The sequence below is a fragment of the Rhododendron vialii genome, chromosome 5a (assembly GCF_030253575.1).
Source record: "Rhododendron vialii isolate Sample 1 chromosome 5a, ASM3025357v1".
Lineage (NCBI taxonomy): Eukaryota > Viridiplantae > Streptophyta > Magnoliopsida > Ericales > Ericaceae > Rhododendron > Rhododendron vialii.
In genome coordinates, this window is record NC_080561.1 from 40,772,476 (window position 1) to 40,892,616 (window position 120,141).

The following is a 120,141-nucleotide window of genomic DNA, read 5'->3' on the forward strand; positions in this document are numbered from 1 at the left end:
GACCGTCCGGTGACCGGAGACGGCCCGGCATGGCCGGTCAGTACGATTTCCCTCCCAGCCGGTCGGTACTCACAGCAGTACTCTCAATATATTGTGGCTGTCGGTTTTCTTTGTGATCAATAAAATTGTTATACCAGACAAAGGAAAAATATTTGGCTATGCATCTTTTGTGTTGATGCTATTGTCCGCCTCCAAGCAAAAACATAAAAACAAAAAAATTGAGAAGAAAAAGTCAGGACTTGGGGTTAGTGTTGTGCAATGGTTGTGCTGTGCACCTCCGAGCCGTCGGATCGTGCATCCGACGGCTCGGATCTCAACTCGACAATCAACGATCGAGAGCCGTTCATTGCCGAGATGAGATCCGAGCCGTCGGATGCATGATCTGACGGCTCGGAGGTGCACAACACAATGCTGCGCACACCACTGCATAACACCATCACCCAATTCAAAAAGTCAAGGCGGCGAAAAGATAGCTCGATGGCTGAGGCACGCCTCGAACTCGAACGCGATGGTTTGCGCGATTCACTTAGAAGGGTACACTTTCACATGGCAATATATCTTTTTTTTTTGGATAAACAGCAATATATCTTTTTACAGACTAGATTACTGAAATGATCTGGCATTTATGGCCACTAGCATTGATAATGAAATTAAACTGATGTATATTGGTTACGCTCCAACTAAAATCTCCTCTTCTGTTTCTTGTATATTGGTTACACTCCAACTAAAATCTCCTCTTCTGTTTCTTGTGTAAGTGCAACATGATATGACTATACCACTGTCCCATTACTTCATCGGGGCGGTTTCGGAGACACTTAAAAAAATACCTCATAGTTTCCGATCAAATTTTGATGATCCGAGCCACTCAATGTGATCAGAACGTGATTTTAAGGGTATCAGTGAGAAATCAACAAAAAAAATGACCGGAAAGAGCATGATCCAAATAGTTTCGAACAGTTTTTTATTGAACAGTTCAAATAAAAACTGCTCAAATCAAGTCTTTCCCGATCATTTGTTTTGTTAATTTCTCACGGGCACCTTTAAAGTCACATTCTGCACACATTGAATGGTTCGGATCATAAAAATTTGATCGAGAATTATGAAATTGAGATTTGGGGTGTTTTTTTGGGTGTTCCTGGAACCACCCCGTTACTTCATTTACTTCATTTACACAATACATAATTCCTGCTTAATCGGCAATCGACTCATCAGCGATTGTAGCAACGTCCGTATCATCGAAGCTCTCTTGCAACTTGTATCCCATATCACTTGCAATCCTCCGAAAAAGACCCAACTTTAATTTGATTAGTCCAACAACTCTCGTTTTCATTCAAAACCCACACATCGATGCCCTTTTATTAGGAGAAACAACCAAAGCAATTTTTTATCATCTAATTCTGTAAATTGCCAGTTAGTTAGATTCCGAGTCTTATGCAAACACTTTGGTGTTCTTATCCTTTTGAACACCTCATTACCCATGTCGAAGGACATGACAACCACTTGATCAGTTGGGACTACATGTGCAAACCAATAGAAAACTTCATTCAAGGCTGTAGCAGAAGATCCAACGATTACGATTTTCACGATGCTATCGTACCCTCATTCATTCATCTCCCCCAAGAACAACGATAGCTTATTAAAATCAATTTTCGTCCAAGTATCGGTGCTCATAACATACAGATCAGCTCGGATGACATTGTATTCCAGACTAGAATAAAGCACAATCCTAATCAACTTGTAATCATTAGCACTTTTGAAATCTCTTGAAACTGTCTGGTGGAGGGATTGAATAGATACAAGGGACCAAACCACTACATATACCCACAATGGAAAAATAATCGTCCCCATCATACTCCCAAGTGCCACAATTCCTCATATCCAAAAATGGGAAATCGAGATTGATAGGGCCCTTGTTAAACCCAACGTTGTGGATTAATAAGATTTCATCGTTTTCGTTTACAATAATAAAACAAGTTTCCAGGAGAGGGGTGTGGTTGCGAGTGGAATGGGTTTGAAGGTGTTTGGAAATGAAATGAGGGGTTTTGATCAAATCATACCAATTTTTGCAAACGGACTTGCATCGCAAGAGGGATTTCACTGGCAACCTCGATAGAATTTCAATCGTAATCTCAAATGGCAGACGGAATGCAGTCATTGCCACAGTTGATCGGCTACCCTCCATAGCTGGCTTCTTCGAATCATCTTCTTCTAATCCAGTTTTCTGCATTATCCTTTGGATCTTCAATTTTGTTTTTAACGGGAAAATTTTTTTTACTTAACTTTTCAATTCAAATCCATCCTTAGACTCTAACGGAACTGGTTAAAATCCCCACATACACCAAGTTTATTTGTCAAGAAATTAAAGGAAAATAATTATTTCTGAAAAAAACTTTAGTGAGGTGAAGTAATTAAAAGGAAATTGTATCTTCTTTGGTGCGATCCTTTTATTAATATAATTTTTGAGGAAGTTAAAGTAGTCTACTTTTGAAGAAAACTAATACAAAAATCAAATTCTTGCAAAATATTGTGCTTTTTACAAGACAAATTTTGGAAAAAAATATCCCTAGCTAAAAAAAGTTAGAGAGATGGATAATGTGTTGTGGAGGCTCCCAAATAGTTGTGATAAACAAGCCGAGTAGCTAGTTGTCGAAGTTTTTATTTTTGTAAACTTAAATGAGCCTCAAAACCTATTCAAACTTAATTTATTTTTGTGACGATCCAATCTCAGAAGAACTTTAATTGAGTTGATCTTGAATAGCTTTAATATTTTATGCATCTTAAGCTGAATGAGTCGAGTATTAGTTTGTTCGAGTCTATTTTGAAAGTTTAATGTATTTCAAAAATATTCCAGCTTGATTTAGTTACATAACAAACCAATAACAAACCAATTATGAACGAACTTTTAACGAACGAAAAACAACTCAAACTCGTATAGCTTGATTTCGTTTATACCCGTACTCCCAAACACCCCTAAAAAAAAACCCACGGGATATGGCCGAGAACAAGCCATTGTTGGCCCCATTTTAAGTGGTTTACATCTTTCACGACACATTGGATAATTTCACGCAATTAATTTACAACACATATTTACACGCTGTGCGGACCCCATTTCTCATGTGAAAAGAGTTTGTGTGTTTGCGTGTATAATTGTAGAAGGGTTGAATTTCACGTTGATGGGATTTTATCTTTATTATTATTGATCGGATATCGATGAGTATCAAAAATTTGAATTTTATTTTGTAAAATGGGCAATTTATCTTTATTATTATTGATAGAATCAGATTGTTTATTTTATATACAAAAATTTAAATTTTGATATATTTATCAACTTCTGATCCAGCTAATTTTTTGCACGGCCATACATATTACGGGTTTTAAAATATGAACGGTTCAAATTACAACAATAGACGTTTGGTGAGACCCACAATAGGTGATAGTAAAAAAGTAGGACTTTACACCGACGGTGAATATAATTTATTCTCTTATTGTGGGGTCCATACATTTAGTTTTGGGTCCCAAAAAAGGAGAGGCTTAGACATTAAATAATTTTTCGAAATCCACACAATTTATCTAAGGTCCCACCATAAGTGGAGGAGGAGTATGGGGCACCAGTGTGCCCCGTGGGCATTGATGTGCCGTTTTGCTTTCTTTTTAAATATTCTTTTAAAAAAAGAAGGTAATTTTAAATTCAAATATGATGATTTTTATTTTATTTTTTTGCACCGTTTAAAAGATATATTAGTACGAAAATTATTTACATAAATATGTAATTTTTGAGTTTAAAATTACCTTACTTTTCTAAAAGTTCCGTTTTTTAGAAACCATAACGGCCCTGAATAGTTTTTCCGGTTGAAGCCCAACTCCATGGGCAGATCCGGTCCACATTACATTACATGCCCGATGAACAAAGTTGAAGCTAGGAGTGGGCAATAGGTAATTTCGTGTCATTTTCGTGTTATATATCAAAATCTTATTTATAAAATCCCACAACATTTTTCAACTTATCAAATTTTTCGTATCATGTTCGGGTCGTGTCATTTTCGAATTATGATGTCATGTCAAAAAATCTTATTTTTTGCTAATTATTATTATTTTTTAATTGACAGTTCATCAATCTAATGTTCAATATATAAAATTATCTATAAAAATATTTACTGTATTTTTAATTTAATTATATAAATTTATTTTATTTTTCGTGTCAGGTATGTACACCCCTAGTAGAAGCTTCAACGAGGGTTCTACCCAGCCCGAAGGTAAACTACAGAAAAACTGTTGAGAGCGAGTAAAACTCTGTACGAGAAGAAGACGAAGAGCTATGGCGGGTAGCCGATCCTCTGGAGCAAGGGCGACGTCCCATCTGCCGTTTGAGATAGCCATTGAAATCCTATCGAGGTTGCCAGTAAAATCCCTCTTGCGATTCAAGTCCGTATGCAAAACGTGGTATGATCTCATCAAAACCCCTGATTTCATCTCCAAACATCTTCAAACCCAATCCGCTCTCAACTTCACCTCCCTTCTCGTAACCACTTACAATTGCAAAACCGAAAACCATGCAGTGTCCTTAATTTTCAACGACGGCCCTATCATTCTCGATTTCCCATTTTTTAGTAGGGGGAAATTTACTCTTCCGGGTTGGGAGTATACTGGGAGAAGTTATTTTTCTATTGGGGGTATCTGTAATGGTTTGGTTTGCATAAATTTAACTCACTTTGGATATCCCTTGGTCCTATGCAATCCCTCCACCAGACAGTTTCGGGAACTTCCGACTTCCAAATGGCCGTGGTTGGATGATCATGTACATGTTAAGCGGGTTAGTTTTGGGTTTGGCTTCCATCATAGTGCTAATGATTACAAGTTGATTAGGATTGTTCTTTATTCTAGTCCAATGGAGGAAGCCTGTATCCAAGCTGATCTTTATGTGATGAGTACCTGTACTTGGAGAGAAATCGATGCGGATAAGGTTTCGGTGTTCCTTGGGGAGAGGAATAATTTAGGGAGGTTTGGTAGCTACGTGAAAATGGGTGGATCTTGTGCTTCAGCAGTCTTGAATGGAGTTTTCTATTGGCCAGCGTGTGTAATGTCAACTAATGAAGTGATTGTTATGTCCTTCGACATGGGTGATGAGGTGTTTAGAAGAATAAGAATGCCAGTGTGTTTGGATGGGATACGGGATGAAACTAACTGGTGGATTACAGAATTGAAGGATAAACTTGCTCTGGTTATTCATCCTGATGACACACGCTTTGATGTGTGGATGTTGAATGAAGACCAGAGTTCTTGGACTAACCAGTTTAAAGTTGGATGTTTTCCGAGGATTGGACGTTATGTGGGATTTGATGAAATCACAGTGGTGGGAGGTTCAAAAAATGGTGAATTGGTGGTGACAGACCATAAATTATCTGGTGATTTAAAGTTGTTTTCATATGATCCGAAGACCCGGAAAACTATGGATCTTTATTTTGGTCAGGTTCCGTATCCTTCTGATATTTACTTGTATACGGGGACCCTGATTCCACTTCCAGACATGGAAACCAATGAAGTCGTGCTCAACAAGAAGAACAACATAAAGGAAGCAGTGATGGAACTGACTCAGGTGTGATCTCATCTTTTGGATGTGTTCTCTGTTCGTGCTTGTTTTGGTTTGGTAGCTTAACTATGCCTCATGGTAGTGTCTTTTACAGATTTGATTTATGGGTTTAGAATGAAATAGGAGATCCTGGACTAGAAAATTGAATGTCAAACCTTTCCCAAGTATTGCAGCTGCTGTGGGATGTGGGGAAATATTTGCGATCAGACCGGTGGGATGTGCTGAATATGGTGAAATCATAGTACACTAAAAAATCTTGTGATTCAAGTGTCTTGTTGGATTATCCTGACAGCCAAGATGCTAACAAATTTTTTTTGTCCCCTTCCACTATTTATACACGGAGATTCTACCAGTCATGAAAGTGAAGTCAAGCACAACAATGAACTCGTGCTTAACAAGAAGAGACAAGGGAAGCCATCCTGCATCAGTTGCGGCTGTGAATCTTGCTCATGCTTATTTGAGGAGCATAGTTTTTGTCTCCCTCTTTCTTTATTTTCTAATGAGGCTGCATTAGTTTGACCATACCTCTAAGTATTCCTTTATGAAATTCATCTTCCGTACAGTTTAATTACAACAACGATGTGTCCCATTACAAGCCTAAAAGTAGTTCTTCGTGTTGTTCAATAAGAACGTTATTTGTCGCAGTTGTTTCTGTTTCAACGACTCTTGATTGCTTCACATCGTTTCTTAGTGTTAGCATAAATATGTTTAGTTGTTTCATCTCTCTTCTGCAAGAAGGTAATCATCGTTTCTTAATTGCTTGGTTATCTGGCCAGTTTGTTTCTACTAAATTTTACTACACCAACATCATCATGATTCGTTAGCTTTTCTCAAACCTTCTTTTGCCATTTGGGGAAAAACTGGACCTAACAGTCATGCGTGCGTTTGGGGAGAACTGGACTGAACAGTCCACAACCATGGATCCTTCTCCGTTCTGCTTTGATGGTTGGAGCTGTTCGTTTTGTAAGACATATGGGCGAGTTTTTTTTTATCCAAACACCGAATAAGCATCCAGACTCCAGGGGTTTTGATTCATTGTGGGTTTATGGTGGCTGGTTTCTAGTTGTGTATTATATTCAACCAATTTCTCAACACCATTCTCAGTAGTGTAGTAATGCACCGACTTGTCCTGGTCGCTTTCGTAGATGAACGTTCTGAACGGTGCAACAAAAGAAGATGAGAGTAGCAACAAGAATGTAGATGGCAAGCCGCATATCCTTCATAGGCAAGGTAAGGTTTCACCAGCCGCTTTAAATCGTGTTACACGCCATTGGATTGGTGACGTCAGTGGGTAACATGAAGATGGAGATTGCGGCGACGTAGAGGCCCATATCGATGATGGATTTGCCGGCGTGGGAAAGTAAGCTTGGTTGACCGTGTCGGGGTGCTGGAAGTAGGAGGTAGACATTGAAGATAAGCACCACACCAATACGCAGACGACTATGGAAAAGATTACTACAAGCACAAGGTTGAATCAACCATTGGTAGAGAGAAAAGTTCTCTCTCCCATCAACTTTTAATTGACGGGACTATATTGCCCTTGGTTAGTGATTTCAAAGGAACCAAAATGTTTGGGCTAATTTGGTCTTTCTATCCCTAGGCAAAATGATAATGCAAATACTTGTCTCAAGGTGATTCTCAAATTTATCCCAAAGCCTCTATAGTTTTCTCCCAAATCCCCAAAAAAAATATAATGCAAAATGGATTCCAAATAGAGGTGATAAACGAGCCAAATAGCTCGTTGTTCAAGCTTAATTTTTGAAAACTTAAATGTGCTTCAAAACATGTTCAAACTTAACTTGTTTATAAGACAATTCGATCTCAAACAAGTTTTAACTGAGCTGATCTTGAGTAGCTATAATACCCTATAAATTTTAAGCCAAATGAGCTAAGTCATAGATTGTTCGAGTTTGATTTGAAAGTTTAACGAGTTTCAAAAGAATGTTAAAAACTTTGTTTGACTAGATAACAAATAGATTTTGAACAAGTTTTTAACGAATGAACATAAACTCAAACTCGAATAGTGTGGGTCACTTATTTTCCATACTCCCAAATACATACCCCAACCAGTGGGCGTACCCGTTTTAAGTGGGCTACATCATTGGTCGAAGCCCAAGTCCATGGGCAGGCCCGGTCCACAATTCACGCCCGATAAAATTTGAAGCTTCGACATGGGTTCTACAGTTTCTACTCAACTCGAAGGTAGATACAGAAACGCTGTGGAGAGAAATGAGGAAAGCTCTGTCGAAGCCGACGAGAAGAAGAAGAAGAAGAGGAGCTATGGCCGGTAGCCAATCCGCTGTAGCAAGGGCGACGTTCCATCTTCCCTTAGAGATAACGACCGAAATCCTATCGAGGCTTCCAGTGAAATCCCTCTTGCGATTCAAGTCCGTTTGCAAAACCTGGTATGATCTGATCAAAACCCCTGATTTCATTTCCAAACATCTTCAGACCCACTCCACTATCAACTCCACCTCTCTTCTTGTAACCAAGTACAATCGCAAAACCCAAGAGCACGCCATGTCTTTAGTTTTCAACGATGGGTTTCATAGCAACGGCCCAATCAGTCTCGATTTCCCATTTTTGAATAGGATGCCTAGTCTTCGCAGTTGCGAGTACAGTAGGGGAGATTATTTCTATATTGGGGGTATCTGTAATGGTTTGGTTTGCATCAGTCTATCTCCCTTTGGATATCCTTTGATTCTATGCAACCCCGCCACCAGACAGTTTCAGGAAATTCCGAATTCCGAATGGAAATGGTTGGATGATCATGTAGAAATTATTCAGGTTAGTTTTGGGTTTGGCTACCATCCTGGTGGTAATGATTACAAGTTGATTAGGATTGTGCTTTATTCAAGTCTAATGGAGGAAGACTCTTTCAAAGCTGATGTTTATGTGATGAGGACTGGTACTTGGAGAGAAATCGATGCGGATAAGGTTTCGGGGTTCCTTGGGGAGAAGGATAATTTAGGGAGGCTTGGTAGCTACGTGCTAATTGATGGATTTTGTGCTTCAGCAGTCTTGAATGGAGTTTTCTATTGGACGGCGTGTGTAATGTCCACGAATGAAACATGTGTAATGTCCTTCGACATGGGTGATGAGGTGTTTAGAAGAATAAGAATGCCAGTGTGTTTGGATGGGAGATGGGATGAAACTAACTGGTGGATTGCAGAATTGAAGGATGAACTTGCTCTGGTTATTAATTTTGATGACAGGCACATTGATTTGTGGGTGTTGAATGAAGACCATAGTTCTTGGACTAACCAATTTAAAGTTGGATGTTTTCCGAGGATTGAACGTTATGTGGGATATGGTGAAACCACAGTGGTGGGAGGTTCAAAAAATGGTGAATTGGTGGTGACAAAGCATGAAGTATGTGGGGATTTAAAGTTGTTTTTGTATGATCTGAATACCCGGGAAACTATGGATTTTCATTTTGGTCGTGTTCCGTATCCTTCTGATATTTACTTGTATACGGGGACCCTGCTTCCACTTCCAGTCGTGGAAACCAATGAAGTCGTGAAGCGTTGGTGGAACTGACTCAGGTGTGACCTCATCTTTTGAATGTGTTCTCTGTTCATGCTTATTTTGGTTGTGGTAGCTTAACTATGCCTCATGGTAGAGTCTTTTGCAGATTTGATGTATGGGTTTAGAATGAAATAAGAGATCCTGGACTAGAAAATTGAATGTCAAACCTTTCCCAAGTATTGCAGCTCCTGTGGGAAGTGGGGAAACAAATGTGATCAGACCGGTGGGATGTGCTGAATATGGTGAAATCATAGCGAACAACACTAAAAAATCTGGTGATTCAAGTCTCTTGTTGGATTATCCTGAGAGCCAAGATGTTAGCAATTTTTTTTATCCATTTCTATTATTGATACACGGAGATTCTATCAGACATGAACGTGAAGTCAAGCACAACAATGAACTCGTGCTTAACAAGAAGAGACAAGGGAAAACGCAGCAGTTAATTCATGTAAAAGACTCCTGCCATCCTGCGTCACATGCGGCTGTGAATCTTGCTCATGCTTATTTTTTATCTCCCTCTTTCTTTATTTTCTAATGAAGCTGCATTAGTTCGACTTCCTTAATGAAATTCATCTTCCATACAGTTTACTTACAACAATGGTGTGTCCCATTGCAAACCTAAAAGTAGTTCTTTGTGTTGTTCAATAAGAATGTAATTCGTCTCAGTTGTTTCTGTTTCAATGACTCTTGATTGCTTCACATCGTTTCTTAGTATTAGCATAAATGTGTTTAGTTGTTTCATCTCTTGATTGCTTCACATCGTTTCTTAGTATTAGCATAAATGTGTTTTTGTAGTAGTAAGATTAACTCGAGGGAGTAATAGGACAACCCCCGCATTGTGGTGTACTATAACTTTTCAGGCCCTTCGACGCCAGAGAAATCATCATCTTTAGCGCAAATGAATCCTCTGGCCAGCCATCCCAAGTTACCGTATCCTCCTTCGTGCGGTTTTGAAGCCACCATCATAGACCAGTTTTGAAAGAGTAAAAAGTGGCCATGTTTGAAGTGGGTATTACTTCGTTTGAGCCATGTAATAGTCGGATGGTGCTTGCATAAATTCATTGCAACAACTGCGAAGTTGAAAGTGAATAGGAAAAGCAGGAACCATATATTTCTCAAGATACATTTTATGGCATTTTGCCCATAACTATATTATCGTATGATATTCAGTAGTGAGATATTTCTGGATTTGTAATCCCCTCCACAACTAATGGCGGCAGCAAACATCAGATTTTTGGGGGCTCACAACATCATATATATCTCCAATCTCTCTCTCTCTCTAACACACACACAAAAAGCGTTGAGAGTATTTGAGCTCGGCCTTTATAACTCCTGTTTATTAACTTGTCTAAAACTCAGAAAATCTCAGACTCTACAGAATCTCCAGTTAGCAACTACTGAAGTTCTCTATGTTTGTTTTTGTTCTTTTTCTGGTCAATAGGAGGGGACGGGAGAAGAAGAAGTTGTGAAACAGTGCTTAAGCCTCGATCTTGACATCGGACTTTCTGAGGAAGTGTTTCAACCACTCGACCCATCCCTCCTTCTTAGTTAGCAGTTAGGTTAAATGCAACTAATTGCACGTTTCACAAAGAGAACAAGAAATTTTGGCAAATTATTGGAATTTAAATAGCAGTTTGGATTGTTGTATAGATAACCTCCTTTCTGCAAAGACTTCTACACTAATAGCAAATGAGCCGGTTGTAGAGGTTGTCTTCGAGTGTTTTTGGCGACTATGGTTGCAATCATAGAACGAAAGCATGAAACTTCTAAACAAGCTTGGCTCGACTCGAACAAGTCTACAAGTTTGGCTCCAATTTGTTCTTTATGCCAAACGAGCCAAGGTCTGATAAATTTTTAACGATTCGAGGAACTTGAAAAATGGGAAAACAACATGTTCCATTTCTCTTTTAAAGAACAGAGTGGATCAACTATAGGAAAGTGGAAATGAATCAACGAGGTACTTATTCTGATCTTGTATCATCTTCTCATAGAAGGTCAAGTTGCAGCAGATGAAGTGTTTTTTGTTTTGGGGAATGTTTGCATAGGTAACTATGGTGAAAATGGAAATCAGTAATGTAACTAATGTCACAGCGGTAGTGAACCATAGAGCTACAAAAAAATAGAATAAAAAGGTCGGACTAAGCTTCTTTGCCGGTTTGGATTACTGGCTTACAGCAAATTACCAGTTCAATTGGATATCGGCATGTGTTTGATCCAGAAACACGTCTTGGTTCAAAAGTTTGGACAAATTCTAAACCAATAATTGGATGTTTGGATAAAAACTTGTCGTTATCAGATTGAACTGAAATTTTACATGGATGGTCTACACATTATGTCCTTCAAACTGAAGAGCTCCAAGCCTCCAACCATCAAAGGGGAACATTTTTTTGTACCTGCCATCGAAGGGGAACTGGAAAAGGGTCCATGACTCGTGTACAGTCCCGTCCAGTTTTTTTCTCCAAATGGCAAAGAAATTTTTAGTCCAGAAAAGTGAAGCAAAATAAACAGATGAAACAACCTCCAAACACATTTATGCTCAAAGAACCAACGTGCATGCACCAAATCCGGCTTACACAACACTCCCTCGCATGAAACATAGGCTCCTTACTACAGCAATTGACAGTCATTGGAATAGAAACTATATCACATGAAAAAAATTAAAATTCTCCATCCATTGGTAAATCAACTTAAATGCTCAACTGAATGAAACAAGAAAAAGGCAAAAACTATTTTCAGGCTCGTAAATGGGACACCATAAATTATATTAGTGAAAAAGTACGTAAAGATCAATATATAGTCAAGTTAATGCAGCTTCAATCCAGCACAAAAACAAAAACTAAGCTCCTTAGACAACCATAAGTAGAGAAAGCCTTCACAGATGCAGCTGACAAGGAGTCTTTTACATGAATTCATCACTACATTTTCTCTTGTTTCTTCTTGTTAAGCACGAGTTCATCATAGTGCTTGACATATTTTTGTGACTGGAAGTAGAGTCTCCGTGTAAGAATAATGCCGTAAGGGTACCCAAACTGAGCCAAAACAAGATTCTTGTCTTTGCTCGTAGGATGATCCAAAATGAGGTTTTACTTGCCTGATTCTTTTAGCGTCTTTCACTGTGATTTCACCATAATTAGCGCATCCCACCGGTCTGATCGAATCATTTTCTCTACGTCCCACAGGGCCTGCAATATGCAGAAAATGTCCAACTTTCAAGTTTCAATAGCTTCCAGGATCTCCCACTTCATTCTAACCCCATACATCAACGCTTCAAAAGAGAATACTATGACCTACCACAACAAAAATAAGCATCAAAGGGGAACATTATTTTGAACTGCCATCAAAGGGGAACAGGAAAAGGGTCCATACGTGTGTACAGTTCAGGTGGGGTTTTTTTTTTTTCTTTCCCCAAATGGCAACGAAATTTAGTCCAGAAAAGTAAAGCATTTAAACAGATGAAACAACCCCCAACACATTTATGCTTAAAGAACCACTGTGAAGCAATGTGCATGCACCAAATCAGGCTTCAAAACAGAATACTATGACCTACCACACCAAAAATAAGAAAGAAAGTGAAAGCTTTCAAAACATGAGCTCACACCTGAGTTAGTTACACAAGTTCAATGCTTCCGTTGGTTTGCATGACTGAGAGCAGGGTCTCCGTATACAAGTAGCAAGCAGATCGATAAGGAACCCAACCAAAATAAAGATCTGTTCTTTTCAAGGTCTCTGTATCATACGAAAAGAGCTTTAAGTCACCACTTCCACTATGGTCTGTCAGAACCAATTCACCATTTTTTGCACATCCCACCACTCTAATTTCACCATTATCACCAAATCTCCCATAACATGAAATCCTCGGAAAAGATCCAACTTTAAATTGGTTAGTCCATGAATTCTGATCTGCTGCATTCAACACCCACACATCAAGATATGTTTCATCCGAAAGAATAACCAGAGCAAGTTTATCCTTAAGTTCTGTAAATTGCCAGATCTTTTCATCCATGGAACATACAAAGCGCCAAATATCTTCATCAAAACACCTATTTAAGGGCACTGGTGTTCTTATTTTCCTGAACACCTCATCACCCATGTCGAACGACATGACAATAACTTCATCGGTGGAGATTACTAATGCCGACCAATAGAAAACTCCATTCAAGACCGCTGAAGCCGTAGATCCAACGATGATATCATACTCCCCCCAATCATTGATCTCCCCAAAGAGCACCGATAGCTTATTAGCATCAATTTTCGTCCAAGTATTGGTGCTCATCACATACAGATCAACTAGGGTAACGGCTTCCTCAAAGCAACTAAAATAACGCACAATCCTAATCAACTTGTAATCATTAGCACTGGGATGGAAGCCAAACCCAAAAGTGACCCGCTTAACCCTTTCATAACCATAGCAATCCATCTCATCCAGCAATTTGGAATTCGCAATTTCCCGAAGTTGTCTGGTGGAGGGATTGCAGAGAATCAAGGGATATACATAGGGAGAGAAACTTATGCAAACTAAACCATTACAGATACCCACAATATAGAAATAACCCATCCCAGTAGTATACTTGTTAATCCTCCCATTCAGAAAAGGGAAATCGAGATTGATGGGGCGGTTATGAAGCCCATCATTGGACAACAAAGACATTTGATGGGTTTCCGTCTCACGATTGTAATTGGTTACTAGGAGAGAGGTCGAGTTGAGAGTGGAGTGGGTTTGAAGATGTTTGGAAATGAAATCAGGGGTTTCGATCAGATCGTACCAGGTCTTGCATACGGACTTGAATCGCAAGAGGGATTTCACTGGCAATCTTGATAGGATTTCAATCGTTATCTCCAACGGCAGATGGAACGTCGCCCTTGCCACAGTGGACTGGTTACTCGCCATGGCTTTACTTCTTCTTCTTCTTCTTACTTCTTCTTCTTCTTCTTAGGGCATCCACATCAGGATCGCTTCTTCACCTTCAAAACTACAATAACGAGCAAAACTCAAAAAACAGGGCTGCACCAGACTCGCGCATGAGCTCGTTATTGTGAAGATTTTATAAATTTGCTACAGTAACCCGCTACAAGAACCGAGTCACTGTTCACTCGTTTTCTAATGTGCCGTAATATTTTATTGCTCCTATCAACTGTACCAGACCCAAACCTGATACCGCTGCTCGAGGTCGGCGTCGGAAGGGAAGGGGAGATCAAGGACAATCGGCCGCCGTCGCCGTCGCCGTCGGCTAGGGTTTCTCCGTCATAGCCGAAGGATCCATTTTATTTGGGCGCAGATCCATTAAGCGACGGCAATGCCGCAATGACTGCATCTCCCCTACTCTGATTGAAGAAGATGAAGATGGACGAGAGAGAAAGGGAGCGAACCGGCAGTGGTGGATTTGGTGGTGGATTTGGGCGCGGTGGTTTTGGGTTGGTGTGGGTACATGGAGAGAGAAAGGGGGAAGAGGGACTGGGGAGGAGTGAGAGGAGAAGGAGACTTTACTTTCTTTTTTCCTTTTTTCTTTTTTATCGGTAACTTTAGGCTCTGTTTGGAACTCATGGAAATGAAAAAAAAGAAAAATAAAATAGAGGAAAAATGACAAGAAAGTGAATTATTTTCTCTTATCTGATTGTAAAAAGAAAATGAAAAGAAACTAAGAAGAAAATGGTTTTCTCTTGTTTGGCTTCAAGAGAAAAATAGAAAGAAAATGGTTTTCACTTGTTCAAATTAGACACTTTTTCCATTTTCCTCACCCGTGTACTCCAGACTCCGGAGCTTTTCTTTCTTTTTCCATTCTATTTTCTTTTCCTTTCCTTTTCCTTGTATAAGAACCAAACAACTCCTAAGGAAATTTTTTTATTTTCCTTTCTTTTCTCCCATTTTTCATAGGTTTCAAACAGACTTCTGTGGAATTTGTGGGAGGTGGTTTTGGGTGTAATTTTAAATACTTTAAATGAGAAGACCGTGAGAGCAAAGAGTCTGATGTAGTAGATATTTTAAAAATGGGTAGCTAAAATAATAAAGTGACTTTTTAAAGTATAAATTGGTCCAAAATGTAAAGTCTTGTACAGATGCTCTAAGAGTTGAGTAGAACCAAAGCCCGGCTTTTTAAATAGACGGCCCAGTTTTGTTTCCCTTTAGTTGTCTAGGCTCGTCCCGTGTTAAACCCTAGCTATATAAGCTCCGTTTTGCTCATCAGTGATTAGGCATGTAATGTGGGCCGGATCTACCCATGCACTTGGGCTCCGACCATTTTATCATTTTAATTTTTTGTCGGACATTAGGATATCAATGAAATCAACGCGATTTCATTACCTTGAACTATAATCTCCTATCTTGATCTTTTACCAAAAAGAAAAAAAAAGAAAAACTAATAATCTCCTAACACGCAAGTAGTACACGACCAATTTAGCTAAGAGCTCTGGTATCTGACCACCCGTTTAAATTAGAGAACAAAAATCATTACCAAAAATGGAGATTTAGTGAAAGAAAATCAATTATATTTTCTTTCAATGAGAGAAGTTTGTGAGAAAGTTACGATTAGTAGTTTAATTGTATAAAAAACTAGTGTAAAAATAAAATTTCCGCAGAGAATGAAAGAAGTAACCTAACAACAAAGGACTTCTATAACATAGAAATATTCACGGGCTCTGTAGAAATTCATTTGTCCATCTTGACAATTAATTGTTAAGATATGCTTTTAAATTTTGACCCATAAAAATTAGTTTTCAATGGCGTGTCCAAAAGGTATTCGTAAAAAAGTTGAAGCTGACATGGGCAGATCCGGTCCACATTACATTACAGCCCGATGAACAAAGCTGAAGCTTCAACGAGGGTTCTTCCACTTCAAGTCTCCCATATAGGAGTGTATATATATATATATATTAAAAAACGAGGGTTCTACTCAACTCGAAGGTAAATACAGAAAAATTGTTGGGAGTGAGGAAAACTCTGTAGAAGAAGAAGAAGTAGAAGAAGAAAAGCTATGGCGAGTAACCAATCCACCGTGGCAAGGGCGACGTTCCATCTGCCGTTCGAGATAACGATCGAAATACTATCGAGATTGCCAGTGAAATCCCTCTTGCGATTCAAATCCGTTTGCAAGACCTGGTATGATCTGATCAAAACCCATTATTTTATTTCCAAACATCTTCAAACACAGTCCACTCTCAACTCCACCTCTCTTCTCGTAACCACTTACAATGGTAAAACAAAAAACCATGCAGTGTCTTTAGTTTCCAACGACGGCCCTATCATTCTCGATTTCCCATTTCTGAAAAGGAGGAAATTTACTCTTCGCAGTCGGGAGTATAGTGGGAAAAGTTATTTTTCTATTGTGGGTATCTGTAATGGTTTGGTTTGCATGAATTTAACTCCCTTTGGATATCCCTTGGTCCTTTGCAATCCCTCCACCAGACAGTTTCGGGAACTTCCGTCTTCCGAATGGCAACATTACAATGGTCATGTACGTGTTAAGAGGGTTAGTTTTGGGTTTGGCTTCCATGCCAGTGCTAATGATTACAAGTTGATTAGGATTGTGCTTTATTCTAGTCGAATGGAGGAAGCCTCTATCCAAGCTGATCTTTATGTGATGAGGACCGGTACTTGGAGAAAAATCGATGCGGATAAGGCCTCGGTGTTCCTCGGGGAGAAGAATAAATTGGGGTGGTTTGGTAGCTACGTGCAAATTAGTGGATCTTGTGCTTCAGCAGTCTTGAATGGAGTTTTCTATTGGCCTGCGTGTGTAGTGTCAACTAATGAAGGGACTGTTATGTCCTTCGACATGGCCGATGAGGTGTTTAGAAGAATAAGAATGCCAGTGTGTTTGGATAAGACATGGGTTGAAACTAACTGGTGGATTACAGAATTGAAAGATAAACTTGCTCTGTTTATTCATCCTGATGATAGGTGCTTTGATGTGTGGGTATTGAATGAAGACCAGAGTTCTTGGACTAACCAGTTTAAAATTGAATGTTTTCCGATGATTGAACGTTATATGGGATTTAATGAAATCACAGTAGTGGGAGGTGCGAAAGATGGTGAATTGGTGGTGACAGACCATGAAGTATCTGGTGGTTTGAAGCTCTTTTCGTATGATCTGAAGACCCGAGAAACTATGGATCTTTATTTTGGTCATGTTCCATATCCTTCTGATATTTACTTGTATACGGGGACCCTGCTTCCACTTCCAGTCATGGAAACCAACGAAATCGTGCTCAACAAGAAGAACAAGAAAAGGAAGCATTGGTGGAACTGACTCAGGTCTGAGCTCATCTTTTAAATGTGTTCTCTGTTCATGCTTATTTTGGTTGTGGTAGGTTAACTATGCCTCATGGTAGTGTCTTAGAAAATTTGAATGTCAAACCTTTCCCAAGTATTTCAGCTCCTGTGGGACGTGGGGAAATATTTGCGATGATACCGGTGGGATGTGCTAAATATGGTGAAATCATTGAGAAAGACCCTAAAAAATCTGGTGATTCAAGTGTCTTGTTGGATTATCCCCAGAGGCAAGATGCTAACAATTTTTTTTAATCCATTTCCATTTATTGTACACAGAGATTCTACCAGTCATGAAAGTGAAGTCAAGCACAACAATGAACTCCTGCTTAACAAGAAGAGACAAGCAGTGAATTCATGTAAAAGACTCCTGCCGTCCTGCGTCACTTGCGGCTGTGAATCTTGCTCATGCTTATTTAAGGAGCATAGTTTTCTATTGAAGCTGCATTAGTTTGACTATGCCTCTAAGTATTCCTTTATGAAATTCATCTTCCGTACAGTTTACTTACAACAATGGTGTGTCCCATTACAAACCTAAAAGTAGTTTCTTTGTGGTGTTCAATAAGAATGTAATTCGTCTCAGTTGTTTCTGTTTCAATGACTCTTGATTGCTTCACATCGTTTCTTAGTATTACCATGAGTGTGTTTAGTTGTTTCACCTCTTGATTGCTTCACATCGTTTCTTAGTATTAGCATAAATGTGTTTTTGTAATAGTAATATTAACTCAAGGAAGTAATAGGACAACCCCCGCATTGTGGTGTACTATAACTTTTCAGGCCCTTCGACGCCACAGAAATCATCATCTTTAGCGCAAGTGAATCCTCTGGCCAGCCATCCCTAGTGAATCATCATTTTTTTGTATATTTCTTAAGGTACATTTTATGGCATTTTGCCCATAAGTGTATATCCTATGATATACAGTAGTGGGATATTTCTGGATTTGTAATCCCGTCCACAATTAATGGTGGCAGCAAACACGGGATTTTTGGGGCTCACAACATCATATATATCTCCAATCTATCTCTCTCACACACAAAAAAAAAAAAAAAGCGTTTAGGGTATTTGAGCTCGGCCTTTATAACTCTTGTCTACTTATTAACTTAGACAATATCAAACTCTACAGAATCTCCAGTTAGCAACTAGTTCTCTGTATTTGTTTTTGTTGTTTTTCTGGTCAATATGAGGGGACGGGAGAAGGAGAAGTTGTGAAACATTGTGTAAGCCTCGATCTTGACGTCAGACTTTCTAAGGAAGTGTTTTAATCGCATGTTTCACAAAGAGAATGAAATTTTTTGGCAAATTATTGGAATTTAAATAGCAGTTTGGATTGTTGTATCAATAACTTCCTTTCTGCAAAGACTTCTATACTAATAGCAAATGATCCAGTTGTAGAGGTTGTCTTCGAGTGTTTTTGGCGACTATGGTTGCAATCATAGAACGAAAGCATGAAACTTCAAAACAAGCTTGGCTCGAACAAGTCTACAAGTTTGGCTCCAATTTGTTCCTCAAGCAAAACGAGCCAAGGTCAAATAAACTTTTAACGATTCAAGGTCGTTCAGTAAACAAGGTTGGACTTTTTACAGAAGATTCAAAGATGGAATCCGCTACCAGTTCATTCAAATTATCGTTCTCAACTTGAAAAATGGAAAAACGACATGCATGTTCGAATTCTGTTTTAAAGAACAGAGAAAGTGGAAATGAATCAACCAGGTAGATCTTGTATCATCTTCTCATAGAAGATCAAGTTGTAGCAGATGAAAGAGTTTTTTTGTTTTTGGGAATGTTTGCACAGGGAACTACGGTGAAAATGGAAATCAGTAATGTAACTAACGTCACAACAGGGGTGAACCATAGAGAGCTACAAAAAAAAAAAAACAAAACGTTGGGCTAAGCTTCTCTGCCGGTCTGGATTACTGGCTTACAACAAATTATCAAGTTCAATTGGATATCGGCACGTGTTTGATCCAGAAACAAGTCTTGGTTGAAAAGTTTGGACCAAAATTCTAAACCAACAAATTGGATGTTTGGATAAAAACTTGCCGATATCAGATTGATCTGATATTTTACATGTATGGCTTACACATTATGTCCTTTGAAACGAAGAGCTCCAAGCCTCCAACCATCGAAGGGGAACATTTTCTTGAACTGCCATCAAAGGGGAACTGGAAAAGGGTCCATAAGCGTGTACAGTTCCGTCCAGTTTTTTTTTTTCCCATACGGCAAAGAAGTTTTCGTCCAGAAAACTGAAGCAAAATAAACAGATGAAACAACCCCCGACACATTTATGCTCAAAGAACCACCGTGAAGCAACGTGCATGCACCAAATCAGGCTTACACAACACTCCCTCGCATGAAACATAGGCTCCTTACTATAGCAATCTGACAGTCATTGGAACATAAACTACATCACATGTAAAACATGAAAATTATCCATCCATAAGTAGAGAAAGTCAGCACAGATGTAACTGACAAGGAGTCTTTACATGAATTCATCGCTACATTATCTCTTGTTTCTTCTTGTTAAGCACGAGTTCATTGTAGTGCTTGACATCATTTTCGAGACTGGAAGTAGAGTCTCCGTGTATTAAATAATGCCGTAAGGGCACCCAAACTGAGCAAAAACAAGATTCTTAGTGTCTTGGCTCTCGGCATGTTCCAAAAAGAGGTTGCACTTGCCTGAATCTTCTAGCGTCTTTCTCTGTGATTTCACCATAATTAGCGCATCCCACCATGTCTGATCGAATCTTTTTCTCCACGTTCCACAGGGCCGGCAACACGTGGAAAATGTCAAACTTTCATTTGCTTTTGGGATGTCCCACTTCATTCTAATCCCATACATCAAAGCTTCAAAAGAGAATACTATGACCTATCACAACAAAAATAAGCATGAAAGTGAAAGCACTCAAAAACCTGAGTCAGTTACACAAGTTCAATGCTTCATTGGTTTGCGTGACTGGAAGCAGGGTCTCCGTATACAAGTAAGCAGATTGATATGGAACCCAACCAAAATAAAGATCCGTTCTTTTCAACGTCTCTGTATCATACAAAAAGAGCTTTAAGTCACCACTTCTACTATGGTCTGTCACAACCAATTCACCATTTTTTGCGCATCCCACCACTCTGATTTGACCATTATCACCAAATCTCACATAACCTGAAATCCTCGGAAAAGATCCAACTTTAAATTGGTTAGTCCACGAATTCTGATCTGCATTCAACACCCACACATCAAGGCTTCTTTCATCCGGACGAATAACCAGAGAAAGTTTATCCTTAAGTTCTGTAAATCGCCAGAACTTTTCATCCGTCTGTTCTATAAATCCCCAAATATCTTCATCAAAACACCTATCTAAAGGCACCGGTGTTGTTATTTTCCTGAACACCTCATCACCCATGTCGAACGACATGACAATAACTTCATTAGTGGGAATTACACATGCCGACCAATAGAAAACTCCATTTAAGACCGCTGAAGCCGTAGATCCAACGATGATATCATACTCCCCCCAATCATTGATCTCCCCAAAGAACACCGATAGCTTATTAGCATCAATTTTCGTCCAAGTATGGGTGCTCATCACATACAGATCAACTTGGGTAACGGCTTCCTCAAAGGAACTAAAATAATGTACAATCCTAATCAACTTGTAATCATTAGCACTGGGATGGAAGCCAAACCCAAAACTGACCCGCTCAACCATCTCATCCAGCCATTCGGAATTCGGAATTTCCTGAAACTGTCTGGTGGAGGGATTGCATAGAATCAAGGGAAATTCTTGGCGAGAGAAATGTATGCAAACTAAACCATCACAGATACCCACAATATAGAACCAATTCATCCCAGTATACTTGTTAATCATCCCATTCAGAAAAGGGAAATCGAGATTGATGGGGCCGTTATTAAGCCCATCAATTGAAAGTAAAGACATTTGACGGGTTGCTGGTACAAGATTGTAATTGATCACTAGGAGAGAGGTGGAGTTGAAAGTGGAGTGGGTTTGAAGAAGATGTTTTGAAATAAAATCAGGGGTTTTGATCAGATCATACCAGTTTTTGCATACGGACTTGAATCGCAAGAGGGATTTTACTGGCAATCTCGATAAGATTTCAAACGTTATCTCGAACGGCAGATGGAACGTCGCCCTTGCCGCAGTGGATTGGTTGCTCGCCATAGCTTTACTACTTCTACTTCTTCGAGTTAATCGAACCCAAAGTCGAAGCTCGGCTCTGTTTGTAACCCTAGGAAGAAAAGAAAAGAAAAGGAAAGAAAGGAAAGGAAAGAAACAATTACTAATTTATAACCTCACACACTCACGTACACAAGTACACAAATAATGAATGTGAGTGAGTTTATATATTTGTGCGTGTGGTTGCTGAAGAGTTGGGAAAAGAAAATGGGAGGAAAAATTGACTATTTATCGAATTTGAAAATTTTGTTTTCTTCTATCTTTTTCTTCTGATCAAACAATAGAGAAACTTTTTTAATTTTCTTTTTTTTTCCTTAAGTTCCAAATAGAGCCTAATTTTGTTTATCGGGCATGTGAGGTGGGCCGGATCTACCCATGCACTTGGGCTCCGACAATTTTTGTTTGTCAACCAGTAGGATATTAGCAAATTGACGCGATTCCGTGATCTCGAACACATAACCGTTGATTTCATTATCTCGAACCCATAACCTCGCAGTACGCAAGTACTAGTACACGATCAACTGAGCTAAAAGCCCTGATGTCTGACCACCCGTTTAAATTAGAGAACCAAAATCATTACCAAAATTGGAGATGAAGTAAAAGAAAATGAATTATATTTTCTTCTGATGAGAAGTTTGTGAGATAGTTGCGAATAGTAGTTTAATTGTATTAAAAAACTAGTGCAAAAACTAAAAGTGAAGACATTTCCCTCCATTTCTCTCACTAAAAGTGGTGTAGGGTTGGCATGGGTTGTGATTGTGTGCATTGATTACACTTTCTAAAATGTCTAGGGGGGCCCTTTAACTTCAGAAATGAGCCATATCAGTCGATTGGTGAAGAAAAATGGATGGAGGCTCATGACAGGTGCCTCAATTTGGGGATTTTGAAAGTCCAGATGTTTAATTGAAATAAAGTGAAGTTCAGGTGTTTCGGTGACATTGAAGTGAAAGTTTAGGTGTCATTTTGAAATTTTCCCATATAATTTTTAACCAAATCTATTCTTTTTTTATGTTTTCTCTCCAAAATTTTGGGTCAATAAATATAGGTTTTGTAATTTTGTTTGCTGCGTGTGCCAATTTAATTTGTTCAGTTTTTGAGTTTTTCTTTTCTTGTAGGGTAGGTCGTGGATCTTGCGGGCTCCCCGACCGGCGCGCCCGCGAGAGCCGCCATCTGAATTTTTGAGATGGATAATCCGAGAAACCGAGAGTTTGTTTGAGAAACAAGCTTTTGGTCTAGCGAAAACATTGAGATTTTGGGTTCGGGAACCACGTTACGAATAAAGAAGGTTTCGTTAAAAAGCACCCCATTCACCCGGTTAAAACCGGTCTTTACTTGACATTTTCAAAAGGAAAAAACTTTTAATATCATTTGGAAAATCAAACTCTTAATAAACACGGAGAGGAAAGGGGCATGGAATTGAATATATCACATTGGTGTTCTTGTGGTGCTTAGTGTACGAGGGATGATAAATGGATGATGTGCAAAGAGAAATGAGCTTTGCATTTTTTTGACCCTTTTAAAAAGAGTGTTGGATTCTCGTTTTCCTGGACTATATCACCCAGTTGAGTTGATGTTGGTCCACTCCCACGATGTGAGCAGTTTTATTTTAATTCTAGTTCAAATTGCTTTTAGTTTTAAACTTTAAATAACAGGGAAATGTGCATACCAAACAAATGTGAACACTAGGGCATGAGTAGCTTCCCAAAACGACGTCATTTGCTTCTCTCTCTCTCTCTCTCTCTCTCTCTCTCTCTCTCTCTCTCTCTCTCTCATGTTGCCACATTAGATGAAAACAGCTCAACTCAACAGACTCTCAGAAAACTCATGTTAGATGAAAACAGCTGAAGTCAACAGACTCGTTCAGAAAACTTCAAGGTGATTTCCAGCAATCCTTCGGCACAGTCCAGCGTGTGACAAAAATACCAAATCTCCTTCTAATTCAAGGATGGAGGAGTTCGATCTGAGGTTTTCCGGATTCCCCACAGATACAGCAGCCGAATGAGGCACATAACTAGGAGGACTTGGGAAGCAAGGCAATGGGCATGGGTAAACAAGAGTCGGGTGGGAGCTGGGTGGGGGCAAGGAGAGGTTGGCATGGACGTTGATGGCAATGGTTTCCACACACACACACAAACACACAAATGGGCTTGGGTAAACCTGAGAGAGAGAGAGAGAGAGAGAGAGAGAGAGAGAGAGAGAGAGAGAGAGAGAGAGAGAGATGCGGCCAAACAAGGTCCAAGTCCCAAAAGGACAATACAACATTGTTTTGGAGGGAAGCACACCCGGCCATGCTTTGAGTGCAGCAGGGCCCCAAGTCCCACAGGTGTCTAACAAATTCCTAACAAAACCAGGCGCACCACACAAACATAATGTTGATGCATGTAATATTACACAGGTAGAAGGATACTTCCAAATCAAATAAACTGTTTCATGATTTACTAGGTCTATATACAACATATATAGACAGCAGAAAACAAACCAGCAAAAGTTACCCACCACTTTTAACTCTATGGGCAACATATCAATGCCCAAACTTCCCATCCATCATTATTTCCCTAAGCAACGTCCATGCATTCACAATAACCAAAAAATAATGTACTCCAAGAACAAATAATCTATATATCTTGGACAACAATAATCATCCAACTGGAATCATCGTTATCAACTCTGGCCAAATGCAGACAAATAGCTTACAAATTCTACTGGTTGCTGCTCAGTTTTTGACTTTACCTTCAATGTTGACGAAACTACCTCCTCTCCTTCCCTTCCAAGATCCAAATGCTGCTCCCTACCTTAAAAGTTAATATTAACCACCATAAGGTTAGGATGAGGTCCAAAAACAAAATCAGAAAGTCTATTGACACAGACTTTTCATACACATATCATGCACAGATCATTATGTGGGGTCCATTATGGGTCCCACACAAATGATCCGAACCGCTCATTAAATGTAAAATATTTTTTCATCTCCGGGTCTCCCCAAAAAATTAACTCAATCCGATATCTATAGGCTCTCGATCCAATCATTTAACTTTTCATTATTCTGAAATCTGAATGAAAAGTTAGATGATTGGATCGAGCTTCTATATGTATCGGATTGAGTTGATTTTTTGTGTGGACACTCGAAAAAATATTTTACATTTAATGAACGGCTCGGATTGTTTATGTGGGACCCGTAGTGCGTCCCACATTGAAATCTGTGCACAGAAATCTGTGTGGATAGCACAGCTCAAACAAAATCCAGTGACAACCCAAGGTATGTACGGTTAAAATTTACCTCTCTAGTCTAACGTTGGTGCTTGCCAATTGCCATGCTAGCCAATACAGATGGTGGCACAAAATTGCTTAAGATCCCTGATTCTAACTTCTACCATTCAAAATATCATAAACAATACAACTGAATTCTTCTGTCAGAAATCCAAATCTCTAGGCGGACCAATACGAAGTTTTTCCTGGAGTTCCAACTGTTTTGGCAGAACAAGTTCTATTCCCTGGCCGGACAATTCAAAATATCTCTCCAGCACCATCTGCAACCCGAAAACGTGGGAAACAAAGATAGAAACACTATCATACTTCAGAATAGTTTGCATAACTTTACTTTTCCCGCTTGCACAGGGCCTATGGATAGTATCTTATAGAACAAGCTCAAATAGTCAAGTGTTCGCATTTAGCTCCTTCATGAGGACGATACATTACAAGCTACAATAGTAACACAAACTAACATATAAGATGCATACCACGGCAGCGTAGGCATCAATTCTCCCTTGACGAGCAGACTTGCTAAGGCCCCTGAAAATTGTTGACACGATCTATCTTTCAGAGGGTGACATTCCTTCCCATGGACAGTTTCATAAACTTCATTTGTCTTTCTATTATAATAAGCACCACACTCTAACAAACTAGCATACTTCATATATTGTACAAGAAAGACATTAACTTAAAAGATTAATGGTTTCTGCAGGCATAACAACACTGTGTATAGATACAACAGTGCACAAGAAACTTGACTGCAGATATTGTTCGTTTGATGTGTTAAATGAAAGCTATTCCCAATGATGCCATCATGCTCAATTTTATTGCCTAGAAGTAGAAGGAAAGGAAAACTTCTATCCTAGACTAACAAAGCAACCTGTATTCCCATTTCTTGTGCTCAACCATGTATAAAGCGAATCACATACTTTTAAGTGAGCATGGGTTAAAAGTATTCACGTGCCTTTGAATTGGATAATGATAAGGACTGGCGTTTAAGTACAAAATTTAAAGCAACTTTACCTAAACCAGAGTCATTTATTAGTACTAACACATAACACAATTGTATACGCAATCTAGTTGTGTCTTCTTCTTTTTTTGACTTTGACTCAGCCGAAAGTTGGCCTAATTCTGACAATAAATGGTGTACTACAGTACTCTACTGCATTCAATTTGCCAACATTAACCTCCTTATTAAAATACTTGGGTTGTAGCCCAATTGGCATCTCCTGGTCCTCATCTTGTGGGAGGTCAGGGTTCGAGCTCCATCGTGGGCGGGCTATGGATAGCCTCTGAAACTCCTCGTGAACTAACCTACTAACTCCCCACTAACCCCGCAGATATATGTACAATATTGAAAAAAAAAACCTCCTTATTAAAATGAGAAACTAATTGCAATTTGTTCCACGCGACTTGTATGCGCGTAGGAGTCCCATGCTTTTCCCCATTATCAGATCAGAAAGAAATGGGATGTGTGTTGGGCTTAGCTCATTTGAATTACTATTAATTTTGTTATTTATGCTGTCCCAAAGGACCAAAGCCAAAGAAACAAAATGGTATAGTTCAACCACCACAGTCACACACACACAAAAAACGTGAGGTAGACCCGCAAGACCGCAAAGAAATGAAATATATGTATCACTTTTGGTACTAATTTGACAATCCACAAAAGAAATAGCACACAATAATCAAGATGCACTAGGCAAAATTACTGATCAATCATAAGACTCATGGCTTCAGTGGACGTTCCGTGTTCATCCAGCAGGTACACTCGCCAACCCCTGTATGAAAACTGACATAAGGAATTGATATGCACGATAAATTCAAGGTTGAGAAAGCAAAACATCCATCCAACACCCTTGACTAGCATATGTTGAGGGAAATATTTATGACCACTCAACAAGCAAAAATTAAGTAACAAGTTTAACCTTAGCAGCATGGAGCGCCTAAAGTGGTGCCGCTCCCACTTTAGTGCTCCTGCGCTTCCAACTAAGGAGCTTGACAGGAGCCCCTCCCATTAAGATGGGAGCATGCTCCTTAAGAAGATGAGAGCTTTTGTATGATCTTTCTATAGAAAACATGGATTTATCACTTGGCTTTATAAACTGGTCTTTGATTCAACTCATATGTATAGCCCAAGTAATCATATCTTGAAAAGAAAAGCATATATTGTAACATTAGCCCATGTTTTTACGTATATTCTATACTACATAATTTTCATAATGTATGTTCATGTTCCTTTTACGCTCCTAACCTTGAGAGCTTCTATATTCGCCCGCTCCAACGCTTCCGCTCCTGCTTCGTGCAACTTAGAGTTTAACCCTACAATCTATGTATCCGAGCTATTCGACATGTAGGAAGTAACAATGTCAGGCAATCAACACTCTTACAGATGTGTTGGATAATTGGACATTCACCCAACAAGCATATTACTCACTCCGTCCCATAATGTTTGTCCGGTCTGCAAAACGGAGACGTAAAAATAATACAATTTTTGAAAGAAAGTTCAAAAAAAAATTCAACAATTTACTGGATATTGATATGAGTTCTTTTGACATATGAAAAAACTTTGAATTTTTTCTTGAAAGAAATTCATTATTTTTGAGTCCTTGTTTTGCAGACCGGACAAACATTATGGGACAGAGGGAGTAGTAATTTGAGTATAGCATAACCACACATAAAAGCCTCGTATTATCCAATGAAATCGTCTATGACACATTGTAAGTTGTAAGTATACCATTTTACCGTAGAAAAATGAAAGTAGTACACAAAAGAAACTCAATTATTCCGCCTTGGCCTAGAGTGCTTAGATATATGGTAACTAGAATACTAGATGAAAACTTCTCAAAAAAAAAAACAGAATACTAGATGAAAAAGAAACTTAAGTACACAGTACATAGTCCCTTATGCTCATAACATTTCACCAATGGGTGGTGTTTTCATATACTCCTTACATTGACACATTACAATGACTATCGGCTCATTTACCACAGCTGTGCGTTTGAAAAGGGCATCCACAACCCCTTTGTATGAACCTCTATATACTTCTAGGTATATACAAAATGAAGTATTAAGTCAGAAACTTGACAGAGTTCTAATAGTCAAACTAATCTTAGGCTGCTTTAAACTAGATGTAGATTGGGTGCTATGCCATGAAGCACAGATCGATAAGGGATATGACATGACATTGATACGGCAAAACCTAAAAAAAAAAAAAAACAAATAGTATGCGGATACGTCAAGGATATGTATATGTAAAATTGTAAATTATATGTTTTTATTATTTTTAGTCTTCTACTAGGCATAAAAATGAACCTAAAAGAAATAAAAAGTAGTTGAATTGCTAATACCAAGCTTTAAGCACATGTCAATGCCAAAAGTCATTCCATACAATAATATATGCATATATAAGGGGTACATAGATGCTTTATATACATCAGTTGTACCTATACAAAATTTTGATGTATATATACTAAAAAAGAGTTAAAGGCATAGTGTATGTTTTCTATATAACATACCATGTACATAAACTATGTACTTAAAGACCATATATGAATATATACGGTGTATATGCAAATAGACAATGTAAAAACGCCATATAGACGAATATATAGTGTATAACTGCATATTATACGAATATGTATGAGAGAGAGAGAGAGCGCGCCTGTGAATCTTTACTCGATTCTTTGATATTTACTACTGTTTGTACAATTATTACAGTTTTCCCATTGTAATTTTTACTCGATTCTTTTTAAAATTTCGTATGAACCACCGTCATATCCCCCAACATAAACCACCGTATCCCTTGCGCATCCAAAACGTATCCGAAATTAAAAAAAAATTAAATACAAGATACTTGTTTGCCATATCCGATAAGTATTAGCGCATCGGTGTATGATACCCATAATCGACTAGTTTCAGAGTATCCATCCTTTATTGGTGCTACGTATGCATAAAGGAGATACACGATGAACTAGACACGGAAATAACAGTAAATAAAATACAAATCTTGACATCTTAATAGGAACAACATTACACCTTAAATCACAAAAGTGTAATATTTAAGTTGATTTATTTTGAAAATTCCAGTCTTAGGGAGACAGAAAACTCACTTTTTCCCTGCACATTGTTCTAGTAACGTCTACAACACGCCAAACATGCACATAACCAAACCGAGCCTTGTGTCCCAATCAATGTAGCACGGGCACAACACCGACACCCCGACATGCAAATTTTCAAAAAATAGGGGACACGACATACAGTCGGGTTCCGGTGAGGGATCCCGCATTTTAAAAAAATGCGGGACTCCCCTTCCCGATTGAATTTCGATGATCCGAGCCGCTCAAAGTGATCAGAACGTGATTTTAAGGGTCCCCGCGAGAAATCAGCAAAAAAAATGACCGGGAAGGGCTTCATCCGAGCAGTTTTCATTGAACAATTCAAAAAAAACTGCTCGGATGAAGCCCTTCCCGGTCATTTTTTTCGTTGATTTCTCGCGGGGATCCTTAAAATCACGTTCTGCACACATTGAACGGTTCGGATTTTCAAAATTTGATCGGGAAATGACAGTCCCGCATTTTAACAAAGTGAGGGATCCCTCACTTGATAATTTTTGTGTGTGTGTGTGTATATATATATATATATATACAAAATAAAATATTCAAATAAGATAAAAGTTTCTGATCACAGAGAAAGAGAGAACACATTCAAACAAAGAGTGACCCTAAAGTGGCCCCCCGAAGTGTCCTTAAAGTGTACACTTTGATCCATTTTAAAAGTCCTTAAAATTGCATTTTTACCCCCAAAGTGTCTGTAAAGTGTCCGAAGAGTGTCGGACCTCAAATATTGGAAAAAAAAAAAGGACACTCCGGGAGAAATGTCAGACACTTGTCCGGAGAGTGTTCAGGAGTGTCTGACACCGGTACGTGAGCTCCGACGAAGTGTCCGTGCTACATAGGTCCCAATCAATTAAGGTCAGCTACATGAATCCTATTTTTCCATTGAGCTCTGTCACGGGCTACCCTATTCACTTAGATTTAGTATGCCTAAGTCCTTTCATATCACGGCATTCAAAGTCAGTTTAGGTCTTCCTCCTCCCCTGGCCCGACTATTCACTACAATCATGTCACTCTTCATGACTACTGCGTCTATAGGTCTACAATAAATATGACTGAACCACCTTAATCTATTTTCTCAACTTATCATGTATAAGTACAACTCCTTCCGTCTCACGAATAGTTTCGTTTTGAATTCTATCACTCCTAGTCTTACCACACATCCACCTCAAGCGATGCTCAATAACTCTTTCCCATAGCTTCATTGTATGGCTGGCTCATCAACTTAATCACTCCGCTTGGTTCCCAACTTTGGGAGTAACTTTTAACTCTCGGCACAGTTTTTAATAAATCTTTCTCCACTCATTACCACTCAACTCTCAAAAATAACTTTCTAAGACTTAAACCAAACAAAGTCAATGTCTTTATAGTTGTTGCAACTTTGAATATCCCCTTTATTCTCAAATATAGGTACTAAGGTGCTCCTCCTCCACTCGTCAGGCATCTTCCTAATCATAATAATCTTGCTGAATAACTTTGTCTGATCTTGCTAAATAACTTTGTCTAATCTTGCTAAATAACTTTGTCAACCAAGACACCCCCCATCTGGCCCTAAGGCAGTAAGGCCTTACCTATTCTCATCCTCTTCAAAGCCTGGGCCAATTCAGACTTTTGTATCCGATGATAAAACTCGTATCTCACCACAGTCACCAAATCCCTCCTCGCCATAGACATCCAAGTGTTTCTCATTCAACAGCTTCTCGAAATACGTTTCCATCTATCCTTGATCTCCTCATCTTTCACCAACACCCTCAAATCATCACCTTTTATACACTTAACTTGAGAGAAGTCTCTATTTTTCTTTTCTCTCAGCTTGGCAAGTTTATAGATGTTCTTCTCTCCATTTTTACTATCTAATCTAGCATAAAATTCATCATAAGCTCCCATCTTAGTATCCCTAACGGCTCTCTTAACTTCCTTGCAGGCTTGTTTATTTATAACTTCTATAATTATTCTCATTCTGATCCTTTTGCCACTTTTAAAGCATTCCTCTTTTGCTTTAAAATGGTTTGAACCTTGTCATTCCACCACCAAGTTTCTTTAGATATAGAACCTTTCCCCTTTGACTCTCCAAGAATCTCTTTCGATACCCTCCTAATAGTGTCTGCCATTGTATTCCACATATTGTTACTGTCACCATCCAATGCCCACCTAGCTTGTTGAAGCATCTTGCCCTTGAATATCTCTAGTTTCTCTCCTCTTAGAGACCACCATCTAGGTCGTGGGCATCTAATCTCCTTCGTTGTTCTATGTTGTCTTTTCAGGCAAATATCTAATACCATAAGTCTATGTTGTGACGCTAGGCACTCTCCGGGAATAATCTTGCAATCTTTGCATACCAAACTTTCAATCTTCGCAAATGATTGCTTAAATTCAAAATCTTTAATCAATAACTTACACATCCTTAGCATACCATAATTATATCCGATAATAATCTAATGGATTTCGATGAAAAGATTCAAATCAACGAGTTACAAAAGTGCTTTGAGTCTCCAAGGCAAAATCCGATTCTTGAAACACAATACACAAACTAAAACAATTACAAAATTCGGAAGCAGGATAAATAGAAGACTGGAATAGATACACCTGAAAAAAAATACAAAACTCCAAAAGTAACAACACCCACACCCACACATAGAGTATGAACCACGTTATACCAATCTCACCTCTCTGCAGCCCGAACCGCGAACCTACCAGCAATGCTGCGAACTTTATTGGACTGCTCTGTCTCCTTTCCATCCCAAGATTTGGGAAGCCCAATTATGAACTCATCCACATCCTGTACTTTAATCAATCATTGTTGTCAAATCAAAACTTACTTCTTAATGACAATAAAAGCACACAAAATCCAAGTTTAATAACGAAACAAACCAACCACCACCAAATTCACAGCTTCCATACATAAATCAGTGGAGGTGCCCGGAATCAGCATTAGTGGGGGAAACTATTAAGCATAACTTACACAAACAAAAACATCAATAAACAACAATACCTCTGGCTAACAATCCACCGCACAATGGGGTGGTTAAGATGGACATAGTGCCAAAGAATTTTGCTTCTGAATCCACATATCACATTTTCTGAACAACAATGTTCAGGTGACCACATTCTAGGCACCACAGGACGTATCCTTAATGTATTGGCGGAATAGACCTCATTTGTCCTGTAATCTACCAATGAATCGGCGACACATCACATGAAACTCAAATAGGGTAATCGAATGTGCTCATTACAGCATTTATTGTTTTATGATTCTATTAATGAAAGGCTAATGTTTGGAAGTTCAAACAGGTGTGAGGACTGGGGTGATGTGAGATAAATGTGTACAATTTAAATTACAGTTTAGTCCAATGGTGGGTAAAAAACATTAAGACGCAGAATTCTGGTGGGGGGGACCAGGGGGCACCTATGCTCCCTCCGCCTGTAAAGATTATTGGGTGGTCTTGGGCACCGCCAAGTGATGCCCCACCACTCTCATACACCATACACTTGTATGGGACCAAGTACTATGAGTATAGACCTTACAAGAATATGTGGTTGACAAAGGTGTTGGAGCACCACGTGGCGGTGCCCAAGACCACTAAGTAATTACTCCTTTGCCTGACATAAATTACTCTTCATATAAACTAGGAGTAGCACGCACTCCGTGTGAGCAAGTGTAAATATGTGGGGGAGTCGGAGTGGGTAGGGCATTTTTTTAATGTGGGAGAGTGTGGTTGAGCTCGAGCGATCTTATTATTTGAACCCACAGTTAATTCATGTTATAGCAGAAACAGCTGTAAAATTTGGTAAAGTTCGTTCACACTAATTGGCGTTCTCACTTTCTAAATTAGAACAGATATAGATATATCATATATGTGGAATATGAAATATCGGGTTGGAATTGAACCTGTTGTTCAGCAATTTCAAGAAGTCGAAGCTCAAGCTTTTGCCCACGCAACTCAAGAACCTAGGGCACCAGCTCCCGGAAAACCCTCACAAGTTAGAGAGAGAAACAGGATGCACACAGGGAGAGAGAGAATAGTTTCGGCAGTTGAGAATACCGTTAGGGGGTGGAAAGAGAAGCCCTTGCTAACGGCAAGACCGGTGCGAGACATTCCCAGGTCTACCCCTAGGCTGAACCCACCCCACCAGTTAGGGTCACGCTCCCGGCGGAGGGCATTCGGGGGAATTTCCTCCAAGGACAGCGCCCTTATTCTGGGGCGATTTCGAGTGCGAATTGATGAAGGGGAGCGTTGAGTGTTGGAGGCAATAGTGCCCTTCCATAGGGCGGGCTGTTTGGGTGAGAGAGGATAGGGGCGACTCCCAATTACTGCGCCATTCATGATCCCCTTGCAGCAACTGCTATAAATGAGGGAAAAAGAGAGAGGGGGGATGAAAATGAAAGAAGTTTTCTAAATACAATCACACATTTATTGCATACAATTCTTACTACAAAAAATTTGATTTGCCCACCGATTTAGGCATCAACTAGCATTGTGCCCGTTCGATGCACAGGGCCGAAAAACCAACGTGATTTTTTTAATCCCGTGCATCGAACGGGCACAAAGCTAGTAGAATAGAGGGAAAAAATTGGTTTTTAGACACCCAAACTGATTTTAATTACTCAAATCCAAGATACACAGATATATCATGTTAAAACATGCATCTACACTAAGAGGTAGAAGGCGAGAGAAGAAATAAAATCATTAGAAATAAGCCAACTACATTGATTGTTAAAATCATCGGAGCAAGATACCTGGAAAAGATTCTTGAAAAGACTCTTCTTCTATGTATCCAGCAGCCAACTACAAACTGCAAGAATTGAAATGCCGAAGTACTTAATTAGTAGCGGCTGTATACAAACAACAATTTTTCAATAAACCAAGTATCAAAGACTGAAAGACGTCCTATGCTGAAAAGAGTAACTCAGATGCTGAAAGGGAATGGAGATTTTATTCATATGAAAATTTGAGAATGGTGTTCCCCACAACACCATTTTGATGCGGAGTAGGGAAGGCTGAATGTGGGATACCATTTTCCGGAAAATCCAACGAACTTTGAGCAACTGAAACAATATCCAGAATTTGAGTTTGAAGATGTCTTCTCTGTTTGCTTCATATCAGAGGCATTCTGAATACGTGCAGATCAAGAATTCAAGATGGCTTCCATCAGATTATCAATTTCTGGTTTAGGTTGCATTGATTGGATCTTGATGAACTAATTTTGCATTCCTATTCTCCTAGCTTTAGCTAGTGTATGATTGAGAGGCTTTTCAAGGTCTTACTAAAATTTCCCTCTTGCCATCATGTTTGCCCAAAAGAAAAAAAAATACCCAACACGGAACTTACATATATTGGTCCATCTCAATTTTGGCTCCAGCAGTTTGATACTTGGATCAATATATTAGTCCTTCCTTTAAGACTTGGCATTAGACTCAATAGTATTGTGAATCATATATATCCAAATACAGCACATTACCATCTTCAAGGATCAGACATGTGAAAACCAAACTAACATAAAGGAAAGCTAATTAATTAGATGCCTTTCCTAACTGGATTTCAGAGATTAGTGAAGAGAAACGATGCCCTGTATACGCACATAGAATCTGTTCAAGAATGGTTTGGAATTAAGACGGTCGAACGGGGGGAGGGGGAGTCGTGCCCATTCTCATATATACCAGCGACATGAAAATCTTATTTACATTTCATTGAACACATAGAAATGGGAGCTTAGAGTTTGGACGGTCTTAAATTATTGCTACTACAATAGATGAAGCAGAGAGAAAATCATACCTAGTGGGTAGCAGAACTAAGCAATGCAAGATCCGAATTGCCTTCATTTGTCAAAACCTTAAACCTGCCAAATGAATTCGCACATAAAGGATGAGTGAAGCATTCTGTCGAACACGGAAAAGGCTGTCAATTGTAACTATCCAACTAACCAAAATCCAATTACTGCATACGGGAAACAAAACACAGATTTTGAATGGCGAACTCAGTGAAGAGAAAATCAACTTACACCCCTCGCCTCTGAACCTCGCCAGGCCCGTGATCAACAATTGGTCCCTAGCCGTTGAATCTCGTCTCTGCAAGACGCATATGAGAGAGAGAATTCTAGATGGGGAAAGACGAAAAAGAGGGCGAAAAGGAGTGGAGGAGGAGGAGTCCTACCAGGTGGAGAGAGCGGGGCGTGAGGCGGTGGTCGGCGGCGGGGTGGGGTGTGGGAGAGAGGAGTGGGGTGGTGGCGGTTGATGAATGCAGAGAGAGAGAGATGATCGTGGTAGGATTAAGCTCCTACTCCCAGCCGCTTTTCTTTTATTTGTGTGTGTTTTTTGACAAACTCTCAGCCGAATTAAATTAAAGGAGTAAAAATTGGGGGAGAACACATGTTATGTGTTTTTTTCCCTGTTTTTAAAAAGTAAAAAAATCTGAAAATTAAGGCTCGGAGGTTTCAAAATCTTGGAGACTCACATGCATTTCTATAGTATATTGACTAGCGGTTGTGTCTGTTCGATGCACGGGCAAAATTATCCCGTTCTAGTGTTGTGCCTGTTCGAACCTATTTTTTTATTAATTGTTCTGTGCATCGAACGGACACAACGCTAAAAGGGTTAATTTTGCCTGCGTATCGAATGGGTACAAACGCTAGTTAAAGAAAGAGACAAGAAAAGTGCATGAATTCAATTTTATATGGGTAAAAATGGTGGAAGGAAAAAATTGCAAAAATTTAGTTCAAATGGATGTTTTATAAAAACTGATCATTTTATAATTTTACTGCCCATTCAACGCATTACCGCCCAGAAGATACTCACGTCCTACTTTTATATGGGTAGAAATGGAGGAAGAAAAATTGCAAAATTTTTGACTTATGCGACATAATGTACTGATATGCGGATGCAACTTATATTAGAACTGACCTTTGAGCAATAAACCTTTGAGCAGTGGATGAGCACTGAAACCAAACGTTGATGAATCAAACTTTTTACTTTGATCAAATCTGAAGACAAAAAAATAAAAACATCATGATCATTAAGAGATCCAGAGGGAATGTAAAAATATTAAAAAACCAAGGAGACAGGAAAAGTACATAAGTACATGAATTTTTGTAACTTTTGTGTTGAATGGAGATCGTGAAACCAAACATTCTAACAAATTAAACAATGATGCAATTCGGTGTTGTTCTTGTAGTTGCTAAACATAGCCTCTTACTTTCAAAATCTGGAGAACAAAAAGTCGAAGCACCGTTAATTAGGAGAGAAAATGTGGGAAAACAGTGAAAATACATGACGAAAATGTGGTGGTGGACTTTCCTTGTCAGCAATTGTATGTTAATCTTCTCCTTTTGACAGTGAAGATGCATGACGAAGATGTGGTGGTGAACTTACCTTGTCAGCAATTGTATGTTAATCTTCCCCTTTTGGCTTCGGGGCTTCATAGAAATCGATGGCAGCTTTTTGGTTTTTATGTGTACGGAAATGGTGAGAGTTAAAAGAGGGAAAATGATATTGCCATACCGTTTTTTGATAATGCCATACGTGTATTTTTGCGCCAAAAAATACACTTGCAGGGTGTGACATTATCAAAAAAGGGTGCGACAAAATCACTAGCCTAAAAGAGCAGAAGAAGAAGAAAAGTGAGGAGGAGTTGCAGCGAAAAAGTGGGAGAAGTTAGTTATTGGTGTGGGTTCAGTTTCTGGCGTGGGTTTATTTGGTTTTCTTTTTATCATTTGGCCTTTGGGTGGGGGAGGACGTGAGTTTGTGGGGTTTTTATTTTCTTTTTTCTTTTTTTCCCTTTGGCTTTTCGTGGGACAGGTGATTCAACGTGGCACGTGGTTTTTTGTTTCAAAGAAAATGGAAATCAAGGAATCAAGTGACAAAGGTGAACGTGGGGCTTTTAGATTTTTTAAGAATATGTAAAATCTTAGAAATTAGGATTTGGGGTTTTAAAGATTATGGAGCTTAAACACATTCATATAGAATATTGATAGATAGATTAGGGGTAGCATGCACTCCGTGTAAGCAAGTGTAAATATGTGGGGGAGTCAGAGGGGTAGGGTTTTTTTTTTTTACCGTGGGAGAGTGTGGTTGAGCTCGAGTGATCTTATTATTTGAATCCACAGTTAATTTATAACAAACACATCTGTAAAATTTGGTAAAGTTCGTTCACACTAATTGACGTTCTCGCTTTCTAAATTAGAAATATATCATATATGTGGAATATGAAATATAGCGTTGGAATTGAACATGTTGTTTGGCAATTTCAAGAAGTCGAAGCTCAAACTTTTGCCCACGCAACTCAAGAACCTAGGGCACCAACTCCCGAAAAACCCTCACAAGTTAGAGGGAGAAACAGGATGCAGAGAGAGAGAGAATAGTTTTGACAGTCGAGAATACCGTTAGAGGCGGAAAGAGAAGCCCTTGCTAACGGCAAGGCCGGTGCGAGACATTTCCAGGTCTACCCCTAGGCTGAACCCACCCCAACAGTTAGGTTCACGCTCCCGACGGAAGGCATTCGGGGGAATTTCCTCCAGGAACGGAGTGTGAAAATCATTTTCCTATGACATTGATTTTTACATTTTCTTAATTGATGGGAACACTTATTTTTTGTCATTTAATGAGTGAATTTACGAAACAGTAAATTCAACCGCTAAAAAGAAAAAAAAAGTGCTTGCATCATCGATTAGGGAAGTTTAAAAATCAATTTCACCCATTTGCAAAATGAACAGTAACATAGGTTCAAACTCCAAGGGGAAAAGAGAAGAGAACGGTTGATTGAGATAACTCTGAGCACCCATTACTACTTTTTGCAAATCTTGAGAAATCTTGGACGAGGGTTCCAATCCACTTGCAGCAATGACGACGCACCGTCTGCCCACCGAACTAACGACCGACATCTTGCTGAGGTTGCCGGTGAAATCCCTCTTGCGATCCAAATCCGTCTGCAAGAACTGGTATGATCTGATCAAAAGCCCTGTTTTTATCGCCACACATCTGACCCAGTTCGCTCTCAACCCTGATCACAATTCCACCTCTCTCCTAGTAACCAGTTGCAATTCTGTAACCGGAAACCATGGAATGTCTCTGATTATCAACGATGGGTTTACTCATGGACCCATCAATCTTGATTTCCCTTTCTTGAATAGGAGTAAGAATCTTTGCATTTGGGAGTTCACTGAGAAGAAATATTTCTCTGTTGTGGGTATCTGTCATGGCTTGGTTTGCATAAATTTGTCTCCCTTCGGGTATCCCGTGATCCTGTGCAATCCCTTGACCAGAGAGTTTCGGGAAATTCCGAAATGCGAATGGCTTCTTGATTGTGATTGTTATGTGAAAGTTAAGTGGGTCGGTTTTGGGTTTGGTTTCCACCCCAGTGCTCGTGATTACAAGTTGATTCAGATTACGCTATGTTCTAGTCCCGTTCAGGAAGTCGTTATCCGGGCCCATCTTTATGCGATGGGGACTGATACTTGGAGAGAAATCGATGTCGATAAGGTTTCCGCGTTCTTTGGGGAGACGGATGATTTCGGGAGGATTGGCAGCTTTGTGCGAATTTATGGATCATGTGCTTCGGCAGCCTTGAATGGAGTTTTCTATTGGCCGGCGCGTGTGATGCCAACTGATGAAGTGATTGTTATGTCCTTCGACATGGGCGAGGAGGTGTTCAGAAGAATAAGAACGCCCGTGTGGTTGGATTGGAACAATGAAACTATGGACGAATCAATCGTTCAAGTCAGACGCACCCATAAATGGCAATTTACGGAATTGAAGGATAAACTCACTCTAATTATTCATCCTGATGACACAAGCCTTGATGTGTGGGTGTTGAATGAAGACAAGAATTCTTGGACTAACCAATTCAAAGTTGGATCTTTTCCAAGGATTGCACGCAATGTGAGATCTCGGGGGATTGCTAAAATTACAGTGGTGGGAGGTGCGAAAAATGGGGAATTGGTTGTGGCGAACCATAAAACTACCGGTGATTTAGTGCTCTTTTCATTTGATCCAATGACCGTGGAAACTAAGGATCTTTACTTTGGTAGTGTCCCATATCCATCTGATATTCATTTGTATTCGGGGGCGCTACTTCCAGTCAAGTTACCCGATGAAGTTGTTCTTTAACGAGAAAAAAGAAGAAGGAAGCACTGAATTCACGGAACTGACTAGGTGAGGGCTCATGTTTCTTATGCTTTCTCTGGTTATTTTAGCTGCGGTAGCTTAACTATGCCTCATAGTAGTATCTTTTGAAGCTTTGATGTATGTTTTTGGAATGAAGTGGGTGATCCTGGACTACAGCAATTGAATGTTGGGATGCATATTTTGAAGTATTGAAAGACATAAAAAGAATCTGGCGATTGAAACCTCTTTTTGGATCGTCCTGTGAGCCAAGACACACACTATCTTGTTTTGCTCTGTTCGGGTACGTACCCAGTATCGAAATGTATTTTTACGCGGAAACCTTACTTCTTGTCAGGAAAATGAAGTCAAGCACAACGATTAGTCGTGCTTTGCAAGAGGAAACAAGGGAAAATGTAGCACCCTGAATTCATGCAACAGACTCCCGTGTCACTCGCGGCTGTGAATCTTGCTCGTTCTTATTCGGGTAGTATAGTAGTATTCATTGAAAATTCATCTTTTGTACAGTTTATTACTACAATGTTTCCCATTACAAACCTGAAAGGAGATTTTGGTTTTGTTTCAATAAGAATGCCATTTGACTCAGTTGAGTATCTAAGTTGATTTATATATAGAGGAGCCTATGTTTCATGTGAAGGAGTGTTGTGTATACCTGATTTGGTGCATGCACATTGCTGCACATTTTTTTCTTAATTAGTAGGATACATGTGTTCAGTTGTTTCATCTCTTTATCTTCTGAGTGAGCTGGCTAGACTACTACGAAATTGAGCATAGCGTATAGAACGAGAGTCTCGTCTCCCAAGCTTTGAGTTAGTAGCTATCACCAAGTAAGTGTATATCAACATGAGGATGGCTCTCTCTGCTTACGCCTTACGGCTCCAAAGCTAAAGAAAGACCACGCTGGTGTGGCCAGGAAAGGATAAGGAAGGGCATTTCGACTTGTTACAAAGAGTTGCTATGAGGAGGAAATTAGTCCATCGTACTAAGTTAAGATGCCAACCGTGGGAATGCCTATCTACCTGATACTCCTAGTTTATCGGGCTTTGATCATTGGGGAATTTTGGTTGCATAGCCATTGACGTTAGGTTGCTTTGGATTTATGGGTTTGAAATGAAGGCATTTGGCAACAGTTATTGAGTAAAATAGCTCATATTTGGATCTGATAGTTTAAAACTTTAGATTCAAAAGGTTTTCTTTCCGACAACTTGTAATAGTAAGATTAACCCAAGGAAGTAATAGGACACCCCCCGCATTGTGGTATACTGTAACTTTTCAGGCCCTTCAACGCCAGAGAAATCATCATCTTTAGCGCAAGTGAATCCTCTGGCCAGCCATCCCAAGTTACTGTATCCTCCTTCGTGCAGTTTTGAAGCCACCATCATAGACCAGTTTTGAAAGAGTAAAAAAGCGGCCATGTTTGAAGTTGGTATTATTTTTGTTTGAGCCATGTAATATTCGGATGGTGCTTGCATAAATTCAATGCAACAATTGCGAAGTTGAAAGTGAATACGAAAAACAGGAACTACATATTTCTCAAGGTACATTTTTATGGCATTTTGCCCATAACTACATATCGTATAATATACAGTTGTGGGATATTTCTGGATTTGTAATCCCGTCCACAATTAATCACACATTTCACAAAGAAATCGTGAATTTTTGGCAAATTATTGGAATTTAAGTAGCAAATGAGCCGGTTGTAGAGGTTGTCTTTGAGTGTTTTTGGCGACTATGGTTGCAATCATAGAACGAAAGCATGAAACTTCTAAACAGGCTTGGGTGGAACAAGTCTACAAGTTTGGCTCCAATTTGTTCCTTAAGGAAAACAAGCCAAGATCAAATAAATTTTAACGATTTGAGGTCGTTAAGTAAACAAGGTCGGACTTTTTACAGAAGATTCAAAGATGGAATCCGCTATCAGGTTCATCCAAATTATCGTTCTCATCATTCTCAACTTGGAAAATTGAAAAACATGTTCCAGTTCTGTTTTAAAGAACCGAGGGGATCAACTGTTGGAAAGTGGACATGAATCAACGAGGTACTTGTTCTGATCTTGCAACATCTTCTCATAGAAGATCAAGTTGCAGCATGTGAAGTGTTTTTTGTTTTTGGGAATGTTTGCACAGGGAACTATGGTGAAAATGGAAATCGGTAATGTAACTAATGTCACAACCGGGGTGGACCATAGAGAGCTACAAAAAAGAAAAAAAAGAGGTCAGACTACCGGTTTGGATTACTGGCTTACAGCAAATTATCAATTCAATTGGATATCGGCACGTGCTTAATCTAGAGAAACACATGTCTTGGTTTGAAAGTTTGAACCAAAATTCTAAACCAATTATTGGATGTTTGGATAAAAACTTGCCGATATAAGATTGAGCTGATATTTTACATGTATGGCTTACACATTATGTCCTTGGAAACGAAGAGCTCCAAGCCTCCAACCATCAAAGGGGAACATTTTTTTGAACTGCCATCGAAGGGGAACTGGAAAAGGGTCAATACGCGTGTACAGTTCCGTCCAGTTTTTTCTCGAAACGGCAAAGAAATTTAGTCCAGAAAACTGAAGCAAAATAAACAGATGAAACAACCCCAATAGTAAGTATCTTTTGAAGCTTTGATGTATGTTTTTGGAATGAAATGGGTGATCCTGGACTAATGCAATTGAAGGTTGGGAGGTATTGAAAGACCAAAAAAAACAACTGGCGATTGAAACCTCTTTTTGGATCGTCTTGAGAGCCAAGACACTATCTCTCTTGTTTTGCACTGTTTTGGGTACCCAGTATCGATTGTATTGCCCCGCAGAGACCTTCTTGTCATGGAAATGAAGTCAAAGCACAACGATTAGCCATGCTTAACAAGAGGAAACAAGGGAAAATGTAGCCATGAATTCATGTCACAGACTCCCGTGTCACTCGCGGTTGTGAATCTTGCTGGTTCTTATTCAGGTAGCATAATAGTCCCTCCGTCCTAAAATCTTTGGACTCTTTTGATATTGGTGCCATTCTTTAAACTCTTATAGTATCTTTGTCAATATAAATCTCTAAAAATATGCAATATGGATATTGTTTGATAATTATTGATTGGATCTATAATATAAAGTTTTCAAAATTATTAAAAATATCATAAATCAAGAGATGCAAGAATTTAAAGAATGATGCGAATATCGAAAAAGTCCAAATATTTTGGGATGGATGGAGTAGTATTCTTGTAAAAATTATCTTTCGTATAGGTTATTACTACAATATTGTATATGTCCCGTTACAAACCTGAAAGGAGTTTTTCGGTTTTGTTTAAACAAGAATGCAATTTGACTCAATTGAGTATCTAAAGTTCATTTATGAATGGGTGGAGAAGTTTAAAAGCTGATGTGTAAACTTTTGGTTATCCATTTTTGATTATAGTATTGTAGATTACCTTATAAGAATATATTACGTAAATTGTTTTTATTTCTTTATGTGTTCATTTAACTGGAAAATTATAAAAACTGGGATATGCTTTTTCAAAATTTGTAATGGAAAAAGCATAAGATTTTGCCAGAACATTATTTTTATGAGATTAAGGGCGGGTTTGGATTAAAAAGCAAGAGAGTGAATTTTTTTCCGCCTTCATTCAAAAAAATTTGCATTTGTTAGTTTACCGTCAAACTTTCGTGACTTATTAGTTTGTCTCGATGAGAGGAACCAAAAACATATAAATTTTTTATCGAAACTCATAATGAATTTCGATCAAACTTTAACAGTATCGGTCGGAGTGGCAGAGCCTAACTGCATGGGCAGATCCTGCCCACATTACATGCCCGATAAAACAAAAATTGAAGCTTTGACAAGGGTTATGAGTTTTCATAAAAAATTATGAGTGTCCATCAAACTTTAACATTAACAGTATTGGTCGGAGTGGCGGAGCCTAACTCCATGGGCAGATCCGGCCCACATTACATGCCCTATAAAGCAAAAATTGAAGCTTCGACAAGGGTTATACACTTCTACCGTTGAGCAAAATTCTGTGGGTGTAATCTCAATCTGGGTCAGGCCAAGAAGCAGCAGCAGCAGCTATGGCGAAAAGTAGCCAATCAACTGTGGCAATGACCGCGTTCGATCTGCCGTTTGAGATAACGACGGAAATCCTATCGAGATTGCCGGTGAAATCCCTCTTGCGATTCAAGTCCGTTTGCAAAACCTGGTATGATCTTATCAAGAACCCTGATTTCATTTCCAAACATATAACCCAGGTCACTCTCAATTCCACCTCTCTCCTAGTGACCACTTTTGGTGAAATCTCACTAATTTACAACGACGGGTTTAGTAACGGCCCTGTCAATCTCGACTTCCCTTTTTTGCATGATAATAGTTGCACTTCGGAGTGTGATTGTAATGGGAAAAATTACTTTTCCATTGCGGGTATCTGTAATGGTTTGGTTTGCATAAATTTACCTTTCGATGGAAATCGCTTTATTCTGTGCAATCCCTCCACCCGACAGTTTGGGGAGATTGCGAATTCCGAATGGAATTGTTTCAATGAGAAGATAAATATTGAGCGAATTAGTTTCGGGTTTGGCTTCCATCCCGGTGCCAATGATTACAAGTTGATTCGGATTGTGCTTTATGCTAGATTGCTAGTGCTTCCATTCAAGTCAATATCCGAGCTGATCTGTATGTGATGAGCACCGGTACCTGGACGGAGATCGATGTTAATAAGCTTTCGTTGTTGTTTGGGGAGTTGAATGAATTGGGGGAGTATGATAACCCGTTGCGAATTGGTGCAAATTCTGCTTCAGCAGTCTTGAAGGGAGTATTCTATTGGCCGGCACGCCCGGTATTTCGGGCACGTTTAGCCCCAGTTGATCAACTTCTTGTTGTGTCCTTCAACATGGGTACTGAGGTGTTTAAAAGAATAAGAACACCAGAGTGTTTTGATGGGACTTGGGATGAAACTAACTGGCATTGTGTGGAACTATATGATAAACTTGCTCTTGTTGTTTCTCCTAATGAAATGAGCTTTGATGTGTGAGTGTTGAATGAAAACGAGAGTTCTTGGACCAACCAAGTTAAAGTTGGGTATTTTCCGAGGATTGCAAGTGGAAGTGGTAGGGGAGATTGGAAAAATGGTGAATTGTTGGTGACTGAGGAGGTCCTCTATCCTTATGATGAGCTACAGATCTTTGGGCTCTTCTCATATGATACAAAGACCCAGAAAAGTATGGATCTTTATTTTGGTGAGATTCCGTATGGATCTTGTGTTTATATGTATGCGGGAACTCTACTTCCAGTCATGTAAGCCAATGAAATAGTGCTCAACAAATACATCAAGAAAAGGAAAGCACTTGTGAGTTGTTGTTTGGAATGCTTTCTCTGTTCATGGTTATTTTGGTTGCGGTTGCTCAACTATGCTCGAAGTAGTGTCTTTTGGAAATTAATTTTATGAACCTTTTTATTTGCTACAATCTAGTGTTCCATGTTTGAGTCTAGAAGTACTTTCTTTTGAGGATGATGCTATGGTGTCCCCGGTCATTTTGGGGACACGGTTTTTTGGCATAACTTCATCATTATGACATAACTAAAATCTATTACAAACATAACAAAACCCAAACAAGGTTATACCAAAGAATATTCAAAAAACCAACCAAGGCATAACCAAACCCAACCAAGGCATAAGTTATGTCTTGTTATGGTTCTGTTATGCTTGTAATGAGTTTTGGTTATACTCATAATAGTTTTATTATGCCAAAAGTTACTGTATCTCCAAAATGACCGGAAACACCGAAGTCATTCCCTTCTTTTGGATGTAATACATGTTGAAACTTGGTATATAATGTGGATTGTTATATTTCAACTCCCATTTTGGATGTAATACATGTTGAAACTTGGTATATAATGTGGATTGTTATATTTCAACTCCCAATTGACCAAAAAAATAAATCTAACGGATGATGCTATGGTGTCCCTGGTCATTTTGAGGACACCGTAATTTTTGGCATAACTTTACCATTATGAGTATAACTAAAACCCATTACAAGCATAACAGAACCCAAACAAGACATAACGAAGGAATATCCAAAAAAACCAACCAAGGCATAACCAAACCCAACTAAGGCATAACAAATAAGTTATGCCTTGCTGTGGTTTTGGTTATGCTTTGTTGTGGTTCTGTTATGCTTGTAATGGATTTTAGTTATACTTATAATGATTTTGTTATGCCAAAAGTTACGGTATTTTCAAAATGACCGGGGACACCGAAGTCATTCCCAAATCTAACTGATGTTCCGTCAGAGTGAGGCTAATGTTTTGGTGTTGGTGCACCCATTCCTATGTTTTGGATTTTCCCGTTAATTTCATTTTTCTTCTACTTTGTGGTTTGGGTACATGTATTTGGGAAAAAATCGATCCCCATCAGGAGGTAGTTTGGTGTTTTATTCAATATCCTCATTGGGGATAGGGGCAGGAACCCTAAGAGATTTCCCAATTGGGGAACGGGGTGGAATAGAATCCTTCATCGATACCCTAATCTTTGTCATCTCTAATATTGCTCTTTAAAAAATACTATTTCCCCTCTTTCACCATAGTTTTGTGACAATGTTGGACTCTCTCTCTCTTCTTGAATTGCCACCGGTAATGCATATGCTAAAATCAGGGTTGTGTTTTTTTCTAATGAAGTTAGTATAGTGCTCAAATGGAGTGAAAAAAGGAAAATAATTTTTGTTATCCGGCTTGACAAGCTAATAGCTATAAACCGATCCTAAAATGGGCTTTAAAAAATTGAATAGCGATTCTTTATACACACAAAAAAAATTACATTTAAGTCCAATTGAGAACAATCCAAGAAACAATCATAAAGAAAGAAATAAACTAACAACGAAAGACCCCTATAAAATTAGATTATATGTTTAAATTCCTTAAAAATTAATTAAATGATCGTACAAAAGGAAAAAATTTCCATTTATTTACTCCACCTAACTGAAGTGTTTTGGAAAATAATATTTTCCCTTAATTACAAGACCAATAAACGTGGGCACGTGGTCGTTTGTGGGAATCTTAACAGTACGGGTCGGAGCCCAACTCCGTGGGCAGATACGGCCCACAATACATGCCCGATGAAACAAAGTTGAAGCTAGGTCGAGGGTTCTGCACAACCCAAAGGAAAATGCAGGAAACTGTTGAGAAAATTAGCAAAATTCGGTGGGTGTAATCTGGGTTCCAGCCCAAGAAGGAGAAGGAGAAGCAGCAGCACCTATGGCGAGTAGCAAATCAACTGTAGCAAGGACCACGTTCGATCTGCCTTTTGAGATAACGGTGGAAATCCTGTCGAGATTGCCAGTGAAATCCCTCTTGCGATTCAAGTCCGTATGCAAAACCTGGTATGATCTTATCAGAAACCCTGATTTTATTGCCAAACATCTTCTATCCCCGGTCACTCAAAACCCCACCCCTCTCCTAGAAACTGGTTTTAATATTGTAACCCAAAACCATGAAATCTCTTTAATCTACGACGATGGGTTTAACTACGGCCCTATCAATCTCCTTTTCCCATTTTTGGACATGAGGAATTATGATGGCACTTGGGATTTTGAGGGGGACGATGATTATTTTTCCATTGGGGGTATATGTAATGGTTTGGTTTGCGTAAGTTTATCTTGGTTTGGATATCCATTGTTTCTATGCAATCCCTCCACCAGACAGTTTCGGGAGATTCCGAATTCCAAATGGGGCAATGAGCATTTGAATGGTATCCAGGTTAGTTTTGGGTTTGGCTTCCATCCCAGTGCTAATGATTACAAGTTGATTAGGATTGTGCTTTATTCTAGTCCTATCAGGGAATGCGATGTCCGAGCTGATCTGTATGTAATGAGCACCGATACTTGGACGGAAATTGATTTTAATAAGCTTTCGCTGTTCGTTGGGGAGATGAATGAATGGGGAGAGCATGAATCCATCGTGTAAATTGTTGGATCTTTTGCTTCAGCAGTCTTGAATGGAGTTTTCTATTGGCCTGCACGTGTAGTCCCAACTGATCAAATGGTTGTTATGTCCTTCGACATGGGTAATGAGGTGTTCAGAAGAATAAGAACACCGGAGTGTTTGGATAGTACTTGGGATCTAACTAACTGGAAGTTTACTGAATCAGATGATAAACTTGCTGTGGTGGTTGTTTCTCCTCATGAAAGGTGCTTTGATGTGTGGGTGTTGAATGAAAGCGAGAGTTCATGGACTAACCAAGTTAAAGTTGGATCTTTTCCGAGGATTGCAGGTGATATGGAAGGTGGGGTTGATGGTCTATGTACAGTTAGAGTGATGGGAGGTGGGAAAAATGGTAAATTGTTAATGACTGATTATAAATACATGACTGATGAGCTAATGCTCTTTTCATATGATACAAAGACCCGGCAAACTATGGATCTTTATGTTGGTCAGGTTTATTATGGATCTTGTGTTTATTTGTATGCGGGGACTCTACTTCCAGTCATGCAAGCCAATGAAATAGTGCTTAACAAGTAGAACAAGAGAAGGAAGCATTTAATTTTGCAGAAGCAACTCAGATGTGACTTGTGAGTTGCTATTTGGAATGCTTTCTTTGTTCATGGTTATTTTGGTTGTGGTTGCATAACTATGCTCAAAGTAGTCTCTTGCGGAAACTATTTTTAAGAACCCTTTTGTTACTAGAATCCAGTGTTCCATGTTGGAGCCTGGTTGTACTTTCTTTTGATTATGTAATACATGTTGACACTTGATGTATGTAATGTTGACTGTTATATTTCAGAGCCTATGTTTCAACTTCCTATTGATGTATCATCGGGTGAGGCTAATGTTTGGTATTTGTGCACTCTTTGCTATTTTTTGGGGTACGAATATCCAGGTCTTCTTTTCTCTTTGTCATGGATATGTAGTTATATTGGTACCTAAGGCTTCAGTCTTCACCATCATCAGTTCTTGATGAGGGTTTTTTGGGGTCGAAATTCTAAATTTTGTAGCTTTGGCTGTGTCTAAAAGACAAAGGATCACTGCATTTCTTGAAGAAACTAGAAGTCACGGAATTTTTGTGAAGGGGGCTTAGATGATTCAAATGTTGCTACAATCGCTGCTGAGTTGATTGCATGTTAAGTAGGAACTAGGATAATGGGGACAAGGGTGCAGTCATATGACGACATGTCTTTAATTTACATTGCTTTCTCTGGTTATTTTAGCTGTTGTAGCTTAACTAAGCCTGATAGTAGTATCTTTTGAAGCTTTGATGTATGTTTTTCGAATGACATGGTCGATCCTGGACTAAACCAATTGAATGTTGGAATGCATATTTTGAAGTCGTATTGAAAGACAATCTATCTTGTTTTGCTCTGTTTGGGTACCCAGTATCGAATGTATTGCCCCATGGAGACCTTACTTCTAGTCATGAAAATGAAGTCAAGCACAATGATTAGTCGTGCTTAACAAGAGGAAACAATGGAAAATGTAGCCATGAATTCATGTAACAGTCTTGCGCTGTGAATCTTGCTGGTTCTTATTCAGGTAGCATAGAAGTATTCATTTAAAAATTCATCTTTCGTACAGTGTATTACTACAATATTGTACGTGTCCCATTACAAACCTGAATGGAGTTTTTCGGTTTTGTTTCAGTAAGAATGCAATTTGACTCAGTTGAGTATCTAGGTTGATTTATGATTGGGTGGAGAATTTTAAGTTTTCATCTGTTGTAGTTCCTGTTTCAATGGCTGTTGGTTGGTATATATTGGAGCCTATATGTTTCATGTGAGGAGTGTTGTGTAAACACACTCTTAAGGAAAATAAGTACTTATTTTATAAATTGAAGGTGATGTACTGTGAAAGAATGACATGTTTCGTAAAGCGGAAAATAAGTACTTAAAAAATAAAAATTTTAACGGAACAGAACAAAGTAGCTTTTCTTTCAAGGAATCTATTGAGAGTCCACGCACGCTTAGGGTTATATCATTGGATTGAGAACTTCCAAACTGATGAAAGGAAATTGGACCCCCGATATGCACTACGTCAATTTTTCTTCAAACCACTAGGAATATTTGTACGAAACAGCTTAATGTGTACAAATATCCATTATATAGTCGGATTTACGGCACAAATCATCGTTGCTCACAATGCCTTCTTCTAAACGCACTCCTTCTAATCAGTTTATTTTGATGATATGTTTCCTCTATGTAAGTGTAAATTCCAAATCATTTCTATTCTTTGGGGTGTTTGGTTGCTGCTTTTTAAAATGTGTTTTGGAGAATACATTTGCTGGCTACTTTTCTCATTTTCCAGTTTTTACATTCCAAGTGTTTGGCAGCTTTTTTTGAAATGAGTTAAACCAAAATGGCTTTGCCAATTTTTGGTTTAGAGAGCAAAAGTGAAAAAGAGGTCCAGAGGTGCTTTTCCCATTTTCCCATTTTACATGCAATTACGAAAATACCCTAACCTGAGTTACCTTAATTTCATTCTATACCTTCACCTTACTCTCGTCTCTATCCAAACCCTCCGTGTGTTTTTTTTTTTTCACTGGGTTGGTACTTGTAAATGGAGAAAAAGTTCTTTCCGGATCAACCGGACAACGGGCTGTCTGGACAGCCCCGTGTGGGCCCTCTTCGCGTATTTTTTAAAAAAATTCGAACCGTGCATCTTGTAGGACTCGCAAAATAATGTATCAACGCAAAAAATCAACTTGTCCGAACATCGATAGGTATGTCAAAAGTTGAGTTTATACACGGAAAAATGTCAGGACAACCCCTTGTCCGGTTGAACCGGACAGAACTTATTCTAATAATAAAGTTTGTGTGGTTATTTATTTTATTTATTATTTTAGTGATTCCTTAATTTAATCGTTCTCTTATTTCTATGAAACTTACACGATAATATTTAATTTTTTTGTATTAGCAAATAAAAATTAAAGACTGCATAAATTTATTTTCCAAAAACTATATAAATATAAATTTGTAATTAACATTACTTATGATAATTTTATATAATAATAAAGAACCAAGGGCAACATGGTAAAAAACCAACCCATAATTCATATTCATCATATATCTCCCAAACACTACTCATATTATAAAATACATTCTGTACATATTCATCCAAACACTACAGATTTAAAATACATTCTGACCATAATCTAAAAAGTTAAAAAGGTAAAAAGCTGAAAATGAAAAGACAAAAAGTAGGCTTCCAAACACTCTACTAAATTCAAACTACATTCTGACCAAAAAGCCAAAAAATCAAAAAGCCAAAAAGTTAAAAATGAAAAGTCAAAAAATAAGCTCCTAAACACCCCCTTTATTTGTTTTGTTCAACCAATATAAAAGTTTTGCAAGAGTTTTATTTTATTTTTATATTAGTTTTCTGCCAAATTAGATTACGGTACGGGTCGCAGCCTAAGAGCATCTCCAGCCGTCACCCATATTTTTCCTCAAATTTGAGTCAAATTTTGGATAAAAACCCATTTTGAGTAGACACATCTCCAACCATCAAACTCAAATTTTACCCAAATATATATAAATTTTATTCTTAATGGCATAATGGTAAATAAGGTAAAACAATCAAATCCAAAATAGGAGACCTGGTATTTTTCTCTCTCCATCTCCGTCTCTCTCTTCCCAAGAATCAAACACAAAATTTTTTTCACACAAAACCCAGAACTGGACACAACGACAAAAGACAACTCTGAAATTGGCCAGAAGATAACGACAACTCTAAAGGACCCAAGACGGCTTAGAGGTCACAATGCCATTGCCACTTTCTGCTTCACCTCTCAGACCGCCGGCCCTCGGCCTGCCGCCACTGCCGACGAGGCTCTCTATCTCCCTCCTCCTCCTCCCTCTTTCTCTCTCTAACTAGCCGTTGGAAAAATGGGTCAAAGCAAAAGTTGTTTCAGATTTGGGCAAAACCCAAAATGGAGAAGGATTTGGGTCAAAGATTGGAAAGAGATTTTTGTAATTTTTATCCTATTTTTAAATTTGAGTCTTAAAATGAGTCAAGGCCGGAGATGCTTTAACTCCATGGGCAGATCCGGGCCACAATACATGCCCGATAAAACAAAGTTGAATCTTGGTCGAGGGTTCTACTCAACCCAAAGGAAAATGCAGAAAACTGGGTCAGAAGAAGAAGATTCGAAGAAGCCAGCTATGGAGGGTAGCCGAGGAAAATGCAAGAAAACTGTTGAGAAAATGAGCAAAATTCTCTGGGTGTAATCTGGGTTCCCGGCCAAGAAGAAGGAGAAGCAGCAGCACCTATGGCGAGTAGCAAATCAGCTGTAGCAAGGATTACGTTCGATCTGCCGTTCGAGATAACGCTGGAAATCCTATCGAGGTTGCCAGTGAAATCCCTCTTGCGATTCAAGTCCGTATGCAAAACCTGGTATGATCTGATCAAAACCCCTGATTTTATTGCCAAACATCTTCTAACCCCGGTCACTCTCAATCCCACCCCTCTCCTGGAAACTGGTTTTAGTTATAAAACCGAAAGCCATATAATCTCATTAATTTACAACGATGGGTTTAACAACGAGGGTATCGATCTCAATTTCCCATTTCTGGAGAGGAGGAATATTCGTCGAATTCCATGGGATTATGGTGGGGATAATTATTTCTTTATTGGGGGTATCTGTAATGGTTTGGTTTGTGTAAGTCTGTCTTGGTTTGGATATCCCCTGTTTCTATGCAATCCCTCCACCAGACAGTTTCGGGAAATTCCGGGTGCCGAATGGAATTGTGAAGGTTATTATGTACAACATGTTAAGCAGGTTAGTTTTGGGTTTGGCTTCCATCCCAGTGCTAATGATTACAAGTTGATTAGGATTGTGCTTCATTTGGATACTAACTTTCAAGAAAGTATCCGAGCTGATCTGTATGTGATGAGCACAGATACTTGGACGAGAATTGGTTATAATAATAACCTTTTGTCGTTCTTTGGGGAGATGAATGAATGGGGGGAGTATGATAGCATCGTGGAAATTGATGAATCTTTTGCTTCAGCTGTCTTGAATGGAGTTTTCTATTGGCCTGCACGTGTAGTCCCAACTCATCAAATGGTTGTTATGTCGTTCGACATGGGTAATGAGGAGTTCAGAAGAATAAGAACACCAGAGTGTTTGGATGGGACTTGGGATCTACCTAACTGGACATTTACTGAATTAGATGGCAAACTTGCTGTGGTGGTTGTTTCTCCTCATGAAAGGTGCTTTGATGTGTGGGTGTTGAATGAAAACGAGAGTTCTTGGACTAACCAAGTTAAAGTTGGGTCTTTTCCGAGGATTGCAGGTGATATGGATGATGGGGAAGATCGTCTATTTACTGTGATGGGAGGTGGGAAAGATGGTAAATTGTTAATGACTGATTATAAATACACTGCTGGTGAGTTAAAGCTCTTTTCATATGATACAAAGACCCGGCAAACTATGGACCTTTATTTTGGTCAGGTTTATTTTGAATGTAGTGTTTATTTGTACGCGGGGACTCTACTTCCAGTCATGCAAGCCAACGAAATTGTGCTCAACAAGTAGAACAAGAAAAGGAAAGCATTTAATTTTGCGGAAGCAACTCAGATGTGACTTGTGAGTTGCTGTTTGGAATGCTTTCTCTGTTCATGGTTATTTTGGTTGCGGTTGCTTAACAATGCTCAAAGTAGTCTCTTTCGGAAACTAATTTTAAGAACCCTTTTGTTACTAGATTCCAGTGTTCCATGTTTGAGCCTGGATGTACTTTATTTTGGATATGTAATACATGTTGACACTTGATGTATGTAATGTTGACTGTTATATTTCAGAGCCTATATTTCAACTTCCAATTGATGTATCGTCCAGTGAGGCTAATGTTTTGGTATTTGTGCACCCATTGCTATTTTTTGGAGTACGAATATGCAGGTCTTCTTTTCTCTTTGTCATGGATTATATTGGTACCTAAGGCTTCAGTCTTCACCATCATCAGTTCTTGATGAGGTCTTTTTGGGGGCTAAATTCTAAATTTTGTAGCTTAGGTGGGTACTAAAAGACAAAGGATCATTGCAACTCCTTACAGTAATGAAACCAAAACACAAGACGTGTCTTTAATTTACAGTGATGAGTTTAGTAGTATTGGCCATATCAATCTTGATTTCCCATATTTGAATTGGGGTTGGGAGTGTACCGGGAGAAGTTATTTTTTGATTGTGGGTATCTGTAATGGTTAGGTTAGCATATCTCCCTTTGGATTTCCCTTGATTCTATGCATCCCTCCCCCAGGCAGTTTCGAGAAATTCCAAATTTCGATTGGCAATGGTTGGATGAGATGGATTACAATTATTGTTTTGTAAAAATTGAGCGGGTCGTTTTGGGTGTAGCTTCCATTCCAGTTCTCATGACTACAAGTTGATTAGGATTGTGCTTTATTCTAGACTCATTCAGGACGCGTGACAATAAAATAAGCAGTCCAAGAGAAGAGAAGACGTACCTTTCTCGGCCTTCTGGCTAAGATCAAGTGTAGTATCTGTTCTTGTTTAGTTTAATATCTGATATGTGGGCCATCGGCTCGCTCTTTACTAAATTAATTTTTTGAGGGGGAGGGCCCACTACAGTAGCAAGCTACTGGGGTTTCTCATGCATTGCCTTGGGTGTTGCACTATTGCCTTGGCCTAGCGCACCCCACCCAAACCAAGTTCAAAGGTTTCTGCTACTTTGTGTCTAGAACCAAATCGGTTTAATTGCGGGGCTAAGGTCTCTATCCCTATCAATTTGTTTTGGTGGGTCTGTTCTGAACTCTGTAATTTTCAAGTTGTGAGTAGTTTGCACTATTGCCTTGGCCTGGTTTTCACGAATTTAACTTACCCAAAATAAAATACAAACCGACACCAAAAATATGAAAAACTCTTGGTCATTTTGTACGTAAGCCCACAAGTCCACTAACCTAAACCCTAGGGTACCCTATGAAATTGCCTAAAATCCTAAACTTTATGAAAGTGCCTAAACCACTAAAACCTTATGAAAGGAAAGTGCACTCCAAAACCCTATGAAATTGTCTAAATCCTAAGGTACCCTATCCTATAATAAGAAAGTGCACCTTACAATCCTATGAAAGTGCTTAAACCCTAAGGTACCCTACCCTACCTTGTAGAGTGGACTGTGCGAACCTTGTAAATTGGACTTGACACCTTACAAAATTAATAAGTGGATTTGTGAGCTTATGAAATTTACATAATGGACTTAAGACCAATTTTTTACAGTTTGTTTTGGTGGGTCTGTTTTGAACTTTGTTGTTTTCAAGTTGTGAACTCTGTGGTTTTCATGAATTTAACTTACCCAAAAAAAATACAAACCGACCCCAAAAATACGAAAAACTCTCAATCAGTTCATTTTTTGAGTAGTTTTCTTGTAGTTATGATCTTCAGAACCCAAAGTATATAAAATTTTGATCACTTTTTTGGCCCAAGATAGAAAGCTCCATGCAAATCACGAGCACAGTGCCCCAAGGTCCAAGAACCACATATTACTTGCATATTTCATCCATTTCTAAACTTTTGAATCAAAATATATGTCAATAAAATCTTCATGGATGGAACTCATGGAATCACTTAGTACAGGCTTCTTGTGCCTCTTATGCTTAATGATCCTTTTAATGTTTAAATGATTGCCTTTTTTTAGTCTCCTCCCAATTCAGACTAGAAAAACTCAATAAAAAAACAAATTAAAAATATTTGCTGCATCACATTTGCCTCAGGCGCCATTCGAGTGCGCCCCAGGCGCATTTAAGTTGCGCTCGGGCGCATCAACATGTCATGTCCAATTTGGTACAATTGGAAAATTTTACATTCTATGCGAGATTATGGTGTCACGATGCAATTCTTCTAGCATAAAGTCCTCTGTAATCTCGCATATAATATAAAATTTATCAAATAGTCAACAAAAATATATTAGAAAAACCTATGGGGTGGTTGAGGCACACAAAACCGTGCTCTCCTTATGAACGATACACCACCTTTTTCTGAACCGGGTTGGATGATGTTATTTCCTCAAAATACAACGATCTCTCAGTCCACTTTTTTATAGTGAAGTGAAACTTTACGAACCGATTATTGCCAAACACCCAAATACTCTTGAGAAATATAGAACCAAACCTTGAAGAAGTTCGAGTAAGTGTTTTGCTTTTCTTTTTGTTTTGAACTCAAAAGGATATGGAGGAGCTATTTGCATACCCATACGTAATTTATAGAGATTCAATGAGGAATGGGTTTAAATAAATAGTACTCATTGTTAGAGAATCATTCCCAATGCAGAACCGCGGAGGTGGTAGCCCAGTTGGCAGGGTTCACTATCCTTCTTGATGGAGACGTGGGTTCGAGTCCCGGCAGGTGGCTTGGTCTCACGTCTGCAGATGAGTCTTCGGACCATTGAGGGGGGGATCTTATGCCAACTGTGCACCAAGTGGTGCTATGGTGACGGCCCGTCCTTCTGGACGGTAGCTATGGCTCGAACCAAACATTTCATCAGTGGGCAGGGAGCCCCTATGGTCACGCCCAAGAGGAGTTACTACGCTGGTTGCCCCCTCCCACCCTTTTAGTTATAAAAAAAAATAAAAATTCCCAATGCAGAGAGTGCCTAGAAGTAGAACACGCAGAATATTTTCCTGAATAGAGAATGTTAGGATTCTGTTGTGGCGGAACTAAAGATTGTAGTTGTAACGTGGTCACAGTAGACTGAAATATAGAAAATATAGCCAACCCTTTTCGGTGTTCTCATTTGGAAATATTCTCAATTTTTGTTGTGTTGGTAGTTTTAGCAAGACACCCAAATTTGAATTTTAAAATATTTAAGCTCCTCTTTGGATGAATGTCAATGATGAAACGGTTTTTCCTACGCTTTGATGAAGTTTGGATACTCTATGAACACTTTGAAACACTTAAGCAAGTAAGAAATTACTTTGAATAGTAATTTGATTACCAAATCGAACGTAGAACATGTTTCAGCCTTAATGGCTTAGGCGATTTTTGTAGTTGTCTTGTTTCTATCAAGTTTTCAAGAATGAAACGCAAATATTTTTATGTCAGAATTCCGCCATCTTTTACTACTTTAAAATATCTATTTATTGATATACAATGGGTTTTGATCCAACTTAAAATGAGAAACATACAAGTGTTGTATGGGAATGAATCATATTTTGACCAATTGAGGGTAAAATGGTCACTTCATTTGATGTACAAATGATTTTTTTTCGAAACTAGTTGGAATAGAAAGTAAATTGGACAAGCTTTCTAACGGTTCAAACCACGCACAAATTGGAGTTCGGGGGTGTCCGGGGCAGGTCCGCAAAGTTTGAGCAGCATTAATGCGTCTCAGGCGCAATCCTTTGCGTCCAGGCGCATTGCAATGCGCCCCGGGCGCATCTTGAAATGGCACAACAAGTCCAAACTTTGCAGACTTGCCCCTGACACTCCCGAACTCCAATTCGCTCATGGTTTGAACCATTAGAAAGCTTGTCCAATCTACTTTCCTACTGAATTGGTTTCGATGAAAATTAATTTGTACATCAAAATACATGACCATTTTACCCCCAATTGATCGGGAAAAAAATTATTTCAATAAAACGCTCGTATTGTTTTCATTTTGAATTGGATTAAGATCAATTATATAATAATAAATAAGGCTTTCACTATATTAAAACATGATGGAAATGAACAATTAAAATAATGAAGTTTTTATTTATGTAAAGTTGGTCGAAGGGAGGGTGATTCAAAGATCGTCAGAGCAACAAAAGGCTATTTCCGCGCCCATTTACACATTCTAACTTCCATTTGATGCCCACATCCCCAGTTCTGGGGTATTCGTTCATTCTGTAAGAGTGCCCGGCCACAAGATTCATTGGGCTCACCACACTTCAATAAATAATCAAAAATGTTTCATCATCAGTATTCATCCAAGGCAAGACCTGTGGTGAGGGTGAGAGATAACCAAGGTAGTCGAGCTCAGAGGGATGCTCCTCAACAGGGGTGGAGCCAGGATTTTCGATAAGTGGGGTCGAAAATTTGAACTATGTATGATTCACTTTTTCTAGTTGCTATTCGAAAGGAACAATCAAATTAACAAGTTAATCAAAAAGTAGATATATATTAATAACAAGAACAATGAAACGCTATTCACATTTTGGGGATTTTTGTGGGTGGAAATTCTATTTTGACTCCTCTTTTTCCTAAGTACAAAACCCTTATATATGGGCTGGGGCAAACATGAATTTTAAAGCGGGTTCAAATGAGTAAAAATTGGGTGAAAATTATACCAATCTCTAAAAAAATTTGGGAGGCAACGGGGTCAGCTGCCCCCCCTTGACTCTTAATCCCTCCGCCCCTGCTCCTTAAGAGAGTTTTTCGTAATGTTATTGCGTATGATCCTATAATAGTTAAGTTTCTTTCAATTTGTGTGTGAGTGTTTGGTTTTGATCCTCCACACACTACACGACCATGAGACATAGACGATTTGATGTCAACAAGATTTCTGCAGGTTAGGCTCTCTATGTATAGACACTTTCCCTAGAAAATTATTTTGTTCCTCTCACACCGCGTGTGGTGGACGGTTACTGAAAGAGAGAACTTGAGAAAGTATTTAGCCAGGGTCGAACACCTAGCCAGGCTTCTCATCTGAGGAATGATATAGTGCTCATTATAAAAGGAAGAAAGACGTTCACCATTGACCCCTAATAAAGGACGGGAAACCAGCTATCTGTAGGGCTAATTTAGAGAGGGGGGGGTGGGGGGGTGGTGTGGTTTATCCTTAGCAATCTGAAGCTCAATAAATTCAGCAGTTACTACAATGTAATTGGGATACATGGATTCACGAGGTGCTCATAAGCTTCAAACAACCGAGTTGAATTGATGGCACAAACCAAGATGAGCAAAACCCAGTTTGTAACTTCGGGGTTTGTTTTCCACATCGACTAAGCAGAAAAACGAGGAGAGAAAACGTGACTATAAAATAAGCAGCCCAAGAGAGGAGAAGACATACCTTTCTCAGCCTTCTAGCTAAGATCAAGTGTAGTATCTGTTCTTATTAGTTTAATATCTGATATGAGGGCCGTCGGCTAACTATTTATTAAATTAATTTTTTGAAGGCGATGGCCCACTACAATATGTCTACTTGTGTCTCTCATGCATCGCCTTGGTGTTGCACTATTGCCTTGCCTTGGCGCACCCCTCCCAAACCAAGTTCAAAGGTTTTTGCTACTTCCTGTCTAGAACCAAATAAGTTGGCTTGACATCCGTAGATGTGTCAACTATTTTCTGTCTAAAACTCGGTAAAAAAACAAATTAAAAATATTTGCTACCTAACATGCGCCTCAGGTGCCATTCGAGTGCGCCCAAGCGCATTTAAGTTGCGCCCGGGCGCATCAACATGTCATGTCCAATTTGGTATTTTTTTTGATTGCCTGGCCAATTTGGTACCGTTGAAAATTTTTATATTCTATGCAAGATTATGTAGGATTTTATGCTAGAAGAATTGCATAATGACACAAGTAAAAGTAATCAAAAAGTCAACTAAAATATCTTCGAAAAGCCTGTGTGGTGTTTGAGGCACACGGAATCACGCTCTCCCTTAATTATGAACGATACACCTCCTTCTAAACCAGTTTGGATGATGTTATTCCTCAAAATAAAACGATCTTTAAGTCGACTTTTTTAGAGTGAAGCGAAACTTTACGAACCGATTATTGCCCAACACCCAAATACTCGGAGAAATATATGATCACGATGTGCCGATAATTACAGAACCAAACCTTGAAGAAGTTCGAGCAAGTGTTTTGTTTTTCTTTTTGTGTTGTTCTCAAAAGGAGATGAAGGAGCAATTTAATCTCAAAGTCGTTTTCTATTCCTTTTTCTCCTACTACACCACCATCACTTTACCAATGAGTATTTGGATTAAGAATATTTTCCTGAATAGAGAATGATAGGAATCCGTTGTGGCGGCACTAAAGATCATAGTTGTAATGTGGCGGTAGTAGAATGAAATATAAAAAATACTGTTAATCCTTTTCGGTGTTCTTGTTTGGAAATATTCTAAATTTTTGTTATGTTGGTAGTTTTAGCAAGACACCCAAATTTGAATTTTAAAATATTTAAGCCCCGCTTTGGGAGAATGTCAATGATGAAACGGTTTTTCCTACGCTTTGATGAAGTATGGATACTCTATGAACACTGTGAAACACTTAAGCAAAATTACTTTGCATAGTAATTTGATTACCAAATCGAACGTAGAACATGTTTAGCCTTAGTGGCTTCGGCGATTTTTGTAGTTTTCTTGTTTCTATCCAATTTTTATGAACGAAATGCATATATTTTTATGGCTGGATTCCGTCATCTTTTAGTACTTTAAAATCCCTATTTATTGATATACAATGGGTCTTGATCCAACTTAAAATGAGAAACATACACGCGTTTTACCGGAATGAATCTTATTTTGACCCATCGAGGGTAAAATGGCCACTTCATTTGATGTACAAATGATTTTTTTTATCCAAACTAGTTGGCATAGAAAGTAAATTGGACAAGCTTTCTAACGGTTCAAACCATGCTCAAATTGAAGTTCGGGGGTGTTCGGGGCAAGTCCGCAAAGTTTGAGCAGCATTAATGCATCTCAGGCGCAATCCTTTGCGCCCAGGCGCATCTTGAAATGGCACAAAAAGTCCCAACTTTGCGGACTTGCCCCAAACACTCCCAAACTCCAATTCGCTTGTGGTTTGAACCGTTAGAAAGCTTATCCAATCTATTTTCCTACCGAATTGGTTTTGATGAAAATTAATTTGTACCTCAAAATACATGACCATTTTACCCTCAATTGATCGGGAAAAAAATTATTTCAATAAAACGCTCGTATTGTTTTCATTTTGAATCTCATTAAGACCAATTATATAATAATAAATAAGGCTTTCACTGTATTAAAACATGATGGAAATGAACAATTAAAATAATCAAGTTTTATTTATGTAAAGTTGGTCGAAGGGAGAGTGATTCAAAGATCGTCAGAGCGACAAAGGCTACAGTTCATTTTCGCGCCCATTTACACATTCTAACTTCCATTTGATGCCCACATCCCTAGTTCTAGGGTATTCTTTCATTCTGTAAGAGTGCCCGGCCACAAGATTCATTGGGCTCACCACACTTAATTAAATAATCAACTATCGTTTCATCATCAGGATTCACCCAAGGTAAGACTTGTGGTGAGGGTGAGAGATAACCTGAGGTAGTCGAGCTCAGAGGGGTGCTCCTCAAGAGAGTTTTTCGTAATGTTATTGTGTATGATCCTATAATAGTTAAGTTTCTCTCAATTTGTGTGTGAGTGTTTGGTTTTGATCCTCAACGCCCATGAGACATAGAGGATTTGATGTCAACAAGGTTTCTGTAGGTTAGGCTCTCTATGTCTAGAGACTTTCCCTAGAAAATTATTTTGTTCCTCTCACACCACATGTGGTAGACGGTTACTGAAAGAGAGAACTTGAGAAAGTATTTAGCCAGGGTCGAACACCTAGCCAAGCTTCTCATCCGAGGAATGATATAGCTCTCATTATCAAAGGAAGAAAGACGTTCAACCTTGACCCCTAATATAGGACGATCAATCTATAGGGCTAATTTAGGAGGGGGTGGGTGGGTGGTTTTATCCTAAACAATCTGATACTCAATAAATTCAGTTGTTACGGCCTGTTTGGATGCTGCACTATGAATGGGGATTGTGATATCCCCCATCCTAATCCGTGGGCCCATGTCTATGGCGTCGTTTGGGAAGTCCATAACAGGGGGATATCTTAAGACGCCCCCCCCCATACCCCCCCCCCCCCCCCCCCCCCCCCCCCCCGAATACCCCCTGAGGGGGCTTACATATGGCTAGGGTTTGAGCCAGCATTGTGGAATTGCCCTTAATACCTCTAGATAATACCCCCTCTCTCTTCCATTTCAACTACAAAACAACATTATCCCCCCATTTTATCCCTCTTCCAAACCAAGTATTATTTAATCCCATCGTCACATCAATGTGGGTCCCACCTTTCTTACATAATACCCTCTACTATCCAATCCCCCCTTCTTACATAATATCTCCAAATCTAATCCCGCATCCAAACGAGCCCTTACTACAATGTAATTGGGATACATGGATTCACGAGGTGCTCATAAGCTTCAAACAACCGAGTCAAACTGACGGCACAAACAAAGCAAAGCAAAACCCAGTTCGTAACTTCGGGGTATGTTTCCCACATTGACTAAGCCGAAAAACGAGGAGAGAAAACGCGACCATAAAATAAGCAGCTGAAGAGAAGAGAAGACATACCTTTCTCGGTCTTCTGGCTAAGATCAAGTGTAGTATCTGTTCTTATTAGTTTAATATCTCATATGTGGGTCATCGGCTCACTCTTTATTAAATTAATTTTTTTAAGGGGAGGGCCCACTACAGTACATCTCTCATGCGTCGCCTTGGTGTTGCACTATTGCCTTGGCCTAGTGCACCCCACCCAAAGCAAGTTCAAAGGTTTCTGCTACTTCCTGTCTAGAACCAAATAAGTTGGCTCAACTGTTTAATTGTGGGGCTAAGGTCTCTTTCTCTATTAGTTTGTTTTGGTGGGTCTGTTCTATACTCTAGTTTTCGTAACTTGGTTTTGGTTTTCATGAATTTAACTTACCTAAAAAAAAAAAATACAAACCGACCCCAAAAATATGAATAATAGTTCATTTTTTGAGTAGTTTTCTCGTAGTTATGATCTTCAGAACCCCAATCACAGAGCATTCCCAAGCCCGCTATCCAATTACAGGTAACCTAACAAAGAGGCTTAAGAAGCACGGTGTGAAAGATTGCCTGGTGTCTGGCAGTTCTGTTGACAGAATACAGACCATAATATAGCATTCCTACACTATCATCAGGAAATATAAGAGGTCAAGGAACAAGAATTTCAAGGACTGTAACTAACATTCCTTTTTCTTTTCTTTTTTTCCGGTAGGTACACATGAGAAAAATATTCACTTTGTAACTGGGGCATTCCCGGACTGACCCAACAAATCCAACCACATGGAAAAGTCACTAGTTTTTGAATCATACCAAATGCCCATTCCAAGACCGACCCAACAAATCCTCATTGAGCTTCCCATTCCGAATCTCCATTTCGTGGCGTAAAAGACTCTAAAGCCTTCACTAAGAAGGCCAAAGTGGCTACAAGCAGATAATAAGCTCAAAAAGGTCATACTATTCGGCTCCATTCCTTCTTCCACCATTTGACGAAAAAATTGCAAGGCTATAACCACATCCCTCAATCATCGATTTCCATCTCACGAGTTCTCGAATAAATTTATCGCCCTATCACAACATAGTCTAGCATAAGAAATGCTTCCGCATCATGCATAAATGTTTAGGTCACTTCCTTAAATGTACAAATAATTTTTTATCCAAACTACTTGGGCTAGAAAGTAAATTGGACAAGCTTTCTAACGGTCCAAACACACGCAGAAATTGGAGTTCGGGGGTGTCCGGGGCAAGTCTGCAAAGTTTGACATGTTATGCAGCATTAATGCGCCTCAGGCCCATTCCTTTGTGCCCAGGCGCATCCTGAACATTGCACAACATGTCCAACTTTGAGGACTTGCCTCAAAGACACTCAAACTCCAATTTTCTCATGGTTTGAACCGTTAGATTTAAAGCTTGTCCAATGTACTTTCCTACCGAATTAGTTTCGATGAAAAATAATTTGTACGTCAAAATCCATGACCATTTTACCCTCAATTGGTCATAAAACACATTATGTCAATAAAACGCTCGTATCGTATTCATTTTAAATCAAATTAAAACCAATTATATAATGATGAATAAGGTTTTCATAGTATTAAAAGTTGATGGAAACAAACAATTAAAATATTGAACTTTATTTATGAAAAGTTGGTCGAAGGGAGACTAATTCAACGATCATCGGAGCGACAAAGGCTAAAGTATATTTTTGTGCCCATTTACACATTCTAAGCTCCATTCGATGCACACATCCCTAGTTCTATGGTACTCGCTCATTCTGTAAGAGTGTCCACAGATTCATTGGGCTCTTCACACTTTATTAAATAATCATAAACCGTTTCATCATTAGGATACCCAAGGTGAGACTTGTAGTGAGGGTGAGAGATAACCAGAGGGCCGGAGTCGAGCTCAGAGGGGTGTTTCCCTGGAGAGTTTTTTCTGGTAAAGTTATTGAGTATGATCCAATAATAGTTAAGTTTCTCTCAATTCGTGTGTTAGTGTTTAGTTTTGATCCTCGACACACTACACGAGTCCACTCAATGAGCTTTAGTACAAGTTTGTTTCGGCAAGTTGCTTTTCATTGAGAAAAAAACAAACCAAAAAACATGGACCAAGGGGATACCCTTAAAGAGTCCAACACAAAAACTTGCAATGTACAAGACAAGGCCCAAACCAAAACAGAAAGAAGAAAGGAATTACAGGGCTAAAAAGCAAACAAAGGGAACTTCAGCGGTAGCAAAGACTTCCTGAAGCCAGAACCAACTCAATCATATCCCAAGCTATACAAAGCTGCTTATTGAACCTAGTTTGTTACTTTGGGGTTTGTTTCCAACATCGACTAAGCAGAAAAACGAGGAGAGAAAACTCCCACAAGAGAAGACAAGACATACCTTTCTCGGCCTTCTGGCTAAGATCAATTGTAGTATCTGTTCTTATTAGTTTAATATCTGATATGTGGGCCATCGGCTCACTCTTTATTAAATTAATTAATTTTTTGAGGAGAGGGCCTACTGGGGTCTCTCATGCGTCGCCTTGGTGTTGCACTATTGCCTTGACCTGGCGCACCCCACCCAAACCAAGTTCAAAATTTTCTTCTACTTCGGGTCTTGAACCAAATTAGTTGGCTTGACATTTGCAGATGTGTGTAATTGAGAAGTAGTATTTTGTTGACTGTTTAATTGCGGGGCTAAGGTCTCTTTCCTTATTTCAATTTGCGGGGTCCTTTTCCCTATTAGTTTGTAAACAAGATAATACCTTAGTCACATAATTTTTCAAAATGTCAAGATCTTACTGAAACTATTATTGTATCCTCTTTTTAGATAGTTAAAAAACATAACCAACAAAGATTGCCGCCATTGATGATGAGTAATTTTATACAATCTATAAGATCCTTGGTGAAGTAATTCGGTTGGAGATCGATGCATGGATCCAAGTAGTTCAATAAGTCCACATCTTCATGGATGGAAACTCTTGGAATCTCTTCAAGAACGACTACAATAAACATCCCTAAAAAATAGCATAAGGTATGCAATTTGTATTTTGAGCCACAAAAAATTCGTATTTTGAGCCACAAAATCTCATTATTGATTACCAAAAAATCCGTATGTTGAACTACAAAATTCATAAACACCACCACAAAAATTCGTAAATAACACCACAAAATCTCATAAACAATACCACAAGATCTCATATATTTGAGCCTCCATTTTTTACTTTTGTGCTGTCTCATGATGAGCTCTGATACTTGGAGAGAAATCGATGTCAAGGTTGAATTTAGGAGAACTAAATATTGAGTGAATATTAAAGTATTACTTGAATGAATCATTTACAAAGATACAAAGCTCTTTATATACATACAGAGAAGCTAAAATAGGAAAGAAGTTAAACTAGGAAATAAATATACAATATTCCTATGCTACAATCAAGGATCTCCAGTCAATCAATTAGGCAACCAATCAACCGGATTTTCCTCTAACACTCCCCCTCAAGTTGGAGAGTGAATATCATGAAGTCCCAACTTGCCACTTAAATATTGAAATTGTTCTTTTCCCAAATGTTTGGTGACGATGTCTGCAAGTTGAGATTTTGACCGAGCATAGGATGGGGCAATTACTCCAGCTTGCAATTTTTCCCGAACAATGTGGCAATCAATCTCTATATGTTTCGTGCGTTTGTGAAAAACGGGATTTTTTGCAATATGGAGAGCTGCCTGATTGTCACAAAATAAGGATGCTAGCTAGCTTTTTTGGAACTTTAAGATCTTCCAAAATGTGCCATATCCATGTAGTTTCTAAACATGTTACAGCCATGGCTCGATATTCGGCTTCAGCAGAAGAACGAGCCACATTGGTTTGCTTCTTTGATTTCCAAGAAATCAAAGAATTTCCTAGAAATACACAAAATCCTGTAATTCAACGTCGAGTTGTCTCACAACCTGCCTAATCTGAATCACAATAAGCCTTTAATGTAGGATCATTGAATGAAGGAAAGAATAATCCTTGACCAGGATTCCCTTTAATGAAACGTAAAACTCTTAGAGCAGCTTCCCAATGTGGTTTCCGAGGATCTTGCATAAATTGACTTAGGATTTGTACAGAGTGTACTAAGTCTGGCCTTGTTACTGTTAGGTAAATCAATCTCCCAACTAATCTTCTGTATTTGGTTGGATCATGTAATGGATCGCCATCGTCGGGATTCAATTGTAAATATGCCTCCATTGGGAAAGAATTAGGACGAGATCCTAATAATCCCACATCATTCAGAATATCCAATGCATATTTCTGTTGGGAAATGAAAATTCCCTTTTTGGATCGGGAGACTTCAATACCAAGAAAATTTTTGAGATTGCCAAGATCTTTGATATGAAATTGTTGCAAGATGAAGTCTTCGAGAGACTTGATTGCCTGTTCATTATTGCCGGTGACAATAATGTCATCCACATAAATAAGTATTGCAGTAAATGTGTTACTTTTGGACTTGGTAAATAGAGAATAGTCAGCCTTTCATTGAGTGAAACTTGCCTTTTGAATAACACAAGAAAATTTGGCAAACCAATTACGGGAAGCTTGCTTCAAACCATATAATGACGTATTGAGCCGACATACCATATTCTCCCCCTGCCGGCGAAGACCAGAGGGAAGGTCCACATAGACAACCTCATCAAGATTGCCTTGCAGAAAGACATTATGAACATCCATTTGGTGGAGGATCCAATTGCGAGAAGCAGCCACAACTAAAAGACATCGCACAGTGGTCAGCTTTGCAGTGGGAGAGAAAGTCTTTAAGTAATCAATTGTGTAACCTTTAGCACCGAGGCAGGCCTTGTAACGTTCAATAGACCCGTCGGAATTGTAATTGATCTTGTAGACCCATTTGCAGCCAATGGGCTTATGACCAACAGGTAGAGGAACAAGAGACCCAGTATTATTGCGAGCAAGGGCATCAAGTTCAGCTTGCATAGCATCCCTCCATTTTGGGTCAAGAATTGACTGATCATAGTTAGTGGGCTCACGAAGACCAGAAATAAAAGCAAGAAAAGAATAATGGGTAGGAGAAATACGTGAATAAGAGAGAGAGTTAGAAAGAGGGTGCATTGTACCTCGGGTTGGACTTGGCGACGAAATGGACGATTGTGGGGAAGCAGTATTGGCAAAGGGCATGTGATAGTCGGCATGCCACGCAGGTCGGGCGCGAGCTCGGGTTGAGTGACGAGGAGCATGAGGTGATGTGGAAGTAGTAACGGAAGGTAGTGGGTCTGGTAGAATCGGTTGAGTGATTGGTGGTGGAATGTGGGTAGACTGATCGGTTGAGGAATCGGTGGGGGGATCAGTTAGTGGATCGGTGGGGTTGGGTGGAGTAACTGAGGGTTGAATTGGTTGGGTAATTAGTTGGTATATCGTGGGTAAGTTGGGTAGTAGAATTGGGTAAAGGTGTGGTGTAGTTGAGGTTGGGTGCAAGTGCAGGAACGTGGTGAAAAGCAGGAGAAGATGTCCCTTTATAGGAAAAGATATGCTTATGAAAACGGACATCCCTACTTACCAAAAATTTGTGGAAATCTAAATCGAACAATTTGGAACCTTTTTGGTCTATAGGATAGCCCAAAAAAATGCAACGCCTAGCACGAGGAGCAAATTTAGAAACAGGTTTGACAATAGTAGCATAACATAAACTTCCAAAAACACGTAAGCATGGTCATATATTGCAAGTTGCTCGAGCTCTCCTCTTTCAATCTAATATGTCTATTCGTTTTTGGGGTGAGTGTGTTACCATCACTGTTTATTTAATCAATCGATTGCCTACTCGGCTTCTTTCTAACATTACACCTTTTGAGCGCTTATACTCTTTATATACATACAGAGAAGCTAAACTAGAAAAAAAGTTAAACTAGGAAATAAATATACAATATTCCTATGCTACAATCAAGGATCTCCAATCAATCAATTAGGCAACCAATCAACCGGACTTTCCTCTAACAGTCAATAAGGTTTCGGTGTTCTTTGGGGAGATGAATAATTTCGGAGGGTTTGGTAGCTTCGTGCAAATTGATGGATCTTCAGCTTGAGTTCTTTTCTTTTCTTTTTTTACGATCTGCTTGAGTTGTCTTGAATGGAGTTTTCTATTGGCTGGCATGTGTATTCCCAACTTATAAAGTGATTTTTATGTCCTTCGACATGGGTGATGAGGTGTTCAGAAAAATAGGATTACCGCCATGCTTGGTTGAGACATGGGATGAAACTAACTGCTTGTGGTTATTTGTCCTGATGACAAATGCTGTGACGTTTGGTTGTTGAATGAAGACCATAGTTCGTTGTTGAATGAAGACCATAGTTCTTGGATTAACCAATTTAAAGTTGGATCTTTTCCAAGGATTTCACTTCACGTAGGACATCGCAGGTATGGTAGAATTACAGCTGTGGGAGGTGCAAAAAATGGTGAATTGGAACTGACAGACCATAGAGTAAGTGGTGATTTAAAGCACTTATCATACGATCCACAGACTGGAAAACTACAAACTCTATTCTGATCAGATTCCATTTCAATCTGCTATTTACAATGTGGAGACCCTGCTTCCGCTCACACAAACCAACAAAGCATTGAATTTGTGGAACTCTGGTATGGGCTCATGTTTTGATTGCTTTTTCTGTTCATGCTAGTTTTAGTTGTGGTGGCTTAACTATGCCTTATAGTAAGTCTCTTTTGAAGCTTTGATGTATGTGTTTAGGAAAGAAATTGGAGATCCTGGACTGAGCAATTTAAAGTTCCTTCCTTTGATATGGCTAACATGCTTATGGTACAAAGAAGACCTCTACGACGGCCTTTGAAAAATACTAATCATGTTCGTTGAGGAAGGGGTAGAATAACAATCAAGTTACTGTATCCTCCTTCATGCAGTTTTGAAGCCGCCATCATAGACCTGTTTTAAAAGAAAAGTGGCCATGATTGAAGCGTATCATGTTCGAGCTATGTAATTATCGGCTGGTTGTTGAATAACTCCATTGCAACGGTTGAGAAGTTGAAAATCAATAGGAAAAGCAAGAACTATATAATCCTCGAGATACATTGTATGCAATTCACCCTTAACCGAATATGGCAGCAAGATTTTTTTTTGGGAACGGCAAAATGTATGCTATGTTGTGTTATGTAATCCCGTCCACAATGTTGGTAGCAAACACCAGACTTTTGCGGCTCACAACGTTATATCTCCAATCCCACCCTCAAATCCCTCGAAGAAAAAAAAGGTATATGAGCTTGATAGCAAAGGGCAATGATCTGATGCCATAGTTGCATTAAGTACTTGGGGCGCTTGCAATTTTTTTGGCTTATTTATCTGTTTGGTCCCGAATGTATTTGTGGAGTGCCATTGTTGTCCCTGAATTATAAATTGTACAATTTTAGTACCTAGTATTCCTAATATGTGTGAAAATAAGTCCCTAGGCGAAACGACACCAATTCCAACCATTAAAATGAGGGGTATTTTGATTCAAACTTATCCCTTTCTTCAACCTTTGAAACCCTAGCCCTGCTTTCATCACAATTACCCCTTCCTTCAACTCCGGCAGACACTTAATGATTTTGAACTCGATCTGATCCTCTTCTCCTTCTTTGCCGCCTCCATCAAAACCCTACTTTTCCTCCCACTTTCAGGCTTCACCTAAAGGTACAGAAACATTAGCCAGAGATGAGGGTTTCTTTAAAAGTTAAATTATAAGATCTTGCTTTGAACTTTTTAGTGAACCAGTTAAACTATAGCTCTTAAAAGAAATGGAAGGGGTGTCCGAAATCTAATTCACCAGCTTTTCTTTTTTGAGATCCATGCCAGCCTAACAAATTGGGTTAAAAACCAGTTAAAATAAGATGAGAAGGCAAAGAAATAATCGTACGCATTGATTGAAGCTTTACCCATTTGGAGTCCTTTTGGTATTTAGCCATGGATTGGAGCCTTGCAAAATTTGGTTACCAACAATGGCAGACCAAGACGCCAACGAAGGAGTAAAACTTGAAAGGCATAGTGGCATCTGAATTCGCTTCCGCTCTTGTTTCTAGGACCCTTATCTTCTTTATTTCAAGCCCGGTTCCTAACCACCATATAAAGACCAGACCACCATGTACCACCATACCGCCTCCCCTAGAGCCGCTCTACCCGGCTTAGTATTCACTAGGTACTAACAAGTTTCATCGTCCTTTCATTCTTTAAATTTTCGGATGTATTCGCATAAGAGTGAACTTTTCCTCGTTATACTGGAGAGCGCGGATTACACTGCATTTTATGCTGATAGAACTTCTTCAGCACTTACTCTTTTTTCCTCAAGAACGTTGTTTTGTTAATCAGAGGGTCAAAGAACACTTGTGTCGGACCGTTTATCCACCATCTCTCCTAAAACCAATTGATGGTAGGAAGGGTTTCAATTAATTCTTTTATGGCATTCGACATCGCACCCGCAAGTCTGTTTTTAGAGCGGTCGCAGGGAGTGGCATTATGTAACCAAATCCATGGGGGCACTCCGGGCCCAACAATCCCTCCCTCACGATGACGCTCCCGCGACTCGAACCCATGACTTCCTGGCTCTGATACCACTTGTCGGACCGTTTATTCACCATCTCTCCAAAAACCAATTGGTGGTAGAAAGGGTTTCAATTAATTCTTTTATGGCATTTGACATCGCACCCGCAAGTCTGTTTTTAGAGCGGTCGCAGGGAGTGGCATTGTGTAACCAAATTCATGGGGACACTCCGGGCCCAACAACTTGCACTCATTTCCAGCAGTTACAGAACAGACTTTAAGCAAATAATGACAGTAACAAGCATCCAGAGGGAGGTAGTAGACATGTATCCCATACCCTTATTTAGGTGTTAAATATGCGATACGGTGGGTAAGTGATTTACTTAGAAGGGCACACATTCGCATCGTAATATATTTTTACAGGCTACGTTGCTGAAATGGCACGGCATTATAGCCACTAGCATTGACAACGGCAGATGGAACGTCGCCCTTGATTACGGCTGATTGGCTACTCGCCATTGCTATTCTTCTTCTTCTGATTCTTGTCCGGACCAGTTTTCTGTATTTCCCAATTCGAATTGAGTAGAAGTGTAGAAACCTTGGGAAGCTTCGGTTTTCATTATCCTGCATATATTGTGGGCCGGATCAGCCCATGGAGTTGGGCCCCAGGTATCGAGAAAGATGTAGTCCACTAAAAACGGTCCATCTTGTTTTCGGCCTGATTTTTCTAACCCAACTTTGTTACGCATACCGACTGGAGAAATTGACGGCACGTGGGGCCTACTCCTGGCTTTGATAATCTGAGTCGTTCAATAATTTTAAAAAAATCGAATGGGCTCATGAAAAATTAGCTCAATCCGATATGTTTATGTGTTCAATCCAATATTCTATTTTTTTCATTCAGATTTCAAATCCATGATAAAATAGAAGATTGGATCGAGCACCTTCACATATCGGATTGAGCTGATTTTTCTAAAGCCCGCTCAGATTTTTTTTAAAATCAGTGAATTGGAAAACGGTTAAGAAGAAAAGAAAGTCGAATCAAAAGTTTGATGTCTTTGGACGACCATTTGGGTTCACACATACTGACTTTTTATGAGCCAAAAAATACAAAAATATGCTTCCGTTTACATTTTTATCGACACTTTAGATTCAATTGCTTAAAAAGAAAAGGAACCTACAAGAATATTTAATTTTTCATAATATGTGTGAACCTACAAGAATATTTAATTTTATCGACACTTTAGCCGGAAAATTATGATACTCGTCTCTCTAATTTCTTAGTCCCTAGTGTTCATAATATGTGTGAAATAAGTCCCTAGGTGAGACGACGCCAATTTCAACCGTTAAAATGAGAGGTATTTTCATAAGTTTTGATACAAACTCATCCCTTTTTTCAATCTTTGAAACCCTACCCTTCTTTCATCGGAGTTACCCCTTCCTTCAACTTCGGCGGACACTTTGAGGATGTCGATTTCTAATCCTCCATCAAAACCCTAGTTTTTTCCCCCTAAAACCCTACAAATTATTTTCTACACATTTTATTTTCCTATAAATAGCCTCTTTGAGCTTCATTGTAAACTCTCTCCAACAAATCAAAGTCTATCTTTATTTGTTCTTAAATTTTTGTCTTACTAAACCAATTTTTGGGTTGTAATTAGGATTACGATGTATCGCTTGTTTCGATATATCGTTGAAGATTGATGGAAGAATCTCTTTCGTTTGTCTTCAATTGTAAATTAGAATCTCTCTTGCTCTTGTGTCGATTTCATTCATGAAGATCGGTATGACTTGCATCGCCGATTTTCTTTTATGTGTCAGTACACTTCTTTCTTACTACCAATTTCACATTTAACTTAGACTGTCATTTCACATCCGATGAAGTCTTGAAATTCAGCGAGAAACCACGAGTTCGCCTTTGGAGACGAGCCACATCGCCCTTATTATTTTGTTGTTGCCTTTATTTCCTTTCTCTATCAGGTGCTCTGAAGAAATAAAATATTGGTAAATAGACGCTTATATATTTCAGAAAAAGTTGACACGAACACATCATTTCCAATATACGAGTAAGTAAATCTGTATCGTTTAGGAATTTACGTACACGTCGGTGTGAACAACCCCACTTATGGCACAACTCAAACTTGGTAAAATTATGCAATACTCAGGGAGTACCGCCATGGTACTCCCTACATGGCGGTACTCCCTACCACTTCACAACCACACATTTATGTGAGGTTTACCACTAAGTGTACAAACTCCACAGGAATGTGTTGTTATAAAGTGGTCCAGAGTATCACGTGGCGGTACTCTCGGACTACCTAATAATTACTCATCAAACTTGCACGCTTCGTAGCGTAATAATTATATTCATCACGCGTTAAATTGATTAATGCTTTGATTAATGCTGCAAAAGATGTATGAACTTACCAGCCAAGCAATACTATAGTATTAACAATCAATCATTTTGAATTCTTTTTGTTATATAAATACCACGACACAATGACACATGTACAACTGCAATCACCTCTCTCTCTCTCTCTCTCTCTCTCTCTCTTTTGCAAAGACAATGGCAATTAAGCACATAGTCTCTCTCCTCCTTGTTTCACTTGCTATTTTCTTCCAAGGTAAAATCCACCATTCTTTTCTCCCGAGAGAGATCAAATTTGCGAGTGTAATGGCGTGTGTTCTATCATGGGTTATTTTCTTCATTTTTTGTTTTTATATTTCACTAATTAAAATAAATACTTATTTTCTGAATTAAAAATAATGTATTTTGAGAGAATGACCTCTCGTAAAGCAGAAAATAAGTTGCCAAGCCAAAAAAAAAAAAACAGAAAATAAGTATTTAAAAAATAAGAACCTTTATAGAACGGGGTTCGTTTGGATCCAGACAAACATTGTGTCTATGTGTCTGGATGCAGGCATAAAAAGTAAACACGATAATAAGACATTAGCAATGATAACTGAACGATTTATCGAGTTTATCCTTAATAATATTTTTGTCGTTTCAAAAAAATGATAAATGAACTGACCTAAATTCTCTAAAGCTGCGTTCCTGTAAATATTTTTGTCTAAAATTTATTTTGATATCTTTTACTTTTCGCAATTTTTTGTTTAGTTTTTCGTCGAAATTTTTAAGATTAATCATCCATCTCGACGAAAGGAATCACAAAAGTATAAACATGTAGACTTATATTGAAAAAAGTTCATATAAAACAACAATTTAGAAAGAAAAAAAAAAGGCAGCTGTTTGGTATTTTTCGTCTTTAGTAACTTTTTTTTTGCTTTTGATCATAGTTTTTACTTTTAAAATTTATCTCGTCAAGACAAATAATTAATCCAAAAAATATAACGCGAAGCTAACAAAAATTTTGAAAAAGACTAGCAAAAACCTAATTAAAGTTACAAGAACAGAGCTTAAGTCTATTTCTGATTGCCTAATCAAGGTTACTAATCTGACCCATGCACATTACTGACACATATGTAGGATCCGAAGTATCGGCGCGCGACACAATATTCACCCTCAAAAACCTTTGTAGCGACACAATTTGGCCCGGCACATTAGCAGGAAACAATGGTGCCGTCCTTGGCGGTGGTGGCTTCTCATTGGCCCCCGGTGCATCAAACCAGTTCCCAGCCCCAGCTGGTTGGTCGGGCCGGTTTTGGGGTCGAACAGGTTGCAAATTCGACGGATCGGGCAACGGAAAATGCAGTACAGGTGACTGCGGCAACAAGCTCAATTGCACCGGCAGCGGTGGCGTGCCGCCCGTCACCCTTGCGGAATTCACGATCGGCAGTGGGAGTAATCACTTCATGGATTTCTATGACGTAAGCCTGGTGGACGGGTATGGTACTCATGGACTTCAATGACGTGAACCTGGTTTAACAAAAATTGTTAATTTCTCATGAACGTGTTTTCACTTAACTTAAAAACTAGAGTAAAAAAAATGAAGTTGCTGCTTTTTTTTTTTTTTGATCCGCGAAGTTGCTGCTTTGAAAAGTATATTTTTCTACAAATTGCCTTCTCAAAATAATCAATGAAAATCACCTGCTTCGCTCTAATAATTTGATCATTAGGCCAACCCTAGGGTTTTTGTCTAATTAACTATCCATTGTTCTTCTTTTTTTTATCACCAAAGAAAGAATTCATATCATTAAAAATAATATAGAAAAGAAAACATCAACTGATACATCAGGGAGCATTATGCACAAACAGTAGTACCTCACATATCATTACACCTCACCTCATATTTTAATTTTAAAAAAAAAGAGAGTCCAAAAGCTTGTAAGATAGTACCAACAACACCCAAAATACTTGGGAAAATGACGGCTAAGGACGTTTTTTATAATTAGTACCTGCCAATAACATTTTCAGCATTAACAAATATTTTCAGCATGTTCTTGGTGGGTATTAATTATCAAAACAAGTCATGGGCCGTCATTTTTCCCAAAATACTTAGAGGGCCAGGCCCAAACCCAAAAGGGCCAAGCCCAGCCCAAAGCACACCACAGAGTTGTAGTTTGCCTAAACTTTGATGCTTTTATATTCAATTCCTTGCTCCATTCTATTAAAGTTCAAGGTTATTTTTTGTTAGGGAGCTCCTTGAAATGTGAACCAATAAAATTTCATTCTTATGTATTATATCACGTACCGTTGTGCAGGGATGCACTGCACCATCGCCAATTCCCTACTCGAATTAGCATGCGTTCGAGCTATAATGTTAATTATGTGGAATAACTAGTATCTAATTTCTCAACAGGTACAATGTGGGCATAGGAATACGTCCCTCGAATGGCAACGGAGATTGCAAGTATGCTGGGTGCGTTGCTGACTTAAATGCAAACTGCCCACCAGAACTAGAAGTGACCAGCGCAGGTTCTGGAGTCGCGTGCAAAAGCGCGTGCACGGCTTTTAATACGCCAGAATATTGTTGCACCAGTGATCACGCGACACCAGCTACGTGTCCACCGACACAATACTCAAAGTTGTTCAAGCGGGCTTGCCCCGATGCCTATAGCTATGCTTATGATGATGAGACGAGTACTTTTACTTGTTCCGTTGCGAATTATTTGATCACGTTTTGTCCATCAGGGACGCAATTGCTTCAAATGGAAAATACTGAGAATCATATTCTCAGCAGTATAATTTCTAACTACAGGTTGCTCCTTCAAAAACTCAGAAGTGGAGTCAAGCTCCTTTTTCGGGGGGCGATTAATGCGCCGATGCTCTAGCTAATTTTTACCTACAGCAAGACTCTTTGTTATGTTTTAATTTTCCTCCAAGCGACCTTGTGCAGCATTTGTTTGACGATTCGGCGGGGAAGAAATTCCCTAGGACTATGTATCCAATTTAAGTTGGTTTTATGAAGTACCCTTTTAACCAAAAACACACACACTCACTCTCTCTCTCTCTCTCTCTCTCTCTCTCTCTCTCTCTCTCTCTCTCTCTCTCTCTCTCTCTCTCCAATTTAAGTTGGTTTTATGAAGTGCCCTTTTAACCACACTCTATCTCTCTCTCTCTGCACCAATATATATATATATATATATTGGTTTTATGAAGTGCCCTTTTAACCACACTCTATCTCTCTCTCTCTGCACCAATATATATATATATATATATATATATATATATATATATATATATATATATATATATATATATATAGTTAGTCTCAAATGAGAAAGTCCTTATTTTAGTTAAAATGCGAACCTCTTCATTTCGCCCATTTTCCGATCGAATTTCGATGATCCAAGCCGCTCAATGTGTTCAGAACATGATTTTAAAAGTACCCGCGAGAAATCAGCAAAAAAATGACCGGGAAGGGCTTCATCCGAGCAGTTTTTGTTTGAACCGTTCGATAAAAAACAAACAAAAACTGCTCGGATGAATCCCTTCCCGGTCATTTTTTTGCTGATTTCTCGCGAGTACCCTTAAAATCACGTTCTGAACACATTGAACGGCTCGGATCATCGAAATTCAATCGGGAAAGGGAGGTCTGCATTTTATTAAAATGAGGTGGTTCTTACGGGAGACGGACTATATATATATATATATAATTTGGAGGCCCAAATAGTTGGACCAGTAAAGTTCGTGGTAGGGCCTCATAGTCTCTCAATTTGTCTAGCAGGCCCAAATAGTTCAATGCTATTCGATATGGACTCATAAATTGGGTCTAAATTTTGTAAGTATCCTGCAGGGGCCAATCGCATAATCAATGACTGAGATTCATTTTCAATTTAGACTGGTCACAGTTAAGTATTACTGGTCATAATTAATTTTCAATCCGGACTGTCCAAAAACACTTTGGATGCGCACAATTCGCCTTCGTAAAACCTTATTTACGGAATGGTCCGCAAATAAAATTTTCTCTTCATTTATATCATTTCCCCTCTCTTCTTTCACCATATTTTTGTGCCAATTCTCTCTCTCTCTCTCTCTCTCTCTCTCTCTCTCTCTCTCTCTCTCTCTCTCTCTCTCTCTCTCTCTCTCTTTTATGTATTGCCACTGGTAACACATTTGCTAAAATCAAAATTGTGTATTTATCTAATGAAGTTATTATAGTGCTCAAATGGAGTTGTAAAAAAGAAAAATAATTTTGTTATCCTGCTTGATTAGCTATAAACTAATCCTAAAATGGGCTTTAAAAAATAAATGGATATTCTTTACACACATGAAAATTACACTAAAGTCCGATAGAGAACAACTCAAGAAACAGTCATAAAAGAAAAAAAAAAAACTAACAACGAAAGGCTCCTATAAAAATAAATTAATAATCCATTGGTGCTTTCAACTCCTATAAAAATAAATTAATAATCCATTTGTGCTTTCGAAAAAATTTGAGTCACTGACCCCTTAATAGAAAGTGGACAATGGTGGTCAACTAGACTAGCCGTAGTTAGAAATGAATGAAAAAGAAAAATAGTGAACATTAGACACAGCCGAAAACAAGAAAAATCCGTTTTGAGTGAACCGCATCTTTCTCGACACCTTAGATTTAGTTGCTTTAAAAGACAAGGAACCTACCGGAATATTTAACTTTTATGAATTCTTATGTGATCATAGCCGGAAGTGAAATAATAATGCCAAAACTGTTTTTTGCGGGCGTCAAAACTTTAATACACAAAAGACTTGTATCATGTGCAATATACAAGATTTTTATGCATTGGAGTTTTAATACCAACAAAAACTGTTTCGGGATTATCACTACCTTAGTGGGAAAATGATACTCATCTCTCTAACTTTTTTTCTAGGGATATTCTTTCTCAAATTGTGTCATGCAAAAAGCACAAAATTTTTGCAAGAATTCTATTTCTATATTAGTTTTCTGCAAAATTAGATTATATTAATCAAATAATCGTACAAAAGAAAAATTTTAAGACAAATAAACGTGGTCGTATCGTATGTGGGGGTTTTAACCGGTTCGGTCGGAGCCTAACTCCATGGGCAGATCCGGGCCACAATACATGCCCGATAAAACAAAGTTGAAGCTTGGTCGAGGATTCTACACAACCCAAAGGAAAATGCAGAAAAACTGTTGAGAAAATGAGCAAAATTCTCTGGGTGTAATCTGGGTTCCAGCCCAAGAAGAAGAAGAAGAAGAAGAAGAAGAAGCAGCAGCACCTATGGCGAGTACCAAATTAACTGTAGCAAGGACCACGTTCGATCTGCCGTTCGAGATAACGGTGGAAATCCTATCGAGATTGCCAGTGAAATCCCTCTTGCGATTCAAGTCCGTATGCAAAACCTGGTATGATCTGATCGAAACCCCTCATTTCATTTCCAAACATCTTCTAACCCAATCCACTCGCAATCACACCCCTTTCCTAGAAACCTGTTTTAATCTTGTAACCCAAAACTATGAGATGTCGTTAATCTACAACGATGGGTTTAACAAGGGCTCTATCAATCTCGATTTCCCATTTTTGAATATAAAGTATTATCGTCGCATTTGGGAGTATGGTGGGGATAATCACTTTCTTATTGTGGGTATATGTAATGGTTTGGTTTGCATAAGTCTACCTTTGTTTCGATATCGCTTGATTCTATGCAATCCCTCCACCAGACAGTTTCAGGAGATTCCGAATTCCGAATGGAATGATGATAATTTGTTTGGTGCCCAGGTTAGTTTTGGGTTTGGCTTCCATCCCAGTGCTAATGATTACAAGTTGATTAGGATTGTGCTTTATTCTACTTCTATCAGGAAATTCAATATCCGAGCTGATCTGTATGTTATGAGCACTGATACTTGGATGGAAATTGATTTCAATAAGCTGTTGTTATTCTTGGGGGAGATGAATGAATTGGGGGAGTTCGTGAATATCAGTGGATCTTTTGCTACAGCCTTGAATGGAGTTTTCTATTGGCCTGCACGTGTAGTCCCAACTAATCAAGTGGTTGTTGTGTCCTTCGACATGGGTAATGAGGTGTTCAGAAGAATAAGAACACCTGAGTGTTTGCATTGGACTCAGAATCTAACTCACTGGCAATTTGCAGAATTAGATGATAAAATTGCTCTGGTTGTTTCTCCCGATGAAAGGGGCTTCGATGTGTGGGTGTTGAATGAAAACGAGAGTTGTTGGACTAACCATATTAAAGTTGGGGCTTTTCCGAGGATTGCAAGTGATATGGGATACGAGGTAGATGGTGATATTACAGTGGTGGGAGGTGGGAAAAATGGTGAATTGTAAGTGACTGAGCATAAATATTCTGGTGAGCTAAAGCTCTTTTCACATGATACAAAGACCCAGGAAACAATTGATCTTTATTGTGGTAAGCTTCCGTATGAATCTAGTGTTTATTTGTATGCGGGGACTCTACTTCCAGTCATGCATGCCAATAAAATCGTGCTCAACAAGTAGAACAAGAATAGGAAAGCACTTAATTTTGCGGCAGCAACTCAGATGTGACTTGTGAGTTCCTGTTTGGAATGCTTTCTTTGTTCATGGCTATTTTGGTTGCGGTTGCTTAACTATGCTCAAAGTAGCCTTTTTGGGAACCCTTTTGTTCCTAGAATCCAGTGTTTCATGTTTGAGCCTGGATGTACTTTCTTTTGAGTACGTAATACATGTTGACACTTGATGTATGTAATGTTGACAGTTACATTTCAGAGCCTATATTTCAACTTCCAATTGATATATCGTCGGGTGAGGCTAATGTTTTGGTATTTGTGCACCCATTGCTATTTTTTGGAGTACGAATGTGCAGGTCTTCTTTTCTCTTTGTCATGGATATGCGTTATATTGGTGGTACGTAAGGCTTCAGCCTTCACCATCATCAGTTCTTGATGAGGTTTTTTTGGGGGCTAAATTCTAAATTTTCTAGCTTTGGTGGGTACTAAAAGACAAAGGATCACTGCAACTCCTTCCAGTAATGAAACCAAAATACAAGACTAGTCTTTAATTTACAGTGATGGGTTTAATAGTATTGGCCATATCAATCTCCACCAGGCAGTTTCGAGAAATTCCAAATTTCGAATGGCAATGGTTGGATGAGATGGATTGCGCTTGTTTTGTAAAAATTGAGCTCTTATCATACGATCCGGAGACCTGGAAAACTACGGACTATATTCTGGTCGGATTCCATTTCAATCTGCTAGTTACAATGTGGAGACCCTGCTTCCAGTCACACAAACCAACCAAGGTACAAACCATTGAATTCGTGGAACTGACTCTGGTATGAGCTCATGTTTTGATTGCTTTTTCTGTTCATGCTAGTTTTAGTTGTGGTGGCTTAACCATGCCTTATAGTAGTCTCTTTTGAAGCTTGGATGTATGCGTTTTGGAAAAAATCGGAGATCCTGGACTGAGCAATTTAAAGTTCCTTTGATATGGCTAATATGGTTATGGTACAAAGAAGACCTCTTTGATGGCCTTTGAAAAATACTAACCATGTTCGTTGATTAAGGGGTAGAATAACAATCAAGTTACTGTATACTCACTCCTTCATGCAGTTTTGAAGCCGCCATCGTAGACCTGTTTTGAAAGAAAAGGGGCCATGATTGAAGTGGGTATCATGTTCGAGCTATGTAATTATTGGCTGGTGGTTGAATAACTCCATTGCAACAGTTGAGAAGTTGAAAATCAATAGGAAAAGCAAGAACATATTCCTCAAGATACATTGTTTGCAATTCAGCCTTAACCGAATATGACAGCAAGATATATGTATGCTATGTTGCGTTATGTAATCCCGTCCACAATGTTGGTAGCGAACACCAGACTTTTGGGGCTCACAATGTTATATCTCCAATCCTGCCCTCAAATCCCTCAAAGAAAAAAAAGGTATATGAGCTTGATAGCAAAGGGCAATGATCTGATGATAACCAAACAAGAGCTTGTTGCCTTTGGTGACACCTAATGTTGATGAATTCAACTGCCAAATGCTCGTCGTTATCCCATAGCTGCATAAGTACTTGGGGTGCTTGCAATTTTTTTGGCTTATTTATCTTTTTGGTCCCAAATATATTTGTGGAGTACCATTGTCATCTCCGAATCATAAATTGTACAATTTTAGTCCCTGGTGTTCATAATATGTGTGAAATAAGTCCCTAGGCGAGACTACATCAATTCCAAATGTTAAAATGAGGGGTATTTTCAGAAGTTTTGTTTTGATACAAACTTATCCCTTTCTTCAGCCTTTGGAACCCCTTCTTTCATCGCAGTTACCCCTTCAACTCAGGCAAACACTTGAGAATTTCGAACTCTAATCCTCTCTTCCTCCTTCACCTCCTCCATCAAAACCCTACTTTTCCTCCCCTAAAACCCACTTTCAGGCTTCGATCACCTGAAGGGACATAAACATTAGGCAGAGATGAGGGTTTTTTCAAGGGTTTGATTATAAGATCCTGCTTTTAACTTTTTATTGTAGAACCAGTTAAACTATTACTAGTTTTTCTGATAAGGCAGTTAAACCAGTAATCGAATCTCTTAAAAACATGGAAGGGGCATCCGGAATTTAATTCACTAGCTTTTCTTTTTTGAGATCCATGCCAACAAATTGGGTTAAAAATCAGTTAAAATGAGATGAGAAGGCAAAGAAACAAAATGATACGCATTGATTGATCTTTACCCATTAGGATGGCATTTACCCATGGATTGGAGCCTTGCAAAATTTGGTCGTTGCTTTGAATCGGAAATAGGTTTGAAGTTTGGTTACCTGCCAAGAAAAAAATTGAGGCCCAGCAATGGCAGACCAAGACGCCAATGAAGGAGTAAAACTTGAAAGGCAGGGTGGCATCCCAATTCGCTTCCGCCCTTGTTTCTAGGACCCTTCTTTATTTCAAGCCCGGTTCCTAACCACCCTGATTGAAGTCATCCAAATTTGGGTGTATCAACAAATTCTAACTCAAGGGTGTGCAAACTCGATAAATAAGATGTTTGATTCCCCTTGCTGGAGCGTGGATTACACTGCATTTTATGCTGATAGAAATTCTTCAGCACTACTCTTTTTTCCTCGAGAACGTTGTTTTGTTATTCAGAGGGTCAAAGAACACTTGCAGTCATTTCCAGCAGTTACAGAACAGACTAAGCAAATAATGACAGTAACAAGCATCCAGAGGGAAGTAGTGGACATGTATCCCATACCCTTATTTAGGTGTTAAATATGCGATACGGGTAAGTGATTTACTTAGAAGGGCACACTTTCACATCGTAATATATTTTTACAAGCTAGATTGCTGAAATAACACGGCATCATAGCCACTAGCATTGACAATGAAGTTAAACTGATGCATATTGATTATGCTTGAACTAAATCTTCTCTTTTGTTTCACGAATTTCAGTGCACCGTGATCTGACTGCACCCTTGTCCCATTATTTCATTTACGCCAGCCTAAATTCCTAGTTCCTACTTAACCGGCAATCAACACAGCAGTGATTGTAGCAACGTCTGCATCATCGAAGCCCCATTCACATAAATTCTGTGATTTCTAGTTCCTACAAGAAATGCAGTGACCGTTTTGTCTTTTGGTAGCCACCAAAGCTACAGAATTTAGAATTTACTAATAAAAAAACCCTCATCAAGAACTGATGATGGTGCAGCCTCATGTACCAATATACCTTCATATCCATGACAAACAAAGAGAAAAAAGAAAGACTTGCACATTCGTACTCCAAAAAATAGCAATGGGTGCACCAACACCAAAACATTAGCCTCACCTGATGATACATCGGTTGAAAGTTGAAACATAGGCTCGGAAATATGCTGGAGCATATATATCAAGCATCCTCAGCTTGGAACATGGGGTCAGCATCTGAGGTTTTCAAAGTCTTGGTAAAGATATCTGCTGAACCTCATGTGATTGATGCAACATTTTCTTTATTTTAACTCTTTGAATAATTTTTTGGTTGATTGACTTGAAAATAAGTATAATTAATTTTCTCATTTTATGTCTTTGGACTGGCATTTGGGTTTAAATACTATAGAGAGAAGTGTGACACTCATTGTGGTTGGCTGGAATGAGAAAATGGTTTTGAACCTCGTCATCCCATATATACAAAGTAATTATCTGGCCAAATCCATGTAAGTAGCAATCTCATTACTTCATCCTTTAACTAGTACACTCTACTCAATCTTGCTCTTTACTTTTTCATTCAACTTTTAATCACCCATGCTTTGGACAAAGAAGAACTGTGTGATTGATTGGGAATTTCGGGGTGTTATGGCCTTTGTAAAATTCATAGCGCCGGCCGGGAAGAGGTAGAAGAGCAACCAAGAAATTTACAAACTCACAATGCCTTTTTCTGTTCCAAGCGACAAAGCATGAGACAAGACTAAGCAGTAGTAGTACCACAACTTCAGAAGGTTTTAGCTCCTCTTCCCCACAGCTTGTAGTAGTATGATTAACTTAAGGAAGTAGTAGGACACGCCCCCAATCATGGCATACTGCAGCTTTTCAGGACCTTCGACGCCAGAGAAATCATCGTCGTTAAGAGCGTGTGGATCCTCCAGCCAACCATCCCAAGTTACTGTATCCTCCTTTGTGCAATTTCGAAACCGCCATCATAGACCTGTTTGAGCAACAACAGAGACATCAGAAATTTTCTACATGTTTCAGTTTGAATGAACACCAATGCAACAGTCTCAACATTATAAACACAAAAGGAATAACTATAACTCCATAGCTAGGAAAACACAGAAGAGAATTCTGCCTTCTGTAATGGCATACATGAGCTCGATTGCATACATGAGCTTGAGTGAAAATAGCAATATGATCTGATGACAACCAAACAAGAGCTTGGTGCCTTTAGGAACACCAGTTTTTTTTTTTTTTTTGGGGGAAGTTAATTCTTATTGAAGAAAAAATACCAAAAAACAAAAAGGCCAATGGTATAAACTTGAGAGCCTAACCACACAAACTACCGGAATTGAACATACAAACAACTGAAACCAAACATAAAAAAGTCCACAACAAACACCAGAACTAAGATCCAAAGTCTAACTTCCAACATCTAGGAATCTGCTATACATACCCCTATGGTCTCCAAGCAGCCATACTATTCCTCAGGTCCTAGCAATTCTGGATAAACCCATTTAGCATCAATCCCAAAATTCTGCTATTTGTCTCTCCTGATATGTGATCGATGAACTGAACCAGGGACTGGGGGAGCCTTTGCCACCCCACATGTACTCAAAAGGCAGTCGTAAGTAATGAATGTAGGTAAATTGCACACCGTCTTCATAACGAAGCATGTTACTATGGCCTCCCCTATTGACCCACCGTTAAGTGTCAACTAACTCGTTTTAATCTCTATTTTATTCTAGAATTTAAGTTCATTTTACAGAGTATAAGGATGCATTTGCAAATCCAAACAACTCTTCAAAAGGAAAATCCCAACTCTTGGAAGGAAGAACTTAATTGTTTGCTTTGCTTTTGGAGTTTGGAAAAATGCTCAGTTAAATTATTGTATAATAAAAAATGAAATGAAGAGGCACAACGAAATGATCAAAAGGGTGAGGCATAAATGAACACACAAATACAGGAGAGCATCCGGAGTGAGCAAGAACGAGATTGGCAGCTCCTTCCCCTCTATAAAATCCAATCGTCCGCATCTTTTCGCTCTAACGCCACCTCCATCCACTGCAAGGATTTAGAAATGCACATCTAAATGCATTATACTCCTAGACGTATACATTCACATATACCAGTTCCTGTTTGCTTGCAGATTTCTAAGAATTTACCGTTGGAATTGCAACAAAAGCCAATAACAGTGAAAGCACATCAAGGAATTATGTTTCATCAAAGTGAACTCTCGTGTTTCTAACCCAGTTAACAAGAATAAGAACACCAACCAACTGGCGGCCCAAACCAAGAACCACAGATTACTTTTGAATCATGTATACCTTTTTGAATCATGTATACCTGAAAATCAAAACATATATATGTCAATGAAATCTTTATGGATGGAACTCATGGAATCACTTCGTACCGCCTTCTTGTGCCTCTCTTATTCTTTAACAATCCTTATAATGTTTAAAGGGATTACCTTTTTTAGTCTCCTGCCAATTCGGACTAGAAAAACTCAGTAAAAAACAAATCAAACATATTTGTTGCATCACATGCGCCTCAGGCGCAATTCGAGTGCGCCCTAGGCGCATTTAAGTTGCGCCCGGGTGCATCCTCATTTTCTCTCTTCTTGTAAAACAAAAAATGTGCCTCAAGCGCAATTGAACGTGCCCCAAGCACATCCTTATTTCTCGATCTCATCTCATAATGTGCCTTAGGCGCATTTGAATTGCTCCTCGGGAGCATTCACTTTTTTCTCTTTTGATGTAATGAACCCTTGAATTTCATGCCAACATGCTCGAAAGTGCAAAAAAGTTTTAATTGTGAACTCCATTATTCTGGATCAAAAAGATAATTAAATAAACAAAAACTCTAGAGGTCATGGTTTCTTGTATCAACCCATATTTATTTGTCTATGAGACAAATCTTGAACAAAAAATTTGGGCCTCAAGGCACTTTCAAAATGAAACAAAACAATTTAATTTCTACGTATGACATCCATGGGCTTATAGATTTCTAGCATTTGAGGGTGTGATTGATCTCCAGAAGCAAAACCATGGATCAATCCTTTGGCTTCAACGCAGCTCCACCTCGGCTTCTTCATCAAATCGTTGTCGTTCATACATCTCTCTGTAGTTCTTCAACAGAGTTCTACTCCATCCCACCTCTCAACAACAGCTTGAACAGTACTAAAAGTGTAATAGCTAGCATTACCGGGTTCCAAATCCAAGAGCCTTTTTGCTGCATCTTCCCCCAATTTTTCGGTTCCCATGAATTTCTTTCTCCATGTCCCCGCACTTTGCATAAATATCCAACAATGAAGTTTGGAGAACACTGTGATAAAGTACATTTTGAATAGCAAAACCATGCAATTTTTCGCCTTGAAAACTATTACCATTCTCCCCAGAAACTAAAAATACTCAAGTTTAATGTGTCATTGCAAGGCCTTACTTCATCTTGCATTTTGTTGATGCACTTGTCAACTTCCATGATATCCTGTCTTGAAATGCGCTGAAAAGGCTTAACTGAAATTTATCAACTGCCTTGAAGCTTCATTGTAGCTGTTAAGAATATCCAGAATTTGGTGTTGATTAAGCGTCTGCGTCTCCTATAAATCTCACTCTGCAATGGTGTTGTTTTGAAGGCGACTTACATGGGAGTAGTAGCTTAATCGAGCTTGGTTTGAACCTCTAACGAACTTCAAAAAGTGAAGGTTTTACTCTCCCTCTTTTCTTCTCTATTTTTTTGTTCATAACAATTATGTATGTAAAAGGAAAACCAGAAGTTCCCACAAAAACGTATCTTCAAGAGCTCTGAAAGCGATCATTTCCTTTCTAAGAACCTAAATCTCTAGCAAAAACCAGTAACATGCAAAATAGTTGACAATTGCCTGAATTTAAACATATGAGTAGCAAGAAATTTCTCAAAGGAGTTTTAATCAAGCCGAACACACAAAGTAGTCCAAACTGAAAACAATCATTTTCCTTTCTAAGAACCTAAATGTCAAGCAAAAACCAGTAATACACAAAGTAGTTGACAATTGCCTCAATATAAACATGCAATGGTCAGAGATCATCAACAAATTACGGTAAAATTCAAGTGACCATGAAATCTCTCATATAAACAAAACACAATTGTGGTGAAATCTATACAAAATCGAAATTAGCTTACTGGTTATCAGTTAGGGTTGAAGGATGGAAGATTAAGAATCCAGAAGGTCCTCCGTCTTCCTTTCCTGCTGAACAACTTCACCGAAGGGGATGGTCATCCCTTTGTCGGAGTGATTTGTTCTTTGGTATGATGGGTTTGATACAGTGTGGGCAAATCCATTTTCATAAGAACAAATCCACTTTGATCATCTCCGATCATGTATCAATCAGCATTCGGTTCAATTGATCCTTGACATTTTGTATCTTCTTGAAAAGCTCAACAGCTTGGACAATTTCGATCATGGAGATGAATTGAAACGAGATCACAATTTGACGAATTCCCGCTGCAGTTCCTATAATGCACGCTTGCGACGTCGGAATAAAAGCAGGCGACGTCGTTTCTGTCGAAATGGGTTTGATACAGTGTTGCGAAGTTTATTTTCACAGAAAAAATTTCACAATTATCGTCTTCGATCGTATGTAAATCAGTATTCAATTCAATGATATTTATCGAGGTTTATAGCCTTCAAAATATCTGAAACATGAACAATTGTGATCACACAAAAAAACCAGAATGAGCTCACAATTTGTCAAATTCTCGTTTTCAACTGACTTTTCAGGCTGAAGATGCGAAGTAGTAATGAGTTTGGGCGACGCCGTTTTAGGCAGAGGCTCGCGTCTGTCACCCACGAGTTTCTAACGAGCTCGAGGACGTGCTAACCCAACACCAGACGTCGTCCCCATTTGATTTCCCCCAAGATATATATATATATATATGTATATATATCTCTCTCTCTCTCTCTAATGAGCTCGACGACGTGCTAACCCAACACCAGAAGTCGTCTCCCTTTGATTTCCCCCAAGATATCTCTCTCTCTCTTTCTCTCTCTCTCTCTCTACATCATTGTATTTCACTGAATCTTCGTTCGCATACGGGCGTCAATCCTCTACAACCTGATTGCCTCATATTATCAGGTATGCAAAAGCGATTTCATGATTTCGTGTTACCTAATGTAATTTAGGACGATCTGCTTGGTTTTTTTTTTTGGGTTGTGATTTTTGTTGAAAAGTACAAGCAGCCCATGTATCAAGGGAATATAGACTGCGATAGGAAGGTGTTATGAGCAGCTAAGTACGAAATTGCAGAGAAACAATAGTGAAAGAGAAGAGTGAAAACAGAAGAGAAATTAATAGAAGCGGAGAAGAAAGAGACGGTCTGTTGTTATTAATCAAGAAACATTACAGGGGAACTCTCGTCCCAATTCTCAACATTACAATTCAATGTTATGGAGGTATGGAGGAGGATTTGGGTCGGAACGAACAAGGCGTTCCCTCAACTATAGCGAGTTTTGCTATGTCGAACGAATTGGTCTTTCGGGCATTTAGTTTGATGGAAGGAGTCTATTGACTTGACCATTCAAGATAGGTGCAATAATAGTAGTCATGCAGTGTGCTCGTCAAATGAAGAGTTTTGGGGTTGTGTGGTGGTGGTCTCGGACTAGGCATAAGATAGTTCTTAGCTTTGTTAGGAATTTGATGCCGTTGTCCTTGTCCTATTAATCTTTGTAACAATTTCAGAGATTAATGAAATTTCTTTTGCCTTTCAAAAAAAAAATGAATAGTGTCGGGCATGGGAGATTTCTTTTGTTTATGGGAGTCCAGAGGTGAGTAACAAAGAGGAAGTTTGGGATCACATTCATGGTATAAGTGCTGGGATTCATAGGCCTTGGTCTTGTATTTGAGTCAATGTGGACATCTGAGGAGGAATGTAGGGATATTATCCAGCAACAGTGGTCCATTCAAAGCTCTGGATAAAACACAACAAAATTAGCCCAGAAGTTGAGGAAGTGCTAGGTCAAGTTGAGGGCTTGGCATAAGGAGAAGTTTCAAGGTATGGAGAGCAAGAAGAGATGCTTAAATTGCGCATTGCCGAGATTCAAACAGTCCACGCTCAGGAGAATTGAGAAGAGGAAGAAAACCTCATCAACTCCTCAAACCTCCTTTGGGAGAAAGAGGAGTTATATTGGCACCAAAGGTCACGTCACGGCGTAATTACCTCAGATTTGGTGATAATAATCCGAGATTCTTCCATACAAATTTGCTTATCCGTGTCAATTACTCAGCTATGATTTGAGCTTGACTTGGCATACGCCTCTTGAAATAAAGCATGTCTATGATTGCCTATCATGTGTAGCATGGCTCAACTTTGGCTTTGTTTGGAACTCATAGAAAAAAAGGAAAGAAAAGAAAGGAAAATGAGAGAAAAATGGGAGGAAAAATTTACTATTCACTACAATTGAAATTTTAATTTTCTTCACTCTTTCTCTTCCAACCAAACAATGGACGGGAAATTTTTTTAATTTTCTTTTCTTTTCCTTTCCTTTCCATGGGCTCCAAACTGATCCTAAGTTTGAAGTAGCCCGAAGTTCCAATAACTTGTTGATTTAAAGTTTACCCGAGTCTCAAACTTCTCTTGGTTTACACAATCTGTCATCTAAGTCTATGGTCTTTATCTTGTCGTTTAGTCTTTGTTGTAAGAAGAAGTAGTAAATCTTTCCTTAGTTATGTTTTTGAAATCATTGAACATTGTCCCTACCGCTACTGAATGATTGATGATTTACTGTTGCCTTTTAATTGAACTTGTTCTTTTGGTTTGGATTTGTGACATTTGATGTCTTTGGCATATTTGCAGTTCATGGAGACGGTTTGCGTATTGGGGAACAGATACTCAGAAGTGATTGCACTCCAAGACATTGCAATGTATGGTGCGCTTTGTGTGCTTGCAAGTTTTGACAGAACAAAGCTCAAGGCAACTATACCATGTCTATTACTATTGCATAGTTCCTATGTAATATTGTAGTGTGAGCCGCACTTTTCAAAAAACTATCAAAATTATGATAGTATATATTTATGCTCCTAGTATTTGCTTCGGTGGATAAGTTCCTATTTCGTGGACAATGCTAACAAAATGATATCTGTCCATAGCTATTTAATTTCCTCCAGTACTTTAGGATTTGCATCGTTGTGAACTTTCTTGTAATTTGTTTGTAAAAAACCAAAATTGTCGTAAAGAAATAGGAAAGATCAAGAGAGGAAAAAAAACTAGGAATTAGACTGCCAATGGACTGAGAGAGAAACACCTCGCAATCGAATTGGTTAAAATTTTCCACCTCACTTCAGTCTCGAACACGCCAAAAAGAGAGAGATTATTCCTAGGAATAAAAGAACAAACCTCCCTAGCTTCGTTTTAAGGGATCATCTAGACCCTTTTTTATTTTTTGTAAAAGAGGAACAACTCTGCAGCCAAGCCACTATTGGACCCGACTGCACAATCCAAACCTCGGGAGAGACTAGCACAGTAACCCACCGCCATGGCCCCCCACTTAAATCATGGTTTGCCTTCAGGGAGAATCGAACCCTGCTATGTTGCAAGCGCATGTTCGCCCTTATCATGTTGACAACCCATGGGTGGGTATCATCTAGACCCCTTATACTTCCACAAGCATCATTTAACCTTGGAGGCCTTCCTACTCCGAAGAAACAAAGTGCCCAACAGAAGTGAGAACATCTTCACAGAAACCAGAATCATCCCCAATGGGAAAAAGTCGTTAACCGATTTATCCAAATTCATGGGGCAGACTTTTGGCTTTCTGATTAGAAATAGTTGCTTTATCAGTTTTAATCTTTAGGTGGCAGTTATATTTATCCTTGGTGATACCTACCACCAAATTTGGCTTCTAATGTTGTTAGTGGAGTTGCTTGGTTTTTTTTTTTTTACTAATGGTTCCAAATGCTATAGTTATTAGTTACAAAAGCTGTTTTTTCCCATCAGCTTAATTTCTTGTGATGACGGATTAGGCTCTATGGGAAAGTGGAAGCCTACTGCAGTTGTGTGGAGGTGAGTGGAGGAGTATGATAAACCAAGTAGGATTTGAACCTGGTGATTCAGGTGATTCTGGGATACAAGATTGGTAGAGAGAGGTTGACATCAAGACAAAGGAAGGTTCTGGTGGTGATGAGAGCCTCTAGCCTAGGGGTAGGAGGAGTTCGGTATGTTGGAGGAAACAGAGGTAGGACATTCATGAATGCTTTTATTTGGCATGTGTTTGGGTTGTTTAGAGGGCAGCTTGAAGCCTCTGCCAGGCCCGACTTTTGTAATCAAAGAACGGCAGTAATACAGCGAACTTCGTTTTGGAATTCACCTATGTTCCAGAATTTGTAAATTTAGTGGGAAGTTGGCATACTTTCATACTTCCTGTCCAGTCGCATACCTTCTTGGCGGCAGAATGTTGGGATGATGGGGTTAATGCATAGAAAAAGATGGTGGATGTTTCGTAAGATATCTATTATTGTCTACCCTTTTTCAACATTGAAATACTTTTCAAATTTTGGTTTATTGGTAAATTGGTTTATCTCAATCATTTTGTTTAATAGTTTTGGCTTTGTAAGAGTGCTAACTGCAGAGATTAGTCCTTCACCTTATCTTATACAGTTTTGGAACTGATAATTGTTGTTTGCGAGTTTAAAGTTTACCTGGAAATACGTTTCTTCCTGCATAACTGTGTAGTTTTATTGATACACCATATTACGTTATCTCAGTTTATTTGAGGTTGCTTATTTCTCATTGTTTTTCATTTTCCTGTTTATTTGATTGTGTTTACACATATCGATAAAGGAAGATAAACATAAGAAAGAGGTAACACTATTTTCTATCAACCGTATCCATCCGGACTATTCATCCTTCAAGATGCGGAAAGAGGAGAAAAATGAGCAAACCACGGATTCCAGTCCAAATGAAGGACACTTCCATAAATAGAGATCTATAGCAAGAAAACCTAGTTAAATCAACAAACAAGTCCATTTTGGTTTTGGATGCTGCACTATGTGATGCTTTTTTCAAGGAAACCATCAAAAAAGGTTCAACTTACCCAACTGAAATTTGTAAGAAGGATTCAGGGCCTACGTCTATTAGCCAAATGCAAGCGCATCACAGAGTTACTGGAGGAAATGAGTTAGTTGTCCGCAAAGGTGCTCTGAAGACCATTCAGTTAATGACAAAGGGAATCGAACCCTACTATGTTACAAGCGCATATTCACCTTTACCATGTTGATAACCCATGGGTGGATATCATCTAGACCCCTTATACTTCCACAAGCGTCATTTAACCTTGGAGGCGCAATTGAACAAGTGCGCATCCTCATTTTCACTCTTTTTGTTATGTGACTCAGGCGCAATTGAACGGGTGCAATTTTGTTCACTCTCCTTAAAAGAGGGTGAACATTACCCTCCTTCCTATTAGTTGAAATAGTGTGGATCCCACCAAAAAGTGATATCATGCTTACTATGCAATACACTTTTTGGTAAGCATAACATCACTTTGTGGTGGGATCCACACCATTCCAACTAACAAGAAGGAGGGTAATGTTCACGCTCTTAAGTGGAGGGTGAACAAAACTCAACTCCAATTGAACGATCCCCGGACGCATCCTTATTTTCTCTCATTTCATAAGGCGCATTTGAATTGCTCCTCGGGAGCATTCACTTTTTTCTCTTTTGATGTAATAAACCATTGAATTTCATGCCAACTTCCAGTGGCTCATAGATTTCAAGAATTTGAAGGTGCGATTGATTTCCAAAAACAAACCCATGGATCGATCATTAGGCTTCAACGCAGCTCCACCTCGGCTTCTTCATCAAATTGTTATCGTTCATACTAATTAGTGTAGTAGCCAGCATTTTAATGTTCCAAATCTAAGAGCCATTTTGCTACATATATTCCCCCCATTTTTGCTTCCCATGAACTCTACATGCTGCCAATAATGCTCCCAAAATCCTACCACATGGAAAAGTCACTAGTTTCATAATCATACCTAATGTCCATTCCCAAACCAGCCCAACAAATCCTCATGGCATAAAAGACTCTATAGCCTTCAGTTAGAAGGCCAGAGTGGCTACAAGCAGATAATACGCTCAAGATTGAAGGTCATACTATTCGGCTCCATACCTTCTTCCACCATTTGACGAAAAAATTGCAGGACTTCAAAACCTAGCCCATGTGCTCCACTCCTTGATCATCGATTTCCGTGTCACGAGTTCTCTATTTATCACCATCACAACATAGTCTAGCATAAGAAATGCTTCCACATCATGCGTACATGTTTAGGATAAGCATGGATAAACTGAGATGATTTGGGATTATTAGTAAAACTGAAACTGATTTAACAATCCTTATAAGGTTCGGAAACTACGGGGTCCATGATCTTCTACACAACTTGCAAAGCATTGAAGAACAAATTATGAATCATGTATACCTGAGAATCAAACCGTATGTCAATGAAATCTTCATGGATGGAACTCATGGAATCACTTCGTATGGGCTTCTTGTCCCCCTCTTATGCTTTTACAATCCTTATAATGTTCAAAGGATTGCCTTTTTTCAGTCGCCTGGCAATTCAGACTAGAAAAACTCAGTAAGAAACAAATTTAAAACATTTGCTGCATCACATGCGCCCCAGGCGCAATGTGCCCCCGGCGCATTTAAGTTGCGCCCGAGCGCATCCACATTTTCTCTCTTTTTGTAATGTGTCTAGGGCGCGTCCTATTTTCTCTCATTTCCTAATGCGCCTGAGGCGCATTTGTGCCCCCGGCGCATTTAAGTTGCGCCCGGGCGCATCCACATTTTCTCTCTTTTTGTAATGTGTCTAGGGCGCGTCCTATTTTCTCTCATTTCCTAATGCGCCTGAGGCGCATTTGGATCGCTCCTCGGGAGCATTCACTTTTTTAATTCTCTTTCGATGTAATGAACCACTGAAACATGCTCGAAAGTGGCAAAATGTTTTGAAATCGGAGAGAGGTCATGCAGGCAATGGTTGTGGCAAAATAGTTGCAGAGTCAGACAATGGTTGATGCAATATTTATTGAAAGATTTATGTATTACCAAGTTTCAGATTTTCAGTGAAAAGAAACAAAAGGCTTAAAAAGCATCAAATGTAAATAACAAATTGAACATTACCAAGTGTAATACCAAGCATTATTGGGTTCCAAATCCAAGAGCCTTCAGCTGCAAATTCCCTGGCCTATTTTTTCATTCCTATTGAAGTCTACAGGCTGTCAATAGCGCTCCCCAAATACTACCTCAAAGAAAAGCCACTATTTTTTTGTTCCTATTGAACTCTATAGGCTACCAATAGCGCTCCCCAAATACTACCTCAAAGAAAAGCCACTAGTTTCAGAACAGCTTGAACAATACTAAGTATGAAGCTCAAATCGTTGTCGTTCATGCATTTTCTTCTTGCTTACTACTGGTAAAAGTGTGATTAGTGTACATATGATCTGTTTTCGAACATCTTGGCCGCATCTTGTTACTCCTAGCAGAATGTTTTGACATCTGGCCGCTATTTTTTAAAGCGTGGTTACGGAACAAGCGTTTTAGTGTATGATCTGTTTTCGGATATGTTGGTGTGGGCACGCGGCCCCGGAAATTTCGCTCTTGGGGAAATCGGGTGCGGCCCTTTTTGTTTGGAAAAGCGCGGCAAAACGCTTCGATTCAGAGTCGCCACTCGGGTTTTAACGGTGAGAGCACCCAAGGAACCGAACTCGAAAACGTTTGCCGCGTTTGTTTGATTTTGAAAAGGCGTAGACCAGTCCGTCGTCACCTTCGATATCTGAGGTTCGGGAGCCAGGTTACGAGAGGGGAAGGGTTTTATGGCACCCCTCTCGCCCAATCCGGAGATCGGTCTCTACTCGGGCATTTTGTAAAAATGCTTGCATTTCTCTCTCATTTGATCATTTTTTAGCCAGTTAGGGCGGGGGAACAGTTAATGGGGATTAAAGCACTGTAACAAGTTGTGATTTATGACAAAATGCTTATGAATGGCTTGATTGCAATGCTACAATATAGATTGAGAACAAGCACTGAGCAAACTGGACAAATTGCAGTACGCTGCCCCGCAGGGGCGTGAGCAAGTTCTACCAGCATGCACTGGCCGAGCCACTGCACGTTGATATGACCTGCGCACGCCACACGGAGACTGGCGTACTCCACTCATCTGGTTTCACAGTCCTTGTTTGCAACCCTCTGGGCTCTGGAAAAGGACCAGCGCACACCCAGGACAAACCATGCAGTTAAATAAGCCGGATATATATATTTACAGACAGCTGGGATGGCTTGAAGCCATGAAAATAGGCAAGAAACCCCCTAAACAATGTGGGGACAGAAAGGAGGCCAGGACTGAACTAAGATGCAAGGGCCAGCCACTGGATCCTAGCTTTAACTGCCGTACGCCAGTCATGGACTGTCGTACGCACGTTGGACCCTAATCCAGTGCTTGGCTTTTGCATCATCTAGGCTCTGGAGCACGACCAGAAGGATCCCAGGGGCCTTTTAAGCAGATAAGAAGCGAAAATTAACTACTACATCTAAACAGCTCTAAATATACAGAAAGCGGTAAACTGGTTATTAAGCATGCAAGGGTGACCGACGGAAAAACAGAACAAAAGAATGACGATCCATGATCCCCACGCCAGTTGTGCTCGTACTGCCAAAACTGGCGTACGGCATAGGTTTACTGGCGTGCGCCATGTTCGATCTGATACGATCGTCATATTTTACCAGTTTGAGGCCAGGACTAGTATTACTTACTAGCCTGGGCCTCAATGGTTCCCCTCAGGGGTCGAAAACAGAAAAGAACGTAAATGTGGTATACCTCTTGGTATTGAGGTTTGGTGGTTGTGTTAAGCTTTAGAGATTGAAGATGGAGGCTGTATGGTGACTGAACATCAGTGGGTGTATGGAAGTGGACTTCCTTCCTTTCTCTTTCAATAGAAGAAGAAGAGCAAGAAGAGAGGAGAAGGGAGCTCTATGCTTCTTAAAGAGGCTAACCCCTTGCAAATGAATGCAAGAGGGGTATTTATAGAGGGGGAGTGACTGAGATCAGTCTGGTGCTAAGGCCTGTTTGGCTGGTTAAGACAAGGTTGGAGCCTCCCATGCATTAAATGCATGGGACTTGCCTTGATGGGGGGTGTAGGAGAGAGAGGGAGCGTCTCTGCCGAAAGTAATCATCAGGGACACTGTAGCCGACGTCAGGGTGGCACAAAATTCCCGCCCAAGTTGCTGAATAAAGTTGATTTGACTGGGTTTGACTGGCGTGCGCCATTATTAACTGGCGTGCGCCAGTAAAAGCTGGGCCACTGGTCGATGACTGACACGTGGCAGATGACTGGCGTACGCCTTCAGGACGCTGGCGTATGCCAATTGGGTTTTGCTGGGGCTGTTTGGCTCTGGTTTGAAGGGTTTGAAAGGGGTTTTGAGAGAGGTTCGGGACGCTCAAAGCTCAACCACACCTTTGTCCTTAAACTGTTTTCGACTAAGATCATCATTGGGGAAATAAACGAATGACAAATAACGTTATCTGGACAGTCCAGAATGGGGTGTCTACAGTTGGCCGCGTCATATTATACTTGGCCGCATCGTATTCCTCTTGGTGGCTTTTTTTGACATTTGGCCGCTTATTATTATTCTTGGTCGCGTCTTATTACACTTGGCCGCTTCTTATTACTTCTGGCCGCTTGTTTTGACACTTGGCCGCTAGTTATTACTATTGGCCGCGTCTTATTACACTTGGCCGCTTCAAATTACTCTTGGCCGCTTTTTATTACTCCTGGCCGCTTTTTTGACACTCGGCCTGTCACGTCCTCGAAATTCAACATAAATATAAAAGGGTTTTCCACAATAAAACCTCATGATTAACCGTACCATGCCCCAATTCGGGTTTGACGTTTTCATTCCCACAAATTACACTTCTTTGTCCAAATGTTTACAGAAAGTACATCATCGGCTCAACGGCCCCCAAAATATACAAAAGTGTCAAATGGAGTTACAAATACATCTTCCAAAAATAGGTTTACAAAGATGGCTAAGTAACTCTCCAATGTTAGCTTTCAAAACCGTGTCCATATCCAAGCACTCCAAACATGTTGCTACTGCCCTGTGTTAGTACCTGAAAATGATGGAGGGTCTGAGCTACACTAGCTCAGTAGAAAGCTCTAATCTAACAATGTATGCATGTGAAATGTAGGAATAGTCACGAGATGAACAATGGCAGTAAGATCAAACGGATGGACAATAATAGCAGTTTGAATCAACACTCCAATTTCAAAACCAATCATGAGTCTTACCGAACAAACTTTGAAAAACACCATATGTCAAGACGTGTCTCGTACATGTGTCATGAGCGGAAGCTCTAACTGGGCCAATTAAAGGACCCCAATGTCCTCTGCCAGGCTCTTTACCCTTTCGGGATGTCCTGAAATATCAATTATGAGCTTATAACTCATACCAGGCCAATTAAAGGACCCCGATGTCCTCTGCCAGGCTCTTTACCCTTTCGGGATGTCCTGATATGTTCTCGTCGTGTCCGTAAGTTTCAAAATCCTTTTATCAACACGTTCGTATCGTTCAAATCCAACTTTGACTTATAAAACGACTTTCGTAAAATCAAGTTCAAATGAGCTTTAAGGTCATGGATACGTCCAACGAAGTCATTAGGTATGAGTAATCAAGTTAAAGGATCATTCGGGGAGTATTAGAATGGGTTGGAAGTGATTGGAACCCAAAACGGTGAAGTACGAAGCAAAACAGAAAATGCTGGAGATAAGCAACAGGTATCGATACCAAGGGAAATGGTATCGATACCATTCGGTCCAGAATCATTCCAGACGCAAGGGTATCGATTACAAGGGCCAAAGGTATCGATAACAATAGGTTTTCTGGGTTTTGGGGTTCAAAGGTATCGATACCTATGAAGATGGTATCGATAACAACAGGTTTTCTGGGCTTGGTAACGTAAAGGTATCGATAACGATTACCAAAGGTATCGATTACATAGCTGTTCGAGCAGATTTTCTGCAGATTTCAATGGGTTTCTCAACAACAACAACCACAACAATATCAACAACGATAAATGGCAAGAATCAAGCTACAAGAAACAAGTCATAAACATATATTGATAGTTAGAACTCCCTACCTCAAAGATCGAAGAACGAATTCAAAGAATTTCCAAGCCCTAGCCCCAAATCTTGAAACCGAACAGAATATGCCTCCACCGAGCTCAAACCAGCGATAAACGAGCTCTACTACCCAATGTAATGAAGGATTGAAGGTTGTTTTGTGAAGGCTCTAGGGTGATTTTGGGTGAGAGCAAGAGAGAGGGTGAGGGAGCCGAGAGAGGAGAGGAGGACGGGAGAGTGAGAGAAAAGAGGATGGGGAATTTTATTCCCTATGCTCACACACACATATGTTATACACACACTTAGCACAAATCACACGCTCACCTTTCAAATGCAACATTTTATCACATTAGCCCCAATTCTCAATAACTCAAATAAATTTCCTCCTTTTATTCCTTATAAAACATTTAAATAGATTTTATAAATTTACGGGTCTTTACACGGCCGCTTGTTATTACTCTTAGCCGCGTTTTATTACACTTGGCCACTTCTTATTACACTTGGCCGCGTTTTATTACACTTGGACGCTTGTTATTTCACATGGCCGCGATTTTCTGAAAGCGGGACTAGTATACCCGTCATCGTGGCCGGAGCGTGGGGCTTCTAATGAGGAATTTGGGTTTTCAAGCGGGCCTCTAGGACTTAGTGGACTGTATTGAGCTTACCAGTTGGCCCACCTCATTTTAAGCCGAAACCCATTGAAAATATCTCAACGACAAAAAACTCTTATGAATTTTTCAGTTGGCAAAGTTTTTTATGGATTATTGGATCGTTTCGACAAGAGAAATTGAAGAACCACAAAATTATGACCCAAACTCAAATATTATTTTTAAAAAGCCAAGAAAAAGTCCGAAAAGTTCGAATATTGTTTGGCCTGTTTTTGGATTTTTCCAAAAATAATTGAGGTTGGGTCATAATTTTCCACTCTCCGACTCATCTTGTCAAGACGAATCAATAGTTCACAAAAATTTGACATTCAAAAAATGTGTGGTTGTGAGTATATCTGTAGACCAACTGCCATCAATAGTTACCCCCAAATCTGCCTTTCTATCCTCTGTAGGAAAGCCTTCAATTCGCAAAATAGCCATCAAGAAGAATATAGACCATCTAGGGACATGCTTGTAGCACCAAACCACAGGCAACAAACGCATCTCAGGTCTCTTAGTGACATCAAGTTGATGAAATGGAACTTGTAAAGCCTCCACTGTTGTTATCTTCTAGCCATACAGCCAAGTTCTTTGAAGGCGGGCACTTTTTCCATTAAGCCTGTGTATTTTTTTTTTTATCACCAAATCATCCCCATTAAGCCTGTGTTTGGATCTTGTATTTGTGCAAAGATTTGAAGAGGGAACAGGAAAAGAGGGAAAAGAAATAACATGTTTCATACATCCCTTCCGTTGTCTTCTCCTTCCAAAGATAATTCCGTGAGTCCAAAATCCAAACACAACTTAAGTTAAATCCAAACACAACTTAAGTTTCTCATTTCTGTTTTCCACATCATACTTTAGGGTCTAGGCGGTTTCCGTATCAAGCAGTAAACATGATCTTGAAAACTTTAAGGTCAGCAAAAACATGATCTTGAAAACTTCTATAGTTACCATACATGTACGTTTAACCAAGTTTCAAATTTTCAGTGAAAACAAACAAAAGGCTTCAAAAGCATCAAATGTAAACAACAACTTGAACATTACCAAGTGTAATAGCAAGCATTATTGGGTTCCAAATCCAAGAGCCTTCAGCTACATATTCCCTGGCCTATTTTTTTGTTCCTATTGAACTCTACAGGATGCCAATAGCTCTCCCCAAATACTACCATATAGAAAAGTCACTAGTTTAAGAACCATACCGAAAGCCTCGTTGAGCTTCCCAGACCGACTCAACAAATCCACGATACAAGTGTAATGATTTAGATTGCGTTCCATTCCGAATCTGCATTTCATGGCATAAAAGCATAAAAGACTCTACAGCCTTCACTTAGAATGAAGGCCATGAGTGGCTACAAGTAGATAATATGCCCAAGAAGGTCAATACTATTCTGCTCTAGTCCTTTTTCCACTATTTGACAAACAATTTGTAGGGCTTCGAAACCTAGCCCACGGGCTCCACAGCCCTCAATAACCGATGTCCATGTCACGAGTTCACTATTTATCATTCTATCAACCACAGTTTCAAGCCGCCAATATTAGTATCACAACGATGAGGCATTTAAAGATGAGATATCAGCCACAGAACTCATCAAAAGAACGGGAAAGAAAAAAAAAAGATATCAGCCACAGGTTCTAGACTTCCATTTCCCATTTGCCGGAACAGTTCTATGGCATTCTCAAAATGGAGGGCATATTGAGTATGATTCTGAAACTAGCGGTGCTTTTCTTAAAGGGAATTTGTGTAAACAATTTGAGCTGCTCTATCCATGTACCCGCACTTTGCATAAAAATCCAAGGAATCAAGTTAGGAGAACACTGTGATAAAGTCCATTTTTAGTAGCAAAACCATGCAATTTTTGCCTTGAAAACGATTATCATTCTCCCCAAAAGTTGAAAAATACTTCGTAAGGGCTTCTTGTGTATCTCTTATGCTTTAACAATCCTTATAATGTTTAAAGGATTGCCTTTTTTTAGTCTCCCACCAATTCGGACTAGAAAAAGTGAGGTGAAAAAACAAATTAAAAATATTTGCTGCGTCACATGAGCCTCAGACGCAATTCGAGTGCGCCCCAGGCGTATTTAAGTTGCACCCGGGCGTATCCACATTTTCTCTCTTCTTGTAATGTGCCTCAGAAGCAGTTTGCATTGCTACACGGGAGCATTCACTATTTTCTCTTTTGATGTAATGAACCACTAAATTCCATGCCAACATGTTCAAAAGTGCAAAATCTAACTGTGAACTCCATAATTCTGCATCAACAAAAAAAAAACTCCAGAGGTCATTGGTTCTAGTGTTAGCCCATATTTATTTATATATGAGACAAATCTTGAACAAAAAATTTGGGCCTCGAGGCACTTTCAAAAGGAAAGAGAATAATTTCAGTCCTACATATGACATCCACGGCTGGGCTAATGGATTTCGGGCATATGAGTGTGTAATCGATCTCCAGAAGCAAAACCATGGATCAAACCTTCGGCTTCAACGCAGCTCCTGTAATACCCGTCCCGAATATTAGAGTATTTAATTCATCTTTTAATTGAATTATATGTTTTTGGGGTTGATTTGTTTATGACGGAAGTTCGAGGGCCTTGTATGTGATTCATGGGTGGAGCATAAGTAAGTTCATGTTTCAATTGCATACAATAATTTTCCCATAGCCTTTATCAAATATCCTGGGGGATATTTTGGGGGATATTTCTCCCCTATTCTCATCTTGCTTCCAACGTAGAGAGAGAGAGAGAGAGAGAGAGAGAGAAGAGGAAGAGGAAGAAGAAGAAGAAGGAAAAGAAGAGAGGAGAGCTTGAAGGTTCTTGGTTGTCTAGGTTGTTAATCATTTAGGTAATTTCATATTTTAATTGTTGAATTTCATGTTTGGGTAAGTCTAATTTCATGCTTAAATAGTTGAGTTCATGCCTTAATTAGATGATGCAAGTTAAGTTGGGTATGAGAAGAATACCTCTTGAATCTCTTGTGTTTTTATGTTTTAAGCTTCTTTGATTCATGGGTTTTGAGTTTCTTAAGTAGCTCTTTGATATACATGAGTTAAAGCATGATTTGGTGTAGTTTGAGGAGTTTTAGATGTGGTTTGAGTAGAGAAAAAGGTTGGGAATCGGAAGGAAGTCGTGCTGGATTTTCGCTGAAAAACCCAGTTGGTACCCGTACCACTTTTTGGTGGTACCTGTACCGGCGGATCAGTGCTGAAACTTTTGGGTCGATTTTGGGTGGGTACCGGTACTGAGTTTTGTGGTCCCCGTACCTCTCGGGTAACTTTTCAGCAATTGTTGAGGAACTTCGGACGATCATATCTTTTTCATCCGGACTCCGTTTTGGGCAAATTATATATCAAAATTCGTGTACCGAAAGTGTACTTTCCATTGGTGGTGGCCTCAAGAGCTAGCTCAAGGCCAATAAGAAGTTATGGTTAAGATAAGACAAGTTGATCATAAGTTTTCAAACCGATTTTAAGAGTTATTTTATATTTGAACTTTATGCTTGTTTCAAGACACTTCTAGGTGTTGACATGGACATATTTGTATTCGATAGTCATCGTTTAGCTTCTTGTTAGCTTTGTAACTTTGTGCTGAGTATTCGTGGAATTCGTAATTAATATGAGTTAACTTGTGGCTAGGTAAAGAGCCGGTCTTTCAGGAGGTGCCGAAATCTTAGTTTGGCATACTTTGGTCGATACGAAGGTGAGTGTGTTTGACATGGTAATGTTCAATGAGATGTTACAAGGTGGTGATTGTATATCATGCTATTAGAGATTTAGCTAATGATATATGTTTATTGGGTGTTGATTGTAACCGCTAAAGGGTTGTGGAGTGAGTCACACCATGTCGTGGGTCATGCCGTCTAATTAACGGTGAATGGGAATGTGGTGTGCGGGACACAATGCCTTGGTTACATGGGAATGTGGCAGACGTGCCATTGCGTGTGTGATGTTTATACATGTGGTTATATAATTGAGTACTTGTGTTGAGTTTATGTGAATTACATTCAAGTGAGATATTCTTTCGGGTTGTGTGGTATTTTATTGAATGTATTCTATATCTCACACACTCTGGTTTTTTCTTTTTGGATTGCCAGGTCACAGGTGGCCGTAGAGTTGGTCCACTGCCAGTCGACGTTTTGGGGACACTTGTATTAGTATCGAGTGTTGGTATTTTTGGTCGAATTGGTTGTATTGGGTCAAACTCGTACTTTTGCTAAACTCATTTGTGACTAATGTTGTCAAGTACTCTTTGACTTCGAGTTTGTAAATATGTTGGGTGTCGTTCGTACAATGCAAGTTTGTAATTATCGTAGACACCTTGTTTATTATTAATGTTAAGTCTTCCGTGGGGTTTTACTCTATTTCTTATTTAGTTGTCGTATAGTTGCTTGTCTTTTGTGTGGAATGCCACGTGGCCGTGTCGGTTCGGGCCCACTTCGGGTGTCGTTCCGGGGCGGGGCGTGACAGCTCCACTCCGGCTTCTTCAGTAAATCATTGTCGTTTAAACATATCCATAGTTCTTCAACTTCATCCCACCTCTCAACAACAACTTGAACAATAAAAAGTATGAAGCTCAAATCGTTGTCGTTTACATGCATTTTCATCTTGCTTACTACTAGTAAAAGCGTGATTAGTGTATGTATGATCTGTTTTCGAACATCTTGGCCGCATCTTATTACTCCTGGTAGCATGTTTTGACATCTGGCCGCTATTTTTTAAAAGCGTGGTTACGAAACACGCGTGTTAGTGTATGATCTATTTTCGGACATCTTGGCCGCGTCATATTACACTTGGCAGCATCGTGTTACTCTTGGTCGCTTTTTTTGACACTTGGCCACTTCAAATTACTCTTGGCCGCTTCTTATTAATCTGGCTGCTTTTTTTTACACTTGGCCACTTGTTATTACTCTTGGTCGTGTCTTATTACACTTGGCCGCTTTAAATTACTCTTGGCCGCTTCTTATTACTCGGGCTGCTTGTTTTGACATTTGACCGCTTGTTATTACTCTTGGCCGTGTCTTGTTATACTTGGCCGCTTCAAATTACTCTTGGCTGCTTCTTATAACTCCTGGCCGGTTGTTTTGTCACTTGGCCCCTTGTTATTACTCTTGGCCGCATTTTATTACACTTGGACGCTTGATTTGTCACTTGGCTGCGATTTTCTGAAAGCGGGACTAGTATACCCATCATCGTGGCTGGAGCGTGGGGCTTCTAATGAGGAATTTGGGTTTTGAAGCGGACCTCTAGGACTTGGCGGATTACATTGAGCTTACCAGCTGGCCACCTCATTTTAAGCCAAAACCCATTGAAAAAATCTCAACGAAAAAAAACTTTTAAGAATCTTTCAGTTGGCCCAAAATAAGTATTTTCCTAGCTCTCTTTTGCGGATTTTATACTTTTAGAATATTAATGTTTTCCTAATTTTTTTATTTTTATTCAATTTTCTTTCGCGTTAGTTTTGCGTCAAAGTTTTTTATGGATCATTGGATCGTTTCGACAAGAGAAATCAAAAAACCATAAAATTATGACCCAAACTCAAATATTTATTTTAAAAAATCCAAGAAAAAGTACGAAAAGATTGAATATTGTTTGGCCTTTTTTTGGATTTTTCCAAAAATAATTGAGTTTGGGCCATAATTTTCCACTCTCCGACTCATCTCGTCGAGACGAATCAATAGTTCACAAAAATTTGACATTTGAAAAATGTGTGGCTACTATCAATAGTTACCCCCAAATCCGCCTTTCTATCCTCTGTAGAAAGCCTTCGCAAAATAGCCATCAACAAGAAGATAGACCATCTAGGGACATGCTTGTAGCACCAAACCACCAGCCATAAAGGCATCTCAGGTCTCTTAGTGACATCAAGTTGATGAAATGGAACTTGTAAAGCCTCCACTGTTGTTATCTTCTAGCCATACAGCCAAGTTCTTTGAAGGCGGGCACTTTTTCCATTAAGCCTGTGTATATTTTTAATCATCAAATCATCCCCATTAAGCCTGTGTTTGGATCTTGTATTTGTGCAAAGATTTTAAGAGGGAAAAGAAAAAACAAGTTTCATACATCCCTTCCGTTGTCTTCTCCTTCCAAAGATAATTCCGTGAGTCCAAAATCCAAACACAACTTAAGTTAAATCCAAACTCAGCTTTAGTTTCTCATTTCTGTTTTCCACATTATACTTTAGGGTCTAGGCGGTTTCCTTATCAAGAAGTAAACAACATGTGAGTAAGATAAGTCTAGCATAAATGAAAATGTTGAGATGAATGTGTGGGAAGACTTTGTGCATGTGATAGAATTAGAAACAAAAAACATCGCGGAATTGTGTGGTGTCTTGCCACTATCGGCTTTGGTGCAGCTGGTCTCCGGCGTGGTGCTTTGGCTGTCTGGGTGTTGGGTTGGTGGTTGGCAATCGGAGCTGTTGCAGCTGGTCAGAGGGCAGTTGCTGCTAGGGTTTTTGTTTTTGCTGTTATTTTTGAGCTTGTCCCATTTATTTGGGCTTCTAAGCCTCTTGGGTGTTTGAGCTTAATTTTTCATTATCTCGGCTCTTAGGCCAAGGGGTGTGGGCTTTGTCCCAATTGTTTTCCCTTGTTTGGCTTTTTGCCAAATTTAGGTTTGGGTCTCAGAGGGACAGAAGATTATTCTTTACATTGTAGCTCTTATTGGTCTTGGTTAAGGATATGATATCATCACTCCTCGTTCCTTTAATCTTTCTAACATTTTCAGAGATTAATGAAATTTTTTTCCCTTTCAAAAAAAAGATAAATGTATTCTATGAGGGAAAATATATTAAGGTGGTTTCGTCATGTCTATCGTAGATCGGCCGATATGGTAGTTAGGAAGAGTGATATGATTGAGGTAGAGGATGAGTAACCACAAATGACATTAGATGCGGTGGTTTGAAAGTGTTCGTATCAAGTAACATGATGCGCTCGACAAAGCTCGATGTTAAAAACATATTCATGACCTGCCCCAATTGATTAGGAGTTAAGTTCGGTTTAGTTTTGTTTGATTTATCACGCCAACGGCAGTTCTGCAGCTATACCATTCGATTCGGTATTCGAAGGCAGAAAATCTATATTCAATAAAACAACTAGAACAAGATAGACGATCAATTATGCAAATAATTTTTCAAATTCTCAAAAACAAGGCAACCCAGGGTGAAGATCATGTACAAGTTTTTATCTTTTACAACTTGGTACCAGGATTCTGGCTAATGGACCGATGAATCCAGGCACAATGACGGATCTACCAATGGTCATATGGGGGCCATGGCCACCCCGTTGTTTCAGTTTTTTTTTTTTTTTAATATATAGGACAACATGGTGGCCCCTCGATCAAGTGGTGGCAGACACGGGAAACAATCCTTGTCTTCAATCTCACGTGACTCAATTAAACAAAACACACGGATGGTCCCCACCACTAAAATACTAACAAAAATCATGGTTCCGTCGACGACTTTAAGGATCTAAAGGAGCGTCGCATTTCATTTTGAAACATGGTTGAGGTAACGCATTGAGAAACTTTTATTTTTTCACCTTCTAGTTGTTTTTTGTTTGTTAAGAGCACTTAGATATTGTATTTTGTATTTAGCGTTATTTAGACGTTTAAATCTTTTAGATTTCTGAACCTTGAAATTTTAAAATCTTGTTGTTTGTAGTTTGGCCCCTGCATTAAAGAAATCCTGGTACCGTCCCTGTCCAGGCACCAATTCCACCATGCACTAGCAGTGTCCAATTAAAGCTGGGCAAAATACGTATCAACTATCCCAACACAAGAACTTATAGCACACAGATCAAAGTCAAACCCCAATTAAAACACAGGCTCGGAAATATAATAGTCGATGTTATCTACATCAAGTGTCAACATATATTGCATATTCGAAAGAAAGTACTTTAAGCCTCAAACATGGAACACTGCAACGTAGTAACAAATAGGGTTCTTAAATCCAGTTTCCAAAAGAGACTACTTTAAGCATAATTAAGCAACCGAAACCAAAATAAAGCTTTCAAAACAGCAACTCACAAGTCACACCAGTTTTTTTTTTTTATCCAAGTCACACTAGTTGATTCCGCAAAATTATACGCTTTCTTTTTCTCGTTCCACTTGTTGAGCACGATTTCATTGGCTTTCATGACTGGAAGTAGGGTCCCCGAATACAAATAAACACAAGATCCATGTGAAACCTGACCAAAATAAAGATCCATAATTTCCCGGGTCTTTGTATCAGATGAAAAGAGCTTTATCTCTCCAGGAAGATTATGCCCAGTCACTAGCAATTCACCATTTTTCAAACCTCCCACAACTGTAATTTTACTATATTCCCCATTTCCCACATCACTTGCAATCCTCGGAAAAGACTCGACTTTAACTTGGTGAGTCCAAGAACTCTCGATTTCATTCAACACCCACACATCGAAGCCCCTTTCTTCAGGAGAAACAACCAAAGCAAGCTTATCATTTAACTCCATACATTGCAAGTTAGCTCCACACCAAGTCCTATCCAAACACACCGGCGTTCTTATTCTTCCGAACACCTCATTACCCATGTCAAAGGACATAACAACAACAACAACTTGATCATTCTGTACTGCAGTTGCTGGCCAATAGAAAACTCCATTCAAGAGTGCTGAAGTAGAAGAACTTGTAAATCGCACGATGGTATCATACCCCCCGTATTCATTCATCTCCCCAAAGAACAAAGAAAACTTGGTAACATCAATTTCCGTCCAAGTATCGGTGCTCATCACATAAAGATCAGCTCGGATATCGTTTCTCCTGGTAGAACTAGTATAAGACACAATCCTAATCAACTTGTAATCATTGGCACTGTAATGGAAGCCAAATCCAAAACTAACCTGCCTAACATATAGCATATTCTCGTCATCCCAATCACAATCCCATTTGGCACCCGGAATTTCCCGAAACTGTCTGGTGGTGGAGGGATTGCACAGGATCAAGGGATATCCCAAGGGAGATAGACTTATGCGAACCAAACCATTACAGATACCCACGATTGAGAAATCATTTACCCCAATACAATCGTAAATCCTCCCATTCAAAAAAGGGAAATCAAGATTGATAGGGCCGTTACTAAGCCCATCATTGGAAAGTAAAGATATTTGATGGGTTTCCGTTTCACAATTGTAACTGGTTACTAGGAGAGAGCTGGAGTTACCCAGCAATGGCAGACCAAGACGCCAATGAAGGAGTAAAACTTGAAAGGCAGGATGGCATCCAAATTCGCTTCCACCCTTGTTTCTGCTAGGACCCTTATCTTTTTTATTTCAAGCCCGGTTCCTTACCACCCTATCAAAAGACCATACCACCATGTACCACCGCTTCCCCTAGAGCCGCTCTACCCAGCCATCACCGTCTCTCCTCCTTTCCCCTTTGGAAACCGAACTCCCCACCAAATATCGGTCTACTCAAATTAGATTCAATTCAGTTATACTAATGATATAAGACCTGGTCTTGTATTCACTAGGTACTAACAAGTTTCATCGTCCTTTCATTATTTAAATTTTTGGATGTATTCGCATAAGAGTGATCTTTTCCTCGTTAGATTCTGGTAGTGAGTAGAGTATAAACAAACATGACAGGAATTTCTGATTGAAAGTCGTCCAAATTTGGGTTTATCAACAAAGATGTTTGATTCCCCTTGCTGGAGCACGGATTACACTGCATTTTATGCTGATAGACATTCTTCAGCACTACACTTTTTTCCTCAAGAATGTTGTTTTGTTATTCAGAGGGTCAAAGAACACTTGCACTCATTTCCAGCAGTTACAGAACAGACTAAGCAAAAATGACAGTAACAAGCATCCAGAGGGAAGTAGTGGACATGTATCCCATACCCTTATTTAGGTGTTAAATATGCGATACGGGTAAGTGATTTACTTAGAAGGGCACACTTTCACATCGTAATATATTTTTACAGGCTAGATTGCTGAAATAACACGGCATCATAGCCACTAGCATTGACAATGAAGTTAAACTGACGCATATTGATTATGCTTGAACTAAATCTTCTCTTTTGTTTCACGAATTTCAGTGCACCGTGATCTGACTGCACCCTTGTCCCATTATTTCATTTACGCCAGCCTAAATTCCTAGTTCCTACTTAACCGGCAATCAACACAGCAGCGATTGTAGCAACGTCTGCATCATCGAAGCCCCATTCACATAAATTCTGTGATTTCTAGTTCCTACAAGAAATGCAGTGACCGTTTTGTCTTTTGTAGCCACCAAAGCTACAGAATTTAGAATTTACTAATAAAAAAACCCTCATCAAAAACTGATGATGGTGCAGCCTCATGTACCAATATACCTTCATATCCATGACAAACAAAGAGAAAAAAAAAGACTTGCACATTCGTACTCCAAAAAATAGCAATGGGTGCACCAACACCAAAACATTAGCCTCACCTGATGATACATCGGTTGAAAGTTGAAACATAGGCTCGGAAATATGCTGGAGCATATATATCAAGCATCCTCAGCTTGGAACATGGGGTCAGCATCTGAGGTTTTCAAAGTCTTGGTAAAGATATCTGCGGAACCTCACGTGATTAATGCAACATTTTCTTTATTGTAACTCTTTGAATAATTTTTTGGTCGATTGACTTGAAAATAAGTATAATTAATTTTCTCATTTTATGTCTTTGGACTGGCATTTGGGTTCAAATACTATAGAGAGAAGTGTGACTCTCATTGTGGTTGGTTGGAATGAGAAAATGGTTTTGAACCTCGTCGTCCCATATAGACAAAGTAATTATCTGGCCAAATCCATGTTAGTAGCAATCTCATTACTTCATCCTTTAACTAGTACACTCTACTCAATCTTGCTCTTTACTTTTTCATTCAACTTTTAATCACCCATGCTTTGGACAAAGAACTGTGTGATTGATTGGGAATTTCGGGGTGTTATGGCCTTAGTAAAATTCATAGCGCTGGCCGGGAAGAGGTAGAAGAGCAACCAAGAAATTTACAAACTCACAATGCCTTTTTCTGTTCCAAGCGACAAAGCATGAGACAAGACTAAGCAGTAGTAGTACCACAACTTCAGAAGGTTTTAGCTCCTCTTCCCCACAGCTTGTAGTAGTATGATTAACTCAAGGAAGTAGTAGGACACGCCCCCAATCGTGGCATACTGCAGCTTTTCAGGACCTTCGACGCCAAAAAAATCATCGTCTTTAGAGCGTGTGAATCCTCCGGCCAACCATCCCAAGTTACTGTATCCTCCTTCGTGCAGTTTCGAAACCGCCATCATAGACCTGTTTGAGCAACAGCATAGGCATCAGAAAATTTTCTACATGTTTCAGTTCGGATGAACACCAATGCAACAATCTCAACATTATAAACACAAAAGGAATAACTATAACTCCATAGCTAGGAAAACACAGAAGAGAATTCTGCCTTCTGTAATGGCATACATGAGCTTGAGTGAAAATAGCAATATGATCTGAAGACGACCAAACAAGAGCTTGGTGCCTTTAGCAACACCAGTTTTTTTTTTTTTGGTAAGTTAATTCTTATTGAAGAAAAAATACCAAAAAACAAAAAGGCCAATGGTATAAACTTGAGAGCATAACCACACAAACTGCCGGAATTGAACATACCAACAACTGAAACCATACATAAAAAAGTCCACAACAAACACCAGAACTAAGACCCAAAGTCTAACTTCCAACATCTAGGAATTTGCTATACATACCCCTATGGTCTCCAAGCAGCCATACTATTCCTCAGGCCCTAACAATTCTGGATAAACCCCTTTAGCATCAATCCCAAAATTCTGCTATTTCTCTCTCCCGATATGTGATCGATGAACTGAACAGGGACTGGGGGAGCCTTTGCCACCCCGCATGTACTCAGAAGATAGTCGTAAGTAATGAATGTAGGTACATTGCAAACTATCTTCGTAACGAAGCATGTTACTATGGCCTCCCCTATTGACCCACTGTTATGTGTCAACTAACTCGTTTTAATCTCTATTTATTCTAGAATTTAAGTTCATTTTACAGAGTACAAGGATGCATTTGCAAATCCAAACAACTCTTCAAAAGGAAAATCCCAATTCTTGGAAGGAAGAACTTATTTGTTTGCTTTGCTTTTGGAGTTTGGAAAAATGCTCAGTTGAATTATTGTATAATAAAAAATGAAATGAAGAGGCACAATGAAATGATCAAAAGGGGGAAGCATAAATGAACACACAAATACAGGAGAGCATCTGGAGTGAGCAAGAACGAGATTGGCAGCTCCTTCCCCTTTAAAAAATCCAATCGTCTGCATCTTTTCGCTCTAACGCCACCTCCATCCATTGCAAGGATTCAGAAATGCACATCTAAATCCATTATACTCCTAGACGTATACATTCACATATACCAGTTCCTGTTTGCTTGCAGATTTCTAGGAGTTTACAGTTGGAATTGCAACAAAAGCCAATAACAGTGAAAGCACATCAAGGAATTATGTTTCATCAAAGTGAACTCTCGTGTTTCTGACCCAGTTTACAAGAATAAGAACACCAACCAACCGGCGGCCCAAACCAAGAACCACAGATTACTTTTGAATCATGTATACCTTTTTGAATCATGTATACCTGAAAATCAAAACATATATATGTCAATGAAATCTTCATGCATGGAACTCATGGAATCACTTCATACCACCTTCTTGTGCCTCTCTTATTCTTTAACAATCCTTATAATGTTTAAAGGGATTGCCTCTTTTAGTCTCCTGCCAATTCGGACAAGAAAAACTTAGTAAAAAACAAATCAAACATATTTGTTGCATCACATGCGCCTCAGGCGCAATTCGAGTGCGCCCCAGGCGCATTTAAGTTGCACCCGAGCGCATCCTCATTTTCTCTCTTCTTGTAAAAAAAAAATTGTGCCCCGGGCACATCCTTATTTCTCGATCTCATTTCATAACGTGCCTCGGGCGCATTTGAATTGCTCCTCGGGAGCATTCACTTTTTTCTCTTTTGATGTAATGAACCCCTCAATTTCATGCCAACATGCTCAAAAGTGCAAAAAACTTTTAACTGTGAACTCCATTATTCTAGATCAAAAAGATAATTAAATAAACAGAAACTCCAGAGGTCATGGTTTCTTGTATTAACCCATATTTATTTGTCTATGAGACAAATCTTGAACAAAAAATTTGGACCTCGAGGCACTTTCAAAATGAAACAAAACAATATAATTTCTACGTATGACATCCATGGGCTTATAGATTTCTAGCATTTGAGGGTGTGATTGATCTCCAGAAGCAAAACCATGGATCAATCATTTGGCTTCAACACAGCTCAACCCCGGCTTCTTCGTCAAATCGTTGTCGTTCATACATCTCTCTGTAGTTCTTCAACAGAGTTCAACTCCATCCCACCTCTCAACAACAGCTTGAACAGTACTAAAAGTGTAATAGTTAGCATTACCGGGTTCCAAATCCAAGAGCCTTTTTGCTGCATCTTTCCCCAATTTTTCGGTTCCCATGAATTTCTCTCTCCATGTCCCCGCACTTTGCATAAATATCCAACAATGAAGTTTGGAGAACACCGTGATAAAGTACATTTTGAATAGCAAAACCATGCAATTTTTCGCCTTGAAAACTATTACCATTCTCCCCAGAAACTGAAAATACTCAAGTTTAATGTGTCATTGCTAGGCCTTACTTCATATTGCATTTTGTTGATGCACTTGTCAACTTCCATGATATCCTGTCTTGAAATGCACTGAAAGGGCTTACTGAAATTTATCAACTGCCTCGAAGCTTCATTGTAGCTGTTAAGAATGTCCAGAATTTGGTGTTGATTTGGCTCTGCTTCTCCTATAAATCTCACTCTGCAATGGTGTTGTTTTGAAGGCTACATACAACGGGAGTAGTAGCTTAATAGAGCTTGGTTTGAACCTCTAAAGAACTTCAAAAAGTGAAGGCTTTACTCTCCCTCTTTTCTTCTGTATTTTTTTGTTCATATTAATTATGTATGTAAAAGGAAAACCAGAAGTTCACACAAAAACATATCTTCAAGAGTTCTGAAAGCGATCATTTCCTTTCTAAGAACCTAAATCTCTAGCAAAAACCAGTAACACGCAAAATAGTTGACAATTGCCCGAATTTAAACATATGAGTAGCAAGAAATTTCTCAGAGGAGTTTTAATCAAGCCGAACATGAGCCGAACATGCAAAATAGTTCAAGCTGAAAACAATCATTTTCCTTTCTAAGAACCTAAATGTCAAGCAAAAACCAGTAATACACAAAGTCGTTGACAATTGCCTCAATATAAACATGCAATGGACAAAGATCATCAACAGATTACGGTAAAATTCAAGTGACCATGAAATCTCTCATATAAACAAAACACAATTGTGGGATTTACCCAAAAAACAAAAACACAATTGTGGTGAAATCTATACAAAATCAAAATTAGCTTATTGGTTATCAGTTAGGGTTGAAGGATGGAAGATTAAGAATCCAGAAGGTCCTCCATCTTCCTCTCCTGCTGAACAACTTCACCGAAGGGGACGATCGTCCCTTTGTCGGAGTGATTTGTTCTTTGGTATGATGGGTTTGATACAGTGTGGGCAAATCCATTTTCATAAGAACAAATCCACTTTGATCATCTCCGATCATGTATCAATCAGCATTCGGTTCAATTGATCCTTGACATTTTGTGTCTTCTTGAAAAGCTCAACAGCTTGGACAATTTCGATCATGGAGATGAGTTGAAAAGAGATCACAATTTGACGAATTCCCGCTGCAGTTCCTATAATGCACCCTTGCGACGTCGGAATAAAAGCAGGCGACGTCGTTTCTGTCGAAATGGGTTTGATACAGTGTGGCCAAGTTTATTTTCACAGAAAAATTTTCACAATTATCGTCTCGATCGTATGTAAATCAGTATTCAATTCCAATGATATTTATCGAGGTTTATAGCCTTCAAAATATCTGAAACATGAACAGTTGTGATCACGAAAAAAAATCAGAATGACCTCACAATTTATCAAATTCTCGTTTTCAACTGACTTCTCAGGCTGAAGATGCGAAGTAGTAATGAGTTTGGGCGACGCCGTTTTAGGCAGAGGCTCGCGTCTGTCACCCACGAGTTTCTAATGAGCTCGAGGACGTGCTAACCCCAACACCAGACGTCGTCCCCATTTGATTTCCCCCGAGAGAGATATATATATATATATCTCTCTCTCTCTCTCTCTCTAATGAGCTCGACGACGTGCTAACCCAACACCAGAAGTCGTCTCCCTTTGATTTCCCCCAAGATATCTCTCTCTCTCTCTCTCTCTCTCTCTACATCATTGTATTTCACTGAATCTTCGTTCGCATACGGGCGTCAATCCTCTACAACCTGAATGCCTCATATTATCAGGTATGCAAAAGCGATTTCATGATTTCGTGTTACCTAATGTAATTTAGGACGATCTGCTTGGTTTTTTTTTTTGGGTTGTGATTTTTGTTGAAAAGTACAACAAGCCCATGGATCAAGGTAATATAGACTGCGATAGGAAGGTGTTATGAGCAGCTAAGTAAGAAATTGCAGAGAAACAATAGTGAAAGAGAAGAGTGAAAACAGAAGAGAAATTAATAGAAGCGGAGAAGAAAGAGACGGTCTGTTGTTATTAATCAAGAAACATTACAGGGGAACTCTCGTCCCAATTCTCAACATTACAATTCAATGTTATGGAGGTATGGAGGAGGATTTGGATCGGAACGAACAAGGTGTTCCCTCAACTATAGCGAGTTTTGCTATGTCGAACGAATTGGTCTTTCAGGCATTTAGTTTGATGGAAGGTGTCTATTGACTTAACCATTCAAGATAGGTGCAATAATAGTAGTCATGCAGTGTGCTCGTCAAATGAAGAGTTTCGGGGTTGTGTGGTGGTGGTCTCGGACTAGGCATAAGATAGTTCTTAGCTTTGTTAGGAATTTGATGCCGTTGTCCTTGTCCTATTAATCTTTGTAACAACTTCAGAGATTAATGAAATTTCTTTTGCCATTCAAAAAAAAAATGAATAGTGTCGGGCATGGGAGATTTCTTTTGTTTATGGGAGTCCAGAGGTGAGTAACAAAGAGGAAGTTTGGGATCACATTCATGGTATAAGTGCTGGGATTCATAGGCCTTGGTCTTGTATTTGAGTCAATGTGGACATCTGAGGAGGAATGTAGGGATATTATCCAGCAACAGTGGTCCATTCAAAGCTCTGGATAAAACACAACAAAATTAGCCCAGAAGTTGAGGAAGTGCTAGGTCAAGTTGAGGGCTTGGCATAAGGAGAAGTTTCAAGGTATGGAGAGCAAGAAGAGATGCTTAAATTGCGCATTGCCGAGATTCAAACAGTCCACGCTCAGGAGAATTGAGAAGAGGAAGAAAACCTCATCAACTCCTCAAACCTCCTTTGGGAGAAAGAGGAGTTATATTGGCACCAAAGGTCACGTCACGGCGTAATTACCTCAGATTTGGTGATAATAATCCGAGATTCTTCCATACAAATTTGCTTATCCGTGTCAATTACTCAGCTATGATTTTGAGCTTGACTTGGCATACGCCTCTTGAAATAAAGCATGTCTATGATTGCCTATCATGTGTAGCATGGCTCAACTTTGGCTCTGTTTGGAACTCATAGAAAAAAAGGAAAGAAAAGAAAGGAAAATGAGAGAAAAATGGGAGGAAAAATTTACTATTCACTACAATTGCAATTTTAATTTTCTTCACTCTTTCTCTTCCAACCAAACAATGGACGGGAAATTTTTTTAATTTTCTTTTCTTTCCCTTTCCTTTCCATGGGCTCCAAACTGATCCTAAGTTTGAAGTAGCCCGAAGTTCCAATAACTTGCTGATTTAAAGTTTACCCGAGTCTCAAACTTCTCTTGGTTTACACAATCTGTCATCTAAGTCTATGGTCTTTATCTTGTCGTTTAGTCTTTGTTGTAAGAAGTAGTTGTAAATCTTTCCTTAGTTATGTTTTTGAAATCATTGAACATTGTCCCTACCGCTACTGAATGATTGATGATTTACTGTTGCCTTTTAATTGAACTTGTTCTTTTGGTTTGGATTTGTTACATTTGATGTCTTTGGCATATTTGCAGTTCATGGAGACGGTTTGCGTATTGGGGAACAGATACTCAGAAGTGATTGCACTCCAAGACATTGCAACGTATGGTGCGCTTTGTGTGCTTGCAAGTTTTGACAGAACAAAGCTGAAGGCAACTATACCATGTCTATTACTATTGCATAGTTCCTATGTAATATTGTAGTGTGAGCCGCACTTTTCAAAAAACTATCAAAATTATGATAGTATATATTTATGCTCCTAGTATTTGCTTCGGTGGATAAGTTCCTATTTCGTGGACAATGCTAACAAAATGATATCTGTCCATAGCTATTTAATTTCCTCCAGTACTTCAGGATTTGCATCGTTGTGAACTTTCTTGTAATTTGTTTGTAAAAAACCAAAATTGTCGTAAAGAAATAGGAAAGATCAAGAGAGGAAAAAAAACTAGGAATTAGACTGCCAATGGACTGAGAGAGAAACACCTCGCAGTCGAATTGGTTAAAATTTTCCACCTCACTTCAGTCTCGAACACGCCAAAAAGAGAGAGATTATTCCTAGGAATAAAAGAACAAACCTCCCTAGCTTCGTTTTAAGGGATCATCTAGACCCTTTTTTATTTTTTGTAAAAGAGGAACAACTCTGCAGCCAAGCTACTATTGGACCCGACTGCACAATCCAAACCTCGGGAGAGACTAGCACAGTAACCCACCACCAAGGCCCCCCACTTAAATCATGGTTTGCCTTCAGGGAGAATCGAACCCTGCTATGTTGCAAGCGCATGTTCGCCCTTATCATGTTGACAACCCATGGGTGGGTATCATCTAGACCCCTTATACTTCCACAAGCATCATTTAACCTTGGAGGCCTTCCTACTCCGAAGAAACAACGTGCCCAACAGAAGTGAGAACATCTTCACAGAAACCAGAATCATCCCCAATGGGAAAAAGTCGTTAACCGATTTATCCAAATTCATGGGGCAGACTTTTGGCTTTCTGATTAGAAATAGTTGCTTTATCAGTTTTAATCTTTAGGTGGCAGTTATATTTATCCTTGGTGATACCTACCACCAAATTTGGCTTCTAATGTTGTTAGTGGAGTTGCTTGGTTTTTTTTTTTTTACTAATGGTTCCAAATGCTATAGTTATTAGTTACAAAAGCTGTTTTTTCCCATCAGCTTAATTTTTTGTGATGAAGGATTAGGCTCTATGGGAAAGTGGAAGCCTACTGCAGTTGTGTGGAGGTGAGTGGGGGAGTATGATAAACCAAGTAGGATTTGAACCTGGTGATTCTGGGATACAAGATTGGTAGAGAGAGGTCGACATCAAGACAAAGGAAGGTTCTGGTGGTGATGAGAGCCTCTAGCCTAGGGGTAGGAGGAGTTCGGTATGTTGGAGGAAACAGAGGTAGGACATTCATGAATGCTTTTATTTGGCATGTGTTTGGGTTGTTTAGAGGGCAGCTTGAAGCCTCTGCCAGGCCCGACTTTTGTAATCAAAGAACGGTAGTAATACAGCGAACTTCGTTTTGGAATTCACCTATGTTCCAGAATTTGTAAATTTAGTGGGAAGTTGGCATACTTTCATACTTCCTGTCCGGTCGCATACCTTCTTGGCGGCAGAATGTTGGGATGATGGGGTTAATGCATAGAAAAAGATGGTGGATGTTTCGTAAGATGTCTATTATTGTCTACCCTTTTTCAACATTGAAATACTTTTCAAATTTTGGTTTATTGGTAAATTGGTTTATCTCAATCATTCAGAGCTGTTTAATAGTTTTGGCTTTGTAAGAGTGCTAACTGCAGAGATTAGTCCTTCACCTTATCTTATACAGTTTTGGAACTGATAATTGTTGTTTGCGAGTTTAAAGTTTACCTGGAAATACGTTTCTTCCTGCATAACTGTGTAGTTTTATTGATACACCATATTACGTTATCTCAGTTTATTTGAGGTTGCTTATTTCTCATTGTTTTTCATTTTCCTGTTTATTTGATTGTGTTTACACATATCGATAAAGGAAGATAAACATAAGAAAGAGGTAACACTATTTTCTATCAACCGTATCCATCCGGACTATTCATCTTTCAAGATGCGGAAAGAGGAGAAAAATGAGCAAACCACGGATTCCAGTCCAAATGAAGGACACTTCCATAAATAGAGATCTATAGCAAGAAAACCTAGTTAAATCAACAAACAAGTCCATTTTGGTTTTGGATGCTGCACTATGTGATGCTTTTTTCAAGGAAACCATCAAAAAAGGTTCAACTTACCCAACTGAAATTTGTAAGAAGGATTCAGGGCCTACGTCTATTAGCCAAATGCAAGCGCATCACAGAGTCACTGGAGGAAATGAGTTAGTTGTCCGCAAAGGTGCTCTGAAGACCATTCAGTTAATGACAAAGGGAATCGAACCCTGCTATGTTACAAGTGCATATTCACCTTTACCATGTTGATAACCCATGGGTGGATATCATCTAGACCCCTATACTTCCACAAGCGTCATTTAACCTTGGAGGCGCAATTGAACGAGTGCGCATCCTCATTTTCACTCTTTTTGTTATGTGACTCAGGCGCAATTGAACGGGTGCAATTTTGTTCACTCTCCTTAAAAGAGGATGAACATTGCCCTCCTTCCTATTAGTTGAAATAGTGTGGATCCCACCAAAAAGTGATATCATGCTTACTATGCAATACACTTTTTGGTAAGCATAACATCACTTTGTGGTGGGATCCACACCATTCCAACTAACACACCGTTCCAACTAACACACCATTCCAACTAATAAGAAGGAGGGTAATGTTCACGCTCTTAAGTGGAGGGTGAACAAAACTCAACTCCAATTGAACAATCCCCGGACGCATCCTTATTTTCTCTCATTTCATAAGGCGCATTTGAATTGCTCCTCGGAAGCATTCACTTTTTTCTCTTTTGATGTAATAAACCATTGAATTCCATGCCAACTTCCAGTGGCTCATAGATTTCAAGAATTTGAAGGTGCGATTGATTTCCAAAAACAAACCCATGGATCGATCATTAGGCTTCAACACAGCTCCACCTCGGCTTCTTCATCAAATTGTTATCGTTCATACTAATTAGTGTAGTAGCCAGCATTTTAATGTTTCAAATCTAAGAGCCATTTTGCTACATATATTCCCCCCATTTTTGCTTCCCATGAACTCTACATGCTGCCAATAATGCTCCCAAAATCCTACCACATGGAAAAGTCACTAGTTTCATAATCATACCAAATGTCCACTCCCAGACCGGCCCAACAAATCCTCATGGCATAAAAGACTCTACAGCCTTCAGTTAGAAGGCCAGAATGGCTACAAGCAGATAATAAGCTCAAGATCGAAGGTCATACTATTCGGCTCCATACCTTCTCCCACCATTTGACGAAAAAATTGCAGGGCTTCAAAACCTAGCCCATGTGCTCCACAGCCCTTGATCATTGATTTCCGTGTCACGAGTTTTCTATTTATCACCATCACAACATAGTCTAGCATAAGAAATGCTTCCACATCATGCGTACATGTTTAGGATAAGCATGGATAAACTGAGATGATTTGGGATTATCAGTAAAACTGAAACTGATTTAACAATCCTTATAAGGTTCGGAAACTACGGGGTCCATGATCTTCTACACAACTTGCAAAGCATTGAAGAACAAATTATGAATCATGTATACCCGAGAATCAAAGCGTATGTCAATGAAATCTTCATGGATGGAACTCATGGAATCACTTTGTACGGGCTTCTTGTCCCCCTCTTATGCTTTTACAATCCTTATAATGTTCAAAGGATTGCCTTTTTTTAGTCGCCTGGCAATTCAAACTAGAAAAACTCAGTAAGAAACAAATTTAAAACATTTGCTGCATCACATGCGCCCCAGGCGCAATGTGCCCCCGGCGCATTTAAGTTGCGCCCGGGCGCATCCACATTTTCTCTCTTTTTGTAATGTGTCTAGGGTGCGTCCTATTTTCTCTCATTTCCTAATGCGCCTGAGGGGCATTTGGATCGCTCCTCGGGAGCATTCACTTTTTTAATTCTCTTTCGATGTAATGAACCACTGAATTCCAAGCCAACATGCTCGAAAGTGACAAAATGTTTTGAAATCGGAGAGAGGTCATGCAGGCAATGGTTGTGGCAAAATAGTTGCAGAGTCAGACAATGGTTGATGCAATATTTATTGCTTTCAGCTGGGGAAATCAAAAGTCACGATCCAACATGACAATTGGCAAACAATACCTTAAGTGCAGTTAACATGATCTTGAAAACTTTAAGGTCAGCAAAAACATGATCTTGAAAACTTCTATAGTTACCATACATTTATGTATTACCAAGTTTCAGATTTTCAGTGAAAAGAAACAAAAGGCTTAAAAAGCATCAAATGTAAACAACAAATTAAACATTACCAAGTGTAATAGCAAGCATTATTGGGTTCCAAATCCAAGAGCCTTCAGCTGCATATTCCCTGGCCTATTTTTTTGTTCCTATTGAAGTCTACAGGCTGCCAATAGCGCTCCCCAAATACTACCTCAAAGAAAAGCCACTATTTTTTTTGTTCCTATTGAACTCTATAGGCTACCAATAGCGCTCCCCAAATACTACCTCAAAAAAAAGCCACTAGTTTCAGAACAGCTTGAACAATACTAAGTATGAAGCTCAAATCGTTGTCGTTCATGCATTTTCTTCTTGCTTACTGATAGGTGCGTAAATATGCCTATTTACGCCTCCTAACTTAGGTTTGTTATGTCCGTTTAGTGCGCTACTTGGAGTTTGATATTTGTTAATTATGTTTCAGGACTTTTTGCGCCGATGAATAACATTTGGAGCTAAAGCACAAAATCGAATTTTATTTCGTGTCAAAATAAAGCCGATCATCAAATTAATTAAAGCTCGAAGCGGCAATGACTATATGGCGTGGACTGGTCTTATTTTGGTCAAAACCCATTGTGACCCAATCATGATTGGCTGGAAATTGGTGAATTGAGAAGTGGGCCCACTAATTAGAATTTGGAATGAATGGACGAAAGGCAAAATCTCGGCTCCTGATGACTTCAGTGGAGCACTATATAAAGAAGTAAAGAAAGGGTTTGAGGGATCCTTTTCCCACGGAGAAACAAAACAACGGGGGCTGCCATCCTATATTTTCCCACGGCAGAAACAAGAGAACGGGGGCTGCCATTGGATATCAGATTTCCCACGACAGAAACAGAACGGGGCTGCCTTCAAGCTTCTTTTCCACGCGGACCACGCACGAACAAAGAGCACGGCAATTCGACGACGCCACGGTGCTCACGGCTGAAACAGGAAAGGACGAAAGGCTTTGGGGTTTAATCCCTTACTGTTATTTCAATGGAGTCTTACACATGCATGATTATTTGTTCTAACTCCATGAGTGGCTAAATCCCTTGATTAGGGTGATGAGGAGGTCTCTCCAAGTAGCGTAGTTGTTAGATTTCTAGGGTTTTATATTCGACTGGATTGTATGACTTGGTCAATTCATAACTTTTTATGAGA

General features: G+C 39.2%; 13 protein-coding genes, 2 long non-coding RNA genes, 2 other non-coding genes and 2 pseudogenes across 23 annotated transcripts; 15 read left to right on the top strand and 4 right to left on the bottom strand.

Moving 5' to 3' along the window:
- Positions 1 to 1,189: 1,189 nt before the first annotated feature.
- Positions 1,190 to 2,227, bottom strand: LOC131327940 (uncharacterized). The gene is made up of 3 exons (XM_058361059.1): positions 1,816 to 2,227; positions 1,409 to 1,550; positions 1,190 to 1,277 (listed from the first exon to the last, which is right to left on the bottom strand). Exons 1-3 carry the CDS (start codon positions 2,225 to 2,227, stop codon positions 1,190 to 1,192), a joined length of 642 nt encoding a protein of 213 aa, XP_058217042.1.
- A 2,088-nt stretch (positions 2,228 to 4,315) lies between these two features.
- LOC131327941 (F-box/kelch-repeat protein At3g23880-like) lies at positions 4,316 to 5,599 on the top strand. Its single transcript, XM_058361060.1, has one exon. The coding sequence runs from the start codon at positions 4,316 to 4,318 to the stop codon at positions 5,597 to 5,599; it is 1,284 nt and encodes a 427-aa protein (XP_058217043.1).
- Positions 5,600 to 5,942: 343 nt separating this feature from the next.
- LOC131327942 (F-box/kelch-repeat protein At3g06240-like) lies at positions 5,943 to 9,797 on the top strand. Its single transcript, XM_058361061.1, has 5 exons — positions 5,943 to 6,062; positions 6,151 to 6,279; positions 6,412 to 6,541; positions 7,716 to 9,132; positions 9,222 to 9,797. The coding sequence occupies exons 1-4, from the start codon at positions 5,943 to 5,945 to the stop codon at positions 9,125 to 9,127; spliced, it is 1,791 nt and encodes a 596-aa protein (XP_058217044.1). The 3' UTR covers positions 9,128 to 9,132; positions 9,222 to 9,797.
- Positions 9,798 to 11,844: 2,047 nt separating this feature from the next.
- LOC131326002 (F-box/kelch-repeat protein At3g23880-like) lies at positions 11,845 to 14,595 on the bottom strand. Of its 3 annotated transcripts, none has more exons than XR_009199893.1 (2): positions 12,659 to 14,588; positions 11,845 to 12,402 (listed from the first exon to the last, which is right to left on the bottom strand). XR_009199893.1 is itself a non-coding variant. In XM_058358542.1 (2 exons), exon 1 carries the CDS (start codon positions 14,001 to 14,003, stop codon positions 12,723 to 12,725), a length of 1,281 nt encoding a protein of 426 aa, XP_058214525.1. In that variant the 5' UTR covers positions 14,004 to 14,595; the 3' UTR covers positions 11,845 to 12,297; positions 12,714 to 12,722. The 3 variants fall into 3 exon arrangements, 2 of the variants coding, with proteins under 2 accessions (XP_058214525.1, XP_058214524.1); XM_058358542.1 differs by having other exon boundaries at positions 11,845 to 12,297; positions 12,714 to 14,595; XM_058358541.1 differs by having other exon boundaries at positions 12,714 to 14,588.
- Positions 14,596 to 15,974: 1,379 nt separating this feature from the next.
- LOC131326003 (F-box/kelch-repeat protein At3g23880-like) lies at positions 15,975 to 17,957 on the top strand. The gene is made up of 2 exons (XM_058358543.1): positions 15,975 to 17,360; positions 17,655 to 17,957. Exon 1 carries the CDS (start codon positions 16,084 to 16,086, stop codon positions 17,353 to 17,355), a length of 1,272 nt encoding a protein of 423 aa, XP_058214526.1. The 5' UTR covers positions 15,975 to 16,083; the 3' UTR covers positions 17,356 to 17,360; positions 17,655 to 17,957.
- A 1,289-nt stretch (positions 17,958 to 19,246) lies between these two features.
- LOC131326004 (F-box/kelch-repeat protein At3g23880-like) lies at positions 19,247 to 21,609 on the bottom strand. The gene is made up of 2 exons (XM_058358544.1): positions 20,287 to 21,609; positions 19,247 to 20,201 (listed from the first exon to the last, which is right to left on the bottom strand). The coding sequence occupies exon 1, from the start codon at positions 21,546 to 21,548 to the stop codon at positions 20,292 to 20,294; it is 1,257 nt and encodes a 418-aa protein (XP_058214527.1). The 5' UTR covers positions 21,549 to 21,609; the 3' UTR covers positions 19,247 to 20,201; positions 20,287 to 20,291.
- A 2,348-nt stretch (positions 21,610 to 23,957) lies between these two features.
- Positions 23,958 to 33,959, bottom strand: LOC131326005 (uncharacterized). The gene is made up of 9 exons (XM_058358545.1): positions 33,942 to 33,959; positions 33,666 to 33,721; positions 32,971 to 33,268; positions 32,817 to 32,876; positions 31,594 to 31,706; positions 26,525 to 26,593; positions 25,301 to 25,352; positions 24,841 to 25,090; positions 23,958 to 24,355 (listed from the first exon to the last, which is right to left on the bottom strand). Exons 1-8 carry the CDS (start codon positions 33,942 to 33,944, stop codon positions 24,974 to 24,976), a joined length of 768 nt encoding a protein of 255 aa, XP_058214528.1. The 5' UTR covers positions 33,945 to 33,959; the 3' UTR covers positions 23,958 to 24,355; positions 24,841 to 24,973.
- A 3,653-nt stretch (positions 33,960 to 37,612) lies between these two features.
- On the top strand, positions 37,613 to 39,677 carry LOC131326006 (F-box/kelch-repeat protein At3g23880-like). Of its 4 annotated transcripts, XR_009199895.1 has the most exons (3): positions 37,613 to 39,071; positions 39,181 to 39,284; positions 39,379 to 39,677. XR_009199895.1 is itself a non-coding variant. In XM_058358546.1 (2 exons), the coding sequence occupies exon 1, from the start codon at positions 37,761 to 37,763 to the stop codon at positions 39,024 to 39,026; it is 1,266 nt and encodes a 421-aa protein (XP_058214529.1). In that variant the 5' UTR covers positions 37,613 to 37,760; the 3' UTR covers positions 39,027 to 39,071; positions 39,181 to 39,677. The 4 variants fall into 4 exon arrangements, 2 of the variants coding, with proteins under 2 accessions (XP_058214529.1, XP_058214531.1); XR_009199894.1 differs by having other exon boundaries at positions 37,613 to 39,284; XM_058358546.1 differs by having other exon boundaries at positions 39,181 to 39,677.
- Positions 39,678 to 41,934: 2,257 nt separating this feature from the next.
- On the top strand, positions 41,935 to 44,051 carry LOC131327944 (F-box protein At3g08750-like). The gene is made up of 3 exons (XM_058361063.1): positions 41,935 to 41,989; positions 43,073 to 43,458; positions 43,653 to 44,051. The coding sequence occupies exons 1-3, from the start codon at positions 41,935 to 41,937 to the stop codon at positions 44,049 to 44,051; spliced, it is 840 nt and encodes a 279-aa protein (XP_058217046.1).
- A 1,984-nt stretch (positions 44,052 to 46,035) lies between these two features.
- On the top strand, positions 46,036 to 47,827 carry LOC131326007 (F-box/kelch-repeat protein At3g23880-like). The gene has a single exon (XM_058358549.1). It carries the CDS (start codon positions 46,271 to 46,273, stop codon positions 46,976 to 46,978), a length of 708 nt encoding a protein of 235 aa, XP_058214532.1. The 5' UTR covers positions 46,036 to 46,270; the 3' UTR covers positions 46,979 to 47,827.
- A 3,445-nt stretch (positions 47,828 to 51,272) lies between these two features.
- Positions 51,273 to 52,541, top strand: LOC131327945 (F-box/kelch-repeat protein At3g23880-like). Its single transcript, XM_058361064.1, has one exon. It carries the CDS (start codon positions 51,273 to 51,275, stop codon positions 52,539 to 52,541), a length of 1,269 nt encoding a protein of 422 aa, XP_058217047.1.
- Positions 52,542 to 53,462: 921 nt separating this feature from the next.
- On the top strand, positions 53,463 to 53,661 carry LOC131328214 (U2 spliceosomal RNA). The gene has a single exon (XR_009200482.1). It is a non-coding gene; the product is annotated as a U2 spliceosomal RNA (small nuclear RNA).
- A 4,339-nt stretch (positions 53,662 to 58,000) lies between these two features.
- On the top strand, positions 58,001 to 58,195 carry LOC131328216 (U2 spliceosomal RNA). Its single transcript, XR_009200483.1, has one exon. It is a non-coding gene; the product is annotated as a U2 spliceosomal RNA (small nuclear RNA).
- Positions 58,196 to 61,312: 3,117 nt separating this feature from the next.
- On the top strand, positions 61,313 to 61,497 carry LOC131328215 (U2 spliceosomal RNA; annotated as a pseudogene).
- Positions 61,498 to 63,645: 2,148 nt separating this feature from the next.
- Positions 63,646 to 63,829, top strand: LOC131328213 (U2 spliceosomal RNA; annotated as a pseudogene).
- Positions 63,830 to 72,266: 8,437 nt separating this feature from the next.
- On the top strand, positions 72,267 to 75,146 carry LOC131326008 (pathogenesis-related thaumatin-like protein 3.5). Its single transcript, XM_058358550.1, has 3 exons — positions 72,267 to 72,383; positions 73,247 to 73,604; positions 74,520 to 75,146. Exons 1-3 carry the CDS (start codon positions 72,326 to 72,328, stop codon positions 74,989 to 74,991), a joined length of 888 nt encoding a protein of 295 aa, XP_058214533.1. The 5' UTR covers positions 72,267 to 72,325; the 3' UTR covers positions 74,992 to 75,146.
- Positions 75,147 to 77,193: 2,047 nt separating this feature from the next.
- On the top strand, positions 77,194 to 79,713 carry LOC131326013 (putative F-box protein At1g59675). 2 transcript variants are annotated; one of them, XM_058358557.1, is made up of 2 exons: positions 77,194 to 77,507; positions 79,207 to 79,713. In XM_058358557.1, the coding sequence occupies exons 1-2, from the start codon at positions 77,383 to 77,385 to the stop codon at positions 79,436 to 79,438; spliced, it is 357 nt and encodes a 118-aa protein (XP_058214540.1). In that variant the 5' UTR covers positions 77,194 to 77,382; the 3' UTR covers positions 79,439 to 79,713. The 2 variants fall into 2 exon arrangements, with proteins under 2 accessions (XP_058214540.1, XP_058214539.1); XM_058358556.1 differs by lacking the exon at positions 79,207 to 79,713 and adding an exon at positions 77,961 to 78,894 and having other exon boundaries at positions 77,226 to 77,507.
- A 6,952-nt stretch (positions 79,714 to 86,665) lies between these two features.
- Positions 86,666 to 88,924, top strand: LOC131326016 (uncharacterized). Its single transcript, XR_009199898.1, has 2 exons — positions 86,666 to 86,884; positions 88,602 to 88,924. It is a non-coding gene; the product is annotated as an uncharacterized LOC131326016 (long non-coding RNA).
- Positions 88,925 to 112,726: 23,802 nt separating this feature from the next.
- LOC131326015 (uncharacterized) lies at positions 112,727 to 114,968 on the top strand. Its single transcript, XR_009199897.1, has 2 exons — positions 112,727 to 112,937; positions 114,656 to 114,968. It is a non-coding gene; the product is annotated as an uncharacterized LOC131326015 (long non-coding RNA).
- The last annotated feature ends 5,173 nt before the right edge of the window (positions 114,969 to 120,141 follow it).

Coding starts and splice junctions, on each gene's coding strand:
- LOC131327940 (XM_058361059.1), bottom strand. CDS start 2,227: ATGCAGAAAACTGGATTAGAAGAAGATGATTCGAAGAAGCCAGCTATG. Junction 1,551..1,815: donor TTTTTCCATTGTGGGTATAT/GTAGTGGTTTGG, acceptor CTTCTGCTACAG/CCTTGAATGAAGTTTTCTAT. Junction 1,278..1,408: donor ACTCGGAATCTAACTAACTG/GCAATTTACAGA, acceptor TCTTTTTCGGAG/GATTGCAAGTGATATGGGAT.
- LOC131327941 (XM_058361060.1), top strand. CDS start 4,316: ATGGCGGGTAGCCGATCCTCTGGAGCAAGGGCGACGTCCCATCTGCCG.
- LOC131327942 (XM_058361061.1), top strand. CDS start 5,943: ATGAAAGTGAAGTCAAGCACAACAATGAACTCGTGCTTAACAAGAAGA. Junction 6,063..6,150: donor ATTTGAGGAGCATAGTTTTT/GTCTCCCTCTTT, acceptor TCTTCCGTACAG/TTTAATTACAACAACGATGT. Junction 6,542..7,715: donor CTGCTTTGATGGTTGGAGCT/GTTCGTTTTGTA, acceptor GTCCATGGGCAG/GCCCGGTCCACAATTCACGC.
- LOC131326002 (XM_058358542.1), bottom strand. CDS start 14,003: ATGGCGAGTAACCAGTCCACTGTGGCAAGGGCGACGTTCCATCTGCCG.
- LOC131326003 (XM_058358543.1), top strand. CDS start 16,084: ATGGCGAGTAACCAATCCACCGTGGCAAGGGCGACGTTCCATCTGCCG.
- LOC131326004 (XM_058358544.1), bottom strand. CDS start 21,548: ATGGCGAGCAACCAATCCACTGCGGCAAGGGCGACGTTCCATCTGCCG.
- LOC131326005 (XM_058358545.1), bottom strand. Junction 26,594..31,593: donor GCGGTTCGGGCTGCAGAGAG/GTGAGATTGGTA, acceptor GTTTTCATACAG/GGGTTGGCGAGTGTACCTGC. Junction 25,091..25,300: donor TTGATGCCTACGCTGCCGTG/GTATGCATCTTA, acceptor TTCGGGTTGCAG/ATGGTGCTGGAGAGATATTT.
- LOC131326006 (XM_058358546.1), top strand. CDS start 37,761: ATGACGACGCACCGTCTGCCCACCGAACTAACGACCGACATCTTGCTG.
- LOC131327944 (XM_058361063.1), top strand. CDS start 41,935: ATGTCACAGACTCCCGTGTCACTCGCGGTTGTGAATCTTGCTGGTTCT. Junction 41,990..43,072: donor TCTTGCTGGTTCTTATTCAG/GTAGCATAATAG, acceptor AATCTGGGTCAG/GCCAAGAAGCAGCAGCAGCA. Junction 43,459..43,652: donor CGGGTATCTGTAATGGTTTG/GTTTGCATAAAT, acceptor GCTTTATGCTAG/ATTGCTAGTGCTTCCATTCA.
- LOC131326007 (XM_058358549.1), top strand. CDS start 46,271: ATGGCGAGTAGCAAATCAACTGTAGCAAGGACCACGTTCGATCTGCCT.
- LOC131327945 (XM_058361064.1), top strand. CDS start 51,273: ATGGCGAGTAGCAAATCAGCTGTAGCAAGGATTACGTTCGATCTGCCG.
- LOC131326008 (XM_058358550.1), top strand. CDS start 72,326: ATGGCAATTAAGCACATAGTCTCTCTCCTCCTTGTTTCACTTGCTATT. Junction 72,384..73,246: donor ACTTGCTATTTTCTTCCAAG/GTAAAATCCACC, acceptor ACACATATGTAG/GATCCGAAGTATCGGCGCGC. Junction 73,605..74,519: donor GACGTAAGCCTGGTGGACGG/GTATGGTACTCA, acceptor ATTTCTCAACAG/GTACAATGTGGGCATAGGAA.
- LOC131326013 (XM_058358556.1), top strand. CDS start 77,383: ATGGCGAGTACCAAATTAACTGTAGCAAGGACCACGTTCGATCTGCCG. Junction 77,508..77,960: donor AAGTCCGTATGCAAAACCTG/GTATGATCTGAT, acceptor TACTTCTATCAG/GAAATTCAATATCCGAGCTG.